Source organism: Arachis ipaensis, chromosome B2 (assembly GCF_059453495.1).
Source record: "Arachis ipaensis isolate K30076 ecotype BB chromosome B2, ASM5945349v1, whole genome shotgun sequence".
In the NCBI taxonomy this organism is placed as follows: domain Eukaryota; kingdom Viridiplantae; phylum Streptophyta; class Magnoliopsida; order Fabales; family Fabaceae; genus Arachis; species Arachis ipaensis.
In genome coordinates this window covers 124087453-124231631 of record NC_142437.1, presented here as the reverse complement: position 1 = coordinate 124231631, position 144179 = coordinate 124087453, and the positions used below count along the sequence as shown (strand labels likewise).

General features: G+C 28.6%; 16 protein-coding genes, 1 long non-coding RNA gene and 1 pseudogene across 19 annotated transcripts in view; 7 read left to right on the top strand and 11 right to left on the bottom strand.

Annotated features, from left to right (window-relative positions):
• Window positions 1-2678, top strand: part of LOC110269121 (uncharacterized) — a 2919-nt gene extending 241 nt beyond the window's left edge. Inside the window, exons 2-3 of the long non-coding RNA XR_002358221.2 lie at window positions 1417-1575; window positions 2390-2678. This is a non-coding gene — a long non-coding RNA (uncharacterized LOC110269121). The remainder of the gene's footprint in view (window positions 1-1416; window positions 1576-2389) is intronic.
• LOC107628055 (subtilisin-like protease SBT4.15) lies at window positions 288-7699 on the bottom strand. The gene is made up of 11 exons (XM_021116711.2): window positions 7601-7699; window positions 6953-7044; window positions 6713-6810; window positions 5970-6113; window positions 5527-5632; window positions 3538-4048; window positions 2713-2813; window positions 2372-2599; window positions 1750-1858; window positions 1425-1644; window positions 288-1022 (listed from the first exon to the last, which is right to left on the bottom strand). The coding sequence occupies exons 1-11, from the start codon at window positions 7697-7699 to the stop codon at window positions 481-483; spliced, it is 2250 nt and encodes a 749-aa protein (XP_020972370.2). The 3' UTR covers window positions 288-480.
• Window positions 7700-9818: 2119 nt separating this feature from the next.
• On the bottom strand, window positions 9819-13112 carry LOC107628619 (cytochrome P450 94C1). Its single transcript, XM_016331247.3, has 2 exons — window positions 11983-13112; window positions 9819-11316 (listed from the first exon to the last, which is right to left on the bottom strand). The coding sequence occupies exons 1-2, from the start codon at window positions 13039-13041 to the stop codon at window positions 10804-10806; spliced, it is 1572 nt and encodes a 523-aa protein (XP_016186733.2). The 5' UTR covers window positions 13042-13112; the 3' UTR covers window positions 9819-10803.
• A 15483-nt stretch (window positions 13113-28595) lies between these two features.
• On the bottom strand, window positions 28596-33581 carry LOC107626402 (GDSL esterase/lipase At5g03610). The gene is made up of 4 exons (XM_016329274.3): window positions 33379-33581; window positions 32563-32760; window positions 30374-30645; window positions 28596-29297 (listed from the first exon to the last, which is right to left on the bottom strand). The coding sequence occupies exons 1-4, from the start codon at window positions 33431-33433 to the stop codon at window positions 28785-28787; spliced, it is 1038 nt and encodes a 345-aa protein (XP_016184760.1). The 5' UTR covers window positions 33434-33581; the 3' UTR covers window positions 28596-28784.
• A 9898-nt stretch (window positions 33582-43479) lies between these two features.
• LOC148575498 (uncharacterized) lies at window positions 43480-44052 on the bottom strand. The gene has a single exon (XM_088505448.1). It carries the CDS (start codon window positions 43914-43916, stop codon window positions 43602-43604), a length of 315 nt encoding a protein of 104 aa, XP_088361574.1. The 5' UTR covers window positions 43917-44052; the 3' UTR covers window positions 43480-43601.
• Window positions 44053-48228: 4176 nt separating this feature from the next.
• LOC107626400 (putative uridine nucleosidase 1) lies at window positions 48229-52672 on the bottom strand. Its single transcript, XM_021116705.2, has 9 exons — window positions 52525-52672; window positions 51976-52091; window positions 51415-51474; window positions 50854-51036; window positions 50659-50763; window positions 49749-49845; window positions 49551-49658; window positions 49317-49452; window positions 48229-48752 (listed from the first exon to the last, which is right to left on the bottom strand). The coding sequence occupies exons 1-9, from the start codon at window positions 52610-52612 to the stop codon at window positions 48644-48646; spliced, it is 1002 nt and encodes a 333-aa protein (XP_020972364.1). The 5' UTR covers window positions 52613-52672; the 3' UTR covers window positions 48229-48643.
• A 3517-nt stretch (window positions 52673-56189) lies between these two features.
• Window positions 56190-59678, bottom strand: LOC107628054 (transcription initiation factor TFIID subunit 12-like). The gene is made up of 7 exons (XM_088506260.1): window positions 59645-59678; window positions 58189-58814; window positions 57451-57606; window positions 56881-56959; window positions 56734-56798; window positions 56545-56580; window positions 56190-56424 (listed from the first exon to the last, which is right to left on the bottom strand). Exons 1-7 carry the CDS (start codon window positions 59676-59678, stop codon window positions 56266-56268), a joined length of 1155 nt encoding a protein of 384 aa, XP_088362386.1. The 3' UTR covers window positions 56190-56265.
• On the top strand, window positions 59668-60441 carry LOC107628053 (uncharacterized). Its single transcript, XM_016330859.2, has one exon. It carries the CDS (start codon window positions 59704-59706, stop codon window positions 60439-60441), a length of 738 nt encoding a protein of 245 aa, XP_016186345.1. The 5' UTR covers window positions 59668-59703.
• Window positions 60442-63977: 3536 nt separating this feature from the next.
• LOC110269337 (nuclear transport factor 2 pseudogene) lies at window positions 63978-64806 on the top strand (annotated as a pseudogene).
• Window positions 64807-67382: 2576 nt separating this feature from the next.
• Window positions 67383-68420, top strand: LOC107626399 (zinc finger A20 and AN1 domain-containing stress-associated protein 4). The gene has a single exon (XM_016329272.3). The coding sequence runs from the start codon at window positions 67520-67522 to the stop codon at window positions 68045-68047; it is 528 nt and encodes a 175-aa protein (XP_016184758.1). The 5' UTR covers window positions 67383-67519; the 3' UTR covers window positions 68048-68420.
• A 12778-nt stretch (window positions 68421-81198) lies between these two features.
• On the bottom strand, window positions 81199-85767 carry LOC107628618 (purple acid phosphatase 22). The gene is made up of 5 exons (XM_088505116.1): window positions 85504-85767; window positions 84341-84635; window positions 82518-83086; window positions 81853-81941; window positions 81199-81655 (listed from the first exon to the last, which is right to left on the bottom strand). The coding sequence occupies exons 1-5, from the start codon at window positions 85765-85767 to the stop codon at window positions 81436-81438; spliced, it is 1437 nt and encodes a 478-aa protein (XP_088361242.1). The 3' UTR covers window positions 81199-81435.
• An 8734-nt stretch (window positions 85768-94501) lies between these two features.
• LOC107628052 (uncharacterized) lies at window positions 94502-96091 on the bottom strand. The gene is made up of 4 exons (XM_016330857.1): window positions 95501-96091; window positions 95144-95321; window positions 94841-95020; window positions 94502-94722 (listed from the first exon to the last, which is right to left on the bottom strand). The coding sequence occupies exons 1-4, from the start codon at window positions 96089-96091 to the stop codon at window positions 94502-94504; spliced, it is 1170 nt and encodes a 389-aa protein (XP_016186343.1).
• A 5681-nt stretch (window positions 96092-101772) lies between these two features.
• Window positions 101773-103740, top strand: LOC107626398 (protein LITTLE ZIPPER 4-like). The gene is made up of 2 exons (XM_016329271.3): window positions 101773-101929; window positions 103087-103740. The coding sequence occupies exon 2, from the start codon at window positions 103115-103117 to the stop codon at window positions 103367-103369; it is 255 nt and encodes an 84-aa protein (XP_016184757.1). The 5' UTR covers window positions 101773-101929; window positions 103087-103114; the 3' UTR covers window positions 103370-103740.
• A 4647-nt stretch (window positions 103741-108387) lies between these two features.
• On the bottom strand, window positions 108388-112708 carry LOC107626397 (protein trichome birefringence-like 39). 2 transcript variants are annotated; one of them, XM_088504306.1, is made up of 6 exons: window positions 112553-112708; window positions 111600-111882; window positions 110709-110886; window positions 109733-109911; window positions 109435-109593; window positions 108388-108878 (listed from the first exon to the last, which is right to left on the bottom strand). In XM_088504306.1, exons 2-6 carry the CDS (start codon window positions 111878-111880, stop codon window positions 108578-108580), a joined length of 1098 nt encoding a protein of 365 aa, XP_088360432.1. In that variant the 5' UTR covers window positions 111881-111882; window positions 112553-112708; the 3' UTR covers window positions 108388-108577. The 2 variants fall into 2 exon arrangements, with proteins under 2 accessions (XP_088360432.1, XP_016184756.1); XM_016329270.3 differs by lacking the exon at window positions 112553-112708 and having other exon boundaries at window positions 111600-112546.
• Window positions 112709-115443: 2735 nt separating this feature from the next.
• On the top strand, window positions 115444-115881 carry LOC107628617 (uncharacterized). Its single transcript, XM_016331245.3, has one exon. It carries the CDS (start codon window positions 115444-115446, stop codon window positions 115879-115881), a length of 438 nt encoding a protein of 145 aa, XP_016186731.1.
• A 3090-nt stretch (window positions 115882-118971) lies between these two features.
• LOC107628616 (CEN-like protein 1) lies at window positions 118972-121836 on the bottom strand. Its single transcript, XM_088504305.1, has 4 exons — window positions 121561-121836; window positions 121154-121215; window positions 120293-120333; window positions 118972-119557 (listed from the first exon to the last, which is right to left on the bottom strand). The coding sequence occupies exons 1-4, from the start codon at window positions 121762-121764 to the stop codon at window positions 119340-119342; spliced, it is 525 nt and encodes a 174-aa protein (XP_088360431.1). The 5' UTR covers window positions 121765-121836; the 3' UTR covers window positions 118972-119339.
• Window positions 121837-134092: 12256 nt separating this feature from the next.
• On the top strand, window positions 134093-137778 carry LOC107626396 (uncharacterized). Of its 2 annotated transcripts, XM_088504288.1 has the most exons (6): window positions 134119-134332; window positions 135408-135670; window positions 135778-135989; window positions 136182-136449; window positions 136595-136844; window positions 137447-137778. In XM_088504288.1, exons 1-6 carry the CDS (start codon window positions 134239-134241, stop codon window positions 137449-137451), a joined length of 1092 nt encoding a protein of 363 aa, XP_088360414.1. In that variant the 5' UTR covers window positions 134119-134238; the 3' UTR covers window positions 137452-137778. The 2 variants fall into 2 exon arrangements, with proteins under 2 accessions (XP_016184755.1, XP_088360414.1); XM_016329269.2 differs by lacking the exon at window positions 137447-137778 and having other exon boundaries at window positions 134093-134332; window positions 136595-137156.
• A 907-nt stretch (window positions 137779-138685) lies between these two features.
• On the bottom strand, window positions 138686-139588 carry LOC107628615 (RmlC-like cupins superfamily protein). The gene has a single exon (XM_016331243.3). The coding sequence runs from the start codon at window positions 139522-139524 to the stop codon at window positions 138838-138840; it is 687 nt and encodes a 228-aa protein (XP_016186729.1). The 5' UTR covers window positions 139525-139588; the 3' UTR covers window positions 138686-138837.
• Between the last annotated feature and the right edge of the window lie 4591 nt (window positions 139589-144179).

The window sequence follows — 144179 nt, the reverse complement described above, 5'->3', positions numbered from 1 at the left end:
AATATGACTAATGTAGCTTGAAAAATTGTAGTCATTTTTACCAACTCAAAATTTGTTTATTTTCAAATTTCAAACTTTGGACTACAAAAAAAGAAATGAATTTCCCCATTACTTTACCAATCTAATTGTGGCTTGCATCATATTTAATATTGAATGGATTGATTGCCTACTCAAAAATGGCTTGAGACAAAAAGCTTGGTCCTACAACTTTATTTATAATATATAGTCATTGGTTGAAAAAAAGGGTTAGGATAAAGATTGCTAAATCAGTATATTGCACTAGTTAATGTCGGGCATCAAAATTGAGTGAAATGGACAATCCATGCAGCCAAATATCTTTTCATTCCAATGTACATAAAATGAGAATGAAAATCAAATACTCCTAAACTTAGAATTAAAAGAAAAAGTAAAAGATAATAAAAGAACTCCTAATCAAAATTAATTCCTAAGCTAACAAAAAATTAGTCCACTACATGGAATTCAGTATACATTTCCTTGTTTATAGATAAGTATAGGGCTTCTAACATTGTGTTTGGAATCATTCCATTCAAGTGATGCTGATAATACCTTTATCCCTTTTGGAAATTGAGGACCCTTTATGACAACCTTAAAGGACAACTCTTGTTTTATCTTACTAAATTGTAATGTACTTGGTTCAACCTTAACTGAAAGATCCTTAGGTGCTGTAATGTTAGCCTTATAAGTTGAGTTTCCAGTTCCAACATTAGTCACAGTCCTATAAAATGTTGCTGAGATGGTAGAATTGGAAGGAATCTGAATATGCATTGAAGGGTAATTGAGTCCATCATTTCCTGGTGGCGGTTTATTAATGGTGGAACAATCAAAGCCTTTGCTTCCAACAAGTATACCAATGCTTGTGCTATTGAAACCTTCCTTGCATAAGAATGCAATGTAAGAGTCCATATTAATGTCGTAGATTAAGCCTGGGTCCAATGCTCTTATAGGGTTGATCCTTCCTGAACCAGTTCCTAACTCAGCTGCAAAGTCTTTCATGGGAATAGCTGAATCATAGAGGTCAAAGTAGATTAGCAAAATCAGCATGAAAATTTAAGGTTTAATTATTCATGTTAGAATATATTACCTTTCTAACAATTCAGATGGTCATTTCAGTTTCATCAAATTTCCAATTAGGTCCTTATAGTTTAAAAGTCTGTAATTGAGTCTTTATATTAGATAAAAACTTTCAATTTGGTTCTTTCTAACAATTTTTTGTTGAAATATTCTTTTTTGTTAAACGGTAAGGACCTAATTAAAAAATACTAGTAAAATTATAAGGACTAATAGAGTAATTAAACCAAAATTTAATTACTCAATTCCTTAGTTCTAAACCCATATTTCATTTTTTGTCCAAATATAATCAGCATTTTGTGGTGATGAATTTTTTCCATTAAAAAGGTTCTCACCAGTGGTCATGAGAGCAGACTTGACTGCAGCCGGAGTCCATTCACGGTGGAACGATTTCACATAGGCGGCAGCGCCGGCGGCATGAGGACAAGCCATAGAAGTTCCTGACAGTATATTAAAGGATTGAAAACGGTTGTCCTCAGGTTCAGGGTAAGTTGTTATGGTTTCCAACTTTGAATAACCAGCTAGAATGTCAACTCCTGGAGCAGCCAAATCAGGCTGCAAAAATAAAAATCAAGTGCTTCATAAGAAGGAAAATTACCAAATGCAATTATAAGCTTAAGATATCTAAGAGATTGTAGATGAATCATGAATGATGATCACCTTGAGGATTTTGGAGGTGATTAATTCAGGTCCTCTAGATGAGAAAGAAGCAATATATGGAACTTGGCCTGTTTTGCTTGTGGTTTTGTATATAACAGCTTGAGGATTCCTGAGTTCATAAATATTTAGATTGGTAGACATATATTTATTTAGATAAGAAGATAGATAGAAAATAGGTTACCCTGTCTCTATCTTGTAGCAAAATTTGTCTAACTTTTTATCTAAGAACTGTGGTATAGGGAAATGATAATGTCACTTCCATTTTACTTTTTTGCATCATATATTTTGTATGAATTTTTTAGAAAAATGAATGGTATTATCAAAATAGGAGTGACAATATCCATTCTCTAATATATAGTGACAGAACATTTTTCTGTCTCGAAACACTTATCAAACATGGAGTGAAAGAGCTAAACAAACTCTAAATACCGAAAAAAACACATATACTTTGACAGTCATTTAATTATATCTGTTCTTTTGAATGACTCTTTACGTGGTTGATATAAAAAATAGTTATTTTTTCTGATATGGTATTATGCAATTAAATACACGAGTAAAACTGTTTTACTGATTCTGCATCAAAATTAAATTCTAATAATAATAATAATAATAATAAACTTACTTGGTGGAATTGATGTAGAGAGAAATGTTTTTTCCCAGAGTGTAGGCATCAACAGTGGAACTAGGAATAATTGTGACTGGGGAATAGTCTGCTTTAACAGCAGAAGCAGAAATAAGACCAGCTCCCTCTAATTGTTTTATGGTTAAGTCCTGATTTCCAGTGTCTCCAAGGCAGTACACAATCTTTCCCTTCACTTTGTCTTTGCTTAGAGTCCCATAATCACAAGCACTGCATCATACATTTTAATTATTTTCTCTTACTTCATTGAATTAGTGTTCTTTAATACAAATTTTATCTAAAGTTGTGCTGAATTTTTTTGGTAATCAATGATATCAACATACCTGGCATTGCCATAGCTATCCCCTGAAGCATTAATGGCAAGGTCTCCACTAATCAATGGATACATTTTTTTCTTAGGGGAGAAGGTGTTTATAGATACTCCCTGGCAACAATCAATCAATTAAACAGCAGAGTAGTGAGTTATTTGTAATATAAGTAAATTCAAAAAAGAAAAAAAAATTCAACTTTGGCATATTTAATTTTTGAGTTTAATTTTAGGTGAAAACTCAAGTGCAGTCGACTTCACGTGAAGTTGATACCTAAGAGCCGTTAGATGATTTGACTGATTTGACTAAATTTTCATCTAACGGCTCTCAAATATCAACTTCACGTGAAGTCGACTTCACCTGAGTTTTCACCTTAATTTTAATGTATTGGCTTAGTAAAATATTTTATACACATTATTTTTTTAGATGACTATTCATTCAATCAAAGTAAAAAGTAGTTATTTTTTATGTGTTATATGTACATGCATAGAATTAAATTTTAATTTTTTTTTAAAAATATTTTCAATTTCTTTTAGAAGGTAAAAGCAAAAAAGGTGAAAACTCATGTGTTCCTACTGGTTTTACGTGAAGTTGAGAATTAAAAATCATTTAACGATTCTCAAGAATCTACTTCACATAGAGACAAACTGCATGTAAGTTTCTACTTTAAAAATACGACAACTACTAACTAAACAGATTGCTATAGATTTTTCTAAACAATAAAATTATGCAAAGAATTCGAACTCTACAATGAAAAACGACAGTTTAATGCACAAATATCTCGTACTAACGCAGAATTCGAAAAAAAAGTAGTATAGTATAGGCAATATAACCACTTACCGTAACTTTTTTGCCATTACCAAGGGATATTGGTGTTATAAACTGTCTACCACTAGAAGAAGCAGCGACAGTTAAAATCCATGGAGCAACATTCTGAACGGTTTCAGCATAAGGACCTTCATTCCCAGCTGAACATGTTGTTAAGATCCCTCTTTTCATTGCATGAAATGATCCAATGGCCACTGGATCCCTGAAGAACTCCCTTGGATTCCCTCCAAGAGACACAGATATGAAGTTCACACCATCAGCAATTGCATCATCAAACCCTGCCAACAAGTCCATGTCACTGCATCCGCTGTTCCAACACACTTTGTACACCGCTATGCGCGCGTTCGGGGACCCGCCGCGGGATGTCCCGCGGCCGATGCCATAAAGACTGGCTTTCCGAACGAGCGCACCCGCGGCTATGGACGCCGTGTGTGTGCCGTGGCCTTCTTCGTCCATAGGGCTAAGATTTGTGTCCATAAAATTGTTTTGTTCTAAGTGGAAGAATTTTGCTCCTATCACCTTGCTGTGTTTTGTAATTAACATAGAAATGGAATGGAACCAAGTTTGCATTAGGTTTCATGCAAAATATGCCATAATAATTTTGAATAATGTTACTTGCATTCTAAGAAACATAAATTAAAATAGAGTAAAGTATTGTTTTTGTCCCAACGTTTGGGGTAAGTCTTATTTGTGTCTCTAACGTTTAAATCGTCCTATTTGTATCCTTAACGTTTATAAAAGTGGTTCAATGTTATCTTACTATCAACTATACTAACAAATCAGATTATATTTTTCAATTATTCTCACTTGGATGTATTCATTCTCAATTAGGTCTCACTTGGATGTGTTCGATTTTAATATTATACCTACTATTTGTGTTTAAATTCAATTATGTCCCTAGAAAAGTGAATTATGTAAATGTTGTAGGAATTAGTTTCAACATTTGATGAGCTATTTTTCGGAGTAGATCATCGATTCTATCCCAGACATTTGTATTCTAACTTCAGGAAGAGGTTTTTAAAACTCAAACTAAAGCGTTCATGATGTGTAATTGACGGCAGAATAACATTGAATCACTTTTATAAACGTTAGGAATACAAATAGGACGATTTAAACGTTAGGGACACAAATAGAATTTACCCCAAATGTTGGGGACAAAAATTATACTTTACTCATTAAAATAAAATAAGAGCATCGTTTTTTTTATATTGATATGTGTTTTTTTAATATTCTTTTTCATGAAAAAGATAAAAATGGTAAAAATAATCAAATTTAATTTTATGCATTTATTCACAAAATCATGAAAACAAAATATGTATACCAAATATATATTAATCATAGTATTATTTATGTGTCTTTGTGAACAGTTATGTGTTTCGAAAAAAATAGTGTGTGCAATACTTTTTATATATAGTATATTTTTTTTTATATATTTATATACTAAAATGTAATAACTATATGATCAAAATATGTCCATAGAATAAAAAGTATAGCACCCTTAATTTAATAAATAGCATTTAAATAAAATGTTAGAATTTGTGTGTTGCATATATAATTTCTAATTATCATAGCATTTGTCATGTAGCATAATAGTAATACATCAAAGAAAATTCTATATAGGCTGTAGGACTATTTCTCCTTTTATATGTTATATATCTATCATAATATATGAACCAAAAACTTAACAATAATTAAAAAAACATATTATTTTTGTGATGATAGGAGATTAAAAAATTGATTATATATTTAAATAGAGACTTAGAGATTTATATCTCTACTCTAACGAATCTAATTAAAGTAGAGACTTCGTTATTCTTACTTAGATAAATAAATTCTCAAAAGTATAATGGAAAAATCTATATATCTTATTTTTATAAAAAATTTTAGACTTCAACGTAATAAAAATTTTTTAAAAACGAAAACATTCGATATAAAATTCTTTAAGGATGTATTTGGAATTTTGGATCTATACTCAAAATCAAAAAACGGAGAGAAGAATACTTGTTGCAGTGTGTGAAATTAGCTGATGTGACACATTTACCCTTCCATGAGCTTGGGACAGGCCCAAACCCTTTATCATTGAAACATGGGCAATCAAGTGCAATTCCTGGTTACAAGTTAAAAAAAATCTATATAAACATTAAATAGATGATGAAGCACTTATATATTGTACATTTGTAATTTTAATTACTCTTAGAAGGCTATGGTTGGTTGAGAAATTAATCAAATTATCATTTTTATAAGAAATTTTTCAGTTTATTTTCACTTCCAATCCAAATGTTACTAAGTATATATATTTGGCTTAGATTAAAAATGGAATGAAATATTTTATGAATAATTCTAATATAAAAAATTTATTCATAAAAATTTTATTTTATTTTATTCTATTTTTATCTCAGAATGGACCAAACATACCCTCAGATAAAAATATTTTTCATCTTTACCTGTGTCTAGCATACCAACAATGATATTTTTCTCTACTTTGCGGTTTCTTTTTACTTTTATAGGCATTCCCAAAAAATCCCATGACCTTGTTGTGTGTAATTTATTCACTTTACTTGGAAACACAGATACTACATTCTCCTCCCCTGCATAAAAAAAAAAAAAATCATTTCAAAAGAATATATATAAGCATAGCTCAATTTAAAAAAATAAATAAAAGAATATTATAAATCAACATTAAATTAGTCAAATGATAGATATTATTTATATATATATATATATATATATATATATATATATATATATATATATATATATATATATATATATATATATAAATTTCATATTTACTCTAGAAAATTATAATTCAAATACGAGTAACAAAAAAAAGGTTTCATTACTCGGCTGGTCCTTATAGTTTCGCAAAATTTTCAATTAGGTCCCTATACTTTTTTTTTTCTTTTAATTGAGTCCTTGCAGCAATATTTTTTTTAATTGGGTCCCTACACTTTTTTTTCCTTTTATTTAGGTTCCTATACCAATTCTTTTTTTTTTTAGTTGGGTCCCTATCAAATTAAGCCAATTACTATTAGGAGGGACTTAATTGAAAAAAAAAATTTGGTGGATGGACCAAATTAAAAAGAAAAAAAGTATAAGGACCTAATTGAAAATTTCACGAAATTATAAGGACCAACATAGTAATTAAACCGAAAAAAATTAGAAACAATTGTAATATTAGTAATACCTTGTAGTTTTGCTGCTTCATGTGGCAAAAGTCTTGCAACAAATCCATTGAAACTCTTTCCATAACTATGTATTTTGGATTCTCTAGCTAATTTCTTGCTACAGAAAAGAAAAAAGAAAAAAGTCACTAATAATCATTAAGGAATGATTGGTTAAAATAAATCAAATTAAACAAGTTCAACTGTATAAAATTATATAAAATAAATGTAATTTTAAAACTTAAAGAAACTGAGATTATTACTCTCCAATGGCAGCCTCCAATATGTTGTGGTGATGATCTTCTGGTAAATATGTTGTAGTCTTTGGTAGCTCTCCCATGTATACTATGTATGGCTGTTTTTTTTTTTCAAAAATTTCATATTAACTAATAATTATTTTCATTAATCACCATTATTATATATAATTACATAAGCACAACCAGAATAAGAAGTAATAAGAACATTAAGAAAATAAAAAGAGTGGATAAATTCTCTCAATTAAAAATTTCACTTGATTATGTTAGTGTGAATTTCCATCATAATATCCAGTGAAAATTTAGGTTACATTTAGTTTGCCTTTTTATTTTTAGTGTTTTTCTATTTTTAAAATTTTGTAAAAGAAAAAAATATGAGATTAAAATAGAGAAATAAGATTTCATTATTTTTAATGTTTTCATTTTTTCTTTTATAAATGTTAAAAATAAAAAAAATACTAAATATGATTTTGAAATGTAATTAGTATATATGATTTAATAAAAAATTGTGATAAATTATAAATTCTTGAACTTTTCTCCCGGATTTAGGGTGGAGTTTGTAAGAACGATTAAAAAAATGATATGTTTTTTTTTTTTTTTTACTAATTAAGACCAAATATATATTCAAGACAAGCACAAATCCTAAACAAGGTGTACCTTTCTTTCATGTGGATTTGATGCTTGTATCAATGAGACAAAACAATAGAGACAAATTAGTAGTGGCAAAATTTGTAGCATCTTCATTGAATTTTTCATTCTCTAATGATCTTGTAGGAGAAGCTAAAGGGCAAAAAAAAAAATTAAGGAGTTAAGTGCCTATTAACTTTGATGTATATATATAGAGAAGAGTAGGTTAAGAAGGGATGTGAAAACTGAAAAGCATGCCATTTTGACTTGAATTTTGGTGGCTGAAAGAGGGTTTAAGATTCAGTTTTTAGTGGCTTGAGTTTTGGATCTTAAAGTCAGACTAATGACTAGAAAGCAATATTCAGTGAACAATTAATTATTATCAATTAGTCAATGCAAAACCATCATAAATTTAAATACTGTAAAAATGGCTAATTCTTGATATATATTTATTATATATAATTATTATTCAATAAAGAGAAAAAATATTCAATAATAGTATATAGTATTTTTTTTTTTGTTTTAATAGCTTTTTGGATGGCTGAGCAAATTGAAAAATATTCAATAATTGAATTTTTAATTTCTCCGTCACTTTGACATATGTTTATTTGTTTGTTATTGTAGACTAAGATAGAGGTCAAAGTGGGAAATTAAAATATGCTACTTCCAAAATCTACCACTTCAATTGGTCCACCATTTAAAAAAAGCATGAAAATTTGATGGGGCTAAGTGGATATGAAATTGTAGGCCAAGGTTAGGACTCTATGTTTTAGAGAAGCTAGAGTGTGGTTTTGGGGTGGTTGTATAATTTGGGATTTTTTGGGGCTTCTTTGTAATTTTGTTTATTTTTGGGGTCCATGTGTAATAGTTAGAAGTATAGGTTTAAGTTCAGGTTAATTTGTTACTTGTTTATAGGGCTGGAAGTCAGTCAAGTCAACGCATAAACTAGCTCGAACTCGACTCGTTAATAACTCAATAAGCTAAATTCATGAGCTAGTGAGTCGAGCTTGAACTTAGATAAGCTTAGCTCAATAGCTTGTGAGTTGACTCGATTATATATATATATATATTAAAATTTTATAGTCATTTTTAATATAATTTTGATGTAGGACATAAATAAAAAATTTATAATTGATAGATAGTCAATATATAAAATTGATCTTTTTAAATATTTTTAATATATATAAATTATAATTTATTGATATAGAATTATAAATTGTCTATGTTATTTGAGTCCGTTCGTGAGTTTAAGCCAACTCGTGAATTTTCGGTGAGCAAAACTTGAGCTTAAGAAATAGACCCGATTGTTAATAAGTCAAGCCGTGACACAAGCGCAATTTTCGTGAGTCGAGCTTGGATTTGATCTAACTCGACTTACTTCCAACCCTACTTATTTGTATCATAAAAAGCTACTTTAAGTGTGTCAGTGTATACTTGATCTTTTCTTTCAATTAATGAAATTGATAAAAAAAAACTAAAATAAAAAAATAAATTTAAAAATTGAGTTGCATTTTAGCGTTGTTTTTTGTTTTGTTTTTGTTTTTTGTTTTTTTTGTCTTTTAACCCCTTAACTTAGTTTCTTTAAAAAAAAAAGAACTATATTATATTATTAAAATAATTCAACAAAAGTAAATTCAATTTAATATTGTAATTATTCCTTATTCAAGGACTTTTTTAACGTCCATCTCAATCTTTTTATAATAATGTCACTCCAATTTGATAAAATCAATCTTATTATATGTATGTCTATATTTTGTATTGAGAATGACATCTCCTAACCTAAGAGTGATATTATTAATTACAAAGGAACACTATCTGCTCCTTTTTTTTTTTACAATTGGTTTTTTTTCCTTTTCCGGAACTACCTTATTTTGATATTTACATTGAGTATTGAAATTGAAATTGGCAAGAAATTAAACTAACAATCCTTTTACAGTTTACTTCTTGGAGTATATATATTTAGTTGGAGGGTAAAAATGGGAATATTTATTTTAGAAATGTAAACAACACTTTTTTTTAACTTTCCATACATTTGATTTAATACTAACCAACTTTTTACTTTTTTTTTTTTTTTTGTGTAAAACTAATTTTGGTCATGCATTTCGATATGCACCATAGTCCATAGTGCCACATTTCTTTACACTTCTAATTCAATAAATTAATTAATTAATTAATTAAGATATATATAGTAGTATACACTACTATTTTAGTAGCATCATTATTATTGAATTATATGTACTTACACTTTATAAAATCTTACACTACCAACTATGAAAGTACATACAATGCCTTGAATATTAAACAATACAAATCCAAACAATAAAGTTGCCACTTTTGCACCCCAAAATGAAGTAAAAAAGAATCCACCGACACCATCAATAATAATAATAATATGTTGTGGTGCAATGGATTCCCGTACTCCATTATAATTATAGTTACATCTCCTCTTCAATTACCACCACCATCATCATCATATATCATAATCAAATCTTCTATAATTTGCTAAAAAAAAAAAATCCTCTATATTCTTCAAACCATACCCTAAATGGAGCAGCTAGGTATATATATGTTCATGTGCTTCATAATTCACTTTTGTATTTGTGTACTTATATAGTATATGATGTGTGAAATATCTAATAGACTCACATATCATTTATTACACATGAAATAAATTTATTTTTTTACTGAAAAATTATTGTATGCTTGTGAAAAATATTGAGTAAATGTCCGATTATTTATTCAAAAGACAAAACACTAGTTCATCTATAACTTAAAATTTTTTAATCGATTTTCAATCATGTAGGTAATTAGTCTAAACGATCTTTGTTATTGGACTAAATAGTCCTTGACACATCAGCAAATCATCATTTACAAAGATAGTTTAAACTAATTACTTGAATAGTTGAAAACCGATTAAAAATTTTTGAATTATAAAAAAACATTTTGTCGTTCAAATTAGACTGTACCAACATTTCAAATAAAGTATAGAAATAATTGAAAGTAATTTTTCATATTACCATTGAATTGTGTGCAATAATCTTTACTCTAAACTATAGGAAAATTTTTAAGTATGCTGTTGTACCGGTGTTTCAGTAATTTTTAATCGTTGATCTTAATTATATATATTATATATATTTTTTATAATTAAGATTAACGGTTAAAAATCACTGATACACCGGTACAACGGTACACTTGAAAATTTTCCTAAACTATATACCATAAAAAATGAGTGACTAAGAAGATTGGTTTTTTCTTTGATTGACAATTACCGGAAGGCCACATCTAAAAGTGGCAGTGAGGCCAGGAGAGAACATTGGGGTAGCATGATGAAGAACAGGTGGAACCAATTGGAAATGAAACCTTCTAATCAAAGGGAGTGTCACACACTTAATCTCCATTAGGGCCATTTCTTTTCCCATACAAACCCTTAATCCAGCTTGGAAAACCGGGTACTTGAATTGATTCTCATGGTGGAAAACACCACCCTTTAACCACCTTTGAGGCCTAAACTCCATGCAATCTTGGCCCCATAACTCTTCCAATCTTCCCATTGCATAGGGATGGTAGGTAACCCTAGTTCCACTCTTGACTTTTGTCCCATCAGGTAACACATCATCTTCTACACAAAATTTGGAATCAAATTGAACTGGTGGATACAATCTCATACTCTCATACACTGCTGCTTGCAAATAGTGCAATTTCCGAAGCTGTTCAAAGCTTCTAAGCTCCTTGTTTGCTCCAATTACCTTATTAATTATTGTATATGTAATTCTTAATTAGTTACCCACACATATAAATTAGGGTTTAATTTTGATACACTCACAGTCACAGTGTAAAGCGTTTTACACAATCTTGCGATCACATCTGTTCTTTTGGATGATCATTTACGCGATCAATGTAAAAAATAGTTGTTTTTACTGATGTGACGTTACGTAATTGAATGCACATGCAAAACTACTGTGATACAGTGAATCAAAATTAAATTTTATAAATTAATTATTATTATTTAATTGGACATATTCATAGTTGAAAGTTGTTTAAAATATTAAAAAATATTTTTCTATGAATTAATGTCCTAAGTATATTTATTAAGAAATTGACAAAAATAAAACCTACAAGCTTAATACATGAACTTAAAAATTTTCCTTTTTAATGAAACCTCCATTTTCTAATTATATTATTCCTTATTCATCCAAATAATTGTCCGTACCTTTTTGGCTAGGGTATATGTTTGGTTTGGAACTGAAAATTAAGTGAAAATTCTATAATTTTTTTAATTCTAAACCAAATATATATGGCCTTAATATAATGATCATATATAAACCCTAACAATAATTAATTTGATGAATATATGTATATCCTTAATTAAATCAAAATAAAATAAAATAAAGAAGTTGTGTTGGAAGGTGTACCTTATCTGCTTCAAGGAGAATCTCTAACTCCACTTGAGGGTGTTTTGCAAGCAACCAAAAGAAGCTTGTGAGGGCAGAAGCCACGGTGTCACGACCAGCCAATAAGAAACTTATTACAATGTCTCTCAAACATGTCTCATCTTCAACATTGCTCATGAATCTTGACAACAAATCCTTGTGTTCGGAAAACCCCATTTTCCTTCTTTGATTTATGACCTCTTTTGCCAACATGTTTATCACTCCAAGAGATTCTCTTAGCTCCCTCTCACTTCCTATGTTGAAGAGTCTCTTCACCTTCCATATGAAAGGCGACACGGCCATCGCCCTCTCGGCCGACAGCCTAGACGCCTTGTCAAAGGACAAGGCGAAATTAGACATAGGTAAAGACTGTTCTAAACATTTAGGGTCTAACCCGAATGAGAATCTACATATGCTGTCGAAAGAGAATCTTCTAAATACATCTTGCAAATCGACTTGGTATTTTCTTGACGATGATAAAAGAGGGACAAGTCTTTGTTGGATTTCGTAGTTGACAATCTCAAAGGCAAAGGATTTTATGGAAACTTTGTTGAGCTCCATGCTTGCCATCTTCTTTTGGAACCTCCATAATTCACCATCAACATTGAAGATTCCTTTACCTAAGAAATCACCCAAGATCATTGAGAAGGCTTTCCCTTTAGGGTAATTCTCAAACCTTGTCTTGAGCATGTACTCAACGTTGTCCGAATTCGCGGTTATGGTGTTCCTAAGAACATGTATGTGGATGGTTCTTGTTGGTGAGTTCTTGAGAAGATGAGAGTGCCAATCACAAAGATTTTCAAAATCTTTGGACCAGCTTGAAGTGAGATAGGCTTGGCAAGTTTCACAATTGCAAAAGATGTTATTCTTGTTTTTTTTCTTGGTAACTATTTTGAAAAGGGATCCAAAGGAAATAATTATTATGATTGTGATGATCATGATCATGATCATGATGACCATGAGTGGAAGAATAAGAGAAGAACCATTATTGAAGAGTAGATGCAACAATGAAGAGGTAGGTATTACATGTTCAAGTTCCATCTATGGAAACTAATTAAATTGATAAACAATAAAAAATATAATTGATAGAGAGAAGAGAGGATAGTGATGAAGTTATGATAAGAAAAGAGGTATGCAATCAAAGAGAGACATGTATATATATATATATATATATTTATAAACCATTGATGATAATTCAATCATGTTTCTTTCTAGATTTTTAAATAATTATAAATAAATTTTATTTACATTTTTTAATATGTACGTAATAATTAAGTCATCCTCTAATATGAACATGTATATTAATATTTGTTTACTAAGTTAAAGAACTAAAACATTTTTTAGATTAGGACATGGTTGGATGTATTTTCAGTTTCAAGCTTTTACTAATTTTCAAAAAAAAAAAAAAGGTTTGAAGTCTTTACATATATATAGGTCTTAATTACTTGCTTTTAGATTTTAAAATTCTTCAGCATTAATTAAAAAGAATTTAATTATTCTGTTGGTCCTTATAGTTTCACTAAATATATAATTAGGTTACGATTTTATACTTTTTTTTCTTTTCAATTAAGTCCTCACATTGTTTTTTATTTTGTAATTAGATCTTTTCATGTAAAAAATATTACAATTAATAAAATATTTAATTTCTCTAAAAAAAATATGTAGTTAAAGATCTAGTTAATTAGGTTTTTAATTATAGATACCTTTAATTTATGAAAAAATATTCAGTAAACTCTAATATTTTCTATACTAAAAAGGATCTAATTACAAAACTGAAAGCAGTATAAAAACTCAATTAAAAAGAAAAACAATACAAAAATCTAATTAAAAATTTGATAAAATTATAAAGAACAACAGAATAATTAAACCTTATTTTTATACATACTATGATGCATTTAAAAACAACTTTTTTAGAAGGAAAAAAAAAAAAAAAAACTAACCTAACATACATTATGTTATAGTTTAGGGTTTTCATCCTAAAAAATAACGGTAAAGCTAAGTGATGAAGGTTCTGGTCTCTAAATCATTATAATGCATTCTATTCACACACTTCATAAAAACTAAATACAAGTTTAGCTTCAAGTGAATAATTTAAAAACTTTATATCAAAAGAATAATAGGAAAAACTCTGATGAATTATTACATGTGTATGGTGTCGTATCAAACCTTATACATAAGGTGTGTGTGTGTAAAGTAATTATGGCCCCAAAGAAGAAAACAAAGTCTGTTGAAGCCTTGTTACATCATCCATGATGTGTAATTTTGCACTATATAATATATATATATATATAAAGCAAGATTATTATTTAGCACACGTGCTATATTTAGAGGTCATAAACTAACAATACTTCTTGGAATTATATTTTACCAAATTTGTGATTGGTTCATATAAAAGATATTTTTTTTTTATTATTCAGTTTTAATTTCTTGACCCTTTTGGAGTTTGATTTGATCCAATACCATACACACACGCATACATTATGAAAAATTATATATATGTTCATGGCATCAGTTAAATGTGTCACAATATAGTGTTAGTATTAATTCAATTATCACGTGCTTTGGATTTGCTTGCTTTTTTCGTTTTTTAACCAACTGAGAGATGAGTGTAAATTAGAAGAGAATCTATCTTGAGAACACCAACCTGTTTTTGAGATAGAATTTTAGGGTTTTTTTTTCTGAGATAATAATGTTGGACTTTTAGGTAGATCACTTATTCATTATATTCTTCACCTTGATATTGTGGTACCAATCAAGTAGGCTACCACTTGAAACTTGAAAGTAGTGTGATCATGGATTTATTTTTTATTTATTGTTAATATTACAACGTATATTTTATTTTTCACTATTTATCAATTTGTATATATATATGAATAAATAAATAAATAAATAATTACTTTAGATATACAAATAATATGCTATTGATTTAAATTAAAAAAAATTAATATAGTATCAGAATTTTTATAACTAAGATTTAAAATTTAATTTTTACTGACTCTAAAAGAAAAAAAAATAGTATAAGACAAATTAAAAAAAAAATATACAAAATTCACACAAGCCTAAAAAGAAACTTATACGTGAGGAGGCATATTACCGATATAACTGTACATATGTTCCTTTCTATTGCTTTAAGTTTTTAAAAGACGTTATTTCGTAATAAAAAAAAGGAAAAGTCTAGGGTTAGTAACTTTATTAAATTCTGGTTAGCATGTATCCAGCAAAAGAAAAGTGAGTAATTCCTAATCATTGGATGAAATCTCACACCATTAAAATCATCATTGATGGCTATAAATAACAGAAGTTGCTGACCCCTAGCACTCCTTTAAAAAAAATGTAAAATTTATTATTGTTGATGTTGCAAGTGTGAGGAGTGTGTGAAATTAGTCCCACATAAAAAAAAATACAAGAAAAAATGAGGAATTTATAATATGAGAAACCCATTAATTTACTACTTTAAGATTTTGAGTTGGATGTAGTGTTTTCTTATCTTATGTTATCTCATTTGATCCTTACTCGGTGGTCGAGAGCTTTTCATAGTGGCCCAACAATTATTACCACATATAATGATATAATTAGTAATACGGAAATGTTTGGTAACAAAAAAAAAAATCAGCCAAAAACAGTCATAATTTATCTTATTTAACATTTATTAATTGTTGCGACAATTAATGAATGCTAAATAAAATAAGTTTTGGCTGTTTTTTTGTCTCCCTAACATTATAACGACCATCACATTTTCAACCACTGTGAATTTTTGTCCCTCTCCTCAAAATAATTCAGAGAATTTCACTCTAATCATAGTAATTCTGAAAATGCATGTCATTAATGTATTCCCAAATACATGCACTACTTTTTTCCTTAAAAAAAAAAAAACTTGCCATATAATCCCAACCCAAACAAATTTGTAGGGAAAAGGTACAAAAAACTTTTTCTTTCTTTTGTGGGGAAATATATAGAAGACAACATTAAATTTGTGTGTTGATATCACATCAAATCAATTGGAGTGCTTATTAGATCGTACCCTACTAAAATGGTGATATTTGGGGTCACCTTTCTAAACCATAATGCGTCCATTGCGCTTCACCTAACATAAAAGCCAAGATATCTATGTGCCTTGTCTTTTATATATATGCCGAGTGAAATCATTAATCATTAATCATGTTTGTGTAATGAGTATTTATTATATATAATTGAATTACTAATTACACATGGAGAACATATAGAGATGATTAATATACAATAATCATGCTTGTGTAACATCAAGCTAGCTAGAATTAATATTATTGATAAGATGAAACGGTGAGATATGACAATATATAGTTAATTAATTATCACTCTTACAAAAAATATTTTTAACCGTCATTTATTTTATTTTTAGCGACAATAAAAATAGTCGTATATATTTATTGACAATTAAATATTAATTATATTATATTTTGTTACTAAAAATTTTTAATGACAATTATACAATAATCAGTAAAAATATTTTTAATATTTCCAAAAATATATATATTGTCATTATAACATATAGTATATATTGACAACAAATATGTAATTACTGTAGAATTAAATAATATAAAGATGATTAATGTTATATTAGACTATTGTGTGAGAAGTCATATTAGATATTTTATAAAGAGTGAAGCAGAGAGGAGGTTGCAAAGAGGATCAATGTTGTGAGAGAAGAGTGGCAGAGAGAAGAAGTTCACAAAGTAAAAGATTTCTTGTTGAAGATAATGGAGAGTCGCAAAACTTGTAATGAAGTTACAGTGTAGTTTATATACAATTAATAATATTTTGCTAAACCACTAAGTCAACTATGGTTAGTCCTATTAGAATTCTAACTCTAGTAACTTAACTAGTCTCTAACTAACTTCTTTATTATAAATATCTAAGCTGAGCTGGCACCTATATCAACTAACATCCCCCCTCAAACTAGGAGTGTTAGGACTGTGAATTTCCAACAATCCTAGTTTAGAAAAGCATGAATTGAAGGGCCTCGGAGCTAGTGTTTTGGTTAATAGATCAGCTGTTTGATTGCTAGAGGTCACAGGAAGCAGTTTGATGATACCCTCATGAGCTTTGTCACGAACTATATGGCAGTCCACTTCTATGTGTTTCGTACGCTCGTGCAGAACAGGGTTGGCTGCCATAGTCAAGGCAGATTGGCTATCACTATAGAGGGTGAGAGGTTCTTCATGATTAACTCCAAACATTTGCAGTAGTCGAAGTAACCAAAGGCCTTCACATGTTGCATTTGCTAAGGCTCGGTATTCGACTTCAGATGAGGACCTTGATACTGTCAGTTGCTTACTAATCTTCCATAAAATCAATGTTGTGCTCAAAAAGAAACAGTATCCAAAAACTGACCGTCGGGTGTCGGGGCATGTTGCCCAATCAGCATCTGCAAAACCTGAGAGTTTAAAATCTGTAGTAATAGGGAAGAATAGACCAGTAGAAGGAGCATTTTTTAAGTATCTAAAAATTCGCAGAGCCGCTTTGTAGTGTTCATTGATGAGAGACTCTAAATATTGACTTAATTTTCCAACCGCAAAGGCTGTGTTGGTAAGGTATTACAACTTACCAATGAGTTTTCTATACAAAGTAGGTTTAGATAGGGATTTCCCTGAAGTCTTAGAAAGGTGAATGGAATAGTCCATCGGCGTCGAAGCTGGTTTTGCCTCTAGTAACCCAAATTCCTCCAAGAGATCTGTAGTGTACTTATTTTGATATAAAGCAAGTCCATGTTTGTTATAAGCAACCTCCATGCATAGGAAATATTTGAGCTTTCCTAAATCCTTGATGCTGAATCTAGCATCCAAAACAGATTTGATGCTCTCAATTTCTTTAGCATCATCCCCTGCCAACACGAGATCGTCTACATATGCTAGAATCGCAGTAAAACCTGAAGTTGTTCGCTTGGTGAACAATGAATAGTCAGACTTTGATTGTGTGTATCCAGATTCTGCAAGGATTGAAACAAGTTTGGTGTTTCACTGCCGACTCTGTTGCTTCAAACCATATAGCGACTTGTTCAGTTTACATACCGAACCAGGAGGTGCTTGTAAACCCTGAGGAACCTTCATGTAGACCTCTTTAGGTAGATCCCCATGGAGAAAAGCAGTATTAACGTCCAATTGTTGTAGAAACCATCTCTTTGGGACAGCAATGGACAATAGAACTCTCAGAGTAGTCATACGTACCACAGGACTAAATGTGTCAAAATAGTCAAAATCGGCTGTTTGGGTGAACCCCTTTGCAACTAATCTTGCTTTGTGTCTTTCTACAGTTCCATCGGCATTAAACTTCACTTTAAAGACCCATTTTGAACCGATAACATTCTTCCCAAGAGGTAGGCTAGTAATAGTCCATGTTCTATTATTCTCAAGAGCTCGAAGCTCGTCATTGATTGCATTTTGCCAACAATTCAGTTTCATAGCTTCATCAAAGGTTTTGGGTTCTGAGATGACTGCTATGGCTAGTGAGAAATTTTTAAATTTCGGGGACAGCCTATTGTAAGAAACATATTTTAAAAAAAGATACTTATTGGCAGATGAAAATGCTAATGTAGCTGGAATGGTGGAGCATTGGTAATCCTGTAAGTATGCAGGGGGTTTCTTAATTTTAGATGATTTTCTCGGAGCCAGATGTTGAGTCATGGAAGATGATGATGCAGTGTTTTGATGATCAAGGGATGCATTGTTATCATTAAATGATGCAGGGGTATTATGCAAATTTGGAGGGTCAGGGATGACTTCCTCGAGATGCCCATGAGATGGTGTGATGTGTAAGGAATCACCATGATGCTTGGATGCATGATACAGTTCACAATTCAAAGAATCATCATATTGATGCATATTAAAATTTTTCTTATTTGTGTCATTGTCATTAGATGAGTTCAATGCATGACAACAATCAGGAGTAGCATTAGTATGAAAAGGAAATACATTCTCATAGAATTGAACATGCCTAGATATAAACAATTCCCGTGTATATAAGTCATGCAAAACAAAACCTTTTGTGTTATGCTTATAGCCTAAGAAGACACATTTTCTTCCTCTTTTGTCAAATTTCTTTCTGTAAGTGGTTGTGTAGTGGCATAGGCTAGACACCCGAAGACCTTCAATTCTATTATACTTGGAGATTTTTCAAATAAAATCTCATAAGGAGATTTGTTCATTAGATTTGAGCTGGGTATTCTATTTATGAGATGGGCAGCGTGCCCAACTGCATATGTCCAGAAGCATTTTGGAATTGAAGAGTGAAATAATAAAGCTCCAGCCATGCCCAAGAGGTGCTGATGCTTTCTCTCAACCACCCCATTTTGTTGGGGTATTTCCACACATGATTTTTGATGTATGATGCCATTATCATTGAAAAATTCGTGCAAGTTGAATTCAGTCCCGTTATCTGTTCTAAAACACTTTACTGTTGTGTTAAATTGGGTTTTCACATAGGCCACAAATTGTTTTATCAAGGTTTAGACTTCAGACTTGAGTTTCATAAAATAGAGCCAAGTGAACTTGCTCTTGTCATCAACGACAGTTTGAAAATATTTATGTCCAACAGTTGAAGGAGTGGCTATTGGCCCCAAACATCAAGGTGCACTAAATCAAAAATTTTATTAGATTTTTTAGTACTGTTTATAAAAGGCAGTTTCTTTTTCTTGGCAAAGTGGCAAAAATCACATGGTTTCATATTTTTTGTATATTCTATGAGAGGGTAATTCTTCTTTATTACAAGCATTCTATCTATAGGAATATGTCCAAGTCTGAAATGCCATAAAGTTGTAATATCTTTTACACTATCAGCTATATGCAATGTGGATGAGCCGCTAGTAGTGTGAGTGATGTGTCCAGCAACTGTGCTTGTGTGCTTGGGATGAGATGATGTTAATGCAGTGCTATTTGATGACTGTGGTGTTAATGCAGAAATAATCAATGTGTATAAGCCTCCATTCTCATTAGCATACCCAATCATCTTCCAAGTACTCCTATCCTGTACCTCACAAGTAGTGTCAGAAATTAAAAAATGACATTTCAATTGTTTGGCAGCTTTAGAAACTGATAACAAATTGAAAGTAAAGCATGGAATGTACAACACTCCTGTGAGATACAACTTATTTGAAAATATTACTGTCCCAGCAATATTAGTAATTGTTTGAGGTCCATTTAGCAGTTTAACAAGAATAGGCTTGATATGTTGGTAACTGTAAAAATTAGCTAAAAAGAATGACACATGATCGGTTGCACCACTGTCAATGACCCAAGTATGTGGTGAAAAAATTTTAGTGAACAAAATATGTGAAATTTAAGAGCTCATTGTTAAAGTGTATGTTGGAATACCTGGTTGTAGTGAGGAATTTGGGTTGGTGATTTGATTAGGCTGTAGAGTATTGTCTTATTGGAGAAGTGCAAGCAGTGTGTCTTTTTGCTCTTGAGATAAAAGAAGATGTGATGTCTTACTATCTCCTTTCTGAGTTGAAGTTTGCAGTGCCTCACTGGATTCTTCACTGTCCTTTCCAGATAAGGTGCCTGCACAATTTATTGTCCTCTGCATTTGCCTCATATGTGAAGGAGGTCCATACTTCTTGTAGCAGCTGTCCACTAAGTGTCCAGTTTTATGACAATACAAGCAGAGTTTAGGAGGTCATCTTCCTCCTCTACCAGATCTACCTCTTCCAAAACGACCTCTACCTCCTCTGAAGCTATTTGCATTTGAGTATTGTTGTTGTCCTTGTTCACTCTCAATCAAATCCGAGGAACTTATTAGGGCTCTTGCATCATTGATCTCAGGCGAGTGCAACTGCCTCTCTTGTTGGGTTAAGAGTGAAAATGCTATGTTGACGTCAGGTAAAGGCTTCATAAGCATCAATTGAGATCTGACATTGCTATATTCATTATTAAGACCTCTCAACAATCTCACCAATTGCCTCACTTTCCTATATTTTCTTACTATTCCCAGACCACAAATACATTCTAGACCACATAGACACTTCGGAATCGGTTGAAAGGTTTCTAATTCCTCCCAAATAGTTCTTAATTTTGTAAAATAGGCAGTCACAGAAAGGTCCCCTTGCCTAGCAGCATACATTTCTTCTTCTAATTCAGCAACCCTAAAAATGTCTCCTTGGTGGTACCTATGCTCTAAGTCATTCCACATATCACATACATTCTCATTTCAAATCACACTTTGAGAGATTTCACTACTTAATGACAAGTTTAGCCAAGCTATCACATATGTATTACATTTTTTCCAAGCAAAAAAGTCCATGTTTGATTCTTCAGGTTTGGGGAGAGATCCGTCAATAAACGACAATTTATTCTTCGACTTGAGTGCAAGTCTCATTGCTCTAGCCCAAGAATGATAATTCGAAGCATTAAGAGTCACATTCACAATTGAGATTCCAGGATTCTCACCTGGATGTAGATAATAAGGGCTGCTTGGATCCAACATCACGTTCGCATTGCTTGAGGATGAACGATCAGATCTGTTATGGAAACTTTGAAAATTGAAAAATTGATTCAGAAGTCTTGCAAGATTCTGAATGTCGCTCAAAGAGAATACGTCTTCCATGTTCGAACTTGGATTCTCCATACTTTCCTCATTCGCCATTGTTGGGCCCGAATCGGGAAGCTTCAACAACAATCTCTTTCTTCTCTCTTTGCTAATTCGGATTCTCGTCACTTTTGCAACTTCCACGCTCACCGCACCATGATAAAGAGTGAAGCAGAGAGGAGGTTGCAAAGAGGATCAATGTTGTGAGAGAAGAGTGGCAGAGAGAAGTTCACAAAGTAAAAGATTTCTTGTTGAAGATAATGGAGAGTCACAAAACTTGTAATGAAGCTACAGTGTAGTTTATATACAATTAGTAATATTTTACTGAACCACTAAGTCAACCACGGTTAGTCCTATTAGAATTCTAACTCTAGTAACTTAACTAGTCTCTAACTAACTTCTTTATTATAAATATCTAAACTGAGCTAGCACCTATATCAGCTAACAATATTAAAGAATGTAAATATTTTTATCAAATAGTTTATTTTTTTATTTTTAAAAAATATAAATTCAACCATTCCTATAATACCCCTCTCTCGTAGGAGGACTATTGTTGATAGCAAGTGATTAGGAAAATCTAGCTAGTTAGATGCATGCAGACATCAAAGAATCACTAAATAATGAATAGTGATGAAGGCAACAATAATCCTCATGCAAGATATATAATTTTTTCTATACTAAATTATTAATATTATGATTATGAAAGATGAACAATTTTGGTGCACATGGTTTTTGTGATTGGAGAGTATGTGGACCTTGCTGCTTGGTTACTTTCTCTATATAAAGAAAAACTTTCATTCAATCATATCAAACATTAATGGTTCAATTGCATTCAAAAAAGCAGTGTGTGAAAGGACCTTATTATAACTGTGTTTAATTTGCATTGGATCCATATATATACAAATCTTCACCCAATTATTGAGGTGATCTTGTCAATATACTCTATGACTATTCCTCATTACAAATATATATTAAGATTTTGATGTTGAATGTCAGGGAAAAAAATTGTAGAATAATATTATTTGTACAGATTAAGTACACTTGTATATGTACATTAACAAGCAAATACAAAGAGAAATGAATAAAAATTCTTTTGACTTTTAATTTTATTTTATTCACAAATTAAAAAGTAACCTACCTATTTATTTGTTTATGATATTAACAAAAATATTTTTAAGAATAAATCACACAAATAAAATTATTCTAACTCAAAATTACATAGATGTCATAAATTAAAATTAATTATATACCATATTCTGTTCACTTCTACATAAATCAAATTAAACACTACCAGAAATACGGTAGTTTACCACAGGAAAATACTCACGAATAAGAAGCAGTGGCAAATTTTCATGATCGTCGTAATCACTTGCAACGTTTTGCTTTTCCGTGATTAAATTGTGCGAAAGTTTCCCACGTTTTTGTTTGTCTGTGGCCAATTTGAATTGGACTCTCTCAATTACCACAGACCCAATACTCACCGTGGCGAAATCAAACGATGTCTACTTTTAAATTACGCGCTTCTAGTGTTTCCTTCCATCACTTTCAAAAATTTTATAGGCAGTTCCTATTTTTTCCAAATTTAAACTTTAATAATAATTTTCAATTTTTAAGGGTGCAGACTTATCTAGTTTGTCGATGATTTTTTCTATCTCCTTCCCAGCCATTTTCAATTGATAAGATATGCATTAGTTGGAATAATATAAAAAGAGTACATACTTATAACTCTAATTAATTGAGAATGAATGATAAAAATATAAAATTCATAATAAAAAGAGTACATTTTTTTTTGTCCCTAATTCACAATATGTATTAATTTTCCTAAATTTTATTTTTTTATTAATTTAATAAAAAAATATCTTACATAAGTTAACGTAGGTTTATTTTTGAAATAGTTATAAAATTTTAATATTTTTTTCTCCGGCAATCTTTTTTTATTTTTTTAAATTCGAGTCAAAATCCATAATCCTAATTAGTATGTACCGTCTTTGAATTATGATATATAATTATAATTTTATATTTTTTATTATAGTTAACTATTAATTTAAATTAAAAATTTTAATTACTTGACTGAAATAAATTCAAATGAACGTTTACAATACACAAGTGAAATTTTGGGCGGAAAAAAATAACTTTCACTTAACACCAAAGTAAAGCCCACTCACTATAAAATCGGAAGAACTCTCTCACATGTTCAAACTATTGTTCAGTTTCTCCGTATCCTTAGTAAATTCAGCATTGAGTAACCGAACATGCAATAGTTTTTTTTGGTGACTAGAAGATGCATTAGTTGAAATAGTATAAAAAGAGTACATACTTATTGCTTTAATTAATTGAGAATGAATATTAAAAGTATATATAAAATTCATGATAAAAAAGAGTACATTTTTTTTGTCTCTAATTTACAATATGCATTAGTTTTCCTAAATTTTATTCTTTTATTTTTTTATTATCTTTTTATCAATTTAGTAAAAAAAATATCCAATATAAATTAACGTAAGTTTATTTTTGAAACAGTAATTAGTATGTACCGTCTTTGAAATATGGTATATATTATAATTTATATATTTTTTATAGTTAACTATTAATTTAAATTAAAAATCTCAATTACTTGACTAAAATAAATTCAAATGAACTTTTACAAGTGAAATTTTGGGCGGAAAACTTAAAAGTAATTTTCACTCAACACAAGCCCACTCACTAGAAAATTGGAAGAACTCCCTCACAGGTTCACACTATTGTTCAGTTTCTCTGTATCCTTAGTAAATTCAGCGTTAAGTCACCAAAGAAGGTCCCAAAATAGCAGAAATCAAGATTTTGCAGGCAATCCTGAATTACAAAGAAGAATGGAAGGAACCCTAAGCAACCTTTTTTATGTTTATCTAATATTCTCTTGGATCTTTACTTTTTTTTTGTATTTAAGACTTTTTTTTTTTTACCATTCACTAATTCTTCCCCAATATTCCTGTGTAGGAACTAGATCTGCATGTATCAATGCTGCAACTTTGTGATGCTGGGATCTCCATGCAAGTTTGTGTTTTCTTTTAAATTGTTCAACTTTTAATTTAGCTTTGTAGCTTTGTAATTATTGAAACTTATATGAATATGGATAAATTTGAACTAAGTAGAAGACAGTGTTAAAGGTCCTGATACCAATGTTGAATAAAGTTGCACTTCTTTAAGTTATTATCTGTGCTCTCACAATTCCCGAGTATATAGTATCTAATTATCTATTTCTTTGTATTATCAATAGCATTTTTGCTTTAGTGTTTGTTTTAATATTTAAGCTGCTAATGGATGAATATGTGAATAATGGTAACTTAGAGTAATGGATGCATGTTGCCATGGAACAAGGGACACTTACCTGGGAGGTCCACATGAAAGTTTTATTCGATAGTTACCTGGTAAGCTCAACTTTCTACTTTAAAATATTGACCTTAGTAATTTCTAACACATTTTTATTTTTACCTTAAGTTCTTTTTCTCTAAATGGTTTTGATTGCAATCCAATATCTCGCTAATAGTATTCGTTTGTCTCGTTAAATAATACTATAGTTAAGTTTTAATATGAGAAAATATCATTAATATCACTCTCTATTTTATCTTTATTCTTGACAGGCTTACTTATTTACTTGCATGAAGCAATTGAATTGAAAGTTGTTCACCAGGATATCAAGTCTAGCAATATATATATTGATTGATGACGAGTTCAATAAGATGTTTTATGTTGTGAAAATAAAAACTCAGCATTATTGGGTATGCATTCCTACTTTTTTTTTAACTACATTAAAATATTATTTTAAATAATGTCTTGGGACTTTTTTTTCATGAATTAAGAGATAACACAATCTTATTTGAATGTTTTTGCAGGTATTCCAATGAAGACGTTAGAGATCTAATAATGATACATTCTGATACTTTATTTTGTAATAGTTTAAACTCATTTAGTTCAGGATATTTGCTTTTCAACACTGTTACTTAAATTTCATATTTTTATTACTAAAAATATTTTATATGGATATGGCTAATCTTTTTAATTTTGTATAATATAATTTTGTTCTAAGTAGAATCTTTATTTTATATATATATATATATATATATATATATATATATATATATATATTTTTTAATTTATCTTTTATGATTAGCCACGAAAAAACCGTGGCTAAATAACCCAACAATGTTTAGCCACAGAAAAAATGTGGCAAAAAAGCCCAGCTTACCAATATTAGCCACGGAAAAATTGTGGCAAAGCTATACTTGTTGGTTACACTGTTGTCATTTAACCACGGTTTAGAGTGTGGCCAATAACATAAAAACCGTGGCTATTCAGATGTCTCCACGGATCATAAAACTGTGGCTAACCGGACGAAAACCGTGGCTAACTGAAAAGGCGTCGCCCTTGTTAGCCACGGAAATGTATTCGTTGCTAAAGCTTAATCGCTACGGAATTTCTTGATTTTAGCCACGGTTTTTTTCGTGGCTAATCACCACATTTCTGGTAGTGAAATTGACCTGATTTATAATATAGAGATGTTCAAATCGATTTATATAGAAGTATTTAGAACATGATATATAACTAATTCTGATTTATAATATTTATGTAATTTTGAGTTAGAATTATTTTATGTAATAAATTACTTTAATTTAGAACCATAATAAAAATATGTCAAGTTCAGCTACATCTTCTTAGATGAGATGATTTTATTATTGTTTACTCAATTTTATTTTAAATATGTAAAAAAAAAAAGTGAGTCTAATCTTAAAATTAATATAAATTTTGTTGGACATAAAATATGAAACAATGCATATGTGCATTCTATTTTACAAACGAATCTGATTTTTGCTTCTTGTTAGCATTATAGATGGCAGTAGTTTTGTTAATTTTACAAAATATAGATGCACTGTTAATTATAAAATAATCTTATAAACATTTAATTATCATATGGCAACATCTGAATAAAGAAAACTATTTTTATTAAAGAAATAATATTTTAAATTAAATTTTAAAAATTATATAATTTTATATTTTAATAAATGTTTTAATTATAAATTAGATTTTATTAAACACTATCATTGTAATTTATACTTATTAAAGAATTTATGTTATTTTACTAGATATAACTACTATCTTTTTTTAAAAAATAAAAAGATAAAGAAATATTAAAGAGCGACAAGAATACTAGGTCATTAACACATGATTAGTAAATTTCTAAAGTTTAAAACATTGATAAATCAACTATATAGCTATGAAAGATGAGTGAACAATTATTTTTACCTATGAAATTTAAAATGCTAAAAAAACATATCCATTAATAAAATTAACCTTTAGATATTAATAAAAAAATATTTTGTAAGTACAAACATAGTTTACTGTTATTAAAATTGAAAACGGTGAAAATACATCTAAACTTTAAAAATTTTCACATGCCTTCAACAACTTAATAATTGTTGGCCCGAAAAGACTATTACTGGGGAAATGGACTGGAACATAAATATTATTTTTTAAAATAAGATAGTAGTTATATCTAGTAAAATAACATAAATTCTTTAATAAAATCTAATTTATAATTAAAACATTTATTAAAATATAAAATTATATAATTTTTTAAATTTAAAAAGTATAAACCAGATATAAAAGTATCTTCATGAGTTTATCGAAAATAAAATATTAACTTGTATTTTAAAAAGTACAAATATCTTTTTAATAAACAATTAAGTATTACCAAATCGACAACAGGGTCTTACATGTTTTTTCTTCTTTTTTGAGAGGGCAATAAGGGGATGGCTAAGATCAACTGAAAAATCGTCCTTGAACCTAATAAGGATATCATAAGTTGGAATGTCACCCTCCAATATGAGTCATAACCACTCTCAGTCAACTTTTGAAGGCACCATGTTTGTATTTTTTCGGTAAGTTGAATGTTTTTTTTTTTTTCACCTAGATTAGACAGTTCTAATTTTAAGCATTGCAACGTCACAAATTCGCCCACACTACATACTTATACACATGACACTTCAAGGGATTTTATTTATTATATATTTGGCTTTGTCAAGTTTCCAAAGTTTTAAGTCTAGGTTCAGTATATTAAGTATTTTAGGTTTTTTTTTGTTTTTGTTTTTCATTGTATCTTCCAGTCGGCCGATAGGTCAATGACCAACTTGGGTTGGTCGAGTGGTCAGCTCACTCGTTCGCTTAAACAAGTGTCGGGAGTTCGAACTCCGCCTTGTGCATGCAGCAACTCATTGGCCAGCGGCAGACCCTTCAATGGAGCTCAGATCCGCGACGGATTGGTTCTTAACTTGTCGGGTTGGGGGATACCGTTTGGGTAAACAAAAAAAAAATCTGTTGTGAATTGAAATTTTATTTAAGGGTTTGTCATTGACCAATAAACCATAATTAGGATTTTTTTATTATTATTTGCCACGGTATCTTTCAATAATGCAGGCCAAAAACTAATTTACTACGAATATCATTTCCATTTAAGAGTTTATTGTTGGATAATATGTTGCTATACGTACAAGATAGAATTTGAACCACAACATTTAGTTAAACGGACGAGTGACAAATTGGTTAGTTCCATTTAGGGTTTTATTACTATTGGAAGGTTATCAGGTGTACCGAAAATACTGGTGTTCCAGTTGTTTTAACCGTTGATCTGAATTATAAAAAATATATATAATATATATTAATTAAGATCAACGGTTAAAACAATTGGAACACCAGTATTCCCAGGTACACCTGATAACTTTCCATTACTATTATGTTCCATTTAGGTTTTTATTATTATTATGGTTGTTATGACTTATGAGCCCAACTCCACTAGCTATATAACAAAATGGACGGATCCAACTGGTAATAAATTTGGCAGCATAACAAAATTAGTAGACCCAATTTATATAATGTGGATCAACTGTTCCAATTTATATGTCCAGACCCAAAAAAAATTCTATATATCATCTTTTGAACAAAAAAAAAAAATTAGACATATGTCATTTTGTATGAATAATTTATTCATAAAGCTTTTAATACATATCTAAAAGAAAAAAAAGTGAATACATTAACAAATCGGTTGAAGTGACAAATACTCTTTTCTCTGAAAGTTACAATTGTAAATTCATTTTTCCAAGACAACAATCAAACCCTTTTTTCAATTAACTAATAAATAACAAAACAACTAAAAAAAATGTTGATATATTTAGATTCAATAATTCAATTCCTTTAGTCTAGTTCCGAAGTTGAGAAAGAGCATTCATGTTTTGTAACTTATTATAAACAGCATGCCAACCAGCTTGTGTAGGGTGAAAAAGGTCCCAAAAGAAAGCTGTTTTAGGGTTTTCACAAACCTTATACTTCTTCACATTGTTGTTATCAACATCTCCACAAGTAAAACCTTGACTTGTTCCTAAGCAACATGGAATTAACTCATTGTGAAGGTTGTAGGTTTTAGGGTGGTTAAGGACTGAGGTAAAAGAGTCAAAGAGGTCAATGATTAAGAAACCATCCTTGTAATTTTGGTTCAATTTGGTTATGGATTGGTTCAAGAGATTGTTGTGGATAGCAACAAGGTTGTTGAAGGTTTCATTGCATTTTTGGAATGATGATGTTGATGTGATTAGAGGGAGGCATCCAAGTGGTTGTAGGCCACCAATTGCAACTTTTTTCACTCCCAAGTTCTTGATTCGGATTAGGTCTTTGGTAGTTTGATTAATCACTGAGGCAATGAATGATGGAAAACCCTAAAAAAAAATTAAAAATAATAAGAAGTCAATAATAAGATCTATTTATCTTCAGTAACCGTCGCAAAAAAAAGATCAATTTGTCTAAAATATATCATAATAAGTAAAAACTTGATAAATAAATATATATTAAAAAATTATTGAAAAATTGTTTAACAGAAAGGATTTCGAACAAAATTTCAAACAAAATATAAATTAACAACAAAAATTTTTAAAATAATTTTTTTTTTCAAATTTTGTTCAAACTAAAATATCTATCTTTAATTTGTTGGAAAGTTATCTTAATTTCATTCCAAAATTCGTCTGATTTCTAGTAGTGTTTAGAACACTAATCAAGTCTTAAAAGAGTTTAAATTTCTAATATCTAATATCTATCAATTAATATATATTATATATAAGTAAAAGTGGTTGAATACTTGAATCTTATATCAATCATCTAAAAACAACTAGTTTATTTTGTGGTAGGCCATAATTGAATATATATCACTATATATAAATTTTTTTTTGTTTGCTTGATTACGAATTATATTCAATGAACAAAAATTTGTTGAAAAAATTTATTAATTAGAACGATGTTACATTCTTCATATTTTTTAGTATTTTATATATGTTTGGATAGTAGCAAGTGTATGTCATCATATCTAGGGATGACTATGGAAATCTATTATATTATACTTTATTATTTTTTAGCCTTAGATATTCAAGTATGGTACTTGTTTGATAGCAGTGGGTAAGCTATAAACTCTAACAAATTTGGGACCATATATAATACTAGTACTTTTTAATAACCAAACTCTGTTTTTTTCTATAACCATATATGGTTTAATTATTTATAAATTTAATCACTTAATTAAGCTAATTGAATTATTATAGATCAGAGTTTTTATTTATTCAATATTTAATTTGATTGTCAAAAATCTAGGTTTATTATAAGAGTCAAGAGATAACAATTTTTTGGTGAGGTATATATAAAGACCAAATTTAAATTACAGATTTACCCCTATTATTATATAAACAACTAAACATATACACTTTCCACACAAATTAAAAAAAATCTAGTTAATTTAATTAATTACCTGGATAGAGCCATTTATGGTAAGGTAATAATTATAGTCATTTCCAGCAACAGAGACATATGCAATGGAGTTGCTGAGATCAGAGGCAGTGTACACATTTTCTTTGATGAGTTTTTCAAAGAAATCAATTTGGATGGTCATATTTGGATTTTTAGATGTTGTGTTGAAGACACCTGTGCCACCATAAGCAAAATTCATTCCATATTTCAAATTATTTGGCATCATTTTTCTCAAGTTGTATGGCACTGGTGATTTCAACCCTAAATACTTGGCTGCATATACATAAAAAAAATGAATTAATTAAAATTATTGATAATCGGTAAAAGGCTAGGATAGGATAAAATAATTATTATTAGAGACATAATTATTTATATATTTTTTATTAGTTTATATTTTTTTGAAAAAATAATTTTAAGATATGCTATCAAAATTTTTATGATAGAAAGGTCTAAATTTCGATTCTCCTTGACTTCAAAAATAAAATTTAGCATAAAAAAAAGTGGTTTCATAATAATATTTTTTTTTGGAAAAACAAGGACCAAATTTTAATAAGAAAAATAAAAAATATTATTTAAGCTCATTAAAAAAATTTAATAGAGCTGACATTATATAATGGCAATGCTTTTCTTTTATAATATTTCAGAAATTAAAGGTAATGTAAGTGATGATAAGAGTTTTAATTTCTTGAAATAAAAGGGGAAAAAAAAAGCGCCACTATATAAATACATGCATGATGCATAGAGTTAGCGTATTTTGAGTGCAATATACGAAATAAACGACTAATAAATAAATATATAATAAATAAATAAATAAATAAATAATAGTAGTAATATAAAGAGAGAAGTATGGTGTCAAAAGCCTGATCAATAGTTGAAACATTATTTAATTTGATTTATGTAGAAGTGGTCAGAATATGGTGTATAATTAATTTTAATTTATGACATCTATGTAATTTTGAGTTAGAATAATTTTATTTGTGTGATTTATTCTTAAAAATATTTTTGTTAATATCATAAACAAATAAATAGGTAGGTTACTTTTTAATTTGTGAATAAAATAAAATTAAAAGTCAAAAGAATTTTTATTCATTTCTCTTCGTATTTGCTTGTTAATGTACATATACAAGTGTACTTAATCTGTACAAATAATATTATTCTACAATTTTTGAAAACATTATTACATGAATATTTAATTCTTTTAATTTTCCTTTTTTTGAAAATGATAATTTAGAATTTTATTAGCAAAAGAGAACTACACAAAAATCATGCTACAGATGCATAAAATCTTATAGACAACATCACAAGAAAGAAAAAGTAACAAGCCAGCACAGAAATATACCAATATTATTATCACCAACCCCACCATTTTAATAATTCATAAACTTTAATTATTAGTAATGAGAACTAATATACAAAGCAGTTAAACCAACGCATCTAAATTCCAAAAAACATCACTTTCCTTGATTAAGTAAGCAAAGTAATTAAGGATATAATATAAAGTTAGTTTATACTTTTTGTATTAGTAAGAGAAATTGTGCTTCAAATAATTTAATAAAATAATTATTTGAGTGATTTATTTTGTATCATAATATATTAAATTAACACATAATTTAAGTGATGCAATGTAAATCTACATATGAGTCAGTTTAATATATAAAACGAGACTAAATTTTTATAGTAGTCCCTCAAATTCATAACTTTTATTAATTTAAGATTAAATTTTAAATTAAATTAATAAAAATTTGAATTTGAAAACTACTTAGATCACGAAATAAATTAAAATCAAATATTTGATAAATTTATCTCTCTTTTCAATTATTATGAGTTCAACTTATTAAAATTGAGTTAAAATAGATCTACTTTAATTTCAAAACATTAATTTATAAGGTAAGCGATTTTTTATATTTATAAATTATTTAAAAAAATTTATTCTTGAACGACAAAAAAACTTGTAATATACCATTTTCATATCTAAAAATAAACATAAATATTTATAAAATAGATAGCACATCAACATTAAATCGAATAGATTCTCCTAAAAAAATATATATTACGAGACAATCGTAGTTCTTCAAACAAAATCAAAGTGAAGAAATAATAATATATATATTTCAAATTTCTAATCACTCTAAACCATTTTTGATAACTTAATTAATTAGTCAAATTTGTAATAGTAAGTATGGTACTTACCAATGTAATCGGAGAAAACTCTGCCGTCGGAAAATCTTCCGGCGGGTTTACCGGGAAAGGTGATGCCATAAGGCTGTTTCCATGAACCCGGTTGATCTTTTCTTGTGTTTCCAGCATCAACATATGAATCTCCGAAAACAAACAACTTTGTTGGACCATAATGTCGCACCCTTGCCTCAGCTTGCAACCCCATATGTCCTATCATAATTAATCAATAATACTTAATAATTAAAACTCTATTATTAATTTTATCTGTTGATCAGTTCTTCATGAACTAGTCAAGCATAATAAATACATGAAATGGTGAAGGTGGAAACTCAGGTGCAGTCGACTTCACGTGAAGTTTATAACTGAGAGCCATTAGATGAAAATTTAGTCAAATCAGTCAAATCATCTAACGGCTCTCACCTATCAACTTCACGTGAAGTCGACTGCACCTGAGTTTTTACTAACGGTGAAACCAAGTCATATATATATATATATATATATATAATCTGCTTATCAATAAAAAATAATGAAGTCTTTTTTTTAAAATTAATTTAGACACAAAAAAAGTAACACTGGTTTCTAGATAATAATAATAATAATAATAATAATAATAATAATAATAATAATAATAATAATAATGTACCAGACACTTTTTTTTACTAACTAATTGTGTATTTAAATTATTTTTTAATTAATAAAACAAAAAATGCATATTTAGTTGTCAAGAAAATATTAATATCAAAACAGTATTTATTATAAAGGATATAAATATAGCAGAATTGATAATAATATATGTAAATAGTTTCCATAAAAAAATAATAATCGTACCTGAGAGAAATATAACTGTGAGGAAGAAGAAAAAGAGTTGCTTGGGTAACTCCATGGTGAGTGAATTGAAAATGAACAAGCTAAGAGTAGGGTTGGTTCCAATGCTACTTTTTAATTAATGAAGTTAGAATTATATTTAGAAGGAATGATGATTATATATATGTTTGTTGAGAGAGAAAGGAGGAATGAGCTTATAGTGGCTTGATGAATTGAAGCATAGAGACATGGGTTTTTATAGTGACGAGAATGAAAATGTTATAACATATATTAATGATGACAACGCCAATTCAATATTTTAAATAAGAATAATGTGTTTAAATTTGTCGTTGAGCTATATGCTTTAAAGTTTAAACACGGAAGGAAAATAAAAGGGAAGAATAGTCTAAAAGCATGGCCTGGTCCATTATGACCACCAATTAGAAAAAAATTAATAAAAAATAAAAAATATTATTTATATATCGAGTAAAATTAGTTACTAAAATTAGCTATCATGTATTTGTATGTATATAAATACATGTATAATTTAATTTATTTTTAATATATATTTTATACAGTTAAATTTAATAATTGATTTTATAAAAAATTGTAAGGTCTCACATCGGATGGGGAGGAGAACGAAGTATGCTTTATAAAGGTGTGGATACCGCTCCCTAACATGATGCGTTTTGACGAGTGAGTGAGTGTGGGGGGCTTCGATTATCATCCTTATCGTCAAAGACAAAATCGTGAAGTCTTGTGTGTCAAAATGGACAATATCATACTAGCAGGTGGTCTAAGTTGTTACACAAATTCATAAAAATTTATAAGCATGTCTTCAGTTCTATTAGTTGTTGATAGGTAAAAATTATTTTAAAAGGAAAAAAATGTATTTTTTAATTAAAGATTATGCATAGAAGATCAGGATGGATAAGTTGATAATCCTTTTGAAAAATAATAAACAAATGCAATCATATATATATTTTTTTAATTATGAAAGTTTTAAATAAAAAAAATATTTTCTTAAGCTTAAAGAAAGTGTGACTTGTGTATTTTCTCTAAAAAAAATTAATATTTAATTAAAACATTTCTACTAAAAAATAATAATATATAAATAATTTTTTTAAATATACTAATATATTAATATTTTAGTAATTTTTAATTATTAATTTTAATTATATATATTGTATATATTTTTTATAATTAAAATTAATGACTAAAAATTATTAAAATATTAATATACCAGTACCCTTAAAATTTAAAAGTTTTTCATATAGATAGAACGAGAAAGGCAAGGATATAAAGTACACTTTGTAAATCGTTGAATTGAAAAGGAATGTAATATTTTATGCTCATTAATTAACTATCTCCAATGCCATGTAAGCAAGGCAACTGAAGATTTAAAATGTTGATAAATAAATGGATAAAGCTAAGCTATACTATGCGGAACATGTGCTTCAAATTAAAATTAGGGCTGCGTTTTGTGGTCATCAATGGCATACCCTATATAGAACAAGTCATCATTTTAATGTTCATGGATTTTAGATTGGTGATTATTATATGATAAACGCGTAACTAATATATAATCATTTATATTTTTTATTAATTTAATTTTTTTAAATAAATAATTTAATAACATAATATCAAAGAATTAATTATTTAAATATTTAAAATTTAATTTTTATTGATTATAAAAAAATTGATATAATACAAATAAATAAAATAACAATAGAAAAAAAATCTATACAAAATTTATGTAATTATAAAAATATAATAAGTTGGGCTATACTACACATCCAAGTATTTTTTAATCCAAGTTTTATCTAAGTAGGTCCAACACCAATAAAAACCACTCTCATTAAAAGAGCATCATTACACGCGCTTTATCTTCTTCTCCTCTCCCGCGCTTCTTCTAAATACACGCATATGTCACATCTTCTTTTTCTTTCAAATTCACGTATACCTCCTCCTCCTGCTTCTTTTTCTTCTTTGCACACGCAGATTCTTCTTCTGCTTCTCTTCTTTCTCTTCTTCTTCTTCTCCTTCTCTTTCGTTATCGTCATCACCAACAACACCAATATTTTGCTAATAGATTATTTTTTCAATCGAATTGAATTAATGGAAGCAGGTGTTCTGAATCTGAATTAAATTGATAATCTCTAAATTGTAGACAGAGGTGTTTCGAATTTGATTTTATATAATGGATTATGTTTCGTTCATTCAATACTATACAATTGTTTCACCATGGGTATGTATTCGGTTCATTATCCAGAAAGCTGTTTGAATTTGATTTTATATAATGGATTATGTTTCGTTTATTCAGTACTATATAATTGTTTCACCAAGAGTACGTGTTCGGTTCATTATGCAGAAAGCTATTTGAATTTGATTGTTCATTTAGTACTATACAATTGTTTCACCATGAGTACGTGTTCGGTTCATTATAAAGAAAGCTATTTGAATTTGACTTTATATAATGGATTATGTTTCGTTCATTCAGTACTATACAATTGTTTCACCATGAGTACGTGTTCGGTTTATTATGCAGAAAGCTGTTTGAATTTGATTTTATATAATGGATTATATTTCGTTCATTCAATACTATACAATTGTTTCACCATGAGTATGTATTCGGTTCATTATGCAAAAAGCTGTTTGAATTTAATTTTATATAATGGATTATGTTTCGTTTATTCAGTACTATATAATTGTTTCACCAAGAGTATGTGTTCAGTTCATTATGCAGAAAGTTGTTTGAATTTGATTTTATATAATGGATTATGTTTTATTCATTCAGTACTATACAATTATTTCACCATGGGTACGTGTTCGGTTCATTATAAAGAAAGCTGTTTGAATTTGATTTTATATAATGGATTATGTTTTGTTCATTCAGTACTATACAATTATTTCACCATGAGTACGTGTTCGGTTCATTATAAAGAAAGCTGTTTGAATTTGATTTTATATAATGGATTATGTTTCGTTCATTCAGTACTATACAATTGTTTCACCATGAGTACGTGTTCGGTTTATTATGCAGAAAGTTGTTTGAATTTGATTTTATATAATGGATTATGTTTTGTTCATTCAATACTATACAATTGTTTCACCATGAGTACGTGTTCGGTTCATTATAAAGAAATCTGTTTGAATTTGATTTTATATAATGGATTATGTTTCGTTCGTTCAGTACTATACAATTGTTTCACCATGAGTATGTGTTTGGTTTATTATGTAGAAAGCTGTTTGAATTTGATTTTATATAATGGATTATGTTTCGTTCATTCAATACTACACAATTGTTTCACCATGAGTATGTGTTCGGTTCATTATGCAGAAAGCTATTCGGATTTGAATTTATATATGGATAATGTTCCATTCATTTATTACTATATAATTATTTCACTATAATAACATGTTCGGTTCATTTCTATTCTACACAATTCAAAACTCTTCCTCCTCACCTTCTACCGCTTCTTCACCAGGGAGAGAAGGAAGAAAAGACAAAAAATACAACAGCAACAACAACAAAAGAATGACGATAAGGAGAAAACACGTGAAGAAGAAGAAACACGAAAAAGAAGGAGGAGAATGAGGAGGAGGAGGAGGAGGAACGCGAAGAAGAATGCGAAGAAGAAGAAAAAGAAGAAGGCGCTCCGTGCGTAAACAAACATGAGAAGAAGAAGAAGAAGCGCGGGAGAAGAAGAAGAAGAAGAAGTGCGAGGGAGAAGAGAAGAAGAAGAAGAGAAAGAAGCGTGAGGAAAGAAGAAAGCCAAAAAAACGCGTGACCTAAAATTGCTTGGATAAACTTGGATGCCAAAATTGCTTGGATGCGGAGAATATCTCTAACAGATTATATAATGTAAGACAACTTATAATATATGAATTGGCCTTTTAAAATAATTTCAGAAACATTTTATTTATTTATTTTGGGTATCCCCAGTTATGCTTGTTAGTTGACTTTTACAGGATTATATTATATATTGAATTTATATTAAATAAGCGCTTTTTATTAAGTTATACAACTAAATAAGGGCTGCGCTATCCAAAGAGGTATTTGTTACAAGTTTGAATTAGGAAATAATATTATAATATATATGAGAAATGAAGTTAATTAGTTATTTTCGTGTTACTCTGGTTAATTCCCAAATACTTCATTGTCGCATCCCATGAGTTGTTATTTGCTATTTTTTAAGGTCAACATATTTGGTTCTGGATTTTATCTTGTTTTTTTGTTCTGGTCGGGTATTTTTTTATATATATACGCCATGATTGTTATCTGTGGCATATCTCTTATTGAGAATCTCTTTTAGAAGGAAATATTGTCATTTCTCTTTTGTGTAGTTTTTAACCAAATTAAATAAAGGTTTAATTACTCTGTTGGTCTATATAGTTTCGCAAAATTTTTAATTAGGTTCTTATACTTTTTTTTCTAATTGGGTTTCTGCACCAATTTTTTTTTTCAATTAGGTCTCTATTAGTAGTAATTGACTTCATTATATAGGGACTCAACTAAAAAAAAATTAGTGCATAGACTCAAATAAAAGAGAAAAAAAATGTAGGGACTCAATTGAAAAAAGAAATTAGTGCAGGGACCCAATTAATAAAAGGAGAAAAAGTATAGGGACCTAATTTAAAATTTCACGAAACTATAGGGACCAATAGAATAATTAAATCTTAAATAAATGAATTGGTCGATTCAAACCCCACACTAATAATAACACAACAAAATAAATAAACAAGTTTTCTGACCTACTTTCATTCTCAAATTCCAACTAACTTATAAAAAAAAGAAAGAAAACTAAAGTACTTGTCCTGAATATTTGTTTTTCTACCAATAGATGGTGTATATATAATTCTTAATCATTTTAAAAGTAAATTTTGCCGGCTTATTCTAATAAACATTAATCACATACTAAACTAATAATAAGCATTGTCAATAACCCAAATTCGGTTAGTTTAAGTTCGCAAATTATACGAGTTGACCCGTTTAATTTGTAAATTTACAAGGAACTTGATTGTGTCATTGCATTGTTAGAAAAAAAAAAAATATTTACCTATCATAACACCACACCAATTCTAGCATATGAGGGCAGTTTATTTGTGACGGTTTTTAATAACTACCTAACTAATTAAATCCCGTTTGGCAGCGGTTGTTGTGACGGAAAATAACAAATGTTGCCAAATTTATTTTATATAGCAGCAGTTTTATATTAACTGTCGCTAAATTTCTCTAAAATCGCCGCAATTTGTTAGACCGATTGTAGTGTAAGCACTAGTATTTAACAAAAGTAAATCACCAAATTGCAATGGAATAATATAACTATTTTATTTGTTGACTAAAGAGATGAAAGAAAAAAAAAAGAAAAATAATTATAACTAATTGTGGCTTCACATGATGATACGATTGGATAAAAATATAAATTTAATGGAGTACATTCAAAAAGAAGACCGTGAAGAAAAATATTTTTTTTTGGTAATTTGAAGAAAAATATTTTATTATATGCTTAATATTAATAATTAGTTATATGTGATATGATTCCAATAATAATAGCATGCACAAGTCCAAGCACTTTCAAACAAGATGAGCAGTACAAAAAAAAATTCATCATTAATGAAAATCCAAAAACTAGGTTCACATTTTGTTCCAGCCCAGTCTTACAAGGCATCTTTCTTTTTCTAATTAATTTAATGTATGTCAAAATTAGTTATATTATATTCCTAGCTACGCCAACGTTATTATGCTTCTCTCCTAATTTAAATATCCTCATTATTAATTTCCAAAAAAAATTAAGATATACTGAAAGAACAACCTTGTTTTCTCCAAAAAAAAAAAACTATATATTAATAAGATATTATATTTAGAGTTTAATTTCAATACACGGATAATATAAAATATTTTATACAATTGTGTAATTATAATTGTTCTCTTAAATGACTATTTACGCGTATGATCAATATAAAAGATAGTTATTTTTGTTAATGTAACATTATATAATTAAATGTACATATAAAACAGTATTATACTGACAATGCATCAAAATTAAATTCATTATATCGATCGATTTACTGAAATGAAATGATTAGTATGTGTAGCCAAGTAATATTTGTAGTCATTTCCAGCAACGGAGAGAAAGCCAAAGAGTTGGTGAGATCTGAGGCATTGTAAACTTTGTCATTGATGAGTTGTTTCAAAGAAATCAATTTCTGTTGTCATGTTTGGTGTGGTTTTTCGGTATCAAAGTTTATTCCATATTCCACATTATTTTGCATCATTTTTTTCAAGCTGTAGGGCACTGCTGATTTTACTCCCAAATACTTAGTTGCATATGCATCCCATGAAAGTTTTATAATTAATTAAATTATTGTTACATATATAACATATGATGAGGAAATTAATTATTTACTAGCAAGTAGATATAAATATCGCGTAAGAAAACGTGTTAGATATTCATAGACTGACCTCTTTGTATCATATGTTAAGTTTTTGTGATAAATAGTTTCACGGTAAATAAAAAATTTGTATATATTAGTTTGTTGTTTAATGAGAAATTATAACCCAATATTCATATATATACTGATCCGTCTCTTTAAATTGGCCTCTATCTAAAATTCCGGAATTAGAATCAGCAAATCAAATCAACTGAGATAACTTTCTCGTAAGTCTCTTCAACTAAAACTATCATAATTCCAGCAGCCGAGATAATAGCAAACGAGACTTTATCAAACCTAATACGAATAACCGCCTAAAAGCTAACACTATATATACGAGTGACCAACTTAGTCACAGGTACGATATGCATTCAGTCTTACTCTGAATTAATTCATATTCTTACTTACTTGAGCGTTAAAATTTCTTTGCAGGTGTCCAACGCCGCTTTCTCAGCAAGCAGACAATGTTTTATCCTCCCACTCCAAAAAAAGCCACTTTAAATTCTGGCAAGATGAGCTATACCTCGAAACATCCAGATTCACACACGAACATATACTAATTGATGTTTATTGTTTATAGGCACAACTATTTTTCCAGTGAAAACTTGGGGGCATCGAAATTTTCTATGTATTAAAAAAATATATACTGCAAGTAACCGTGTGTATATGGGGATAGGAATTAATTTATCAGAAATCATGAAAAATATGCAAAATAATATTGACTAGTAACAAGTGTGCACACTATTTATATAATAAGATGAAATAAAAATTAAAATAAAAATAAATATTCTTTTCGATTCATGATTATTAGTTTAAAGGACAAAATAATATATTTTATAATTTAAAATTTATAATTAATTTTTAATTATTTAAGTAATTGGTCTAAACGATCTTTATTATTAGTTAATGTGATGCCTCACACATTAATAGATTTTCGTTTACAGAAACAAACTGCTTAGACGACTGATAATAAAGACGGCTTACATAAGAGTAGAGTTGATAAGTACTTAATTAATTGATGATTAAGCATTAATACACTCGTCAAACAAATCTTTTTTTTTTCTCCCTCTTTCTTTTCCTTTGTTTCTTTTTATATTTACATTACAATATTACATGTAGATAAAAATTAATTATTAAATTAATTACTAATATAAAATACATAATAAAATATAAAATATATAATAAAAATAAACTAATAATACATCATATATTTATAAATAAATATATAATGACTAATTTAATGAGTATTTTTTTTTTATGTATTATACACCCTTCACACTAACTTAGTTTGTGATATGATCAAGTGAGGGTTAACTATATTTTTTAATACTAAAAATACAAAATTTATAATAATAATAAAAAAAGAAGAGATTGAGAATTCTATATATCATTATTTGTCTCATATTGAATCTTTTTTTTTTTGACGAAATATAACACAAATCGAATTTTAAATCGGTAGGTTATAAAAATTCTGATATCATACATAAAATTATTTATACTAAAAATTTAAACTGAGAAATAAATAGAAGCATATAAATAATTATATTTGTAAGAATATTTGGTACAAGATTGGAAAAAAATAATGTGTAATTTTACTTTCCTTCCGTTGTGTATCAATATATTAAAAATACTAAGCATATTTAATATAAATGTATTTAAAGCTTCACATGATGACATGATACTATATTAAGTATAGTATGTTTATGCTAATGTTAATTAGGGCTTCAATATTAGTAAGATTTAGGCTGTCGAAACTTGAAAGAGAGTTCTAGACTACTAATTAAGTACAATAAATTTTTTTGATAGTGATGTAATCATCAATATAGAATAAAGTAAAGTAGTCACAATCGCTTGCTCATTAAAAATCATGAATGGAATTATATTAAGGCTATTGACAAAGCAAGTTCTACTTAAAAAAAAAAAGGTTGCATTACACAACCAAACTTAAGAGGCTAATTTTTTTTTATATTGATTAAATATATGTGTAATATATTGTTATTGGAAGATTAGGTATTTTTTTTTATATAGTATTTTTTTTTTATATTATTCAAATCGGATGGTCTGATTTATTTGAAGAGAAAAATAAAACACAAATCGGATGGTCCAATTTGTTTGAAGAAAAAAATAAAGTACAAATCGGAGGATCCGATTTGTATTTTTTATTTTTAAAAATAAAAATCGAACGGTCTGATTTCAACATTAAAAAATTTTTTATTTTCGAAAACATAAATCGAACAGTCTAATTAGTTTTGTTTTCTTTTTTTTTTTAAAATCAAAATGGACCCTCCGATTAGCTTTTTATTTTTTATTTTTTTTCTAAATTCAAAATGGACCCTCCGAATTCTATTAAAACACTATTGACACCATATCCAAAAAAAACATTCCTCTTCTCCATAATGTTGCATTACCCACCCTCTCTTCCATATCAAAAATAAAAAGCGAACTTAAGAACATACCGAAAAACACAATAAAAACAAGAATCTCAACCTTATTCTTTTTTTTTTTAATTAATATTGGACTGCCGATGTTTTGATTTTTTGCAAAATAGCTGAATTTCATTACTCAGAATTATGAAATTCATCTTTTATATTTTTTAATATGTTTTGTTGGACCTTAGTTCTCTTTATTATGTTGGATCCTCCATTTTACAGAAATACCTTACCCATCACCAAAAGTTTTTGTTGTGTCTCGGCCCAACATTCTAACAAATAAAAAGGGTCAAGTCCATGAAAAAAAAAGACTGAAGACAAAAAAAAAAAAGAATTCATGAGGTGGTTGGAGACTCGATTTGATAACATATCTTGTGCTTATGAAACTGTTAAATCTATCTTACCTTTCAAGATTTTAATATTTTGAAATTAGTGATAACTTCCTCTGTCATAAAAAAGGTTTTGCTTCGATCCTTATTGTCTTGTTTTTTTTAAATAAAGAAAAAAATGTAAGATATAATTCATACTTCAAACTCAAAAGACGAGCGTTAGTGTATTTAATATATATGAGTTTTTAATTTAAATATCATTGTAGTAATTAAACTAAAAATAAAAATCAATCATACTATGTGTGTACACAAAAAATTGATTACTAATCATTGGTCACCGTGTATAAAAATATATATTTAACATCTTATAAAAAAAGTTTATGCAAATAAGTTTAATTATTCGTTTTTTATAGATTTAATTGTTTCAATGACTAATTATTTAGTTAAAAAAATATATGAATCAATATATATAACGACGTAGTTGCTAATTTTTAGCATGTATGAAGCATTTTCGAATAAAAATATATATAACAATGTCATTTTTTAAAACTAATTACTCAAATGTTACGATGATAACTGATTTGTTATTTTATTTTTAATTATAATTAATTATCGTAATATAAAAAGAGTGATATTAAATAATTAATTTTAAAAGAGTGATATTTTAATACTAAGTTCTGATAAATGTAGAACATTGGTTAAAAAGCATGTATAAGAGTTCTGTATATTGTCAAAAAAAAAAAAAAAAGAACAGGTAAAGAAAATCATGTATGTCTGTATATATGTGCTCATCCTAGGCCTATATACCAAGACAAGTAATTTACATATATATATATATATATATATATATATATATATATATATATAGGTAGAAACTCAGTTGCAGTCGACTTCACATGAAGTTGATACTTAAGAGCCATTAGATGATTTGACTGATTTGACTAAATTTTCATCTAATGGCTGTCAGCTATAAACTTCACGTGAAGTCGACTGCACCTGAGTTTTCACCGTGTATATATATATGGTTTGTGTGGAAATTGAAAGTAGAGTAGTTCTATGATCTAGAATTAGAGAAAGGGTTAATCTTGATAACAAGGCCAGGGAAGACATCATCAGGGTCATGAATGTGTGGATTCTCTTCAACAATGTAAGGGTCACCACACTTTTCACTTATTGTGTGAAGTGTTTCTCCCTCACCAACCACATATATTTCATCACATACCTTGTTCTTCATCTTGAACTTGTTGTTGAAGTTGTTGTTCAATTCATCACCACCACTACTTGACTCATTCATACTCATCAACACAAGCATTAGTGCAACAAACACACCAATGTTCCAACAAATCTTCTCTCCCATTCTACTTCCCATCAATCTCACTAATACTAATTAATAACAACAACAACTTGGTGCAAACCCTAATTTTGCTTCTTCTTCTTGTTAACTCAATTTCTTGAATATTTTTCTATAGGATATGCATGTATGTATGTTTGTGTGTTTTAGTAAAAGATCCCTCAGCTCTCACAATGCCTTATTCTTAATTGGTTTTGGATGAAATTATATATATATATGTTAGATTGTATATAATTAAATTGGGAAAATAGGGTTTTCTTCTATCTAGTTGTTGGGGTGGGTGAAGTAGTTTTATGATGTGGGGGGTGTTGAAAATTGAAATTGTACTTAAGTGAAGTTGGTATTGTTGTCAAAGTGCACAGAAAGTTATATTACCTACTAAAAAATTTAATTAAAAATGGGAAAGAGTTGGTTTAACTAATTTATTAAATTAGTTATTGTTTTTGGTTTGACTTACCTTTTCTTATTTAAGTATATGGGTGTCAATCATCTAGGTTTTTCAACTAATTTGTAAGCATCATATTATTAGTAATTGGTTGAGCCTATAACCGAAATGACTGATAAGGAGGTATATGGATTGTATCACAAATAATATTCATCTACCCACCTATCCTTTAAACTTATTAGTACAAAAAATGATTATATACTAGGCTCTTAATTAAGATATATATAAATAACAGCATCAATTTTTCAACCATAATTATAGACAAATTAACTTGGCTTGAAAACTAAAAAAAGCCCTAAAAGTATCGAATTATACCAACTTAGGAGCATGTTTTTTTTCTTTTTCTTTTTTTTTTTTTGATGTGGAGGAATAACATATTGATGTTATGCATCCTATGATTACTTAGGTAAATTTTATTTGAAATAGTGAAACATCAAATAGATATATAATACCGGTAACATACTTAAATAACATATATAATGACATGTATTTAGTGATCCAATTTTTTTTTTAATTTGTATTTTTTTTTTACAATAAAAAAAATATCCGCTAATTACCGTTTGATTTACTGTGAATTTTTAATATAAATCCAAAGAAAATTATTATTACTATTAGATTGTATCCGACAAAAAAAATTTTGACAAAAATATTTTACCGTAATATTTTGGATCCAATCCTAATTCTTAGTATTTTTTGTTGGGCTTTTCTAATGCGAAAAAAAATAAATGACGAATGAAATTGCTATTATTATGAGAATTTTTACTGTAAATTCAATAATAAGGACAAATTATTTTAATGAAACGGTGTGTTTCAATTAAATGTTTTGTCGTTAGATTTTGAGTAAATTATTATTTTTACTCATAAAAGTTGAAAATACTGACAGATCTAATCATAAAAAAAATATCATTTGTACTCATAAAATTTGGATTCTAAACAACAAAATTATCCAAACACATAAAAATCTCAAATTACCTATATTATAATCGATTTCAAATTTACATTGAACTCAGAATAGAGTGCTACCACCTAATGTCCCTGCAACAAATCAATTGCCAAACTCAAACAGACCATGTGGAGAATTGAACGAATTGAGCAATCCTCACTTGAGCCAAACTCTGAGAGACAGGGGTGAGCTTGTTCTATTTCAGCTCTATTAGACGCTAGTTACGGCAGTTGCTCTGAAGGTTCGGCGACTGAGAAGCTGATGATGATGGTGACGTCGCTAGCAGCTCGTTGGAGTAGAAGAGAGAGTGAGAACAGGGATTGAGTTAGGGTTCGGTGGAGAAGGTGTGAGATTAGTGAGTGGCTCGCTGGCGGTGGTCTGGACCAAGAGAAAGAACGACTGGGACGGTGAGGGTGGCTTGGGTTCGTTGCAGATAGTGGAGACAATGGTGGTTCGCGGTGGTTCTGCAGGCGGCTGGAAGGCGGACGGCGATGATGGCAGGACTGTGATGGTGGTTCGAAAGTCTCTGGAAAGAAGAAGGGAAAGAAGAGGAGAAGGAGAAGTGAATTAGGGTTTGGTGGTTTAAAACAGATGGAGAAAGAAACAAAAAGAGAGAGAGATAGATCTCGCCGCAGTTTTGGCGTGGTGGCCCGTCGGTGGCACTGGTTTGGTGATGAGGAGAAGGCAGCCACGGTAGGTAAGGGTGGTTGGCGGTGAAAAGAGGAGAGGTAGGGCATTGCAGCTCAAGGGTTGCTGGCGGTAGCGAGGCAGGGACTAGTGCGAAGGTCCTCTGGTCGGCGAGGGCGAGACAAGGAAGGAGAGAAGGAGGGGTGGCCACAGCGGAAGGAAGACGGCAGCGCGCAGTGGTCGCTAACACTGGAAGTTGCAGGAACGGAAACAGAGGCAGCGACATTTGTCACGGCGGAGGAGAGGTGGCTCGCGGCCGAAAAGATTGTTGCTAGGATTGTTTGAAAATCAATTGATTATTAGTGAGAGATAAAGAATGGGGTTAGTGGTGGTGGTGGTGGTGGTAGTGGTAAGGTGATAAGCAGATAAGGATGATAGAGTGGCTAGTGGGGAGAAAAAAGATGATGCGAATGATGATAAACATAATTTGAGAATTTTATATGATTTTTTTGTATTTGGATAATTTTGTTATATGAAACTTATATTTTATGAATACAAACAATAATTTTTTTTATGGATAAATCTGTCAACATTTTTAATTTCCGTGAATAAAAATAGTATTTTCCTCTAAAAAAAATCTTAATATTTAAATTTGCAAACAATGACTAAGACATGAAATCTACCAAGGAAAAAGATCAAATAATTAAGAAGCGCCATATATGAATTTGAACGAAATAGTAGTCAAATAATAAATAATTATTACAGAAGTAATTATTGAATAATTTTCTGTAGGGTTCCAACAAAATTTAAAACTACTTGTAGTGGTAGGTCTAATGGAGGTAGCTATTAATGTTGGCATTGACAAATATAAAGATAAAGGTTCCATTGCTTAGGAAACACATCTTAAGACAAGATCTATATGAAAATATCATATAGCAATACTCCTAACTATGATTAGTGAATAATTAAGGGTGCTTATTATGGGATAAGTTCTTTATGTTTTCTTTTAACTTTCTGCATATTATATTAATTGCATTTTTATCCAAAATGGTCAACTATTGTATAATAAAATATACACCAAAATAATATTGATTTAAAAGAAATATAAAAAAAAATTAAACCTTTATTTAGAAATGGTTTGGTCTTCCATAAAGCTAGGATAAGGATACATACAAATTCAAATTTAGAAAGAAAATAAGTTTAAATGTTTGGTTCATCAAAATTGCGATAATAATTTATCCAACAAATTTTAATTATCAAAGAAAATTTTGAAACAACTTTAAAAATATATATTTTATGGAACATTTATCATAAAATAAAACCTATTTTCCCAACTGATAGTGCAGTGGTTGAAGATGTTTTAATTTCAAATTACACATTAAATATTTCTAATTATAACCATATTGATAGGTTAATGGAACTTGGATGAAAATGACATTATCACAATTTAGGGTATCCCAATTAATTTACTCTTCCATAAGCATCGTTGACTCCATTATTATTCTAAATCTTGCATAATATTATACTTGAACTAAGACTATAATTTAATTATATGCTCCAATTGTTTTATTAGTTCATGGCAATTAGAGCTAGATTCTGTTAGAATAATTAGCTGCAAATTTTGGGTTTGAATCTATAGTACTCATTATTAATAGTTATAGTTACTATTTACTAAAGGCAAGAGTTTTTAAAAATTTATGACTAGTCTGAAAATTCTGTTGAAAGTTGTAACAACTTTCTTTTGTAGGTAACCTACTTATTGTTTAAGTAATCTATTATTATTATTATTACAAGAAAATTTTGATATTGAAAGGGTGAGAACTGAGAACCCTCAATGAACCCTTGACATCTTTGAACTAAGGTTAGTTGACTTCAATCAACCATGTTATATATTTACAAAAAAAAATTAGCTACTAAATTAATTAATCATATAAAAAATAAATTAAAATATAAAATACATATTAAAATATAAAAAATAACATATTTATCAATTATTATGTTCACATATATAAAAAAATTAATTACCGAATCAACTATTATATATTTATATATAAATATATATTATTTAATTTAATTTATTTTTAATGTATTTTTTATTTTAATATATATTTTATATAAATGGCTATTTTTTAATATACATTTTGTATAATTATATATTTAAACACAAATACACATGATGATTAATTTAATTAGTATCTAAATTTTTGTGTACGCATAATATTTTTGTTGTTAAATATAAGTGCAACAAAACAAAAATGATGACCTTAAACAACATTTTTGCAATAATTAATTAAGTGGTTACCTTAGCCTTGACATTTTCTTTATTTATATTTTTCTATTAATTTCGCAAACATACACTCAAATAATAATGTAAGGGTCAATTTTTTTTTTTAAATTTGGTTGACCCTAAACAAATATTCATTTTAGAGAAAAATCACTAGAAGTCATTACATTATAAGATTCATTGTCACATTAAAACTCAAAAGTGATTATTAGCTCATCTTTGTGTTAGAATCTAAAATCCTCATGCTTCAATGAGTCAGAAGGGAAGTAGTTCCTAACCAAGTTGGGTTGGTCTAGTGGTTAGCTCACTAGTCCGTTTAAGCAAGTGTCGGGGGTTCGAATCCCGCCTTGTGCATGCAGCAACTCATTGGCCAGCGACAAACCCTTAAATGGAGCTCAGTACCGTGACGGATTATATATATATATATTGATTGATTCTTTGTAGAATCATGATTTCATGAGTCTTTCCTTAATAAAACGAAGAACTTCATCAACATTCACCGTCCAAGCAACTGAAACTGGAGAATAACCTGTCCATGGATTACTTGTATTCCATCTGCATGTAAGAAAAAAATAAAAAATTTAACATAAAATTAAAAAAATAATGATACTTGTAATTATTTTGTATCTTATATTAGGTCGACTTACACTTTTATCTCTAAATAAAGACTTAATTCAAAGTTATCAGAATTTAAGTTGACTTAATCTAGATATAATGAATGAATTATTTAATTTTTTTTTAAATGTGAGTCATTATTTTCCTTACTCGTCCGGTATCTGAATCTTTACCGAGACTAATTCGGACTCAACTCGGGTTGCATATCTAGTTATGGAAAGTGAGTTTTAGACAAGGATAATTGTATATACTAAGCTTTAAATTTGAGACTTATTTAAGTAAATATGAACGATTTATCAATTGAACCATCTTCGTTACTATATGTAAATCTATTTAAATCTTAAATTATAAACCCTAAAATTTAAAAATTTGTGACTCCGTAGGTGCAGGCCCAATTGAAGGCCCACTCTATTCAAGTGTAACTAGTTTTAAATTTGATCATATTTATCGACCAAAAAAAAATTTGATCATATTTTAAGACTAGAAAAAAAAAATTGATCATACTTTTTTAGTCCTAGGTCCATAATTGTATGTCCCTCACAAATGCCTTGTGTCTCTACTCTCATTACCCCCTTCTTATAAGTAAATAAATCTGGGTGCACAAGCGCCACAAAAGAGACAGGGTCATGAAGGAAAATTCCTGAAACCATAGAACAGAATAAAAAAATTATTAATGAATAAATTAAAAATATATTATCCCTTAAAAAAAAAACAAAACAAAAAATTTTGTGAAATTACCATAGAAACCATCAGAATTAACATGCCAATCCCTGTAGAATTTGCACATGTTACTCAATAAATGTGCATACTTTCCTCTGGATTCCTTCAATTCAAGGAGGTCAGCATCTGAAAAGTGAAAACTATATATTGATCCATACAAATTAAATTGGAGTAAATAAATTATATATTGATTATTGTGATTTATGATCCCATCACCTGTGAATTTGATTTGGGTTGTAATGTTTAATCCAACAACAACAATGTTAGCTCCAGAGGTAAACACAATATCTGCTGCTTCTGGGTCTCCATAGATCTTCAAATAATTAAATAGAATAAGGAGGACATGAAATTTGACCAAATTAACTTTTGTGTATTTTATTTTTTATGATGATTTACCTATAAATACCCATTGCATTAATAGACAATATGAAAAAAAAATTATACACTATCAATATAAAAGAGTTATGTTTTGTTGGGCCAATCGTTGAGAGCTCTCATCACCGGGAGACTTCGAGGAGGAATCAAGAGAGAACATAAGATGAGATGACACCATATCCAACTCAAAATTTGAGTCTTTCATCTTATAAACTTCTCACTCTTCCTCACTCTTTTTTGCTTTCTTAAACCATCGGCTCTGATACCATTTGTTGGATCAACCGTGGAGAGCTCTCAACCACCGAAGAGACTTCGGGGAGAAATTAAGAGAGAGAACATAAAATGAGATGACACCACATCCAACTCAAAATCTTAAAATGTCAAGTTAATGAGTCTCTTATCTTATAAACTCCTCACTCTTCCTTACTTTCTTTGATGTGGGACTAACTTCAACACTTCTCACACTTGCAACACTAACATGTTTTATACGAACAACCGACCGAGTATTGACATATAAGCAAAAATAACGAATTTTTAAATTTATTAATTAAAAAATAATCTAAATATATGAATATGATGAAATCATCATATATAATTATTTATGTTTTTAGTGCATCAAAATTAAACTCTATAAACTATAGAGATGAAATTTGGTTATGAAAATGAGATATTTGGAAATGGACTAATAAATGGTGATGAATTTAGATGGCATCCATAAAATATTATATAGATATAATATATGATCACTCACATTTGCTTCTGCAGCAGGATTAACATTCCCTAAGGCCAAAACAGAACCACCAAGTACAACTATTTTCTTCACCTTGCTTGCAAAAGAAGAATCCCTTTTGATGGCCTGAAAATAAAAAGTTAATTTTTAAAAATAAAAATAAAAATTCAAAGGCCATAAAAAAAAATCACTAGTTAATGACTTATCAATAATTACCAAAGCTAAGTTTGTTAAAGGTCCAAGTGCTAGAACAGATACTTGACCAGGATATTCTGAAACTTTCTCCACTAAAAATTCAGAAGCAAACTTATCAATTTTCTTAGTTTTTGGTGGTGCCAAGAACATATTCCCCAATCCATCAGAACCATGAATTGAATCAGCAACCCTAGGAATTCCACCCTTTTATCATAATATAATAAACCATTATTTAAGATCAAAAAAATAATAAAAATAGGACATGATGAAATACAAACTATATCTCACACATATATAATAATGTTACCAAAGAAAAAAAGGTTTCAACCTTAGTATTCAAAATTCAATAAAAGACTTAATATTATCAAATTGGTGTGATATTTCATTTTCACTTAAATTTGGAAAAACAAAAAGGAAAATAAAATAAAATAATTATACAAATTATATTATGCAAAACTAAGTAGATATCTGAAGGCTGAAGCCTATATATCAAGGGTTTATAAAATTTGATCCATAAACTTATTACATATCCCTTTTGAAATTCCAATACAAATATATGAATTATAAAATATAATTAATCACCTTAAGTGGTTCAGGGCTGCCTTCAGCTACTGGAACATTTTGATGTCCTGCAAGCTCACACTGCACAGTTTTGTTTACTATCAAAAATATAATTAATTAATTATATTGGTAAAATCTATAGTGACTATTATTATGGTGGTTATAGTGCTTACATAAATTTATAACACTTTTTTTTGTGACTATAAATTTATAACACTTAAAAAAGTGTTACTAAAATTAAAATATATTTTTTTTATATTTTTATCATAACATTTATTTAAAAACTAAAAAGTAGTTCTAAATATAAAAAATATTACTAAAACATTATGATATAGCCACTGTAACATGCACCTTATAAATTATGGGAAGAGTTTCAAGTATACCGAAAACACCGATATTTCAGTTGTTTTAACCATTAATCTGAGTTATAAGAAATATATATAATATATATTAATTGAAATCAACGGTTTAAACAACTGGAATACCGGTGTTCTCGCTATAATTGAAAATTTTCCTAAATTATGAATACATGTTGTGATCTGTTTCAGAATTATTAGAGACCGAAAATAAATCAAGACATACCAAAAGAAGAGCATTGTGTGTGGCACCTTGTGTAGTAACATTACCAAAAATGGTGGTCATGCCTATGATCTCCACCTCTGGACTCTCAAATGCCATCATAATTGTAATGCTATCATCTTCATATTTAAAAAAAAAAAGGGGGCCAAAATTCATCATGACAATTATTTGGAGAGATTCTTATAATATTATAATTGGTCTACCAACTATCAACTTAAAAAATAATTCTATTATTTATTTTTTTACTTATAAGCCCAACATTGTTATTTTGGTCTAAGAATTTGACATAAGAAATCTCACTAATTTATTGGATCAATCAAATTATTGAAAATCATATATATATAAAGTGGTACTATGGTGAAAGTTTTTGCTCAAATCATGATTAGAAATTTTGCAAATTTTTAATGGAAACCAAATATGCTACTATGTCCATCTAATAATAAGTGTTGTGTTAGTAAAATATCTTTTTCCCCAAAATTATATATCATTTGCTAATATTTATGAAATATTAATTTTAAATAGACATATATAGAAGTTAGGGAATGAACTCACCAATTCCAGGGTCAGTATCAATGATGAGCTTCTGAGGTTCATGGAGTAGAGAATTCGCCATGAGAGTTGGTAAGAGATCTATGATCATTTGTACAGGAAAGTGGGAATGATTTGTATGTGTGTGTCACAAAGCAGAATGAATATATATAAAGAAGAAAATAAGACATTTATATATTAAAAAAAAAAGTTAAAAAAAAAATAAGGATGTATTGCAATGACAAAGTTAGGCACTTAGGGTCACTAGCCCTTTTATTTTATTTTATTTTATTTTCCTTTACAGACTTTAGATCAATCATGAATCATGTGAAGATATGTTAGTTATTTAATATTATGATGTTGCTTTCAAATCTCTATCAAAATATGGATTTAATATTAATATAATTTATGAAAAAACATTAAAATTGCTACCCCAAAAGGAAAAGCTTTTTTTTTTTCCTTTTGGTATTGAAAAGGAAAAGCTTTTAACGTATTAATATCTTGAGTTGGTGACAGTATGGGCTTTGTCAGCACTCAACAAATCCTCTATCTCTCTGATTGTTTTAATGATAAGACAACGAACTTTATCTGAATTTCAGAAGTTTAATGATATTATTTCCACAGAAAAGATACAGCTTTTACGTTAGGAAAATTTTCAAGTGTGTCGTCATATTGGTGTTTCAGTGATTTTTAATCGTTGATAAAAATATATATAATATATATAATTAAGATCAACGGTTAAAAATCACTGATACACTAGTATGACAGTACACTTGAAAATCTTCCTTTACATTAAGCTTCTTTATTTTATTTTTTTGTAAAGAAAAGCTAATTTAACCTTTTCTTTTGATCCTCAAGCTTTACTACATTTGATGATGTGATTAATTTACACATAATAGAAGCATAAAAGCGAAACAACTCATTCATCAAGTTGAAAAGTCGAATATCTTGAAACATATAATTCAAATTTAATTTAGATTAATTTTGACACAAGTGTAGCGAGTTTTATATTTATTTGTAACTTTTTAGACAATTATAGTAATAGTAAAAAGAAATTCTTTATGGGATAGTTATACATAATTAGATGAATGACTATCTCTATGATCATCATGTGGGAAAAAAAAAAAAAAACTTTATACAGATAACTCAAGGATCATATTCAAATTAAATTAATTTTGTTTTTTGTGGCCAAAATACAAACTGTATAGGAGTTTTGTTTAGATTTGTTTTTTTTTTTTTTAAACTGCTTTATTTTTGGCATAAGCTTCTGGCCGTTCCATGCCAAGGATGACTTGGAAGATAAGAATTAAATCTAATTACGGATCCTTGTGGTGTCATAATATTTGGAAAGGAATTAAAAAATGATAGTACAAATTATCAATTTTTGTTTTGATGCCAGCTGAGAGCCTAAATGATCCTACAATCCAATCCCACTTGAAATTATAATAATATATAATGAAGCAATAATTTAGACAGCGAATAATTATCTTGAGTGCACCATAGTTTAACATTGTCCATGTGCGATCTGTTTTAACTTTTAATTAGTTTATTAAACTTAGTGTTGAACAAAAAAAAAAGTTTAAAAATGATTATTCATATACGATCTTTTCCACACAGGTTATGAGGTACGAACATTACTTTATATGAACAGAAAATTAGAAGAAACTATTCAAGATTTCAAGGTGATTTGAATGTTAAAATATTTGTTAAAAGGAGAATGTACAGATGGGGAAATGCTTATTATAAGTTAGAAGAAATCTTTTTTTTTACTCTTGTGATAATTTGATGCCATGAAGTGGGAGAGTGGATGATGAGCATTTTAGGTAACAATGTTGTGAAATGTTTCTACATTCTTTTTGGGGCATATGATGCTTACAAAAAGGAAATAAATCAATAAATAAATACTATAAAATAAACTTTTGTGATGATTTGATTCCATGAGGTGGAAGAGGAACTTTTTAATTTTAATATGGAGGGAGGGTTGGTGTATAGCAGAGTTATGAAGGTATATGGTGTTTTATCAGGGTATGAGGAGGTACTGAAAACCATGGGTCCGATTTGTGTACTGGCAGAAAATTCTGGATCCGATTTGTGTACTGGAGAGGAAAACCCTGGTCCGATTTGTGTAATCCTTAAGTCCGGTTTGTGTATTGGCAGAAAATCCTGGGTCTGATTTTTTCTCACTAAAGCAAAAAATTAAAAGCCGTCACAATCATGTATATCTCCCCAATACTTCATAACTCGACATAACTCACATATCAATCTCATATCAAAAAAATTTAGCCAGTGGAAGAGCTGCGAGCTTCTTGGAGCAAGACACTTGCAACGAAAATTAGATCCAAGACATGAATTCAAAGGGAAAAAATAATTTATACAAAAGAAGGAGAATTCTAAATACTCAAATGCCTCAAAGTTCAGGGTGTTCCTCGTTATCAAAGAAATAAAAAGCAACAGTTTTAGAAAGGAAGCTTTGGTGGAAGAACACTTTATTGCTCAAGTGTTTGTTACAAATGATTCACACACATCTCACACTAACTCTCATTCCTAATTATAACTATCCACCTCCTCAATGGATGGTTAGGATTAAATCTAATCAACGGTCTAGATTAATCATCTAAAATCTTCTTTACAAATATCTATCCTACCACTACTTTCTAAATATTTCTAGATTGTTCCATACTACTCTTCATACTTTTATATTCATCCACACTCTTCTAGAATATTCTATGATCTTCTAGAATCTTCTAGAACCTTCTAGGGTATTCCAGGACCTTCTAGGACATTCTAGAACGTTCCGGAACCATCTAGAGCATTCTCAAATACTTTAGAAAACTCTACAAATACCGTTAAATTTAACCTTCTAAAATTTACCATGACATTCTCCCCCACCTAATGCGCAGACGTCCTCGTCGCGTTTTGTTCATGGTAGCGCTCTAGGTGTTCTTGGAATTGTCACAGATCTTCACGAGCTTCCCAGCTAGCTTCGGTTATGGGGAGTCCTTTCCACTTAATCAAGTATTGGATACTTGGTGGTACTCCTCTTCGTCGCACGACGCGATTAGCTAAGATTTCTTCAATTTCTTTATCAAATGATCTAATCACCACGGGTGGAGCACGACGCGATTAGCTAAAATTTAACCCTTATGAACTTTGCGAAAGGCTTTGAATTGTTGTGGAAGAAGACGAAGACGAAGACGAATTGAGTAGAGGTGACTCGAGTCGTGCTCCGCCCGAAATGATTAGATCCTTTGATAAAGAAATCGAAGAGATCTTAGCTAATCGCGTCGTGCGACGAAGAGGAGTACCACCAAGTATCCAATACTTGATCAAGTGGAAAGGACTTCCCATAACCGAAGCTAGCTGGGAAGCTCGTGAAGATCTGTGGCAATTCCAAGAACACCTAGAACGCTACCATGAACAAAACGCGACGAGGACGTCTGCGCATTAGGTGGGGGAGAATGTCACGGTAAATTTTATAAGATTAAATTTAACAGTGTTTGTAGAGTTTTCTAAAGTATTTGAGAATGCTCTAAATGGTTCCGAAACGTTCTAGAATGTCCTAGAAGGTCCCGGAATACCCTAGAAGGTTCTAGAAGAGTGTAGATGGATATAAAAGTATGAAGAGTAGTAGTGTGAGATGTGTGTGAATCATTTGTAACAAACACTTAAGCAATAAAGTGTTCTTCCACCAAAATTTTATTTCTCTTGTGTTTTTTTGTATTCTTAGCTTTCTTGCTAAGTATTGAGGGTTAGGCTGACTTGGTCTTAGCTCAAAAGATTGAGTAAGTCCGAGTGCCGGCACGGTAGCGTTGGAGTGTGTCCAAAGTCGTGACACTTTGCCTGGCTACCCTTTGCGCCACCGGATGCTTGGCCAGCAAAACCCCTAGCATGTGCTGCCTCCGCTGCTACCATTGATTTCTTTATCTGTTGAACATATAACAAATAAACAAAATAATAATTATAATAATAATAATCACAACTATGCATCTAACAGGTAAAAAATATAATTACTAGATTAAAGTGAAAGAAAGAAAAAACACTTACAGCCGCTAGTCGCTCCTTGTGAATATCACTTGCAACCTGCAAGAGCATGATAAGTACAAGTCTAGAATATGACATTCAAAAGAATATGAATCTTATATATATATATATATATATATATATATATATATATAGAGAGAGAGAGAGAGAGAGAGAGAGAGAGAGAGAGAGAGAGAGAGAGAGAGAGAGTACCGGTCTTTTGTAGCTTTTAATTTCATCACCACCAAATCCAAAAAGTATCATATTCCAAGTTTTCTCTACAAAGACGAAGATGTGGAGTTAAATGTGAAATGTGCTGAAACCAAACTCTGAGCAAGAAGAAATTTTCTAATCACTAACCTAGATGTAAAAGTATGTCTTTTGCTTCCAAAGTTGTTGATTTCCGATGCTTAGATAGGGAGCAACCAGATTTTGTTATCTATTGAAAGGATAGAAAATCATTAGTCCAAACCATATAACTAGTATTAAGGAGAGGTTCTTACAAGTCCATTAATGAGGTTCTTACAAGTCCATGCCCTTGGAAGCTCTAAAGAAAACAAGACAAATTGCAAAATCACTGACCAACATTATTTTTCTGTATGTTTACATACAAAGCTCAGGCATTGCAACAGAAGACAAATGAAGTGAGAAATCCTCTTAAATAAGATGAGTTGAAACAGCTAAAAGAGATATTCTTATTCTTAATATATAGCTATACGCACACTCACAAATCACCGTAGTACAATATCAATCAGTTGCTTATATTTTGAAACATATCACACTCCTCAAAACCCATTGCCACTATCTCTCTGACTAGAAAAAGCAAAAACTACCAAAACAAATAAGTGAAAAGCATACAAGCATGCTCAAAGTCATAAAATTCACTTTTACAAAGCTGCAGAGGAATGTAGCGAAAAAGCAAAGACTAACTTGCGAAATAGTAGTTGGACTATTCTGTGCAGGGGGTGGTGGTCTGAGAGATGATTGAACAGGTCTCTGTTGATGTGCAGGTATCCCACCTGGCCGCATTTGTGATCCAGATCCAAGCGAACCCAACATTCCCATTCCTTGCATTGGTGGTCTCACCTAAACATTTCAAACAACTAGTGAAACAGAATGGGGCACATTTGGATAACTTCCTAAATACGGAAAGGGGAAAAAATCTTTTAATATAAGTAAAATGCAGGAACTCAAGCTCAGGCAACTCTATATGCTCCCAGAAAAACAAGAGCTCATTGTTTCCTATTTCTACTTTTGTGAAATTTATCGAACTAAACTCCCCAATCTATATCCCAGTGACTATTTCCCATTCTAAGTTTGATTGTTTTTCTACAAAGAGGTTGAATCAATCCTTTTGAGTGTTTAACGACCAAATAACCAAATACATTAGCCCTTAAACAGGGTTAATATGATACTATCTCTAATTATTGAGGACTACACTTATTAGTTTTGATCTTGCCAGTGACTAGTGTATTCAAAGTTGTTCTATTCAACTACCACTCAATACTAGGTACTAACTACTCAACCAATCCTTTAACTGTTCGGTTAATAACTAACAAGCTCACTATAACTAGTTATGTGCATATAAAATCAATAAACCAGCATTGATTTCACGAAGATTCTACACCAAAATTTCCAACCAGTTGGGGGAAAAATTGGGGCCTATACCTGAGAAGATGCATTATTGGAGGCAGATTCTCCGACGCTAACTCCGGTTCGGCCCAAACCACCGAAATGCTGACCAAAGGAATAGGAGAATGGCGGAGGGGAAGGGCTCTGGTGGTGCGCGGGCACACCGATCGCCATGCCGCCACGCGGAGCGGCAGAAACGGACGGAGAGGCAGAGGATTGCGAAGGAGGAGGAGCAGCGGCAGAGGAAGATGGAGGGAGTGACGAGAAGTGAGAGTGAGGCTGATGCTGCTGCGGTGGTTGCGGTGGCGGGTTGCGGCTGAAGGAAGGAGGAGTGTGGCGAGGTTGAGGAGGGGCTGGGGATGGTGCGAGCGGTTTGGAGGTTGTTGTTGGCATTTGTACGGAGCTAGGGTTTGGATTTGGGGGAGTTGAAGAAGAAGATGGAGGGAGAGACGAAGAAGAAGGAGAAAGAGAAGGAGAAGGTGGAGGTTGTGATTGTGGTGGTGGTGATGGTGATGGTGATGGTTGAGGAGGTTGTGGCGGTGAGGGTTCGGCAGCGGTTGGGGCGGTAGTTGTTGGGGCTGTGGGGACCGGAGGTTGAGGATCCTTGGTGGTTGATGCAGCTGCAGTTACTCGAAATTGAATTTCAGAAGCATTAAGAAAGACTATTGATACACCGCGAAAAATGAATTATTAATTCTTATTATTATTAATATTAAATATTATTATTAATAAATAATCAAATAAACAAATTTTATTCTATTAATATTTATAATTTAAATTATTTTATTTGTAGATTAAAAAAAAATATAAACCATGTTTGACATTATATATGCACCAAATATGCATCAGATATTATATTGAGTAATTATTCCAAGATATCTTAATTTCTATCTTTATTATTATTTGCCAAAGCCCAAACTTAATTTCTATCTTTATTATTTATTATGATGTGCTTTATGATTCTGTAAAAATTAAAATACACACGTTTTAATTTTTTTAGAAATGTAAGTCTTATCTCTTAACATTTATATTTAAATAATTTAAACACAAAATTTTTTATCATCATATAATTATCTAATATCCTTAGATTTGAATTCAAATTCTTAGTATCTATTTAAAGTGAACTAACCAATAAATTAATTGATTTATTTGACCATTTCTATTTTTTTAGACTTAAACTTTAAATAATTAGATACCAATTTTCAGTTAAGATATAATTAGCCTAGATAATAATCCTGACAAGTGACAAAGTTATGTTTGCAAAAGATACGCCAACTTAATTGCTAAGGCATGACTTATAAATCTAATTTATCTAGTTAATGTATTATTTATTACTATTCCCTGATTTGTATGAATAATAACATATATAACTAAATATAACAAATCTTGTTCTATTCATTTTATCTTTTCAAATTGAAATTTGAAAAGTTGTTACAAACCGTTTTAGAGTTCAAAACTTCAAATTTCAAATCAATTACTTTAAATTAGATACATTCATTCTCTGAAAAGTGAAAACCCAAAACCATCAAAAAAAGTTCCAACTCCAAAACAATGGAGAACAAGAGAAAAGATCAACCTTCATCAGCCTCCACCAACCACTACCGCCGCCGCAACGTGAAACCGAAGCTCACGGCGGTTGCTCCTCCCAATCCAGAGCCTCAAGATCAAGAAATCAGAGAATTGCAGACACTCCCTCTCTTCCCTACCGGACCATTATTCCAATCTTCACCTTCTTCCAATCATTCACAGGATCCAGAGCTTTCATCACCACCACAACCACCACCGGCACGGGCAGTCGTCGACGACCTCGACATAGTCATCACTCCTCCCTTTCCATGGGCCACTGATCGTCCGGCGAAAATCCACACACTCCAATATCTCAGACAAAACAAGATCTTAACAATCAAAGGAGACGTTCAATGTGGAAGCTGTCGCAAAAAATTCGAAATGGAGTTCGATTTAAATAAAAAGGCTGCAGAGCATGGAAAGTTCTTGAAGGATAACAGAGCTTCCATGCATAGTAGATGTCCAAAAGAGTGGATGAACCCGAATCCGATTGCATGCAAATTCTGCGGCCAAGAAAAAAGTGTGAAGCCTGTTATTGGAAGCTGGAAGGAACACTCCATTAATTGGTTGTTTCTTTGGTTGGGTCACTTCATAGGGTTCTGCACTTTAGAAGATTTAAGATATTTTTGCAAGTACAATAAATTGCATAGAACTGCAGCCAAAGATCGGTTTGTTTTCAACGCTTACACTGAAATCTTCAAACAACTTAGTCAAGCCAATTAGAAATCATTGTAGCATAACATGTTAAATTCACGGTGAAAACTCAAGTGCAGTTCACGTGAAGTTGATAGTTGAGAAATGTTGATTTGATCGACCGATTTGATTAAATTTTTATCGAATAATTTTTAGTTATCAACTTTACGTGAAGTCGACTGTATTATTTAAGAATTTTTAATTGTATTTAAATTTTTGCTGTTTTATTTTAAGGTTTTGCTAGATAGCTAACATTTTTAGGGTAACGAAAAAAAAAAAAAAGATTAGCCTTAATTCAAATAAAATGTATTGGTAATCTATAATTTCTCTTTTAGTTATTCTTGCATTTGGATATTCATAGTATAATTATGAAGATTATTTCTAAGTTCACCTTTTAATTTAATTTTAAGATGTATGATCAATAAATGGAGACTATAGTTGATATAATTATGGGTTTATTCTACACTTCTAGTTATACAATTTTGACAAACTAAGGTCATAATTTTTTTTATATATATTTTTGTATTTTTAAATTACAAACTTAAAAATATTAAGAAAATGACATGGTGAACAGAATTCATAAGTTTTTACATTAGAATTGGGCATTTGAAAGGAAGCTAGGGCAAAGAAGTATGTCTTGCGAAATAGGTTAATTATGTAATTGAATCAAAAGTTCTTAATCAAATCGATAATTGAATTAATAAAATTACAAATTTAAAGGTTAAATTAAAATTTAATTTAAATTGAATTGGATATAATAAAATTATATATATATATATATTGTTTTATTATTTTAAACCAGTTAATCGCTTAAAAAATACCGATTTGGTCAATTAATTGGTTCTTTAACTGAGTATTCCAATTTATTACCGATCAAATTTTACTTGAATCAATTAATCCGATTAATAGGATTCGTTTAACATAACCATAGTTGAATGGCTTAATGGAGAACTTTTGTACCACCCTTCATATAGTTTCATGTTCTTAGTTAGTATTGGTTTGGATTAATTTGAGTAAAAAAAAATATATAAAAAATAAAGTATTTTATTAAATTTTAAATATATATGAATATATTTTTTTAAAAAATATTTTTATAAAAAAAGTATTTTTTAAAAATTAATAATATTTTATTTAAAAAAAAACAGAAGCAAAGATCGTGTTAAAAAACAATTCATCTCGTACTGAAGTTAAAAATATATTTTTGCAAGATAAAAATTCAGGTGAAACAGACTTCAGGTGAAGTTGATACTTAAGAGTCACTAGATGATATAACTGGTTTGACTAAATTTTCATCCATCACGTGAAGTCGACTTCACGTGAATTTTCACCTTTTTACGATTAAAAAAAAGACCTTCCGTTGAATTATTTGTAATCAGATTAAAGAAACTTCACATGATCATTTAATAAAAAAGTACTAAACCCATCGTATATATTGGAAATGGATCATCTCTAATTTTTTTAATTTTAGAGAATAAAGTGTGATCTCTCACTTTTAATTCTACTAGTGGAACCAAAATTAAAGAGGAGAAAAAGAACAATAAAAAAAAAGATTAAACACTAAATACCATCCAATTTTTATTCCATCGGAAAAGATGCACTCCCTATATATTGTGTTAAATAATTATATATCATACGTGGAGAATTTTTTTTAAATAGTGACAACACAGTTGTCAAATTGCTATTGGATGGCAAATACATGAACATGCTATTTCTTTTTTTATGTGGAGGAAAAGGAAGAAAAATAAAAGCATATGAAATGACATGGTGGTATGGAAGACAGGGTGCGGCAAAGTTTAGGAGACGGTGGCCGACCCCAGCCCACAGAAAGAACACAACACGAGTCACAAGGTGCGGTTCCCTTTCAATTCCAAAGCCCATGATCCATCTTCATCCCTCACACATGACACATGGATCATGATGATATGCATCATAGTTGATCATATTAATATAAGAGAAAAGGACACCCGCGGACATTTTCGTCCTGACAATTGAAAAATACTTTTAAATTTCTGACCTTCACAAAATTTAGATGGATCAGTCCCTGACAGAGACATTTAGACGGATCGGTCCGTGACGGAGATATTTGGACAGAGGAACTGATCCGTCTAAGTTTTGTGAAGGTGAGGGACTTAAAAGTATTTTTCAATGGTCAGGAACAAAAATGTCCGCAGGACAAAAGGTCAAGGACCTATTTATCCTTTTCTCTTAATATAATTTTTTATTCCTTTTATAAAACACTTGGGATTAAATTATATTATAAGAAAATTTTTTAGTCTACTGATATATTAATGTTTTAGTAATTTTTAATTATTGATTTTAATTATAAAATTATATATAATATACATAATTAAGATCAATAATTAAAATTTATTAAAATAGCAATGTACTAATATATTTGAAAGCTTTTTTATATTATATATCTTTTTTCTATAGATATTCAAAAGGTCTAATTATTCTGATTTTTATATTTTTATTAAATTCTTAGTTTAATTTTTATATTTTAAAAATTTGTAATTAATTTTTTATATTAAATTAAAAATTTCAATTAAAATTTTTTAAATTATTTTTTGTTAAAAATACAAATTTTTGAAATATTTATTTTTGTGTTTGATATAAAATAAACTATAAAATATTATAAAATATTATGAAATAAATATCTAGAATTATTATTTATTTTATAAATTTTATCTAATATAAAAAATTATTTTTAAAATTTTAAACTGTAGAGATATAAAAAAATCAATAAAATTATAGAAATTAATAAATAAATTAAATCTATCTCAAAAGCTTATATTTAGTAGCCTAAAAAACATATTTTATTTTTTAGATAAACGTGATGTTTTTACATAAATCTATATTAAAAAGGTGTAATATGAAAATATAAATAATCAGAATTCATTAGAACTAATTAACTAAAAGTAATTTTGCTGTCAAATTACACAATAAAGACTTCAGTATAAAAAATAAAAAGAATATATTAGTATTAATTTAAATATAAGATAAAAATAAAAAATATTAATTATTTAAAATTTTTCTATACGTTAACTTTTTAATAAATTTAAAAAATAATAGAGATATTTATTTTAAAAAATAGGAGAAATAGACACTATGTTAGAAACAGGTGTGGGTCACTACCTCAAGTGGATGTATTTGATGTGGTTCTTCCAGCTAAGCACAACTAAACCCAAAGCCGTGGTTCGTTCCCTTTAACAACAGCAGTATTCATCGAACTTCAACCTCCTTACACTTCCATTTGTTCTTGACAATTCATTCTCACCCACCAAACCAAACTAAGTTAAAGCTTTGGTTAAGTAAAACTTTTTTAAAAGATTTTATATTGTTTAAAAGAATAAATTTTTTATTTTGTATTTAATAAATAAAAAAATTATGTTTTTGTATTTGTTAGAAAATCATTAGCATCAATTTAGACCAATTAGTAACGTTTATATTTATATAGTATATCTGTATATTAATTATAGAATTCTATACCTTTATTACTCTGATTCATTTAGTACCTATAAATACCTCTTGTATATTGTACCTTTCATCACACTCAATAACATAAACGTGGAGTTGTAGAGATCTCACTCTATTCAACCGCCTCCTGTCGCACTCACTTCTGCTTCCCTCTCTTTCTCTCTCTGTCTCTCTCCTTCTCTCGCTCCTAGGTTTTGATTTCCCCTACGAAGAGATGGCAGTGTTTGATGGATTTCCGACCCCGCATATGGTTTGCAATGCTTTTGTGGAGCAGTATTACTCTATTCTGCTTTAAGATCCAGGCCAAGTTCATAAATTTTACCACGATATCAGTGTCCTAAGTCGGCCTGAAGATGACGGTACCATGACAATAGTGACCACTATAGAAGACATCAATAAAAAGATATTGTCACTAGACTACACAAGCTTTAGAGTAGAGATTTTGAGTGCTGATGCTCAACCGTCTTATAAAGAAGGGGTGATTGTTGTCGTGACTGGCTGCTTAATTGGAAGTGACAATTTGAAGAAGAAGTTTACTCAGTCATTTTCCTAACTCCACAGGATAAATGATATTATGTTTTGAATGATGTATTTAGATATGTTGATGAATACAACTCAATTGAAATTGAGTCTGTGCCAGTAAATAATGTTGCTGAAAGTACCCAAGCTGATGTTTTTATCCCTAAACTAGAGCCAATTCATATTCCTCTGTTCCTGAAAGCATTCCACCTAGTCAAACAGCTAATGTGGATGCTGAAACTAGCATCAGCAAAGAAGCAAGTCAACTATGGGAGATTGTTATCCTAGTAGGAGATTAATTTATCTTTAAAATTAATTTTTTTATTTCTGAATGAGAAAGCCAGAAGAGTATTTTTTATAGGGAATGCTTTCATAAAGACGCTTAAAATGTTTTTTTGTAGTGATGCTTACATTTTATATTATTATTGAACGTATTAATGAACTGATTATTTTAAATTTCTTAATAAAATCAGAGTAATAAAGGCATAGAATCCTATAATTAATGTACAGATATACTATATAAATATAAACGATACTAATTTGTCTAAATTGATGCTAATGATTCTCTAACAGTATTTTTAATTTTTAAAAGATTAGGATATTTTTAAAAATATTTAAGATAAAACTTTTTAAAATTGGCTTGTACTTTTTAAAATTTAAAAGTCTAATCTTATATATTAACTAATTTTTTAATTTAACGCTTAAATTTATGTTTTTTACAGTATTTTTAAATTTAAAAAAATTATTTTACCAAATGTAATTGTTGTTAGTTTGTGGTTTGTGTTTATTAAAAATTATTTTTAATTTAATTTATCAAATATAGATGTTACACTTCTTAAAAAATCATCTTTTAAAAATTAATTTTTATAAGTTATTTTTGAAAAATAAAAATTTTACTAAACTAAGTCTAAATATACTCATAGGCATTATATAATAGTAAAATTTAATTTTAAAGTATTAACAGTATAAAATATTTTATACAGACAATTAATATAAAAGATAATTATTTTTACTGATACAATATATATCAAAATTAAATTTATAATAGTAACTATGATCTGAAAATTTTCATGATAATTACATATTTGAAATTAATTAATTTTGTATGAATAAAATGAGTATGTCTAGAAAGATAATATTTTAAACAAAAATAAAGAAGTAAGAACTATCAGAGTAATAGTAACTGGTATTCCTTTAATCCTTTCGTTATCGCAGCCTCTCTACGCGGCAGACACGGACACGCTGCAACCACTCCCATTTGTTTCTGTGTTCCAAATTACTTTGAACAATGAGAATATATTTGTTATAATAATGAATTAATTATTCAAATACTTAATTAATTATATACTTTTTCTTTTTTAACTCTGTACCAAAAAAATTCATATCTGTATAAAGAACACTACTTTTCAATTTTAATTTTGAACTATGAATTGTGTTTTTCAGCTATATTAGAATTTGATATATTTTATCATGATGTGTAGTTGAATATCAACAAATTATAAAATCAGATTTTCTTATAGTACACAAATTTAACTTTTAAATTTATGGTTTTGAATTTTTAATTTTTATAAATATATAAATTTGATTTTTAAATTTATGTTTCACTAAATTTTAACAAAAATCTTATTCTTCAATTTATATATTTACAAAATCTATAACTCAATTGTTATAAAATCTGAGAATCATATTTTTTATTAATTTTATAACTTTTTAAATCTAATATTCAGATTTCATAATTAAAATTAAAAAAGTTTAACATCTGTAATAGAAAAAAATGCACCACCTTATCATTACAGTATATTACATGTACTGTTACCCCATCTTTAAAAAAAGAAATGCTAAGGAGATAATGACTTTGTTGAACAATATAAATAACTACCAATCAAATAAAAACATACTATACCTCCTAATAAACTTTTTAAATTTTAATATTAAAATAATCATTCGTACACTAATAAAATAAACATTCGATATATCTATTATTTACATTGTTTAATATTTTCATTGTTTACCTATCCTTTTTCTTAAAGAAATTAGCATATAAAGAAAAGCAGAATTTATTCTAGAAACCAAAATAAGAAGAAAAAGGAAATTGTGAATCAGAAAAAAGTTGCTGAAGTGGCGACCAAATCCATATTGAGCACCACCACAACCAGCCTGTCCCTTTCTCTCAAATAAAATTAATTTTTTTTACACTGTATAATTAAAAAAATTGCTAATAATGCATATTTTCCTCACCTCAGCATCATCAACCATTTATTTTATTTTATCATTTCTTTTATTTTGATAAGATCAAGCATTCTCTCTAGTCTCTACATCATATAAACAGAATTAAATAATACTAACACTAATAAATTAAAAATAATTATTACAATTTTGTCTAGTTTCGCCGTCTCTTCCTCCTTCTCTCATAATCCTTTTCCCACTCGGTTAATAATAATCCTTCTCCATTAAGATTCTTTCTCACACCATTCTTATTATCTTCTCCTTCTCCCTTCTCTTTCTCCACATTCTCAACCTCAATTCTCAACGTCTTCACAAACAAAACCACAACCAGGTATCACAATTTCCCCTTTTTTTTTTAATTAATATCGTTTTTTGTTCTCCTTATTTTCTGTATTTGGTTACGGGCCACAAAATTTTCAAAAATAACCCAAAAAGAAAAAACCGTATATGGTTTTTGCAACTTGTATTTGTTTTCCAGTTTTTTTATACCGTATTTTTTCGTTATAACTCTTAACTATCTTTCCAATTTTTTCCATTCGATTTTCTCGGAATCCAAACTAACTCAGCGTTTTCAATTGTTTTTCCTCTTCAATTCTCTCTATAAATTTCCTTCATCTTCAAGATATTTCCAACACTCCATAACCAAAATCATATTCATATTTCTAGTCTCTGAATCTCAATAAGCTTTTTAAATTTTGTCTGAATCTAAATTTTAGATAGCTAAAGTTTCTTATGTAAATTCCGATCAGGTTCAAAACATTCACAGCGGTTCTGATTGCGAATTTTCTCATCAAAGAAAGGAGACGATAGAAAAATAAAAACAGCAAAAAAAAAAAAGAAAAAGCAGAAATTCGAAAAGTTCAAGCTCAGATCTAGAAACATAACCATGGCGGAAGAACATCCATGCCAAGCTCCTGAAGGTCACAGGCTCTGTGTCAACAACTGCGGGTTTTTCGGTAGCTCAGCCACCATGAATCTCTGCTCCAAATGCTTCAGAGAACAAGAATCCGCAAAATCTACGATCGAGAACGCTCTCTCCACCGCCACAGCCACCGCAACCTCCTCCGTCGCCGCCTTTCCATCTCCGTCACCGTCCACGTCGTCTTCTCCGGCGCCAACGCCCGCCGTCGAATCCTTTGTTCCTCAACCGGTTGAACTAGAAGCTTCGAGCTCCGTAACGGTTTCTGTAACGGCCAGCTCGAATCCCGGAGCTCCGGTTCAGCCGAACCGTTGCGCTACATGCCGTAAACGAGTCGGGTTGACCGGGTTCAAGTGCAGGTGTGGTGTCACGTTCTGCGGGACCCATAGGTACCCGGAGAAACACGCGTGCGCTTTCGATTTTAAGACGGTGGGAAGAGAAGAGATAGCACGTGCCAACCCCGTGATCAAGGCGGAGAAACTCGATAGGATCTGATGGGAAATTTGGAAATTGTTCCTCAGCCGTTGGATCAGACGTATGGGCCTACACAAAGCAGATGGTTATTGTTGAGTGAGTCCTTCTTAGATGAGTTAATCGTGGCCGTCCACCTAGACATCCGGTGCAAGAGAGAGATTTGTCGTGATGTACTATAAAAATAATCACAAAATATGATTATGATGTAATGATCTTATCTTTGTTGTTATTATTAAATTTTAATATTATAATAATAGCAGTTTGGTTGCTTTGCTTGCTTAGCTGTCTCGACTAGAAAGGTTGAATAAGTCTTGGGTTTTTTATGTGGTATTAGCTTTTGTAAAGTGTGAGAAGGAAGAAAAAAATGAATGAAAAATTGTAGTATCATTCACCACTATCATCATCATTTTTAGAGATTAAATGAGTGGTTGAAAATGAGAATTTGATAGTTTTATTGTTGGATCTACAAGTGGGTAAGTAGGCAAAAGTGCAGTGTAGCGTTTCTGGGTTGCTTTTGATAATGAATGCGAAAATAAATTTATCATATTTGTACGCAAGGGGTTTATTTTTTAATTATTTCACTCACTTTTATATTGTTAATTATGACCTTATGGTTATGAATTTATGATACAATACAATTGATATCACTTTTATATTATTAATTATGAACTTATGGTTATGAATTTATGATACAATACAATTAATAACTAACATAACTATGTTAGCTGTTAATGTTGGATTGAACAAAGTTTAGAGAACAAGAAAAAAAGAAAAAGAATGAAAGAAAGATTGTAGTTTCATCCATCGCTACCACCAGAATTAAAAGGATAGTTGAAAATGAGAATTTGGTGGGTTTGTTGTTGGATCTACAAGTGGGTAAGTAGGCAAATCAATTTCAAGTTAAAGAAATAATTGAATATTCATATTAACTGATCAATTTATTCACTCCATCCTAATCTGATAGATCTTCTGAAGAACTGATTAATCGGACGAGAATAAAGATAGAGTCACATTCTACATGTCAATCTCGACAACAATGAAATTTATAGGAAGAGGAAAATCCGTCGACTTAAGAAATCGTGAGGGTTCAAGTCCCTCTATCCCCAAAAGACCTGTTTAACTCTCTAATTCTTTTTCCCATATGTTAGTTTTTTTTTTCCAGAATTAAAAGGATAGTTGAAAATGAGAATTTGGTGGGTTTGTTGTTGGATCTACAAGTGGGTAAGTAGGCAAAAGTACAGTGTAGCGTTTCTGGGTTGTTTTCGATAATGAATGCAAAAATGAATTCATCATATTTGCACACAAGTTGCATATCTTTTCATTATTTCACTCATTTTTATATTCTTGTTAATTATGAATTTATGATACAATACGATTGACACCTTTGTTAGCTGTCAATGTTGAATTAAACAAAAAAGTTTAGAGAGCAAGAAAAAAGGGAAAAAAATGAATGAAAGTGTAGTTCCATCCACCACTACTACCACCTTCTTCAGGGATTAAAGGAGTGGTTGAAAATGAGAATCTAGTTGTTTTATTATTGGATCTACAAGTGCGCAAAAGCCCAGTGCAGTAGCTTTTTGTGTTGCTTTCGATAATGAATGCGAAAATGAAGTTATCATATTTGCACGTAGCTTTTTGTGTTGCTTTCGATAATAAATGCGAAAATGAAGTTATCATATTTGCACGCAAGTGGCCTACTTTTTCATTATTTCACATAGGGCCATCAAAATGGGCTAAACCCATCGGGCCAGCCTGTTTACCCATTTAAATGGGCGGGCTTTGCCTCTAAAATTAAGTCCGTTTAAATTTCGGGTTAAACGAGCTGAGCCCGATTAACCCGAAAAAATGACGGGTTAAACGGGCTAGCCCGCAGGCTAAATGGGTGACTCGTTTATTTTTTTTACATTTTTTTTAAAAAAAGTAGCACTTTTAGCCAATATTTCTCCCGATCCGACTAAAAAATTCGACCCATCAGCTAAAAAAATATTATTTTTTAAAAGTTTTGGACCTAAAAGTGGTATTTTTTGTCAAAATATTTTTCAAAAAATAAAATAAAATAATAAGCGGACTGATCCGTTTAACACATCGGGATGACCATAAACGTTCCGAGCTAAAAAAATATGGCTCGCGAATAAAGCGGATTTAAACGAGCCAGCCCATTTAATCTACGGGCCGGACTAGCCTGTTTGACAGTCCTAATTTCACTCACTTTTATATCCTTGTTAATTATGAATTTATGATACAATACGATCGACAACTATGTTAGCTGTCAATGTTGGATTGAACAAAGAAGTTTAGAGAGTAAAAAAAAAAAAGGAAGAAAAAAATGAATGAAATATTGTAGTTCCATCCACCACTACCACCACCTTCTTTAGGGATTAAAAGAGTGGTTGAAAATGAGAATTTAGTAGTTTTGTTGTTGGATCTACAAGTGGACAAAAGGCCAGTGCAGTGGAGCATTTTTTGTTGCTTTCGATAATGAATGAAAAAGTGAAGTTATCATATTTGCACGCAATTGGCCTATTTTTTCATTATTTCACTCACTTTTATATCCTTGTTAATTATGAATTTAGGATTATGAATTTATGATACAATACGATTGACAACTATGTTAGCTGTCAATGTTGGATTGAACAAAGAAGTTTAGAGAGTAAGAAAAAAGGAAGAAATAAATGAATGAATGATTGTAGTTGCATCCATCACTACCACCGGGATTAAAAGGGTGGTTGAAAACGAGAATTTGGTGGTTTTTCTGTTGGATCTATAAGCGGGCAATAGTCCAGTGCAGTGGAGCGTTTTGTGTTGCTTTCGATAATGAATACAAAAGTGAAGTCATCGTATTTACATGCAAGTGGCCTACTTTTTCATTGTTTCACTCACTTTTATATCCTTGTTAATTATAAATTTATGATTATGAATTTATGATACAATACGATTGACAACTATGTTAGCTGTCAATGTTGGATTGAGCAAAGAAGTTTAGAGAGCAAGAAAAAAGGAAGAAAAAAATGAATGAAAGTTCCATCCACCACTACTACCACCTTATTTAGGGATTAAAATAGAGGTTGAAAATGAGAATTTGGTGGTTTTGTTGTTGGATATACAAGTAGACAAAAGCCTAGTGCAGTAGAGTGTTTTGTGTTGCTTTCAATAATGAATGGAAAAGTAAAGTTATCATATTTACTCGCAAGTGGCCTACTTTTTCATTATTTCACTCACTTTTATATCCTTTTTAATTATGAATTTTTAAATATGGATTTATGATACAATACGTTTAACAACTATGTTAGCTGTCAATGTTGGATTGAACAAAGAAATTTAGAGAACAAAAAAAAAACGAGAAAAGAATGAATAAAAAATTATAGTCCCATCTACCACTACCACCAGGATTAAAAGGGTGGTTGAAAATGAGAATTTGGTGATTTTGTTGTTGGATCTACAAGTGGGCAAAAATTCAGTGCAGTGGAGCGTTTTGTATTGCTTTCGATAATGAATGCAAAAGTGAAGTCATCATATTTACACGAAAGTGGCATACTTTTTTATTGTTTTGCTCACTTCTATATCCTTGTTAATTATAAATTCATGATTATGAATTTATAATACAATATGATTGATAACTATGTTAGCTGTCAATGTTGGATTGAACAAATAAATTTAGAGAACAAGAAAAAAAGGAGGAAAAAAATGAATGAAAGATTGTAGTTCCATCCCCTACAACCACCACACTACTAGAATTTAGACATTTACTAATATTTTTTAACTAACACTTTTCAAAATGTTAGTTATACTAATAAAAATATATTGTTACTTTGTTAGCAACACTTGTAAAATAAATGTTAGCAAAGACACTTTTTAAAAAAAAAAGAAAATAAAAATCAGATACAAACGTTACAAATATACAAAGTGGTGAGTATTTTCATTTTCTCCCTGTTTCACGCATCGTTCTCACTCTCGAAGCTGCACCTCTGGTTCCTCCTCAATCATCTCTTGTTCCGTCTCTTCAAGCTCTCGCTCCGCCTCATCGATCTCACGGTTCGCGAATCGAAACCACAATCGCGTGTTCTCACTCTCACTCCAGCTCGTGTTGTCTCCCTCTGGTTCATATTCTCACACCGTCGTTTTGCCTCTGGTTCATCCTCTCGCGCCGTCGTCTTCTCACCGGTTCCATCGGCTGCTCGTCCCACAGCCTGGTGAGTTCTAGTTCTCTTATTCCGTTAGTATTTTTCTCCTTCAATCCTCTTTAATCTTTACGTAATAATTAATTTGATGTATAACTATTAGTTGATTTAGGTTTTTAATTGGTTATTTAGTAGTTAGGTTTTGAATTTAGGTTTTGATTAAGTTGTTTATTTGCTTATCAAGTTGTTAAAAATCATATATTATTAGGTTTTCATATCCTCTGTTTTCTAGTTGCTTTTTCTTACTAAACTTGGATTCTAATTTCTAATTTTTGTTTTGTTTGATATTGTCAATTGGAAAAATTCAATTATTGATTCCATCATTTTTAGGCACGAGGACATTGTTGTATAGAATAGTAATTAATTTGACACAAAATAAGATTTAGTTTGTTAAAAAGATTCAATATCCAAAATTTTAAATTATTTGACTTATAATACTTCTAACTCAAGCATATTAATACATTTACATTATCATATTATACATAGGCCCTTGAAAAGTGTCAACTTGGTGATGAAGTTAGAAGAAAAGAAAGAAAGTTGGACTCTCCAGGTTTGCATTCTATTTTTTTTGAATCAATAGTTATATATCCTCCTAATTTATAACGAAAAAAATTTTGATTACTCTACATGAATATAGTGATACAGTAACCTTTGAAGTTATTGCTAAGGCAAAATTGATGCTGCAGTTAGCGAAAATGACGAGAATTGGAGCATGGGACAGAGGCTATTGGTGTGCCTTGGTAGGGTGCTTTTGAAGAAAATTTAGCCACTCCATGAATTGAAATTCTTATTAAGCAGTTTACTACAAATTTATAATCATCCTCTTGGGCTTTCTACTTTACTGAACAATGAAACATTGTTACTTAAAGCCTTTGATAGAATATTAGAATGACTTCTTTTTTGTTAAGCTTTTGGTTGTGTTCTAATTTGTTTTCTTATGAGATGAAGTGTTTCAATGGTGATGCAGGAGGAAAAAAGTTTGCAGAGTGCTTTGTTTGTAAACAGCAAGGACACTTGAGTAAAAACTGCCCTCAAAATGCTCATGGTATCTACCCTAAGGTATTATTGTTTCTCTTTCTTATTTGCCTTGTCAAATATATCATGATGTATTAGCCAAACACTTGAATCAACTGTCTAATCCATATTAAGTAATTGTTTATACTAGAGTGGTTGTTGTAAAATATGTGGTGGCGTGACACATTTGGCAAGGGATTGTCCCGAAAAAAGGAAGAAAGCTCCTTTTGCTGCTAATGGGCCTGCTGATGGATGTAAGTCTATTCCTATATTCCTGATTTTGATATCTAAAGTTTCATCTTTTGTTTAGTTTGTATGGGACCCATATCTCCTTTGTTTGTATTTCCAAACATACATCTGATATTATTTATGTTTTGCTGCTATTTAGCTACATTTAGATCCAGTCTGCAAGTAGAATAATGATTGACCTTAACCTTAAGTACATGCAAGTGGTGGAGGTGCACTGCTTTTGCTTGTTCATCACCTTATGATAACTAAAAGAATTGCTGCTAAAAAAAATTAGTGCTATTGTTTGCTCTAAATCTAATTTATTCTCTTGTTGGGTGTTCTAAATTGATACTATGGAGCCATAGGATATCATGGAGTGGCTAATCAAATACTTGCCTCTGACAGTTGTATAAGAAAATGACGTTCTTCATCACTGAGCTCTAAATCTGATTTCCTCTTGTTGGCATTGTTGAGGCATTTGGATTTTGGTATTTGAGTATTCAAATTTTCAGTAGGAAAATTGGTAAGTTCACCCAACACAACGCCCTTCCTCTTGAGGGGTTGATTCTCAGTGAGGTTTGCAGTCATGGCCCTCCTCTTTGTGGCGACACGAGTTTCCATCTTTGAAGGTGCCTCTCTTTGAAGAAAGGGGACAGAGAAAGAGACAGGGCAATAAGAATGAGCAGAGAAGAGAGGAAGAGGGTGCCAAATTTGAAGGGAGGAATATTGAAAGAGACAATTAGGATTTTCACTGTTGGCATAGTACCAGGTTTGAAACTTGTTATCATGCCTTCTATTAATGTGTTACTATATTTTCTCTCAAATTCCAAACTTCATTGAAGTCTTAATCAACTTGTTGTATAATGTGTTTTTATTTTTGTTTTTTCAGATTCTTCTGATAATGTTTGTATATAAGATTGTACGCTTAGCATGGGGTTTGATGCAATTACACTCAAAAGTGGCTGGGATGAGTATGGCATTGCCTATGGCAGGCCTATAAAAAAATGTGCACATCAGAAGGGTGCATCTCCAATCTTCTTCCGGCTCTACTCTTGCGTTTGGCAATGACATGTCCGGTGGCATTTCGAATGTCCTAGTGGAGCATGTTCATCTCTACAACTCAAAAACTAGCATTATGTTCAGAACCACCAGGGGAAGAGGTGGTTACATGAAGGAGATAGTTATATCAGACATAGTTATATTGAAGAACATGACTGGGACAAGATTCTCAAGTAATCTAAAAGAGTGGCATGGATAAAATTTACATGGTTTTGTTTTGTTAGTATGTGTGCCACCATGTAAATTCTGTGGTCTATTTGATGGAGTTAATCTTTCCTTCGCCTGCAGGCTTTCGGACTTGGCTGGCTATGGAGTAGCTGTAGCCGTTTCCAAAGAATTTGAGGGTTCATTTCGTGGTCTCACATATAAATCTCCACTGCTTGATCTTATGATCAAAAGTGGGAGAAATGGTAATACTTATTTTTCAGTTAAATTAAGCTTTCTTTGTGCCGAGGACATGCTTCAATTTTCATTTGTTTACATAACACATTCTTTCCTTGATCACTTGTGTCCTTTCAGGCAAAAATAATGGGAAAGGATACTACATTTATGAAAAAGGTAGCAAGCCAAAACCCGATCTTTCAATATTACCAATTGTTGAAGAGTCGAGAAGATTTGCCAATATTATGCCTGGTGGAAAGGTACTTTTCTTTTGAAAATGCTGTATTGCAAGTGATTGTTTGATCATAAGCTTCCTCTCTCACTAGATTGAATCTATATCTTCTTGAATTTGCTCGTCGACATTAGCTTGTGTAGTGAAGCTGATAGCATTTATTCCTTTTGCAGCCTATATCTATTACTGACCAAGAGATTGTAGAGATGATACTCTTTCCAATAGTGAACAAGGCATGCCGTGTTTTAGATGAAAGAATGTTATTCAAGCATTAGACCTCGAATTGTGTTCTTGGGATGAGCTTCCCTAGTTACAGGTGGGTTTACCCTTTCCTTTTTCTTTCCTCGTCTAAAATATTGAAGGGCTAAAGCTAAGAAAAGGAATTTATAAAAGCATTGCAAAATCATTTGCTTCCATGTAATAATTTGTAAACTATTTGAACTCTTAAACCATCATTTATGTTATTGCCCCTTTTGTACTTATCTAGTCCAGCATGTTTTATGATCAGCTTTCTAGTTGGGGCAAAGGATGTATATAACAGCCTAAAGAAATGGTCAGAATTATATGGTAACTTCTATAAGCCATCAAGGTATCTGGAGGAAAGGGCAATTCAGGGCATTCCTTTGGTAAGACTCTATATCTGTTATTTTCTATTTGAATTTCATGGAACTTAGTATTTTCAATTTCCTTTGTATATGAGAAAAAAATGTTAAATTGACATAGTTACCTTAGGATATTTAGATAAGGATAACTATGTCAATTTAACATTTTTTTCTCATATACAAAAGAAATTAAAAATACTAAGTTCCATGAAATTCAAATAGAAAATAACAGATATAGAGTCTTACCAAAGAAATGCCCTGAATTGCCCTTTCCTCCAGATACCTTGATGGCTTATAGAAGTTACCATATAATTCTGACCATTTTTTTAGGCTGTTATATACATCCTTTGCCCCAACTAGAAAGCTGATCATAAAACATGCTGGACTAGATAAGTACAAAAGGGGCAGTAACATAAATGATGGTTTAAGAGTTCAAATAGTTTACAAATTATTACATGGAAGCAAATGATTTTGGAATGCTTTTATAAATTCCTTTTCTTAGCTTTAGCCCTTCAATATTTTAGACGAGGAAAGAAAAAGGAAAGGGTAAACCCACCTGTAACTAGGGAAGCTCATCCCAAGAACACAAGCAATATCGAGGTCTGATGCTTGAATAACCATTCTTTCATCTAAAACACGGCATGCCTCGTTCACTATTAGAAAGAGTATCATCTCTACAATCTCATGGTCAGTAATAGATATAGGCTGCAAAAGGAATAAATGCTATCAGCTTCACTACACAAGCTAATGCCGACGAGCAAATTCAAGAAGATATAGATACAATCTAGTGAGAGAGGAAGCTTATGATCAAACAATCACTTGCAATACAGCATTTTCAAAAGAAAAGTACCTTTCCACCAGGCATAATATTGGCAAATCTTCTCGACTCTTCAACAATTGGTAATATTGAAAGATCGAGTTTTGGCTTGCTACCTTTTTCATAAATGTAGTATCCTTTCCCATTATTTTTGCCTGAAAGGACACAAGTGATCAAGGAAAGAATGTGTTATGTAAACAAATGAAAATTGAAGCATGTCCTCGGCACAAAGAAAGCTTAATTTAACTGAAAAATAAGTATTACCATTTCTCCCACTTTTGATCATAAGATCAAGCAGTGGAGATTTATACGTGAGACCACGAAATGAACCCTCAAATTCTTTGGAAATGGCTACAGCTACTCCATAGCCAGCCAAGTCCGAAAACCTGCAGGCGAAGGAAAGATTAACTCCATCAAATAGACCACAGAATTTACATGGTGGCACACATACTAACAAAACAAAACCATGTAAATTTTATCCATGCCACTCTTTTAGATTACTTGAGAATCTTGTCCCAGTCATGTTCTTCAATATAACTATGTCTGATATAACTATCTCCTTCATGTAACCACCTCTTCCCCTGGTGGTTCTGAACACAATGCTGGTTTTTTAGTTGTAGAGATGAACATGCTCCACTAGGACATTCGAAATGCCGCCGGACATGTCACTGCCAAACGCAAGAGTAGAGCCGGAAGAAGATTGGAGATGCACTCTTCTGATGTGCACATTTTTTTATAGGCCTGCCATAGGCAATGCCATACTCATCCCAGCCACTTTTGAGTGTAATTGCATCAAACCCCATGCTAAGCGTACAATTTATATACAAACATTATCAGAAGAATCTGAAAAAACAAAAATAAAAACACATTATACAACAAGTTGATTAAGACTTCAATGAAGTTTGGAATTTGAGAGAAAATATAGTAACACATTATCAGAAGGCATGATAACAAGTTTCAAACCTGGTACTATGCCAACAGTGAAAATCCCAATTGTCTCTTTCAATATTCCTCCCTTCAAATTTGGCACCCTCTTCCTCTCTTCTCTGCTCATTCTTATTGCCCTCTCTCTTTCTCTATCCCCTTTCTTCAAAGAGAGGCACCTTCAGAGATAGAAACTCGTGCCGCCACAAAGAGGAGGGCCATGACCGCAAACCTCACTGAGAATCAACCCCTCAAGAGGAAGGGCGTTGTGTTGGGTGAACTTACCAATTTTCCTACTGAAAATTTGAATACTCAAATACCAAAATCCAAATGCCTCAACAATGCCAACAAGAGGAAATCAGATTTAGAGCTCAGTGATGAAGAACGTCATTTTCTTATACAACTGTCAGAGGCAAGTATTTGATTAGCCACTCCATGATATCCTATGGCTCCATAGTATCAATTTAGAACACCCAACAAGAGAATAAATTAGATTTAGAGCAAACAATAGCACTAATTTTTTTTAGCAGCAATTCTTTTAGTTATCATAAGGTGATGAACAAGCAAAAGCAGTGCACCTCCACCACTTGCATGTACTTGAGGTTAAGGTCAATCATTATTCTACTTGCAGACTGGATCTAAATGCAGCTAAATAGCAGCAAAACATAAATAATATCAGATGTATGTTTGGAAATACAAACAAAGGAGATATGGGCCCCATACAAACTAAACAAAAGATGAAACTTTAGATATCAAAACCATGAATATAGGAATAGACTTACATCCATCAGCAGGCCCATTAGCAGCAAAAGGTGCTTTCTTCCCTTTTTCGGGACAATCCCTTGCCAAATGTGTCATGCCACTACATATTTTATAACAACCACTCTAGTATAAACAATTACTTAATATAGATTAGACAGTTGATTCAAGTGTTTGGCTAATACATCATGATATATTTGACATGGCAAACAAGAAAGAGAAACAATAATACCTTAGGATAGATACCATGAGCATTTTGAGGGCACTTTTTACTCAAGTGTCCTTGCTGTTTATAGACAAAGCACTCCGCAAACTTTTTCTCTCCTGCATCACCATTAAAACACTTCATCTCATAAGAAAACAAATTAGAACACAACCAAAAGCTTAACAAAAAAGAAGTCATTCTAATATTCTATCAAAGGCTTTAAGTAACAATGTTTCATTGTTCAGTAAAGTAAAAAGCCCAAGAGGATGATTATAAATTTGTAGTAAACTGCTTAATAAGAATTCCAATTCATGGAGTGGCTAAATTTTCTTCAAAAGCACCCTACCAAGGCACACCAATAGCCTCTGTCCCATGCTCCAATTCTCGTCATTTTCGCTAACTGCAGCATCAATTTTGCCTTAGCAATAACTTCAAAGGTTACTGTATCACTATATTCATGTAGAGTAATCAAAATTTTTCTCGTTATAAATTAGGAGGATATATAATTATTGATTCAAAAAAAATAGAACGCAAACCTGGAGAGTCCAAATTTTCTTCTTTTCTTCTAACTTCATCACCAAGTTGACACTTTTCAAGGGCCTATGTATAATATGATAATGTAAATGTGTTAATATGCTTGAGTTAGAAGTATTATAAGTAAAATAATTTGGAATTTTGGATACTGAATCTTTTTAACAAACTAAATCTTATTTTGTGTCAAATTAATTACTATTCTATACAACAATGTCTTCGTGCATAGAAATGATGGAATCAATAATTGAATTTTTTCAATTAGCAATATCAAACAAAACAGAAATTAGAAATTAGAATCCAAGTTTAGTAAGAAAAAGCAACTAGAAAACAGAGGATATGAAAACCTAATAATATATGATTTTTAACAACTTGATCAGCAAATAAACAACTTAATCAAAACTTAAATTCAAAACTTAACTACTAAATAACCAATTAAAAACCTAAATCAACTAATAGTTATACATCAAATTAATTATTATGTAAAGATTAAAGAGGATTGAAGGAGAAAAATACTAACGGAATAAGAGAACTAGAACTCACCAGGCTGTGGGACGAGCAGCCGATGGAACCGGTGAGAAGACGACGGCGCGAGAGGATGAACCAGAGGCAAAACGACGGTGTGAGAAGATGAACCAGAGGCGAGACAACACAAGTTGGAGTGAGAGTGAGAACACGCGATTGTGGTTTTGATTCGCGAACCGTGAGATCAATTAGGCGGAGCGAGAGCTTGAAGAGACGGAACAAGAGATGATTGAGGAGGAACCAGAGGTGCAGCTTCGAGAGTGAGAATGATGCGTGAAACGGGAAGAAAATGAAAATACTCACCACTTTGTATATTTGTAACGTTTGTATCTGATTTTTTTTTCTTTTTTTTTTTAAGTGTCTTTGCTAACATTTATTTTACAAGTGTTGCTAACAAAGTAACAATATATTTTTGTTAGTATAACTAACATTTTAAAAAGTGTTAGTTAAAAAATGTTAGTAAATGTCTAAATTCTAGTAGTGTGTGTGTTGCTTTCGATAATGAATGCGAAAGTGATGTTATCATATTTGCATGCAAGTGGCCTACTTTTTCATTATTTCACTCACTTTAATTTATATCTTTATTAATTATGAATTTATGATACAATACGATTGACAACTATGTTAGCTGGCAATGCTAGATTGAACAAAGAAATTTAGAGAATAAGAAAAAAAGAAGAAAAAATGAATGAAAATTTGTAGTTCCATCCTCCATAACCACCACCATCTTTAGGGATTAAAAGGGTGGTTGAAAATGAGAATTTGGTAGTTTTGTTGTTAGATTTACAAGTGGTTGAAAATGAGAATTTGGTGGTTTTGTTGTTAGATTTACAAGTGGACAAAAGCCCAGTGTAGTGAAGCGTTTTGTGTTGCTTTCGATAATGAATGCAAAAGTGAAGTTATCATATTTGTATGCGCGAAGTGGCCTACTTTTTTATTATTTCACTCACTTTTATGTTCTTGTTAATTATGAATTTATGATACAATACAATTGACAACTATGTTAACTGTCAATGCTAAGATTAAACAAAGAAGTTTAGAGAAAAATGTTGTTGGGCTTGGACTTGGTCGGTTAGTGCTCCTGTTTTCCAATATAGCAAAAATTTGACTGGTGTGGTGGTCATAATTGGCAATATTATTTGAATATAATCAAAATAAATATAAATTTTTTTAAAAATTAATTTGTAATTAGTTAAGAATAGTCAAAATTTTTGAATCAATTTGATCAAGTGAAGAGGAATAATAAAAATATGAGATATTTATGTTTTTTTTTTTTGTCAAAGATAAGGAGACTCAAACTTGCGACCTCTTAAATGAGTACATGGAGATTATGCCATTTGAACTATAACTTATTGGCGTAAGATATTTAGTTAGAGTTTAAGAACATGAAGAAATGTCATCAAATATGATATCTCTAACGACTTTTTTTAATGTAGAAATTTCATATTATTTGATTTGAGCCTTTCATGATTTTTTTATGTATGTCAGTATGTGTAGATTTTTTTTTTATTTGTTTTTATGATTGACCTATTTTTATATTTCCTTTTTTTTTTTAATCTAATATGTTTTCTTTTACATATTAGCACAAAAAAAGTGTCTTTTTGTTTTTTGAATTATTGAAAATAAATTGTAAAAATATTTGATGAAATACATTAATTTTTCAAATGATTGAGAAAGGAGAACTCTTCTACTTATCCCAAAAAAAAAAGGAAGAAATTGTGTTAGTTGGGGCACATATAAGGATGGTAGGATTATTCTTCAATTCTAAAATATGTATTGCTAGAATAGAAAAAGAAAAAAAGAAATATGGAAGGTTATACAAGCTAAGTGTGATTATTGAAGGAAAATGGATGTGTAATGTACAAAATACACATAATAAATTAAATCCTAGTTAGCTGCGTATAACACAATTAAGAGAATTAAAGTTAATTACTCTATGTGTATATATATCTTTTCATAGCTCTTGGTGAGCAACAAGGTGATGTTGTTGTGTGTTCCAACATTCTTTGAAGCTAATTAAGCTCTGAATCCAAACATCATCAGCTACAAAAGCATCAGAATCATTGTTGCGGTGCCATGACCAGTGTGCATGTGTTTCGTTCACTATTCTCAACCTTCCATGACCAAAGCTTGCTTCCCTATACAATGAGAGTGGACTTACCGGCTTCTTATACCTATATTATTATATTCCATCAAAAATCACAATTGATTAACAACCCTATAATAATAATAATAATAATAATAATAATAATAATAATAATAATAATAATAATAATAATAATAATCATTTGCTATTACTATAAGTGTGTTTTGAGCATTGAAATTACGGAAAATTAACTTAATTAATCAATAGTAATAGTTAGTATCTCACGATAATGCAAGTCCTTCACGATTTCCTCCATCTCCAATTGTCACGTACATTGGACCACATGGATCCACATTATTGTCATAAACCCTAGTCTGTAAACAAATAATAATAATCCAAACATAATTTAAAGGTATTTCAACAAAATTTTTTATGGTATTAATATATATAGAATCAAGCTCCTTTGAAAAAATAAAAAAAATAAGACTCTAATTATCATATCATCCTTGAATCAAGATTGTACGAATCTCGCATAATAAACTCACAAATTTAATAGTGTCTAACTTCTTATTTTATCATTTTATAAATTTTTTATTTTAAAATATTATTTTTTAATAAATAAATATTATATGAGTTTAACTAAAGAGCTTACTTTTTTGTTAATATTAGTAAATTGTATTTAAAAAATAATTTTATAATAATAAATTTTTTTATTATTGTTAACTAATTAAAAATTAATTTTTAAAAAATTTTATATTTATTTTGATTATATTGAAATAACATTAGTCTATATGAAATATGGTGTAAACTCATGTGCAGTCGACTTCACGTGAAGTTGATAGCAGTCGACTTTACGTGAAGTTGTTAACTGAAATATATATCAACTTCACGTGAAGTCGACTGCACCTAAGTTTACACCATGAAATATATGTATGATTATTATGACTTACAAAGCGTTCATATGCATGAACATGGCCAGCAAAGACCAAGTCAACACAAGCCTCATAAAGCAAAACCTCCATGGATTTTCTCATGCTTTCACCTTCACCTTGATGTGCCTCATTCGTGTTATACCAAGGTGCATGCAACAACACAACCACCCATGGAGTCCTCTTCCTATCAACCTTCCCCAAGTCATTTACAAGCCACGTGTACTGCTCTGATTGGTCATCAAAATCAGTGTATGACCCCAACATAATAATGTGGGTCCCAGAAACCTCAAAGGAATAGTAGAGGTTTGAGTTGGACCCACTTTCTTTGTGGGGATTGGGCCAGCGGGAGTTGTAGGCCTTGAAACCGGTTGGTTCGGTAATCGGTAAGATCTCAACTTCGTGGTTGCCTTGAGTGACCATCCATGGTCTCTGGCTGGCGTATGGTTCCACCAGGCGACCGAAGGAATCCCATAGTGGTTGCTGTGTGTCAGCATAGGATAGGTCACCCGGTAATAAAAACACATCATAGTCTTTGCTGTTAACATGTTTTAAGGTTGATGCTGTCCATTCTGTTTGTCCCAAGTCACCTACATCATGCAGAAAATATTTTGTTCTCAATGTTACTCAATCGAAGTTCTTTTCTTTTAAAAAAATCTTAAACATTTGAAATAATTTGTAATATATTAATTGAGTTTAATTTTTATGCATTTTACACCATCGTGCAATATGTCTTTTTGAATGATCATTTACGTAGTCAATATAAAATATAATTATTTTTACTGATATGACATTACGTAATTGAATACACATATAAAGTTACTTTACGCAGATAGTGTATCAAAATTAAATTTATATTAATTTATCTAAATGAATCATTATCTTAGACAAAAATAATAGCATATAGATATTTTCTTCACCAGCATATCTCAACTTAGTAAATTAATGACTAATTTTTTGTAGAGTTAAATTTTATTTAAAAATTGAATTAATAAATTATTACATATATAAAATAATATTTAAATTTATGATATTTATTTAAATGAATGAGTAAGCTTATATTTGGTTATGGTAGTTGATTATTGTATGGGAAAATTTTTAAGTGTACCGTCATACCGATGTTTTAGTTATTTTTAATCATTGATCTTAATTATAAAAAATATATATAATATATATAATTAAGATCAACGGTTAAAAATCATTGATATACCAGTAGAATGGCATACTTGAAAATTTTTCTATTGTATGTAATATATAGTACTTGCCGCATCTAATTTTATGAACTGACAAGTACCTTAAAGCCCTGAAAGTGTTATTATTCTTTGATGACCATATCCTATGTCCTAGCTAGTGACCTTTCTGAAATGCCAAGGCCACCTTAATTTGCTTTGGATTTAAGCAGACATTGATCACCTCCCTTCTAAGGAATCTAAATGATTAAGAATTATCCTAAAACCTTTTTTTCAAAAAAAAAAAAAAAAACAAAAAAAAAACAAAAGAAGTTTTTTAGCTACTTAGGAGCTTAACTATTTTTTAGAGGGATGAAATTTAGGAGCTTTACTTGATAATGGAATATTTAAGTGCTTGATCTCCGAATAAAGAAAAAAAAAGGCTTAATTGTTATATTAACAATTATCCATGTTAAAAATAAAGAAGATGTTAAAAAATTCCATACAAAACAAAATTATTATTTCCTATGAAATCAAATTGATAAATAAAAGAATAAAAAAATTATTTTCTTAAAATTATTTATATATCTCTCTCTAAAAATTTAAATTTTTAAAAATAATTTTATGATATATAATAAAAAACAAATTAATGTGTGGATGAAGCAATTAAATTACCTACAACCGCAAATTCAATGGGGAAATTGAGTGGAGGAGTCTTGAAGGAAAACTCAGGGCCCAAACCACCACACCTATAGAAGTAATTGGTATTGGGCTTCAAAGGCCCAATAACCACATGGTGGATCTTCCCTGATTGGTACATGAAATAATTGTATGAAGTGTGTTCCCCCTTTGATTTTGCTTCATATTCTCCTCCTTGTTTTGTTCCATACTCCACCACTGATCTTGCATGCTTGTCTTCTGTTACCCATGACACTCTCATGTGATCTTTCCCCACCAATGATATGTGAACCTACAACATATATCAATATCACAATATGATGAATAATTAGGGTTCTTATTCAAGTTTGGTTTGTTGATAAATTGTTAAAGTGTATAAAAAGTGTATTACTCTTGTTTTGTTCAAGGTGGAAACTCAGATACAGTCAACTTTACGTAAAGTTGATAACTGAGAACCGTTAGATGAAAATTTAGTCAAATTATTCAAATCATTTAACGATTTTCAGCTGTCAACTTCACATAAAGTTGACTGCACCTGAGTTTTCACTTTTGTTCAATTAGGGTTTTTATTTGCCTAGATTCAAGCCTATACTAGGAATACTATTGTAATCTTTTAGTATCCTTGCTCTTTCATATGGTTTTCCAATACTTTTGACTATTTATATATTCTATTTAACTGTCGCTTCCACTTTTGAATTTCATTAAAAAACCAATGTTTTATTATTTAGATATATTCATTTTTTAATAAACCTAAAAAATAAAAGAGACCGTTATTTTAAAACAAAAAAAAAAGTAGTATTTTCAGCCTTTTAAATTTAAATTTAAAAAATACCTAATTTGATTAATTTTATTTAGATATTATTTATTAGAATACTATCTTTATCTTCTCACTTTTACAAAATACTATAATAAAAAATAAAATAAAAATATTTATATCAAGTTATAATGATTAAACTTTTATTTTTGACCTCTTAAGAACTAAAATAAACATATAAACTTTAACAAACTTACACAATTAATATAGTAACACATGTCAAAAATTGATATAAGTACTAAAAACTAATTCTCACCCAAGAGAGCAAAAAAAATGCATGAAATTGGAGAGACACATGAAGTGATTAATTATCGTTTATGATTTTTAACAATAAATTAAAACCAACCTGTTGAGGTTCAGAATCTGAGCGTTCATGGGGAGTGAAAATAAATTGACCAGAAGGTTGGCGAGAAAAAGATTTCTCCTGTGATTGTATGATCTGTGGGAATAATAATAAAAGGAAGGAAAATAATTGAAGGAGAAGAGAATTATTATTCCTAATCATTTTGTTGTTTTGGCCTTCCATTTTGTTTAACCAATTCTTTCTCTTCAATTTGTATGTATATATATAAGGTTGTAGTAGTCTTGTATTAGTGATACAAGGTATCATCAAATTAATAAAATAATGTAACTGAAAATTGAGTTTAATTTGTGTGGAGGGTGTGTGATTGCAATGGCGTCAAGCAATTTCCAATTTGAAAAAAAAAATGGTGAAATGAGTTGGATAATCTTACAGCAAAGATCAATAATCCTCATTGGCTTACTATTCCTTGCTTCTCTTCCACGCACACATAACATTATCATTTTTAATGCAAGGAGATTAATAAAATATAAAGTGGAAACTCAGCTGCAGTTGACTTCACATGAAGTTGATATCTGAGAACTGTTAAATGATTTGACTGATTTGACTAAATTTTCATCTAACAGCTCTCAGATATCAACTTTACGTGAAGTCGACTTCACCTGAGTTTTTATCAAAATATAAATATACCAAAATGAAACAGTAATATGATTTACTCCAAAAATATTAGGTTATGTAATAATTTCATCATTTTTAAATAAGTTATAATGAATATAACTAGAAAATTAATTATTTTTCAGTTAATATCAGTTATTTTTTATTTAAAAAATTTAAGTTTTAAATAATAAATTATAAAAAACTAAGAATTAAAAAATTAATTTTATGATAAAACGGTTTTAACCGTCGCTAAAATATGATTCTCTTGTATAGTGATAGTTTGTGTTAGTTATTTTTCTTTAATTAGTTACTTGATTAGCTTATTAAGTATGTAGCAATAGTATATGTACGAAAGACTGTAAACTATTGTATTTAAGATCATGTTACGTATCATGTAAACAAAGACTTTGGAAATTCTATGTTAATTAACATACTCTCAACAAGATCGTTATTTATTTTGTTGGAATATCCATATATCTTTCCGAATATACTTCAAGAAATAAATAACCGAAAAAACACATGGTTATTCAGAAAGAGACTAAGAGCTAGAGTAGAAAATTGTCCATTTTAATAAATTTAGAATATTGATATATTAAAATCTTGAGTTCACATTTTGAAAAGGAGAATATTGTTGCACAAATTATCTTTTTTTTTTGGTATTCTCTCACCTGATACGTCAAAAACTAATTCGTTGCAAATTTGAACTCCATTTAAGAATTTGTTAGTGGTCAATAAATTACTGCAAGCGCAAAAGGATATTCGAATTTTCGACACTTATTTAAATGGACTAATAAACTAACTATTAGACCAATCCAATTTAAACAAAACTATATCTGATAACAAATAAATTTTTTTCTTGGGTATTACCAATAATGAATAGGTATACTGGTATAGACATGGTTGTGTACAAAACAAAAACCTAATAATTTGGCATGACATTTAATTTTTGGTAAAAGCCCAAATACAACTTATAGCACAAAGGTGAGGTCTAACCATCTTGAACAAAAGAGGCCAGAACAAAAAGAAAATCTTGAACAAAAAAAAAAAACCCTCTCAACATAAATGAGATATCCAAGACTGCAATAGTGTATTTTTTAACCAATTTAGGTTGATCGAGTAGTCAATTCATTTGTCTGTTTAAAACTTTAAACAGGTGTTAGGAGTTTAAATTCTGTTTGTGCATGTAGCAACCTTTTGGTCAGCGACAGACCTTCAAATAGAGTTCAGATACGCGACGGATTAGTCCTTAGTCTGTTGGATAACAACAAAGTGTATTTTTTTGAAAGTCTAACTTATATTCTCATTAATCTATTATTCATAAAAAATAATATATAACAAATATTACTGTGCACGAAGTTATATTTAATTTATTGTTCACGGGGTAAATTTAAAGGTGAATGTATGATTTGACATAAAATAAATGATAAAGTGTGACATATAAATTAAGTAAATGTTCTCTCATCCTCTCCAATAATATTATATTAAAATGAGTTGACTTCAACAAAAAGATGATACACTATTTCTCTGTTCTTTTTGGATAGAGAGCAATTAACATATCTCAAAGCATTAATTAGCAAATGGCATATCAATCCCATTAAACAATGAAGAATGAAGCATTATATTATTGAACCCTAAAATATAAAACTTGAAGCATAACTACTCATCTCATTAATTATTCTCATCAATATAGTTACTGTTTCTAGTTGATAAAGCATAATTCCCCTGCTTCCCTATTAGTAATACTATGCCATTCATTCATTCATTCATAGCTATCTAGGGTTGCAATAATAATTTCCCATGTGGTAATTAATTAAAGGCATTTTTGTTCCTTTCTTTATGCATCCTAAAACACTAGCAAATTTCCTTTTAGTACTATAACGATGTTGTTTTACAAATAAGTCAAATATATTATTATTATTATTGTTGATGTTCTTCAATTTGTTTTTGTTATTGAGCATTATTTAACTGTTGATGTGACATTAAATCTTTTTGAGTTGACAACTAGTTTACTCTACCAAATATAATTGGATAAAATTGTAACATTAATAATCTGCATTGGACCCCTTTCATTGATGATGATGGACGAAAGCATAACAATATTAATATGAGTAAATGTTTTTTTCGGTCTTTAACTATTTGTTCGATGGACTTCGTACCTCCTAATATAAATATAAAAACCTAAATTAGTTCCTATCTACTTTACTATATATACGTTCCAATCCCTCAACCAATTTCAAATAGGTCATTTGCTGATGTGTCAATAATTTATCTCTACAATAATGAAAAAGATGGCTAAGAAAGTGATTGACACGTCAGCAAATGACCTGCTCGAAACCGGTTACAAAAACTGGAACATACATATATCAAAGTAGATAGGAATCGATTTGAATTTTTATATTTGTTAGGAGGTGCGAAGTCCATTGAACAAATGATTAGGGACCGAAAAGAGTATTTACTCTATTAATATTAATGAATTTCTAAAAGGGTGAATCATTTTTATTAAAGAGATGTGATTTTCTTTTCCTCCACCTCCTCATATGCATGGCTTTAATATATTAAAAAAAAATATAATGGAGGATATTATTTAATTATTACAACAACCTATGGCATCAATATACTTCAATAGAAAAGCATTGGTAATATTTATTTTGGATGCAATAATTTATAAAAATAGATTTTTTTTTTTTTTTTTCATTTGGAAACTCCTACCATGCTCGTTTCTAGGATACTTTAATTCCAAAGAGTTTTTGTATATACCCTTATTAATTGGAGGTGAACTAGCATAGGGACAATGCAACATTTTCAAAGAAGCAAGAATATTCTCTTGAAATAAATAAACATGGTAAAAAGTCCCACATCAAGTATAGTTATTAAGGGCATGGATAAGCTAAGTCTATCCATATACAGATCATTTATGTTAGAAAAGATAAGAGAGAACAATAAAAAAAATTGTGTGTAATCAAGTTGTATTGTTAATGATACAATATAAAAAAATATCTATAAATATTAAGAGAATCGATATAATAAAAATATAATATTTTATAATAAATATTCAGATATACTAAATAATTATAATAAAAGTTAATTGATCCTAATATATTCTGACAATTTATATATACAATAATAAAAAAGTTTAATTTTAATATATTAATAACAATATAAATTTATTTATGTAGTATTTATGAGAAATATTTTATTTACATTTTTACTGTATTGAAATTAAGTTCTAATAAAATTCAAATCTATAATCTTACATATACTAATATATACCTATTTTTTGCCATGTTATATACACTATGAAATAAATCAACTTAGATTAATTTAATAGTTGGCTCACTATTTATTTAAACAAGTGTTAAGGGTTCAAACTGCTTTATGCATATAATAATCTATTGGTCTGTAATAAATCATTAATTAAATGAAGTTTCGATACACAACGAATTAATATTTGACCTATCGAACGGCAGAATACTATGCGAAAACAAAAAATATATATATACTATAAGATAATTCGGTTTTACCATTCAAAATTTAATTATGCTACTATTCAAAATTTTTACCATTAGACTGCTCATAATGATTTAATAATTAGGCTTTTTTTCATTCCCCCCTTTTCATATTCTTACAAATTTAAACAACAATATATATATATATAGGCCTTTATTTCTTCTAACAAATTTCAACTTATAAATTGCTTAGTCTTATAGTTATAGAAAGTATTCAAGATTGTGATGCATAGATTAATCCTTTGTTGTACTATAAATGCGGCTCATGTCTTAAAGAAGGAAAGAAAGCGTGCCTTATATCTGAAAAGGCTAAATCTAGGTGAGAACAAGACAAAATTTTGTTTTTGCCTAAAATATGCAAAATAATAAAAAAAAAATACAAAAACATATAGAAAATTGTCTTTCATTTTATTTTTAAAAGAACTTATAGATAGTTCATCTACAAATGTAACAAACTCTCTTTTCTACACATGCAACCTAGTTGGTAGTTAAGATGAAAGTTTTGAGTAAAGAGAATTTGTTGTGATCCTCTCATTATTCATACTTATTTACTTGAGCAAAATAATTTAATCCAATAAATATTCTCTTATATATTAAATTTGATTTGGTAATGACATTTTAAAAACCAAAAGCACATAAAAAAGTAATAATTAAGAATCTTAATTTATCATTTTAATTATATTTTTAATATTTGAATAAATAAAATTTTAAATTTTTAGAAAAATATTTAAAATTTTTTTATTTAAAATTAAAAAATAAATTATAACTCTCCATCATTTTCCATTTATAAATATTCAAATGATAAATTTACTTAAGGATCTTAGTAACATTTGGAAGAATTCAACTAGAGAATTATTTTTTTAATTAATATCAATTAATTTTTTTAACTTATTTTTTATTCTAATTTTTAAACCTTAAATAATCATAATTCTAAATTCTAAATTATTCAAAAACATAATAATTAAAAATATAATAGAAAATTAATATTAACTAATTAAAATATACTTATTCAATTTGCATGTGTGAACACAATACATTGAAGTATGTTTTTCCTACATATGTGGTCCCCCAAAGAGAGAGTCTTGTATGCCAACCCTAATTTTTCTTCTTTTTTTTTTTTGAAAAAAAAAAAGAGAAAAAAAAAGAGAAAAATCAAAGGCCTATATATAAGCTCACGTGTAGGGTTCAATGCACTTACGGACCGTAATAATGTAAAAATTCATCATTAGTAGTGCAGGGATTGGTATTATGTGAAATCATTGTAAATGACCTCAGAAAAAGAAGTAATGAAGGGATAGACTTAAAAGCTCTACTTTGCAACAATATAAATATTTATATATTCATTGATGAAGTCATGCATGCCATTTGCCCCTTCCCCTTGTTAAATGCCCTATTATTATTATTGTGTTTTTTAGTTTGACAAGATAAGGATTATTTCGTCGTGATTAGAATTTTATTTAAAGATTTATCGCTAACTAATAAATTATTGTATGTATAAGACAGAATTCAAACTCTCGACACTTGAGAAAATTAAATATCCTAGTATAGCCCATCTTCTTTTTCTCTTTATTACTTAATTTTCCTCTCTTTTTTCACTTTTTTTTTGAAAAAACTACAAATAGGATACTATTTTTTTTTTGTACATGTTCAATTTAGATTTAAAATTTTTAAAATATATAATAAATTTATATTTTAAAAATTTTTAAAAGTTATAAAATAGCTTTAAAAAGACATTTTGCTAATTTCGTTAAAATTTACATAAATTATTCTTTAATTAAATGGTACTTCTAACAGAGAAATTGACAAAAAAATAAAATTTTACTTTATTTGATAACTTTAGAATATTAAATTACACACTTTAAAAAAATTAAAATATAAATAAATTATAAATGAACTAAAGTTCAGCAGGATCATTTGCAATTTTCTCCCTTTTTATATTTTTTTTTTAATTTAATTTTGTTGCACATTAACTCATTACCCTGTGGGTCACATTAAGATCTTTGAATTGCCAATAGTATCACACGCTGAAGAATGATGAGAAAGATATAAGTAAGGGTGATGAAATTTCAAAGGCATTCACGTGTGTTGGTCCTTAGCTTGATGATGCTCCACAAAATAATAATAATAATAATAATAATAATAATAATAATAATAATAATAGTTTCCTTTGGTTTCTCATCACTACTGGGCTGATGCAATCATCTCCTATTCTCTTTTAATGTTTTTTCTTTTTTTCTTCTTTCCTTTTGGTGAAAAATAAAGATGGGTCATTACCACTCTGCATAATTGTAATTATAAGCAAGGTGTATGATGATGGGTATTCATGAGTGCCAGTTATATTTATGTGATCATATATATATAAATATAACTTTTTCTTAATAATACTAATTGAAATAATTATTTTTTAAAATCAATATTTTTAGAACACTAATTAATAAAAATCATGTAAAAAGATATTCACTAGTGGAAAAAAAAATAATGAGGACCCAATATATATTTTCATAAATATTGATATTCAATATACTTCATATATTTATATATTTATCATCATCATTGAAACTTTTGTTTTGGGTTTTTATTATTCCCTAAAAACCTTTTACTTTTGATTATTAAATTAGGTACTTATTATTAGCAAAAAAAAAAAAAAAGTTGAATTATTGATAATAAATTAAAAAAATAAATAAGGAAAGGGGTGATAGTGAATAGTGAATACTCAATATTTTGCAGGGGTAAAAGGAAAATGGGTTATTTAAGAGGGGGGTTTGAATGGATTATTACTACTAAGGGAGAAGAGAACCATTATTGTTGGGCCTTTGCCATCATTGTTTGTTTCTGACGAGATTTTATAACACCTTTTTTATTAGATTCACTCACGCATTTACACCAATTTACTGCCACAATTTTTTTTAGCCTTAGCCTTAGATAATAAGAGATACCCTTTTGCCTCCCTATGATTTCTTTCTTTGACTATATAATTATTATTATTTATGAAATTAATTTGATGAGATATGTGATATATGGAGTTGTTGACCAGAAGCACATGTTGGGATAGTGAATATGTTTTTATTGAACATGTCATCATAGGAATTAGGATAGCAACTCATGAAGGCTATAACTTTGAGTTGATTTTGCTTATTTTCACCATACACTTGGTGGTAGCTATATATGTCATTTTGAGGTCAAAAGAAGGGCCCATATCATTGCAATATGGACCTACAATTACAATATATATTTTTCTTTTACATATTTAAAGTCATATTCAAACCAACTTGAGTTGGTCGAGTGATCAGCTCACTTGTCCGCTGGAAATGGATTCTTTCCATTTTTTTAACAATTGAGAGAGTAAAGTGTGATCTTTCACCATTAATTTTATAAGTGGGACCAAGAATAAATATGAGAGAGGAAGCAATTAAAGGTTAGAGATCACACTTTACATTGTCAATTTTTTTTAACAATTGAGAGGATCCATTTCCCTTGTCCGCTTAAACAAGTGTTGGGAGTTCGAATCCCGCCTTACAGACCTATTGGGTTGCGGGATATTGTGAAAAACCCAAAATTAAAAAAAAAAAAGTCATATTCAAGAAATTATAGATAATGCATTTTGTTTTTTTGTTTTTTCATAAATTTTTATTGTTTAAAAGTCCTAGATGATTATTTATATCGGATAAATTGATATTTCTATCATTTTAAATGTCAAATTGATTTGGAATAAATTTTGTTAGTTGTTTATTTAATTTGTCAAATACGCATATTAAATTTGATGAAAAATAATAGAGGAATTAATCTGTCGGATAGAAGTAAAAATTTATTAAAAATTAAAATATTTAATTTAAAATTAATTAGAGATTAATTTAAATATTTATTTATTTTTTATTTGTTCAAATTAAAGCTTAGATAGCTTAGGCATCACTCATCTTATTAATCTTAAAGACATATATTTCGAGGTTGTTTAATAACTTAGTAATTATCCATGACAAAAAATAATTCTCATTTAACAATGAGAATCGAACTCAAACTTTTATATAATTTAATATTAATTGTATTAATTATTTTTTTTATAATAAAACTCGTTTTGTATTTGATAATATATAACTTAGTCTTACTAAACTTTTTCAAAATATGGGGACTATATATAGTATTTGCGAATCTCACAACAATTTTATTATAAAATAATATACAAATTGGTTAGATATTGGTAAAGGTGTTTAAATCTAAATCGATCCAAATTAAACTGCTTATTCAATTCAATCTAAACAAAAAAGTAATTAAAATCATACTAAGTTGGATTTGATTGAATTTTATTTTTGGCAAACCACATAGATTGGTAGATCAAATTTCGAATCTACTTCTCAAAACAAATTTAAATTGCACAATGTGTTAGAATATTATTATTTTATTATTATATTTAAAATTTACTTATAATATATTTAATTTGTTATAAAATATTTAGGGCAATTTACCATATTAATAAACAAGCATCCAAATTTACCATAATACACATTTTGCAAAATAGATACCGAAATACATTTTTTTCATAAACTATGTAAACTGCGATAGGAGTCTCGCGGTTTACGAATGCACGAAATCTATTATAGGGGTCTAGCGGTTTATGCTTTAGTGTAGACGTAGTTCATTTTACATGGAGGATGAGTTTTTTGAAGAAACTTTGGTTTGCATTTTTTATGTATGGTGCAACATAGGTTGGTGTTTTGATTTAATTAAAATTAGTCTCTTGAACTCATAGAATTACCAACAAAATTAGAAATAGGAACAGTACGCACAATTAAAACAGGAAGTACAATTTTACTTAACAGTAAGTACAACTAAAACAGGACAAAAATACAAATAAGAAAAGAAAAATGAAAGCTAATTATGACGGCCTAATGACACCTATGCCTCGACACTGGGGCGGATCCTCGCTGAGGGCAAGTCATGCGAGTGTGTCCTGTCTGTCTACATAGCCCACATCGCTTCGGCCGACTAGTATCGGCCTCATTCATGGTGTTACGGATTCTTGTTGACCTGGGTCGCCCTTCTCTGGCATGTCTCATATTAGGATCAGGAACGATAGTAGGACCGGCGTACGGTGGCCACAGACCCTCTGGAATAGGGGGTAAAAATCCCATCCGGTATACGCTGAATACTTTACTCATGGTATAAACCTCATGGACGTACGTAGCCTAGTCTAACCGGAGAAGTCTTCAACAAAGCTATGAAACCGTCCATCGTTGTTTGCATCCCAAGGATCCACCGGGACAACTCAGCATACGACTCTTCCCAATCCCCGTAAATCTGTGCGACTACATTCTGCTTTGCCTTCCACACCTTCCTATAATTAGGCCGAAATTCGTAGGTTGACTCAGTAGCTTCCTGCAACACCTTTACCGTAACTGCTGCATCTGCCCTAACCAACGGATAGATCCTCGCACAAATCACGTTGTAATCAAGCTGTCGGTGGTCGCTCGAAATCGAAGTGGCCAGGCAAGTGTGGGCTCCGTTGTACCTTCTAACCTCTCAGTTACCCTTGCGCTGGCGAAATGCCGCGCGGACCATCCATGTGCAGCTGTTTCCAAACTCCTTGCATCTCCCAACATACTTCAGATGATCTGATTCCATAACCCGATACTGAACTCCACGACGAATGCTATTATCCTTAACACTCATCACAGCTTCCTCCTTAGTATGGAAAGACTGGCCAATCTGAAATTACCCAGAAGTAATACCCTCGTGTAATCCTTGACCTCCGAAGGTGTGTGCCTCATCCGGTTCTTGACTCACTGCTTGCAGGTTCAGCGTTGAGAAATGGGGCGGTTGTTGGTGGGACCCAGAATTGGATGGCCCCTGAGGTGCAGGTGGGGCCATCGGAGTCTCCTCCTCACTATCCCCGATATGTGATCGGGCTCATCGTCCGAATCATCTTCCCGCATCGCGTCCTCAACGTGATCCAATTCACCACTACCAACAAGACCAGTAATTAAACTAGGTGTTCTAGTTGCCGGTGGTAGAACAAGTAAAGATGCAGCTAAGAGACAACCGGCTGCAACAACAGGCATCGAAGTAGAAGCACCCCCTACCGTCGTCGACTGGGGATTTGGCGCTGAAGCCCCTGAACTATCAACACGGTCTTCCAACTTAGCAAACAACTCGTGTATTCTCACCTCCAGAAAATTACGTCGACAATGAAACAAGACCTCCATGTCTTCATCCGATCCTATCACAAATGTTTCAAATTGCACACCACTTGACACGACCGCCATCGAAATCTTGTAGAACACCTTCTTCACCAACTTAACCCCACACAACCCTGCCTTCTGCAATATGTTCTTCTTTAGATCCGACAAAGTATCAGTCGAACGGATAAACACGCTCAGCGGTTCTTTAACAGTGAACTTAACACCATGCCTATTACTTTTTTTTATTATTTTACCAGAGCGGTGGACTAGAATCAACAAGATCTCCTCACTATCCATTCGTGAAAGTGTGAAAATGACTCACCGCAAATGCCCCACTCTCTATCTAGAGTGGTATATATAGGCGAATTTGACAAAACATAAACCGCTAGACCCCTGTAGCAGTTTTATGCACGTTTGCAAAATACACATAAATCGTGACACCCCTACCGCAGATTATGTAATGCGTTGCTTCGAGCGTAAACCGCGATACCTCTGTAGCGGATTACGTTGCATTCGTAAACCGCGGAACCCCTCTCGCGGTTTACATAGTTTATGAAAAAAATGCATTTCAGTATCTATTTTACAAAATGTGTATTGTGGTAAATTTGGATGCTTCTTTATTTAATATGATAAATTGCCCAAATTTTTATGCTATTCATGTATTATTATTATTATTATTATTATTATTATTATTTAGTGAATATTTTATAAATTTAAAATGAGTTTTATTTATTTATTTTAACTAACTTATAATTTATTTCTATTATTATATTATTGTTGTTGTTTTTTAAGATATTATTGAGACTTGTTATGGCATTGTTAGTTATTTAAAATTTAATGTTAAAATGTGTTATATGTATTTAATTTTTTTAATTTATAAACTTACAAATTTAATCCAATTCTAACCGTTTGAAATTAAATTCGATTTTTTAAAAAATTATTAAATACAAATCACACCGCAAATAAAATTATTATTCGAATCGAATAAATTATTAATTTAAGATTGATCCAAATCGCACCGCAAACACCCTCGATATTGGTATATGCAAGCAAAAAATTCTTGAAAAAATGTCATGAATTTTCGGGCAAACTTGTTATGCAGAGCACGAGGATATGGCTAGGTGCTAGGTAGGCACTAATGTGTTATGTTCCATTTGTGGGTAAAGGGAACATCACAAGAAAAAGTTTAGAACTCAAAACAGATAATCATTATAAGAGATAATTTTAGGTGCATGGTAGTTGTAGTCATAAATTTTCGGGTTCCAACATACTATTTCTGTATATGATTAAATATTTTAAATATCAACAAGTCTAACTTTAACACAAGTTTTTGGTTTAAGTGAATCTCAACCATATCCTTTGGATATAAATTATATTTCCTCTTCTTCTATAGTAGAAAATAAAAATATTAAATGTAAAAATAAATTAAACTTAAGGCAAATTCACATATGTATTAATTTTATATTAGCTCTCATGTATTAAGAAAAAAAAAGGATGAAATAGGAATTAAAATAATTCATTTTATTCCCGTCTAATTTTTTATATGGTTTTGTTTTATTTATTTTATTTACTTTAAAAAAAATAAAAGGTAAGTGCAATATAAACCAAACACACTAATATGAGTTAGTTGACCTAATAGTAGCTTGCATATATATATATATATATATATATGAGTTGTCATTTGAGTTTAAATATAAGATTTCATATGAATGGACCATATACCTAATAGTAGCCTGAATTTGTCTTACTCTATCATCTAAAGAAGGAGATGCCAAATCACTTTATCAACTGAACTAATTTCTTGAATTTTTTTTTTTTTTTGCTGAAAAGTATTTTAGTTTATATTATCACTCTTAATGTTATATAAATTAGCATTTTGATTGATTCTGTGGTGAATCATGAATTTTAATATGTATTTTTACTTTTTCTTTAAGAAATACATTTTGATCTCACTATGTAATCTTTTAAAAAAATATTATATGTAACCACTAAAGTAGCTACTATATATTTATGTATATTTATATATATTACTTTTTATATTTTTTTCAACTAAATAATCAGTCATCAGAATAATAATATATTATAATAATAAAATATGTAATAGACGGATAATTAAATTTTTTTACAGTAATATAATAAAAAAATTACGAGATATTAAATATATATATTTCTATACTAAATCATTGATTAGCAACTGATTTTTTATGTATATATAATTTTATTAGTTGTCCATGATATCTCCTATCTCAATAAGTAAATGACTAATTCGTTGTAGATTTGAGCTCCATTTAAGGATATATCGCTAGCTAATGAATTGCTATATACACAAGGCGAGATTCGAACTCTCGACACTTATTTAAGTTGACGAGTAAATTGACTACTCGACCAACCCAAATTAGTTCTATGTAATCATAATATAATTGTATTCTTTTATATATGAAGATAAAGGAACATAATCCTTAAGGACCAAAGGGTAATCTAGGAAAGAGCTAGCCCTAAACAGGGGACAACATAGTTTGATGCAAGAAAAGTCCTAAAACAGGGGAAGGCACTCATGAAGAGAAGAGGTAAGAGGTTAACACAAAAATTCACTCTAACCTGGGAAAATATTAGTAGACACAATCCAACATATTACCAACTGTCAACCATGATGTTCCACGTTATGCCACTCATAACCCATGAGGGTTTTTGGGTGCTGCTTGTCCCCTTCTCTTATTCCAACCTTTTCTTTCCTATTCCTCAAATTTACAACATAGAGTGCTTTAATTAACATAATACTACTAGGGTTTCCCTTATAATTACCATGATTATGTATTAAGGTAAAGTAAAACGACCATCAATTGTATCAACACTAGGGTTAGTCAAATGATAACTAAGTTATTATATTTTCAATAATTCTTATTTTAAGATATCGAAATAGAAAAAAATAATTTTGTTCGAAATGAATTAGATTATTAAGACGATAAAATAATTAACTTGGATTGGCTGAATAGTCAATTTACTCGTCTGGTTAAGTAAGTATCGAAAGTTCGAATCCTTTCTTATACTAAAATTTTAAGACAACTACTATACACCTAGGTTAATTGGTCAAAACATTATTGTTTAATTAATTTAATTAGCTCATAAGTCACATGTTATTATTGAGAAAGATAGGTCATTTTGGTTTCCAAGTGATGTTAATGCAAAACTCTCCATTAGGAGTAAGAATAGATTCTTATAAGGAGCATGTACTCTGTAACAAACTTTGCTTTAGTGGTATAATGACAATGCACAACACCCTCCCTTTTTTTTTTTATTCCTTTTTTGTGGCGGAACCCTTTTAATGATTTCACATTGAGTTTGTTTTTTAAAAGGAAAGTACTCCTCTAAATTTCTAATCCTAACACACCACATAGAAACAAAGAATAAATAGAGGGTTCTTGGCAAAAGCTACACCTCAGCTCTACTACACACATATAAAAGATTTTATATTTTCTTTCAAAAATAAAATATATAATGTAATCATTAAATATATTAGAAAAATTAAAAAAGTTTATACATATATAATTTAGTTTTTATCAACTATTAGTATAAAATAATTTTATACGTGCATTCAATTACGTAACGATATATCAACAAAAATAATTACATTATATATTAACAGCACAAATAATTTTCAAAAACAAATATAATTAAACGATTATACAAAATATTTTATTAAACCGTCAGTATATCAAAATTAAACTCGATCAGTCATAAACAAGCGGCAGTGTCTTCCTTTTCTGTTCAGGTCTCAATGCACACAAAAATCACCCATTTCAACAAAAGAAAAAGGAATAACATTACGGCAACTAAAATGATTACTACCAACACTTCCCAACACAAGAAAAATAAAAATTACAAAAGAAAATGATTGAAAGTGAAGAAAAAAATATATAATAGTAATTATGAAGGGCTAAAAAATAGAAGAAAATAATAATAAAAACAAGAGAGTAATTGATGATAGAGAGAGGGGGTGGTGAGTGAGTGAGTGATGGTGTGTTTTGGACCCAATCCAAACCATCATTGCATATCTTGGGACGGCCTAGCCCATCATCATTTTAGAAACCCCTAACTGAAAGCCCCCATTATTGTTCCTCTCATGTCCATTATGCCTTCATTTTATTCCCATATTGCCCTTACCACCTCTTCTCATACAAACAAACAAAATTAAAATATATTTTTTTTAGTAGAATCCCATGCTAATTAAGTATCCTCTTAGAAGCAATTTTATTCAAGTATTGGATATTTCATAAAAAGTTATGGTTCTTTCAGGCACCATTTTCTTTTCTTTATGAAAGATTTTAGAGGTCTTAATTAGTTAATTCATTCTTTTAATTATTTTCTTAATTTTTAAATATTATGTTTTAGGAGAATAATTAAAAATAAATTAAAATTCCTAATCATTACTCCTTTTTATATCTAAAGAAATTTTATAATACTTATCTTTTTATGTGAAAATTATAGCTAATATCACCCTATTTTGGTAGCAAATTTTTTCAAGAGATTTTAGTTGTCTAATATTTTTTCATTTTCAAAATCTTAGAAATGTCTTAAAATATTTATGGCAAATCTTTTTTCTTAGGATAAAGTATTATTTTGTTCTTCTAACATTTCAAATGTTCTATTGTCTTATTATTAAATATGACACGAACAATTAATATATTAAAAATATAATAACGTTCGATTTCAGTATGTAAATAAAATTGATCTTCCGATGATTACCAATATAAATTATTTTTCTTATACTTTGGAGCATTGATAATTGGTTACTAGAGACGCAAAAATAAAAAGATTTAACTTAACTAAAAATATTGTTAACGTTCACGTCACTCACTTAATTAATTATTTATATCAAATTTAAAAGTGAAATAATATTAAATATATTTAATTTTTTTAAATTAAAATAAAATATTAAAAATATTAAAAATTAAATTAAAATTTAATCCAAATATTAAGAATTAAAATAGTACTTTATCCATTTCTTTATAACTTAAGATTTTTGTAGATCAAAGTATATGTATAAGCTTAATAAACACAAATAGATACAAAAGATTCATATAATTAACCCACAAGAAACTCAAAAGCTTAATTGGGTGAGTGAAACATCTTATACACACTAGACACACACATTAAAGTTAGGTAACTATATATATATCTTAAATGAAATGATCAAGTTCTTCTTCACAAACATACTACGTGATAGAAAATTGTGACTTTATTTTAACACTTTAACAGCCTATCATGTATCTCTCTACAAGTTAAGTAATGAACAAAAAAAAAAAAAAAGAAACCATCATCATTCACATGACGCCATAAGCATGATGATGATCATAAGAACCAAAACATAAAATCTTTTAGGCTTACTAACCGGCCGCCTTCCATGCTTACACATGCATGATTGTTGTGTCAGACACAGAAGGGGCACGTCCCCCCTCCTTCTTCTCTAAATATCCTTAAATTTTATTTAATACCTATTTTTTCAAAATAATTTTAATTAATAATAATATTATAATATAGGTTTTTTAATAAATAAATAAATTATTCATATTTAATATTATACAAAGTTTAAAAAATTTTATATTTTCAATCAATTTATTCTATTTTGATAATCAACAAAATTAAACAGAGTAATTACAAATTTTAATTATGAAAAATTTAAATAGAATATGTTTGAACTATAAACTAAAAAAAAGGAATAATATTATTAAAATATGATTAAGAATATCCATTTTTTTTAGAAAAAATATTATTTTACTCTAATTAAATGTTGAAACAAATTTTCTCTTAAACTCCCATTGTTCTTTCGCTTTCTCTTTCTCTCTCATCCTTTGTGTCTGTGCTCTTTTTTCTTCTTCTCTGCTTCTTAGCTTCTATCTATTATTACCTCTCTCTCTTACACACTTTTTGGCTCTATAAATTAACACCCCATTTGTTCTCTTTGTCCCTCACTTCACAACTAACTAACTCTCTTATTTTTTTTTTTAGCTTAAACTCTCTCCCTCCTTTCTATCCTATAACACTTCCAATTCTTCTCATTCTTCTAACTATTCATTCCTCTTCCACAATCCAGAGATAGAGCTTCTTGCTTCCAACAACATACACCACTTCAAAAAGGTGATCTTTTTTTGAAAAGTTCAAGAGAGAAATAAACATAAGAGGACCCCACTTTCCTCTCTTTGTTTTTTTCTACATTTTTGTTCTTTTTGTTTCTCCTTCTTACTTTCACAAAGAATGAAGAATCAACATGATATGTATATATTGACACACATTAAGGTTTTGTCACATTGTTTTGTGGGAGGAATGTTTGCTTTTCAAAACCTTTTTTTTTCCTTCTTATTTAGTGGGATTCCTCTGTTTCCTCTGTTTCCTCTGTTTCTTCTTATTTTTTTTATTATAATACTAGGTTTATAAATAAATAAATAAATAAATAAATAAATAATAGCCTCCTCAAAATAGTTTCTTTGTCTTTCTCTAGCCACAACCACCAATTCTTTACTATATAAATTGATGTCATGTTTATTTATTATTTCCTTCTTTCCATTTTACTTTTGGAAACTTTTGGCTCACTTATATATATGCTTGAAAAATTTAAGAACTATTTTATTTATTTTATTCTTTTATTTTATTTTATTTTTATGAGACATACAAACACACACAAGATCTTGGTATGAAGCTTTGTCTCCTTTCACATATTAGCCTTTATCCTTTTCTTCCATCTTGGGATAGCCAAAAAAAGAAACCATTTTATTTTATTTTGTTTTATCTTATTTTATTTTATTTTATCCTTAATTATTCTTTAGATTTATTTTATTTTATTTTTTGAGACAAACCCATATGCTCTATTTATTTGACATTGTGGTCCAAATAAAATAAAAAAACAAAAACAAAAAAGAAACTCAATTGTTATGTTCTGGCCTCCACCTGTTCTATATATGCTTTTTTTTTCCCACTCCTCCTCTGTTTTAATTGGCTTCTTTGTTTAAGTGTCATAATTATATCTACCAAAGCAAAATTCATAAAAGCAACACATTCATAAGGAAGCCTTTTTTTTAATTTATTTATTATTTTTTTTCTTTTTTGGCTTACCTAATAAGGTGGTTGTGTGTCTTTCTTATTCATCTTACTTTATCTTAATGATCACACTCCTCTTTTCATTATTTTTCTCAATCATATTCATATATTAATTATATATCATTGATCATGCTAATTCTTAATTATTTAATTTATTTAGTTAATTAATTAATTAATTAATTAATTTTTATTGATTTCAGGATTCATTTGGGGAGATTTATTATTGTGATGGAGAGGCTGAACTCAAAGCTGTATTTGCAAAACTGTTACATAATGAAGGAGAATGAGAGGCTTAGGAAAAAAGCACAACTTCTCAATCAAGAAAATCAAGCACTTTTAACTGAGCTGAAGCAAAAGCTTTCAAAGGGTAATAATCAAAAGGGAAATAATAATAATAATAATAATATTAATGGTCCAAATTCCCTTCTTGATCTTAGCCTCAGTTCAAGTTCAACTCAAAATGCTTCCAATTCCACCAATTAGAAAATAATAATAATAAAAAAAATAGTGGCTTAATTAATCTAATATTAGTGTATGGTATATGAATGAGAATTGAAGAAGCATGTTGACCCCACTAGTGACTATTATTATTTTTATTTTTATTTTTATTAATTTTATTTTTATTTTTCTTTTTTTGTGTAAAACCAATGTGGGAAGTAGTAGTATTAGTAGTAGTAGTAGTAGAAATAGTGTCTGTTCCATAGGACAAAATTAGCATAATGTTCTAGCAGGGTACTATTACTTCCATTTCCATGTTTAATCATGTCTTCTTTTTTTGGGAGGGTTTTAGATATATGAATTTCTGAACTACCAAGGTATATGTATGATGTATCAGACCCTATATAATTAAAAAAAAAAAAAGGAATATAAAGTTAGTACCATATGTTTACCCCCTCATTCCTTATGTCTCTCTGTTTTTCTAAATTATTATAATAATTAGTCCATATTTAATATACAAGATATATTTAAACTAATACAATAATTTAGAAATATATTTAAAAAATTGAAAATTAAAACAATTCATCAATTTGATGATAAATAAGTAATTAACCCTTAATCACATCCAAAACAAGAAAAAAAATAAGGTTACAAAATATTAAGGTGGGATAAAAGGTCAAATTAAATATTAAAAATAAATCATTTTATGGATATTTTTAAAGATTGGATATGAAGGACTGCATAGAAGGCTTATCATTCAGATTCTGTTTTGAAGAGAGAATCTAATCACACAAATAACATCATCTACAAGATTCAGGAATACTGAAAGTCAATGAGGATTCATTAGAGTGTGTGAGGAACAGAAAGAAGAGGGATAATATATAATCCACAAATATTATTATTATTATTATTATTATTATTATTATTATTATTATTATTATTATTATTATTATTATTATTATTATATAGGACATGACAATGGCAATGGCATAATTTGATTTCAGTATGGTTGACTGTGTCTTATGTTCAAAAATACATTACTGCATGTCAGAGTTTTCGATCACTTCTCTATCTATTAAAAAAAATATATAAATATTATAGCACCACTAATTATTTTTATAACTTGCTTGATCAAACTTCAAGCTACAAAGAAAAAAAAGTATTAACAATACTATAAGCTATAAAGCCAGGATGATGTATCCAAAAGTTAAGACAAAAATACAATAAAATAGTGGTTAAATGATTAAATATAGTCACATGATCTATTTTTTTTAATTTATTGCATCACATTATTCTAATTACCTTTTTTATTTTTTTTTTTCTAAATTACAAGTCTTTTAAAGGAAGCAATTACATTTGAGCCAAACAGATTTAAACTCAAAATATTACTTAAAAGAATCAAATATATAATACTTGAACTAACCAATAACAAATTAATTGTTTATTATTAAAAAAAATATTTAAATTTCGGTCTAGCCATATGAAATGAACGTAATTTTTTAAAAATATTTGGCATCTTATAAAAGAATTTTATTATTAATATATTATAGATATTTATTATTTTAATAATTAATTTTGTGACTAATTTTTAATATATAAAAATATTTTTTTTGAAAGTAATGCAATAAATATAAAGGATAATGTCTAATCAAAATGAGTGAAATTCACAGAATTTTTTCTTGCTGTTACTTCTGCAGCATCATCTAACTGAAACTGACCCTCCTAAGGTCACCAAAGCATGTCACCAGCTCAGAATGTCAATTTTGATATTAGAATTAAGGACCATAGGCATCATGACTCAGATTCCCTTTCCAAGACCCACATAAGTCAGCAACATATCTAATACATTTAAATAAATAATATATGCAAATAGATAATATTAATGTGTGTCTCTCTCTATGTCTATATAGACGCATTTGTGTAAGAGTTAATATATTTGATTTTTTTTATTAATTTAATTGTTAAATTATAATTACATATCACATAAATTATTTTTACTAAATTTTATAAATATATATAACTAAACAGAAATGTGCATTGTGTTGATTTAAGTATATATAAAATGTGTATCAAATAATATCAGATTGATATAAAATTTTAAAACTATTTATATGGTGAATTTTTAGGTTAACTTTTTTTTTATATTGACTAAATATGTGTTTAATACATTGTTGTTGGAAGTATGGATATTTTTGTTTGATATGAAGTTTTTTTTAATTGATATTAACTTAATCGGACAGTTTAATTTATTTGAAGAAAAAAAAAAAACTATAAATTCAAGGGTCTAGTTTATACTTTTAAATTTTGTTATTTTTAAAAATAAAAATTGAAGAGACTAATTTTAATGTTATTTTTTTTAAACGTATATCAAACAATTCAATTTGTGATTCCTTTTAAAAAGGTTAAACAGCATAAATTGATAAGTCCAATTTTCGAAAATTACTTTGCAACTAAACAAGAAATTTGGAGATATCGATTTTTTTCTACGGTACAATTGAAAAACATATCTACTAACTTATTTTTTTAGAAATAAAATAAAAAAATAATTATTTTTTCATACCTAATTTTTTAACTTTAATTTTTTAAATACGATTTTTTTATTTAGGGCGAGTTCGCTGCACTTCCCAACGAATTCTGTATTTTTAATTTCATTTCAATTTTTTTTCAAAAAAAAAAAACACAAAACTCAAATTTTTAAACCATTATCAATTTATTATCGTATCCAAGAATATATAAGAATACACAAAAATACGTAGACAATAAGTATGACTTTTTTAACATTACTGATGATGGCCCCCAAACTTTTATTAAAAAAAATTAGTAATATTTTTTTTCAAAAAATAAAAAATAATTCAGTTGGCTCAAATATTTTATTATGACTTAAAATACCAAAGTTCAATCTTCATCTCTTGCTTTTATTGCACAATAGTTTTTAGTTTTAAACATTCAAAACATATTGGATTTGGACTGAATTGAGTGTATTCGTATTTCCCAACTCTCTATTCAATAAGCAATACTCCCTCTATCTTTAAGTTCAAATATAAAAAATTAGGTATTTTTATTTATGTAATTTAATATTATTTTATATTTTACTGTTTATTTAATTTAATTTTTTATATGATAAAAAATATTAGAATATTCAATAAGTATTGATATTATTGTATTTGTATAAATTGATAAAAAAATTCAATAAATATTATAAATTTTAATATTTGTCCTTCTAATTTATTTTTTACATATTTTACCGGATATATATTCAAATTTTTATATAAAATAATCATAAAAAATCAAAGAGTTGATGATGCATTTTTTAAGAGGAAGGCTAATATTTAAGAAGGAAAACATATAACTTTTACAATATCAACACCTGTAGATAGTTCTTCTACTTTAATGAATCATGAAGAAAGTAAGATACAACCTTCAAAAGTTTAAAGAGTTGCGTCTGATGAGTTTGACCTTAATTCTTTGGAACATATCCTTAAAAACGGCTTTAAATTTGGCAATATCACCCAAATCAAAGAGATGAGGTTAGACGAGCTTATCTTAAATGGGGTCCATATCAAAAGTATCTTGATAATTATCTTTTATCTGCCCCAAATTTTCGTTTCAAGCTCCGCCACTGCTGATGACAATGATGACCATTATCATCGTCTCCAAAAACACAAAGGTACACGTGAATAAGTCATATTTAACAAGAATTTTTTTCTCATTGTAAATAAAAAAAATATTATTTTCCCAATAAAAATATGATTTATTCTTATGTACTCTTGTGTATTCTTATATATTTTGGAAATGATAATAATGGTTGCCATAGTTTGCTGTGAGTTTAAAAATTTGAGTTAGTCATTTTTTTTTAAATTTGAGGTGAAGTTTGCCGGGTTAGGCAAACTCTATAAAAATTATAGAGTTTATCAGGTGCGACAAACTTGCTTTGAATAAAAAAAATGTATTTAAGAAATTAAAGTTAAAAAATAAAATTTAAAAAAATAATAATTTTTTTATTTCAAAAAATATATTTTTTTTGTGTTACATATTACCACGCAGTATAAAAAAATAATAAATTTAGCAATGTTAATAATAGATTTAAGTTTTAACATATACTAGCAAGAATGGATTCTGCCTCATATATATAAAGAGAAGATAAATAATAAATTAATAATTGAAAATTATTTGAAAAGAAGCAGAGGGAGAGAGGGAGGGCCAGCATGTCCCTACATTTTACCACTGAAAGTATTGAATTTTAACTTACTTGTATTAAATGTTTTGTTGAAATTATATTCTCTTTGCTACAGAGTATCTGCTGTATGTAGATTCTGCCATCATAACCATATCTAATACTACATTATGGAATTAGGACGTGTTTCATTTCATATATGATATGATATCATGAACATAGGGGAATAGCAATGAGAAGAGGGGAAAAAAATTACATTATATATTTTTTTTTAATGAAAAAGGTTAGATCAAGTAGGAGAGTTAATTTAATTGAAGGAATTTTGAAACCACCCGAAATTGTTGAATTTTGAGCATTATCTTTGTGATTGGTTTAGCATGAATGCATGGTCAATGATAAGTAAAATTGTACTCTTGTTTTCTCCTATAATATTTTATATGGGTAAAAAAATACTCTTGTTGTTTGGATAATTTATTTATATACTTAAATACCTTTGAAATTTGTTTACATATTAAGGATTGTTGTATAAATTACTAGAGATCTATATATCAATCTTACCCTAAATTCACCAATAACCTTGATAATATAAAATAATGTCTATGGTTAACGGAACAATTCTTAGAAAATCAACTTTGTAGCATCTTGGTAATACTACATCAAAATCCATTGAGTACCATTTAACAAATTAAAAAACTACTTTTTTTTTTTTTTATTGTTTGGTTTTTAAAATAGAAGTCTTTTAGACACAGTAACTTGACCATAAGTCCATAAGTGAATACTTCTTAAATAACAACACATCACAAATATAAACGGGCCGGACAAGCCCATTTGAAAACTTTACTATAATACACCAATTATCATAACAGGACCATCAAAATTAAAATATAACAAAAATTTTCTTTGAAAAGAAATAATAATAACTAGAAAACTTGTTCTTACAGAATTTTCTCTGTTCTCTTCTAAGCCTTAGCACTCTCCCCTCTCTCTAAAAACTTACATGGCTGAATTTCCAGTCTAGCCATGGTACTTATAAAACATGTTTTGTTTGTCTTTCCAATCGATGTGGGACTTTACCATCTTCAATGATCATCAGTACTGAGTGTTGCATACATGAGTAAATTCCATGTATCTGGCAAGCCTGCCACACACCAATGGAGACAATCCATGGTTTTATGGCCATTGTAAATACTAGGATGTGCATCTTTTCTGAGCTGTGAGAGTGTTGTAATGTTAAGTAGATGAAATGGTTTCGTTATTTTATTTAATATATCTTCCATTATAAACACTTGAGGTGGCAATCCACTTGGATAGCTTGATCCACTTAATGGTTCTGTCTCCAATGAACAATTTTTCACTTGTGGTTCGTTCCATTCACCACCCCTATTAGTATACAAAATATAAAATGAATCAGAATATATATAAAAGTGATGATATAACAAGCTAATTATTTTAATTTTTAACTAATGACTAAATATTTAATTTGGCTTCTAAGATCTTATTTTAGTTTTTAAAATTTTAAAAACACTAATTTAGTGAAATTGAGTTTTGAACACCATAATAATTTTTATATTCTTTTTTATGCTAACTTAGTAAAACAGTGATAATGTCACATTCTCTGGTGAGTTAGTGTCGAAAAAGGATGTAAAATCTATTATAGTGTTCGAAACTCAATCTCAAAGATCCGTATAAATGCAATTCGAATATGAAAAATCAAATTGAATCGTGAATTTAAGAGACTACTATTAAAATTTAATTATAATATTTTATGAGAATAATCTATACATACAAATGTAAAATTGATTCAGAAGACATGCAAAGTGTATTTTCGAAAATTAAAAATAAATATAATTTTAAGAATTAAACTAATAACATTTTTTGAAATTTTGATCACTTTTAGTAAATTTGCTAAAAAAGGAAATTATTTCTTAAATCTTACTTCCAATGTGAAGGAGTAATCCCTTGATAAAAAACTTTGTTCTTGTTTGGATTAATCTCTGCATTTACCCAATTAACCCATGTTGTCAAACCCAACTTAAAAGCTTCAATACGATCCATGTCTTTGACAATCTTGTCCCCATTCTGAATATAATCCCATCTGCATCAACAACAAATTAAAATGGTGACACACTTAATTTTATTACTAATCATAATGCGCATAATTATTAATTAATCATAATTTTGGTAGAGCAAAAATAATAATCAACAAATATATATGAGTTTGTAAAATTCCCTACGGTTTTCCAGAATCGTTGCGGTTCCACCAGAACCATGTGTTGAAAACCAAAATGTCCATTTTCTTCCATAACTCCCCATTTTTAATGGAATCAAGTTTTAGGACTCGACCAATTTTATCTTCATAATCAATATCAACCAAATATTGTTGTCTCATAAAAATCACTGAAATTCCATAGCCCTGGAAAAAAACAATGGAAATGCTTATTATATAATTCTATGTGAAATAGATATGACACACATCTTGAAGGGAACAAAATACAATAATTTTATAACATGAGACACGTATTTTTAGAATTGAATTTTGATATACTAACAGTATAAACTATTTTATATAGTTATCCAATTATATATGATATTTTGGATGATTTTTTATATCATTAATGTAAAAAATAATTTTTTTTATATGGTGTTACGTAATTGGATGAACGACATTGTATTAAAATTAAATTTATATTTTTATCTATTACCAAAAGCATTTTTTTAAAAGTCACAATTCACTTAAAATTATTATTATTAGAATAAAGTATACTTTTTATTTCTAACGTTTAATTTTGTTCAATTTTATTTTTAACATTTTCAATTCATTCAATTTTGTTTAACATTTTTAATTTATGTCAAAAAAAACTATCCTTAAAAGTTTTCAATTTTGTTCCTAAAGTCTTACATAGAATTAACGTTCAGGAATAATTTTGTAACAAATCGAAAACATTAAAAAAAATTGAATAAAATTAAACATTAAGAATATTTAAAAAAATCGCAAAGATTAGAAACAAAAACATACTCTGCCCTTATTATTATTGAGAATAAACTACGAATTTAGTCCCTTATAAAAAGCCCGCAACTTTTAAATTGTCTCTGACAAAATTTTTGGAACTAAATTATCTCAGATTTTCAATTTTTACAAAACTAAATTGATAATTTACTCTAACCAATATATCAATTATAGAGAGCTTAAGACAAAGTTAAATTACAAACTGGGATTGTGAAGTTGTGGAAGGAGGCATGTTCTGAATCAGATTGTATTACTGCAGATTCAGGTGCAGATGCATGAAGTAAGCATACAAGTGATTGCCATTGGTCATGGCAAATAGAATCTCCAGCAAACATTATTTGCTTCCCTCTCAATTTCTCCAAGAAAATTTTCCCATCCCATCTGCAAAATTACATTCCAAATAATATATATAACAATAAAAAAATATTTTATTTTAGATATATTAATATGCTTATATATTAATAATATAAAAAATTTTATACGGTCATTCGATTATATTTATACATTTACATAACTTTTTTAAATATATTACTTTAAATATTAACTATTTTTACTAACGTAATAATACGTAATTGATTGTATATATGATGCTTTTTCATTCTAGATGAAAATTTAAATTTTTATCTAGTAACACTATTATATACATATAAATTGATAGATATTATTACACAAGTTTTTTTTGTGTGAGAAAGAGACGTGTATCATAGGATGGTGTGAGAAGAGAAGTGTTTTACATTACTATGAATTAATTTCTTTGTATTGTTTTATTTTTTTAAACAAACAATCACAAATTGGATGGTCCAATTTGTGGTTTAAAAAATAAAAAAAATTTAATGTTAAAATCGAACCCTTCAATTTTTATTTTCAAAAATAAAAAAAAATTTAAAATACAAATCAAATCTTCCGATTTAATCATCACTTTTTCCATACAAAAAACTCGCATGGTCCGAATTCTTCCCACTGAAAGTGAGTAAAAACTGTCTCACACATTAGTGTAGCACTCCGAAAACCCATAATCATGCACAACACAAACCAGATTTCCATAACCAAAACATTAAGCCATATTATTATGAACTGAATAAAAAATTACAAACCTTGGTAAATCACAATTGTTAGGTTGCCATCGGTATTTGAGGTAATTTTGATCTTGACGACCATATTTCAAACAATCAAATTGATCATCAATGTTGGGACATGTTAAAGAATCATAAAGTGGATAAGATTCATCCTTCACCCAGCTCCCTTCATAGAAATTGCAATTTTCTTCTTCTTCTAATCTTCTCGAAATCACATTATTGTTATTGGTTGCACGTACCCTATCATAGTGACCATAGGCTACAAAAATGGCCACTACAATAATCCAAGCATATACCATCTCTAACAATATCCATATATATGGCCAAAAATATATATTAAATTATTGACAAATAGATTATAAAATTATAAAATTACGTCGATTAAGAATATTGTCCATTTCTCAGGTGCAGTCAACTTCACGTGAAGTTGATAGCTAAAAACTGTTAGATGAAAATTTAGCTATCAACTTCACGTGAAGTTGACTGTACCTAAGTTTTCACCATATTATATAGAAATTACTTAGGTGGAAACTCAGGTGCAGTCGATTTCACGTGAAGTTAATAATTGAGAGTCGTTAGATGATTTGACTGATTTGACTAAACTTTTATCTAACGGCTCTCATCTATCAATTTTACGTGAAGTCGACTGCACCTGAGTTTTCACCGATTACTTAACCTATTAAAACGTGTCTAAAAAAAGTATTCAGATTCTTATAAAACATATTTTATTTCTCTTTTTTATTCTCATAATGTGGTATATACATCCTAGCTGTAATTAAGGATAGACATATAATAATGGATAGATATGGGTTTGTATATATGAATCAAATAAATTTATTCATTAACATTTAACAATATGAAAGAAATTGAAGAGGAAGATGTGAGTATCATCATCACATAGCTAACAAGATTAAGAAAAAGGAAATTGGTAAATGCCAAAGAAGATGGAGAAAAGAGTAGGATTATCTTACCCTAATTTCTTTCTTCTTTTGTGCACTTTCCTCTTTGCCTTTGGGTATGTTTAATTTCTCTGTGTGAGAATGAAGAGGGTATATCCACCACCATGCACTTATAAGCTAAGGAGAACCAAATAAAACAAAACATTATTATTCAATATGTTGATAAATTTCTAATTTTTTGCGCTTGGTTGTGTCACATGATAAAATAATGGTACAAGTATATATGAATATATATTGGCTTCTCTACATAATGACATGATGGTGTTTTGCTCGTTGGTTTGTTCACTAGTAGGGTATGGACTGTGAGTCTCGTGACTCAAAAAGGTTTAATGGGGACCCCTTTGTTCTCTTGTCTAAATGGAACATCAATAAATCAATTTGAGTTTGTTGAGTAATTAACTCATTAATATATTTAAATAAATATTAAAAATTCGAATCTTATCATATGTATAAAGTAATCAATGGTTAGTAATAAACTCTTAAACAAAAAATTATCCACTAATTAATCTAAGTTCTGAACTGGCCATCATAAAATCTGTTGTATGCACACCAACTCTAAAAATTGAATGATTTCTACAAAGTAGTTAATGCTGAAATATATTTTGGGTTTATCAGAGCATATGTTAAATTTACAAATTAAGAAGGTTTCTATTAAAAGTATACAAAATTTACATTTTTAATATATTTATTTTTTATTCATTAAATAAAAAATATTTAAAATTTTTTACTAATAATAAACTTATTTTGTGTTTTTAGAATACATATTAGCTAAACCCATATAATTAGTATTTCATTGTTTTTTTTTGGGCTTGCATTATTTTATGGTTAAATTAACAAGAGTAATTAATAAGGTCGGCCCAAATATAATGTGGGCTTAGATATTTTTGGGGGTTGGGCTTGTTGATCTAACCTTTTTAAATGGAAGTTATTGACAATGAAGGAAGACCTCGGCCCAAAATAGATACAAGAAAAAACAAATGTTCATATTTAGATATTGCTTTGCTTCCCTGACCCAAAAAAAAAAAAAAAAAAGGATATTGCTTTGCTTCTAACCATAGATATAGTTAGTTATTGTAATAGATAATCATCATTCCTTTTAACCAATGATATAAATTTAGTTTTTGATTGACAATGATAAAAAGACATATCTCTTATTAATTTGTTAATGCTCAATTTTTTTTATCTCTCTTTTTTATGGAAACCTATTATTTTTTTTTGTTTCCCACGGTATCCCTCAACTCGACAGGTTAAGGATTAATTCGTCGCGGATCTGAACTCCATTTAAGGGTCTGCTGCTGGCCAATGGGTTGTTGTATGTACAAGGCAAGATTCGAATCCCCGACACTTGCTTAAGTGGACGAGTGAGCTGACCACTCGACCAACCCAAGTTGGTTTTTATGAAACCTATTAATTCAAGAAAATTTGGAAGTGAACTAATTTACCTCTTAGAGGTCATTTAGGCTTTTCTTTTTTCAGTTTCCAAACTCTTAATTAAAAAGGGCCCAAAAAAACATGTATATACCAATGATGGGTTTGATCCCACAATGCTCAATACATTTCTTGTGCTTCAATATATAAAACATATAAATGTTTTGATCTTCCAGCCAAAAAAATAAAAAGAAAAAAAAATTGCTCTTATTCTAACCATATACCAACTTCTTGTTGGATTTTTTTTTTAATTCTTTATTAATTAATCTTAGGATTTCTAAGTCATGTACGCTTTCAGAAGGAAAGTAGTTCGCCACTCTAAATATTATGTTACTTAACTAGTTAGCTTTATAAGTATATATGGCAACAATTTAGTGTTCTGTTGAGGTAGGTAGCTCTAAGTTTGACTTCATGTTATGATTTTGGTGAAACTGAATCAACTGCATGCTTCTCATTATATTTTATACGGAGATTTTATCACTTTTATTTTCTATAATGTCACAAAATGCATGATATTTTTTGTTATATTTTTTTATGAATATGTTAAAAATAAAAATGATATTATGAAAATAAAAATGACAATATTATGCCTCACGACTTTGTTTTTTATAGTAAGGATGGTAGTAAATTCTATATTTTGACCCATCAAAATATATTCATAAGAGAGAAGTAGTGACTATAATAAAAATTATTTTTAGTGACAATAACATAATAGTCACTAATAGTCACTATATGTCTTATCTAACTTATATTTCTGCGAAAATTATATATGTGTCGTTAATACTATATGTTATAATGACAGTTATATGCTTTTTGCAGTCACTAAAAATATTTTTACCAGCAATTATATAATTGTTCCTAAAATATTTTAATAATAAAATATAATACAATTAATGTCTAATTATCAGTAAATATATTAACACTTATTTTTATGTTGATAAAAAATATAAATTATCACTAACAATGATTTTTGTAATAATGACATCTTTATAAGATATATTTAGTTATCCTTTTCAACAGACTTTATATTATTACAATGGTTAAAATATATAGTTCCTAAAATTTCATGTGCTCATCAAATATGCTATTAGTTCTCCTTAAACAAAGTCATGGATTCCAATCTCACTCAATACAAAAGATACTTATGGTTTTGATTTTTTTTCCCCTTAAAATGGATAACTAAGCAGAAAAAATCATCTATGTGTATTCTCACACGTTTATGGATTTGCCATTAGGGAACAAATATTTGTCACATATGTCAGCAACACGAGCGTTGAATTTTATGTTGGAGCAGCTCTAAATTCCAATTATTAATTAATTAAGAGGAGTTGCTGGTCCGAAATTAATCAATTTCAACCCTTTTCAGATTTGTTGGAGAGCGTTCTACTTGCCACATCCACCACCATAAATTCTCACTATAAATATAATTCCAATTCTTGTTTGTGACATACAATAATAACATAATATAACGTACCATGGTGATGACTACTATTAAGAGAAGAGAAGTGATGGTTCCCCAAGATCATAGTCATGATGATTTCTTGATTATGGAAGATGATGATGATGATGAAGACCTATTTGAGATTGATCTTGAATTAGTGAATTGCATTTCATCATCACCATCAAAACCACATTATTACAATACTGCCACTACAAGTAATACTACTAATTCTAATTATTCCACAGGGAAAAAGAATGCACTCTTGGCGAATTGCTTGATGCCAATTTCAGATATTTCTAGTGCAATTCCAGCTTGTAACAAGAGTAAAAATATTAGTAGTAATAATTATAATGTTGTTATTTCTGAGTCTTTTTCATTGGAGGAATATCTTAGGTTACCATTTTTGGGGGATATTGGAGCATTGTTGCATGGCAAAACAAAACCACAATTTCAATTCAAGTTTCACCATTAATTAGTGACTAATTAATTATGTATTATCATCACATATATGCAAGTTGCTTGTTATCTATGAAATCTTCTAAGCTCTATAAATGTTGATAAACTCGTTATTAGATTGATTATCTTGCAACTTGAATTTTTGTTTTTTGTTGGGTAAGGGTTTTTATAATAGCTTATTGTAGGTGATATATAAATTCTAATTATGCTAGCTAACTAATAAAAAACCAGTCAATATCAGTTAATAATTCAAAAAATCCGATATCTATTCATATTTTTTTTTAAATTATTTTTTTTTCTCTCTCAACATACACTTCAATTTTATATACTTACTATCACAAGCTTCACCACTAGCCACGGTTGCTGCTACCAGTGACCACCGCTGGTCATCCCTATGGTCGGCAACGACCACATACGATGGCCTACCACCACCGCCACCATTAGCTAGCCACCACTGGTCACCCTAAATTCTACACCTTAAATTTTATATCATAAATACAAAATTTAAAACTTTAAATCTTAAATAAAAAATACTAAACTCTAAATTCTAAAATTCTAAATTTTAAATCTTAATTTTTAAATTCTAAATACTAAATTCTAATTTTTTTATAAATTTTAAATATTTAAATTATTTTTAATTTTAGATGTTTCTTTTTTATCGTGAAATATTAACTATTTTGTTGGCTATCCATACCTTTTTATAATTATATGAAAATATTTAAGGATTATCCGAATTTATTATTTTAGCCATCATTTTTAGTCATTAACTTTATTTTCTTTAGTTTAATAATTCAATAACATACTTTTAGTCCACACTTTTAAACATTAATAATTAACCAATAATAAAAAATAATAAATTCTGATGATCTTCTAACATTTCTCCCATTATATATACTTTCCCATAATTATATATGTACATACGCGCCTAAAACGAGCTTTTTATTTTTTGTATTGTAGCACAAATAGTGTTTTTCAATAATGTAAAAACTTAGTATATTTTTTTAATTTAATTTGTATAAATATTACAAATCTAAAAAGGTTAGATTTGTGTTTTTTATTTTTTATTTTTTAAAAGTTTACAAATATGAGAGTTAGATTTGTCTTCTAACACCAAAAATTTGTTTAAACATGCAAATCGAACCCTCTAATTTAAGTTTTTTTGAATTTTTTTAATTTGTTTTACTCAAAATCGACCCAAGTTTTCTATCTTTGTCCAAAACTGACCTTCAATTTTTTACTTCCACCCAAAATCTAATCCACGATTTTTTACTCCTACTCAAATCCGAGCCTCTAATTTATAATTTTTAATTAAAAAAATATTTTCATATTCATAAAAAATACACAAACTCTTCATAATTATGTACAACACACTCTTCCAATCCATTACCAAAAAAAAAAATTAGCCGCATAAAACTGTTGATATTATTTGCATATGTTAACATCAATGAAAAGCAGAAAACAACAAATGTTATTGATTATGTGATGAACTAAGGATCCACTCATTTTGGGATGCATTGCTTCTATACTCTTAATCTCCATTCCAAAAAGTCCTACTCTACTTATATAGATCTATAGGCGACATTTTGGGGCTCCTTGGGTTTCTCGTTTCAAAGAGTTGAATAAGTTGTACGACAAAACAACAATAATAAAACCTTTTGAAAAGATCGTACCCGAATCCCTTTTAGTATTGTGTATGTAGTGCCACTCACTTATATGGATTCAAGAATTGTGTTTTATTATATATCATATTATAGTAGGATTCATTCATTATACATTATTTTTTTACCATTTTTATATGGTGTTTTTAGGTTTTTTATTATTTTGTTTGTTTATCTTCCACACCCTTTTAATTGAACATTGTTTATTTTTTTTTATATGTTCAAATTACTTAAAATGAGATATAATTAACTTTTAAATAATAAATTATTTTAGTTTTTTTTTTCTTATAGTCTCGTATTTTAAAATAAATTAATGCATTATTCACTAATTGACATCACAAGAAAAAAAATGTAATGAATAATTACTCAAATTTGTTCTTAAAGTTTTTAATATTAGATATTTTAGTCTTTTAAAATTTAAAATAAATAAAATAACCATTAATATTTATTTTTGTTAAATAAAACTGAATTTTTTTAATTATTTACCTTGTTTAATTAAGACATGCTGGATATTTTTAATTCCAAATAATTACATTGTTTTAGGTAAAAACAAAAAGGATCAAATTGTCTCAAAAAGTGAATAATTAAGAGCCTTTGTGATTTATTTTTGTTAGAAATCATATCATCTTTCGGAAAAATAAACAGAAATTGATTTTTTTGATTAAAATTTATTTGATCTTCTATAAAATACCCTTATATATATGAGTGTTGCTGAATTTTCTTTAGCAATAGATTGAACTTTATGATTTATCAATTGTTATTATTATTAGAACTCAAATTATGAGTTTTCACTTACACTAATAACCTAACTAATGCATATTACATTTTGGCTTAATTTGAATGCTGAAAGTTAAATGATACACTAACATCTGTGATTTTATATATATATATATATATATATATATATATATATATATATATATATATATATATATATATATATATATATATTAAGCTTGAAAATTGGAAATTTAGTTATAATATAATTGCAAACATACCTATGTCATTTATTCCATTCCTGACAATAAACGAAACTAAAAGCATCAACTAGGATGCATGAAATGAGTTCAACTAAGGAGCTATTTTTTATAGCTAAGATCAGTTAATTTTTTTTAATTTTAAATCTTTAATTTTATATGTTAAATTATAATTCTAAATTCTATATTCTATTATTTTTTTCAAAAATAAAGGTTAAAGAAAAAATTTTACAATAAAAAACCATTAACTAATATGAATTATCTGAAACTTTGTTTCCTGTATTTTTTTTCGTGAATAGATGATCGATCAAATCTTAAATATTTGCTAATAATAAGTTCATTATTATTGTTATTAATTTCTATCATTTCTTGTCTTGTAAAAATGACTATTTTTTATTGTTATATATATATATATATATATTATGGCAAAGAAAAAAAAAACACTATAAAGCGGGAAACTAGGTTACTATATAGTAATAATAAAAAGATATTTATTTATTCTTAATAATTCTCAAGTTCATAACATTATATTACATAACTCACAAACAACACATACAACTAATTAACACAATACATTAATTAGCCACATACATATCATATAATAATAAGTGACACCTAAACTATATATCATATGATTAACACCACCTATGAGAAGACGCCACGTGCATAGAGGTGTGGTGGTAGGAACCCTTTTCATTCTTCATCATGATGATGATGATATATAGCCATAGAAAGAAACATAACCTAATAACCTTGCTTGCATGCTTCTTGCTTTATTTATTTATTTACTAATAATATAGGTGTGCATGCAGCTACATATATATGAATTTGATTAGTGATTAGCGTCTTCTAGCGGCGGTTTCTCTCTGAGCATTGAAATAGACAGCAGCAACAGGAAGAGAAAGGTCAGAGTGAGCAGAGAAGTTGATAGTGTTGAAGTGATCCCTTGAACTTGGTGGGGTTACACTCTGCCTTCTCTTTTGCTTCAACAACACAAACACATACCTGTGTATCCCTATCTGTGGCTTAGGGCTTTCATAGCTCACTATCTCTTTCCCTTCCATTTTACATCAAATAAAATTGTCACTATTATTCATTAATCTATTTTATTACTTATATATAATTTTTCGTATCAGATTGTTATTAGCTATTAAAATCGGTTACTATATATTTGTATATAAATATATGTATTTTATACGATAAAAACTCACATACATAAAATTATCATTATATAAAATTGATAAATTTAATTAAATTATTATTTAATAATTTTCAACTATTAACTTTAATTCACATAAAAACAACTGCATATAAGTTTTTACCATTTTATATTAGTCAATAATTTTAGTAATTAATTTTAATATATATATCTAACATGTGATTGTATATATATGACCTAAATTCTAGACTTCAGTTCATGAAAGTATTGGAAAGTTTTTAAATGTACCGTCGTATCAGTATTACAGTGATTTTTAACCGTTGATCTTAATTATATATATTATATATATTTTTTATAATTAAGATCAACGGTTAAAAATAAGTGAAATACCGGTACGACGGTACACTTAAAATTTTTTTGAAAGTATTTGGTATAACTATTTTATTTTTGAAAGATACAGAAAAAAGAAAATTAGTATAGTCATTTTGATAGTTGGGTAGTCTATATAATGTATAAAAAATTTTCATTTAATAATAATAAGGTAGGTCAATTTCAATTATATATAGAAATGAATACACAGAATAACACATATATGGTGTATTCTAATTAGATCTATGAATCAGTGAAACCTACCAAATGTGGCATCTGTTGTGCCAGGAATGTCTGTAACCATCCTGCAAAAGCAACCAATTAAGAGTAGACTGTTAGATCAGAAGCCTCTCTATCTACACTTAATTATTTTTTGTGTATTAAAATGTGCAAAAATGTTATATAAATAATTAATTGTGTATACTTTTTTTTGTATAATTGCTATATATATATATATATATATATATATATATATATATATATATATATATATATATATATATGTTAGAGGTAAATTTAAAAATATATTAAAATAAATTATACCAAGTATATGTATTTATAATAATTGTACAAGAATTATATTAGTATTATTTGTTTAAAATGTGAATATTAGGAGGAAAAAAAAGACTGTGTGTGTGTAAGAGAGGGGAAAAAGGCTTCTTCTTAATTATAAGATAGTTCATGTGATATCACTATTTTTAGTGGATAAATTAAACATATTGGGGATTTATCTATAGCTAATGCTTTAATTAAATTAAGAAAATTTATATTCAAAAGTGAAAAGGCTAATAAGTTCTAAAAAAAGGTTTAGTATACCTTTACCAAAGTTCATGTATTAATCATAAGATTATTGTCACTATTTCTCTTCTCATAATTTGTTTTTGAAGGTCAACTTTTATTAGAAAATGAAATAAAGGAGTTCATATCTTGCACCTTCTATATTTATATCATTTATGAAGTTTTTTTTGAAAAAAAAATTATGTAGTATGTTTTTACATTAGTATATATGAAGAAACAGACATTTTTCTTTTGTATTACATGAAAGTTATATATTTTAAACCTAATTTTACTAGAAAAAAAAAATAAAAAACCTAGGTTCAAATTCAATCATATATATCAAGTTACCAGTGCAAATGTTCTCTCAGATAAGGATCACTTGGGCCAGGAACATCAGGATCTGTCATGATCTACAAAAGAAACAAGGTGATACATTAATTTTTCTCAAATAGCTCCAAATTTTCTAAGAACTAACCCCTAGCTAGGGTTTTGTTTTTCCCCCTTTTTTGGGAGAGAAACGGATTAACAAATAGTAGTGAAATCTTGTAATAAGTAAAATTGATCTAGTGTAAAATTAAATAGGGAAAAAAAAAGCAAACTTACAATCATCAACAATAATGATCACTTTACTTTAATTTTTTAATATCTACCATAATAGTATTTATTAATTATTTTTCATTTTTTTGCCTCTCTTCTATTATAAGAAATAATAATAATATAGCTATATATATAAGTATGATTAATGAAATTATTACCAGTGTGTAGAAAGTCCTCATGTCACCACCATCAATTGCAACCTTAGGCCTAGTGGTAAGAGCAGAAGGGAAGAACTCATGGCCATTGAAGACTTGTTTGGTGTTGTAAGTGACAGACATTTGGACACTTGGATTGAAAGAGTGGATGACATCTCCAACCACTCTTCCAAGAACTAAAGGATCTGAAGATGACATCTTTGCCATTGTTAAAAAGAAGGAAAAGGGAATGAAGCTAGGAAAAAGAGAATGAAAAAGAAGAAGAATATGAAGTCAATTTTGTTTGTTGTTGGGTATAATGGGAGTGTGATCTCTACATCCATATTTATAATACTCTTAAAGGTGACTTGTGACTTTTATTATTTATTTTTCTTTTCTTATCTTTAAAAAGTTTGTGGTGGTGATGTTCTTTAATCTTTATGTTCAAAAATAAATAAATAAATAGAGGAAAGAAGTCTTGGAGGGAATAACACAAGTATAAATTAAATAATAATAATAATAATAATAATAATAATAATAATAATAATAATTTTAAGTTGTTTATCTCCTTTTTTTGAATATTTATTTTTTTAATCTGTTTCCAATATTTATATTTTCTCTATCTAGTGATGGTAGCAAAAAAAAAAAAAAAAAAAAAAAAAAAAAACTATCTATAGGAAAAACAAACTAATTAAACAAATGAAGCTACAAGAAAAGAAACTTTTTCTAAAAAGGATACTAGTAGATTAGTAGTGCATGAATAAATAGATAAATTATCGTTTCTAAGTTCTAACCATAAAAAATTTGATTACTGACAAAATTAATTATAATAAATTAAACTAATGTAATATTCATATAAAAATAAAATATATTTGGCAAAACTAATAAGACGTTGATTAATAATTAATTTTATAAATAAAATGCCACTAAAACCCTTCTGAACTTTCTGTTTTTTTTTTATTATTTTTCTCTTATCTCTTCATTTTTTGAAATTTTTTTTTAAGTTACTATTTGCTACTTTTATTAATTTATTATCGCTATCATCGTCACCACTACAATCATCTTTTTTCATCTTTTCACTCTCTACAACCTAAATTATATCATCACCGTTTTCTTGTTCAAAGATTTTCTTTTTTCGCACTTCAATTTCATAGTATAGGATTTATTATTATTTTCATAATGACCCTTTTTACTTATTAAAAATATTGATTTTTTGTTGAGTTTATTATTTTATAATGAATTTAAATTTTAAATTTAATTTTTAGAATAGAAGTTATTTTATTTTAATTTATTTAAAATTTTTCAATAAAAGATACATTCTTTCTTTAAAATAACTCAAACAAAGTGATCTTTCAAGTTTAAAATAATTTTAAAAGACTTTCGATTTTTTAGTTAAGTAAAAATTTACATATAATTATTTTTATATAAAATTAATAATTAAAAATTATTAAATAATTTGATATATTTGATAAAATTATTATTTAAAATTTTTAATTATTAATTTTATATAAAAATAAATACATATAAATTTATATCATTTAATTAATGGTAAATATAAAAAATTAATACATTATTACGTAAATTAAACAAGTTGAGATTTCGTGTATAAACTTTAATATCAAAATAGTAGATTAGTTTCGCATCATTATTGATCAATTTTTTCATTATATATATATATATATATATATATATATATATATATATATATTATTGGGAAAAGAACGGTTAAATATATACTAAAGATATATTAATATATATAAGTTGAAGATGTTATTTATGACGCAAATAAATCATATCCCTCTAATTCTCACAAGGTACAATATTGTCTCCATCTGAATTGGTTCTTATTAATTGGCTAATTTTTCTTTTGTACTCAGAAATCAGAATTGAAGGCATCATTATTTAATTTATTTAATTTGCGTGCGGGTCCTCTCTCTTTTCTTTGAAAAAGTTTGTCATTCACCACTGTTTACATGTTGGCTCACATATATATATATATTCTTTGCATACGACGAAGTCCTCTTTTATATACACTAATCAAAACTCCTTATTTTTCTCAAAATGTACGTATGTATATCATGTCAAAAAAGAAAAAAGAATGAAGTGCGCAAAATTATATGGAAAGTATATATATATAAATGAAAAAGAAAATAATTTAATAATGCTTAGCAAATATATATATATATATATATAAATGAAAAAAATAATTTAATAATGCTTAGCAAGTATATATATATATATATATATATATATATATATGTGTGCGCGCGCGCCCGCATGCAAACTATGGTAACGTAGGTAAAAATAATAAAAATATTTAGTAACAAAAAAATTAGTCAAATACCATTAGAATTTATATTATTTAGTATTTATTAATTGTTGTAATAATTAATAAATATTAAATAAAGTATATTCTAATTGTTTTTTTTTGTTTTTCTAATATTATCACAAAAATAATTTATTATAGATAAATTGAAATTTTATTTAAGAGTTTGTCATTAAGCCAATAAATTATTATATATAAAATAGAATTCGAATCTTAATATTTACATAAATGAATAAATAAACTAATTATTCGATCAATTTAAATTGTTTTAAATTTTAAATGCTTAGTTGACATGGTGAAATTTAATTAAGACTAATTAATTAGGCAACAGAGCTTTTCAAGAAGGTGGTTTTTATTATATATAATTATGCATCTCTTTGCTATACTACTTTACTTGATGAAAAGGTTTAAACTAAAAGAAAAAGAAAAAAGAGTAAAGAATATGTTTTCTGTTTTATTATTGAAAAGTATATGATACAAGTTTAGTGTCAAGAAAAAGTAAGGCATCAATAATATATCGGCGGGAGATCAGTGGTGAAAAAGGAGAAGTTTGAAAGTGTACATTTTTTTATTTTTTATTATTGAATACCTTAATAACTTGCGTAAAGAATTACATTTCTCAAATTACATGCATGCACCCAGAATAATGCATTTTATTGCTATTGGATGTGAATCTTCCTTCTTCCCCAGAGCCGTAGCCTCATTTGAAATATATATAAACTTTATATGATATTTAGTTAAAAATAAAAATATGATAAAAAAAAATATTTATTAAAATAGTTATATTTAGAGTTTATCTATTCGAGTAATATTAGAAAGATGATAATTTAAAATTATTTTATTTAAATTAACATGTATAATTTAATGTATATAATAGGTTTAATTATTCTGTTAGTTCTTATAGTTTTATGAAATTTTTAATTAGGTCTCTATATTTTTTCTTTTAATTGGGTCCCTGCACTAAATTTTTTTTTCAATTAGGTCCCTCTTGACAGTAATTGGCTTAACTTTATAGGGACCCAACTAAAAAAAATTTGGTGTAGAGACCCAAATAAAAAAAAAATGTATAAAGACCCAATTAAAAAACAAAATTTAGTGCAAAGACTCAATTAAAAAAAAAATACAAAAATCTAATGAAAAATTTTACAAAACTACAAAGACCAATAAAATAATTAAACCTATATAATATTTATAATTATATAATTATTAGGATAATTTATGTTGATAAAATAAATATAGTATTTTAAAATTACACAAATATTATAAATCAAAATTGGTTATTCTCTGTCTTAAATATATAAATAAATAACTTTTAAAAAATTAAAATTTATTTAAAAAAATAAATTAAACAAAATTTAAATAATAATTTATAAACACCATAAAATTAGCCATTAATTAAAATAAATTCTTCTATAATCTATACATACATACATGGCTACATATGGGTGGTCTATGACCTATAATTTGTCAGTGCCTAATGTCATTTCAGAATAATACTGTCTCAAATTATATTCAACCCCAAGTTCCAAGATTAGAAAAAGAGGTTCATGGTGGAGCTTCTTTAACTAGAACCCATTTTGCTCTTCTTATTATTGTTTTGTCTTTTGTGCTTTGTTGAATGTTAAGAGAATATAATTAAGGGAGTTGCCACGTGTAACCTCATGCATCTTCATTATTGCTTAGGGTTTGGATAAATATATTTATTTATTTCAGCTTCAACAATTTGTTTTATTAGGATTTCGGAGAACATATACTTATTACTTATTATTTTTGTATTAAAAAAATCCACGAACCATTTAATTATTTCAACATGTCTTAATTAAACTAAAAGTTATCTTAATGTGCCACGTTGCGTGATTCTTGAAACTTGATGGCTTGAAGAATTTGCTTCAATTTTGGTGAGTGTGAGCATTTTCTTTTCCAAATTTAGAAGCAGAAGCTAAGAAGCATTTTCTTTCTTTTAAAGTCTTGATTATTTTAATGAAAAAAAAATGCTAATTAAGCTAGCTACCCATGGTTGTGTTTTTACTTAGGCAAAAGTGATTGATGCTAATTCAATAAGGAACATTTAGTCGTTTTAATTTGGTGCATGAACTAATTTTTTTCTTTTCTTTTATTTTATTTTTTGTTTTTAATTGTACCTACATTATTCTTTCCTATTATTTTTATATCTTCTATTTATTCTTAAAGTTCATGGCAATATAAATTTTAAACTATATATAACCACATCTTGTCAGTGTAATAGAGATTATCCCTTCTTCCTTAATATTTATTTCAGGTTTGATTTGCTAATATTATAAAATATTATCATCAATATTTTAGGTTTATATATTATTTAGAGTGATAATAGATAATTTGCTAATAATATAGTTTATCTAAAAGTTTTTTTTCTAATTTCTAAATTAAGTAAAATTTAAACATAATTAACAATCATCAAATGCTTACCTTATTTAAAATTTATAATGAAAGTTGAGAGAAATTTAGTGTACAAATTTTTATTCTTAAAATATCATTTATTATATGTATAACAACCAATGAAAGCCAATGGCAATTTTTAAGGGGTTTTGCAGCAGTTTCAAACTGCCGCTAATTGATTCCGTAGTGCTTAGTAAAGAGCTATTCTTTAAGATGTTGAAAAATTTTTCTTATGATGGTTTTAAAATCGCTGCATTTCATTTGCTGATTTTAAAAACAATTGCAACAATATTGAAACCGCTACATTTTACTCTACATAAAATTTCAAAAAATGTGAAAATTAAAGTACTTTGAAATTAATCCAATATTGATTAAAAAAAATATAATTACTAAAGCAATACTGATTTGTTTCAATATTTGCATATTAACCTTCACTCCTTTATTACGTATATAATCTATGGATATATTTTGGCCATAAAACTCAATCGATACATATGTCTTTAATTTTATATTCAAGTCTTAATAAAATAAAAAGAAAATATTTTTTGACACGTTTAGACACGCTTAAATTCATTATGTGCTAGTATGTTCATCTTTATTCTTAACATATATTTTTAAAATAAATTTAGAAATAATATATATATTATTATTTATTAAAAAAATTTAAATACTTTATATAATTAAAAAATATTAAAAAATTTAAAAAACTAATAATTTATATTTTAATATTAATAAAATATCAAAATATCATTATAATTTATCTAAAAAAATTAATTTCATATATATGTCATGTCTTCATATTTTATAAAAATTTAAAATTTGTATGTCTATATATTTTATATTATATTTTATGTTTGTATAGTGTCAGTATTCTGTGTATCATAGTATATATAATAATTAATAAAAAAATGGATAAATAGATATGTTAGTACTTAATAGTGACGACGATGATCATGGTTAAAATGGAAATGTTTTAAATTGCTTGTACAGGCCGAAAAGAGAAAATGGGGGAAAAAAAAACTAGAGAATTTATCCGTACTTAAACAGATAAAATGTGTTGTTGGTTGAATTAAGAGTGGTCAAAAATTGAGTGTAGGGGGCGGCTGAGTGGTGCAAAGAATCTATTGACACATGAGATGTGTGCCCCCCTCTCACCGTTAATTCCCTAATTAGCTCTTTTATTTTCATCCCCGTATATATACATTCATGACATATGTTTTGTTTGGAGGGCCATAGTTAATTATTAAGGTTAAGTACGATTTTGATCTATAAATTAAAAATTTTTTTATTTTTAACTTTTTTTTCATATAAAATTATCTTCAAAATTTAAAATTAAGTTTTAAAATCGTCTTTTTCACTTAAATATTAAAATTTTGAATTAAATTATCCATAACAAAAAAATTATAAAATAAAAAAAAAAAGAGAAAGAGAGTGTTTATGCTCCTCTCCGTTTTTATCGCCACCTCCGTAAAATTTTGGTCTATAAGGTAAGGATGATTTTAAAACCAAATTAAACCTTAGAGACACTTTTGAATGCAAAAAAAAGTTTGAGACTAAAAAAATTTCGGCTTATACCGTAGGAATCAAAATCATTCTTAACCCTAATTATTATTTCAAGAATATATATTCAAATAGGTCCTGGAAAATTTTATATCGAACATTTTCGTCCCCAAATTTTTTTTATTACATTGAGGTCCTTAAACTTTACAAAATAAGACATATAAGTTCCTACCTTAATTAGATCTATTATTTTTATTTGGACAAATAGATCCTTAAAAGTGTGACACAAGGACCTATATATTTTATTTTAGAAAAGTTCAGGAACCTCAACATAATACAATTTTTATAGAGCAAAAATGTCCGATGCAAAATTTTTCAGGATCTATTTGAATATATACTCTTATATTCAATAGCAATTTTAAAGAATATTATAATTGAAAAATTGCATAAAAACATAAATTATACATAAAAAATTTTACATTTTTAATGTATTTGTATTGAAATTTATTTTTATTTTTCTAGTTAATATTTTAAAACACTTTTTAACTAAACTTTGTTTTATATATCATGTGCTTATAATAAATTTAAAATAGTAGTATACAAATAAATAAGTGAATCAGAGTAGAACTACTCTAGTAATTATTCTTTCAAAGAAAAACAGCACATCATGTTTCAATTTTATATTAATTTCTTATCATTAAAAATATAAAACCATCTAAGTTATTATTAGTTATTTAGTTATTGCTTGATGAGCATTTCTTTTTATTAAAGATAATATCTAGAGACCCCAAGTTCAAATAAAATGTATGTGAAGAAGACAAATATTAAATTATGGACTTAATCACTATTTTATTTGTATTTTTGTTAGAGAATAATTTAATAAATTATGGATAAATTGTTAGGGATCAATCTATATATCCGAAACATCTTAGAAAGATTTTAAAGAGTATAATATTCATGAAACATAAAAAAAAAATAAATAAATAAAATAAAAAACTAATGAAGATTGAGTAGGGTTAGCAATGCAACTTCTTTTATATCTTTCTTTTCTGCATGAAAAAATTTAGATGAAAAAAAAATTAAAAGTGAATAAAAAAATCTTAATTTTATGTGTCCTGTTAGTTAGGATTAAAAGTAAGAGGAAAATTTTCATGAATAAATTAAAATCCTTGTACAATCTTATGTATTAAATCCATCCATAAAAAACTTTTATTTTATTTAATCAGAAACTGAAGGTAAAATTAATATTATTTCTCGTTGTAATTGTAGAACATAAATTTATAGGATTCCAACACGAAATGGGGTGTACTTGCAAACTAAGCAGGAACAGATCCAAAAAAATTATTTAGGGGACTAAAATTATACATAATATAAATTAAGTTAAGATCTATACAAATAAGTTATATAATCTAAAATGTATTACAAAAATATAGTAATAGAAAATATATTTTAAATTATAAAAAATATGTGAATATTTTACTATCAAATTTTTGCATGATGAAGTGGTATATAATAATTTTTTATAATGTAAAATTGATCAATAATAGAATACGTGTTAAATATTTTAATAATTTTTTAATGTAAATAAAAAATTAATTAATAAAAAATTTATCTTTTATTTTATTCATAAGTCTATTTTTTATAATATTTATAACTGGAAAAAATCTTTTGATTGTAATATTTAAAATAAAAAAAAAGTTAATATCAAACGAATCAAACAGTTAATCAAACGATATATTAAAGATTTTTCTGTCTTTATTAATCTTTAGTACAATTCAAACATTTTGCTCAAATTACTCAATTTGATATTAAGAATATCAAATTCATAATATCTGAAGTTCACATATTTTAAATATTGTTTGAGAATTTTACCCAATTAAAAAGTGATTACAGTACATCTTTTTCTAATTTTGTTTTGAATATATGTCACTTAATCTTTTGTTTATTAAAGATAGATAATATTTAAACTGGATTTTACTTATACTAGACTCTGTGTTTAACAGTTTAATTATTAGTACATAAGATAAGATAATTGTTTGCCGTGTTTTTCAAATACAAAATAAAATTATATAACATATAATAACCGTTATATATATATATATATATATATATATATATACTGTTTTTTACTAATAATTTTTGTTTCAAAAAGTTAGAGGGAAGGGCTAAGATCTATGCTTGTTTTTTCTTAAATTTTTGTTTGTTTGTAAAATACTCTGACATTTAAGTGAATAATAATTTAAAAGATATAAAAATCATGGATATATAATATATCTTGAATATATGTTAAGTTATTTATTTATAACATTTAAAAAATAAGTTTAAGAAGAATTTATATAAATCCGTATAAAATATATGCAAAATTTTATATGAATATAATTTAAATTAATTTAAAAATGAATTTAAGAAGGATTTATAAAGTCATATTTTTATAAAAAATATTTTTGATTCAATTACAATTTTAAGTCCAATTTAAAAATTAAACCATGATACTATTAATTTAAATTTCTGGAGTACATAATTTCATCACATTCGACCAAATCAATAAATCACTTTTCTTCCCTCCGAAAAGAGAAGTTACAAATAAAACAAAGAAGCATATATATAGGACATTTGATATAATAATGGTACCTCACCATAGAGTATAATAATCATCTGTGCGCTGGAATAATAAGACAAAGTATTCTTCTCCATAATAAAAATATTATTTATTTGTGTTATTGAAATTTATTATATCCGTGCTTGCATATTAGAGTAGCCAATCACCATGTCCCCCACCAGAGATATTATGTGTATAAATGTTTGAAGGAATATCAGTGAAACTTACATATCAAATGTCTGAAATGGCTTTTGGTAAAAAAAAATCCTGATTTAGAATCATATGAATCCATTGTTTTTGTTACATATAGATAGATGGATAGATATAGACCAGAGCAGATTTTTGTGTTCTTATTAATATTGCAGGCAAGGCATGCATGATCATGATGAAGGCAAATCTAGAATCTATTATCTATATCTATTTTTTTTAAGAATATATAGCATAGGGTTTAATTAATTGTTATGCATGTTTAAAATATTTTCCTATAATTATTTGGGTGATTATTATAGCTAGTTATCATTTTAAACTCTAACAATGATTAAACAATTTTTTTATTTCCGTTTCAAATATTATATTTTCATATATATGATGTAACTATCATAATTTAAATATTTTATTTTCTATTTAAATGATGATAGTTATAAACTCAATAATAATTGTCATTTAATTAGATGATTTTACTTGTATATGTTTTCAATTTAATAGTTCTTAATTCCAGATATTCAGCAGCATTATATATATATATTCACATTGATTTATTTTTTCATACTTCAAAGTCACAATAATTTTTTTAATTTAAAAAAATCACAAATCCAATCTAATTAAAACTATTTGAAATTGAATTAAATTATCTAAAAAAAATATTCAATTTAAACCACACTGCAAATAAAATTAGTATTTAGATCGAACAAAATTTTATCTTAAAATTAATTCAAACCACACGATGAACTCCTTTAATTATATATAACTATTTATTTTAAGAGTCAATGGTTAAGACAACAATAATAATAACTAAAATTATAATGTAACAGTTTTTATAATATTATGAAAAAAATTTTGTCAACACTATAATTATATATTCAAAAATTAAATTTTAGCATGTTCATTCATACATATTTTTAGGCATTTAATTTGTACTCCTTGAATATAATACAGAAAGCTGATGAATCATTCTACAAGTTGTGGACAAATCAAAGCAATTTCTACATGTTCTTTTAAATAATAAACTAAATAAATTATTCAGAATTATGATATGTAATTTCAGCACATACATAAATTTTTTGAGTTATTGCAATTTTACATACACATTATTTCTAAAGACAAAGTGTACTCTAATCGTAATGTTTTGATTGATTTAAATGTACTATTACATACTTTTTTTTCCGTATCATTGTCTTCTTCCATCAGATCATATATAGCTACAATTTTCATTGCTTTTATTTTAATTTATGTATTTGAAGTAGTAAAAGCAAATCTGAAAAAAATAGAGCTAGACTTATGACTTATGTGGCCTATTGGGTGGGGGGGGAGGTGGGGAGGGGATTGAGCCTAAGTTATGTAATAATTTTTCATCTTAGTTTTGCTATATATGATTGTAATATTTAAATAATGTGTAATTGCATGATATTATGGTAGTTGTGTTCGCATAAAGATCACAAAGTGAGGTATTTTATTAATTTGAGACTAAAAACACGACCATGTAAATTAAGGGGAGAAGATTTTGGCTTAAAAATCTACAAGAATATCATGCAAAACATAAGATATAAACTAATAATAAAATATAAGCAATAATTTCTCGCAAATAAAGTAATATTAGGAAACAAAAAAAATAGTTAGATTTTGTTTTGCTTTATTTAATATTTATTAATTGTTATAATCGGTAATATTAAAAAAAAAAAGGTAGAACTTGTCTTATTTAACATTTATTAATTGTCGCAACAATTAATGAATGCTAAGGAAAACTAATAACACCTACCTATAACGATGACTTTCCTTTAAAAGAGTTCTTCACTTTTCTAGTAAATAAAATCATTAATTCGGTTAACCATTTTTTTCCCTCTTGATATAATTAAAAGGGAATTGAATAATAAATGAGTCAATCACTCGACCAACTCAAGTTAGTTAAAAAATTGAATAGTAAACTACTAAAAATGATAATAAAAGATTATAACACTGGCAAATTTAACTATAAAATAATTAAAACTAAACTTGTAACCATCAAAAATAAATTCCAATAAAAAAAACTATCCAAATTCTAACCTAATCACTTTCAAACTCTAATTATATATTCTGTAATATTCTTCAATAAGCTAAATTATTGTAAATTCTTATAAGCACATACATTTTGAGTTATCTTATTTTTACATATGCATTATTCTTAAAGATTATAAAAGGTGTTGTCCTCTTCTATCATATCGATCAGAGCTACAATTTTCACTCCTTTTACTTGTGTATTTAAAATGGTAAAAGCAAATCTAAGAAAAATAGATCTATAGCCTTATGTAGCCTAATTTTTTTTTTTTGGGGGGGGGGGTATTTGAACCTACAATAAGTTTTTATCTTAGTTTTTCTATATATGGTTATAATATTTAAATAATGTGTAATATTAATTGCATGTTATGGTATATACATATGTGTGTTCCATAAAGATTACAAAGTAGAGAGGTAATTAAAGGAAACATAGAAGAGGAGTATATGTGTGAGTTAAGATAATAATTTAGGTTAAAGAATGAGATATTAATCCTTCAAAGTTGCTGCTGATACAAAATGTTTTGATAGAACTTGCTTCTAGATTGCACAATATAGTATATCATTTTTCAAATTCATTAGGTTTGCAAATTAAATAAAAGAAAACGATTATTAGTTGTAGATTAGTCTACTAACTTGTGAGTTTTATGTAAGGAAATTAAATAATTATATAGAATCTATGAGAGAGAGAGAGAGAGAGTTAAAAAAAAACTACTAATAAGTGTCCATTCATCTATGGACCAAGATAAAAATTAAACTTTTGAGAATTACTAAAGTCTAAAACATAATTAATTATTAACTTCTTTTCTTTTTTTTTTATAGTATTTTTCAATTCAATAAATCAACAATTAATTTTGTATAAATTAAAATTTTATTTAAAAATTTTTTGTTGGCTAATAAATTATTGTGCAATTCAAATCCTTAACACTTATTTAACCAAAGGACATTTGTAATAAGTAGACATATTAATAACTTTTTTTTTGGCTCTTCACGATATTCTTCAGCCCAACAGGTCAAGAACTAATCTATGGCTCCATTTAAAGATGTTAATAGATTGTTGCATGCACAAAATAAAATTTAAATTTTTAACATTTATTTAAACGGATGAATAAGCTAGTCACAAAAAAAAAAAACGGATGAATAAGCTGACCATTTGACCAACCCAAGTTGATTAGACAATTTGTCAGTAAAAACTGTATTGCTTAATATATTAGCCCAAAAAAGTTATTTGGGCCCAAAATAAGGGAATCACCTCAGCGGCTCAGCCCACCAATCCAATTTTTGAATATATTTTATTTTAAGAAACAAAAAAAATAAACAAAATCAATTAGCCGTGGAGAATATATATAAATTTCATGTATATTCATTAAAATTTCAAAAATTAATCATTCTTCGATGCTGATTGCTGATTAATTAATTAAAATTTTTTATAATTATTATTAATTATTAGCTAAGTGTAGAAGATGGTAAATACGACGACGTTTTAGATCATGCTAATTTCCACTTTCGATTTTCCAGATCTCTGTCTCTACCTTCGATATTGCATAAAATTTTTCAACTTTACGCCACTTCTTCAATTTTTCTGATTTTTTTGTTGGGTTTCGGAGTCTCAACAATGGCGACACCAGTGAACAGAAAAATCTCAGCTGCATCAGCTAGGGCTCATACCAGAAAGTCAAAGAAATCCTCTTCTCTTCAGCTCAATTCAGGTCCAAATCCTTCACACTTTCTTCTCTTCATACAAAATTCTCATTTTTCTTAGGCCAAGTTTTCTTTTTTGGAGAATCGGTTCTATGATTCTACCTCATGCCAAGTTGTATTAGTCGATGATTAAGGCTATGATTCTTCAACGTTTTGGGTTAACCTTTTTGATGATCACTAATGTAGTAAGAAAATACCTTAAAGTGGTTTCACTATTGAGAATTTAGAAAATTAGCAATGGAATAGTTAACTCTAGTAGTAGGATTACCGAACATAAGGTTAACTAGCCGTAGTAGATTAAACTTTTTTTTTTTTTTTTTTGGTGACTAAGCTTTTGGATGCATATAATTAAGTTTGTTGTATGTTTCAATTCATTTGTATGGTTGGGATTGATCTTCCCTACTTGCTTTGATGCAATTTATGTGTGTCTATTTGCAACAGTGCAAATTAATATAACTAATTCAAACATCAATTTGGACATTCATTATTTGAAATATACATTCATTTAACTCTCCAATATATATTTAGACATTGATTTGTGTCTTAATGGTGCTTAGAGATGTTGCTTAATGGTGGAGAGATAAGGATTAGACTAGAAAAGGTTAGGATTTGTTCCATCCGAGAGGGTTTAGGGTAGCACGGATTATAGAGATTAGTTGAATCGTTCCATCTGAGAGACTTTAGGGTAGCAAAGATTATAGAGATTGGTTGAATCATTCCATCTTAAGTGGTATGGATATGTTCAGAAAAGGCTTGTTGAGGCTCGATTAAGAGAGTGGATTAAGGGTGGATTAAGGGGAGTCCTATAGCTAGAGGTAGAGGGAGACTTAAGAAATTACTATAACTAATTTGAATATAAATGATTTAAACCCATATATGATTCATGATACACTATGATGTTGTTTGATTCATCTAGCCAATTTTGCCTAGTGTGCAAGACTTAGTTGTTGTTGAATTTGTTTCATGAATTGTTGTATTTTTAAAGGACTAATTTGTTATGCTTGATTATGGACTGCAAGATGTTATTTGTTTCTATTTCAAATGCTATTTTCTTTTCCCTAAATCGGCATTAAAATCTTGTAGGGATCCTTAGAACAACACTGGTAGTATTGTTGATTGGGTTTCTAGCTTGGGCTTATCAAGTTACTCGACCTCCTCCCCCGAAGATTTGTGGCACTGCTGATGGCCCACCTGTAACAGCATCAAGAATCAAACTAAGAGATGGAAGACATTTGGCATACGAAGAGCACGGTGTTCCAAAAGATGCAGCCAAGTATAAGTTCATATATATACATGGTTTTGATAGTTGCAGGCATGATGCCGTGATTGCCAAAAAGCTTTCACCTGTAATTACTTTTCATTGCTCTTTTGTGTGCTTGGCTTTGTAAGCATTCTATGGTATCTTTATAGTTTGCGGTATTTCCATCTAAGTTGGGTTCTTTTTTCTTTGCAGGCTGTTATTGAGGATTTGGGGATCTACATTGTAGCTTTTGACAGACCTGGTTACGGTGAAAGCGATCCTGATCCCAACCGTACAATAAAGAGCATTGCCTTAGATGTAGAAGAGCTTGCCGATCAGCTCGGATTAGGATCAAAATTCTATGTGGTTGGTTTCTCCATGGGAGGACAGGTTGTTTGGAAGTGCCTTAAGTACATACCTCACAGGTATGATTTATACTACTCTGCCTTTTTGATGTTCTAGATCCAAACCTTGTCTCAGAAACTGGGGTCAACTTATTGTTTTCTGTTTTAGTATGTCTGGATCTGCTGCTTGTCTTTAGATGTTGGTGGTATGAGACAGAGTTGTCAGCCTTTCAGTTTATGTCAAGCTAACAAAAATTATTTCGGTGTTGATAGGCTGGCAGGTGCAGTTCTTTTAGCCCCAGTTGTCAACTACTGGTGGCCTGATCTTCCGGCAAACCTAACTAACGAAGCCTATTACCGACAATTACTACAAGATCAATGGACACTTCGTGTTGCTCACTACACACCATGGCTAACTTACTGGTGGAACACTCAAAAATGGTTCCCTGGATTAAGTTTAATTTATAATAATACAGATATCCTTTCAAGTCAAGATAAAGAGCTTACTTCAACAATTTGGTCTAATAAAAAGGGTCATGTGGTAAGTATCACTACCAAGCCTTAGGTAGCTACAATTTAGTGACCTAAAATAATTTATATTGGTTATAGTCATAAAAGTTTATGGTGATTGTTTTGCCAGAGATTAACCAAAGTTCTTGATTTCACTTTTTACTTTGTTTCTACAGGCTCAGGCAAGACAGCAAGGAGAATACGAGACTCTCCACCGTGACTTAAATATTGGATTCGGTAAATGGGATTTTAGTCCTTTGGATCTTGAAAACCCGTTTCCAAATAATGAAGGTTCTGTCCATCTTTGGCATGGAGAGGAAGATTTGATGGTACCTGTTATAGTGCAACGATACATCGCCGAAAACCTTCCCTGGATTCAGTATCATGAACTCAAAGGATCTGGTCACTTGTTCCCTTATATTGATGGTATGAGTGATACTATCATTAAGTCACTTTTAGGTGCAAAGTAGGCTTCTATGTTATGGTTAGTGGCTGTTCTGTTCCGGCTTCGAGATTTGGCTTCTCCCTATCGGAGAGTTGATTAGAGTGAAATGTATTATGTACATTGAAACATCATTGAGTACACATAGCTGTAGGGAGAATCAGGTTACTTTCAAACATGAATTCTATCTCTTGTTTGAAAACATATTGAAAGAGAAGCTGAAATGTTTCTCTACAGCCTCATTGAGTCTATGAACCTGAATTGATTTGAAATATGAATTTCTTTTTGATGAGTGTGATGATCATTGTCCATAATTATTAGTAACTAGCAACTATCAAGGCTATCAAACTCTCAAGAGCTTACTGTTTCTGGCATTTAAATTGAGTTTATGAGTTGAGTTTTAGGGTATAATCTTTGAAAATTCCTAGAGCACAAGGAATTTTGCTTTTTTTTTTCCCCCAGAATTTGATGGATAAAAAAGTGAAAATAGGGAATAAAAATTAAAAAATTTCATTATTTTTGTTGTTTGCTTCATAACTTTTTTAAAATATTTTCTCAAACCAAACACATCCTTTTCAATGTGCAGCATGAGGATGCAATCTTTTGGAGAGGATTTGAATATGCAAAGTTTTCTGCTTGCATGCTTGGTAGGTGGCAATTGCCGGTTGGTTTGATATAGTTTTAATTGTTTAGATAAATAGATATTGGTTTCACATAACATTATAGATTTTTTTTTTTCAATTTTAATCATGTCTCTGTGTTTTGAATTATGATGTCCTTCACTAGGCAGAAACACTTATGAATTATGATGACTTGTAGTTTATAAAGTATTGTGGCAAATAAAAAGTTTGCGGCACATTGTTGCCACGCCTATGTCATCAATCATGATCATCATCTTCTAAACATTGAACACAACAAGTACACAACCTTCAAACCATCATCACCCGAATCTTTTATTTTATTGTATTAAATTGCTTCCAAGTTCCAATCTGGCCTCTAGCAATAAAATAAAATAAAGTTGCTACACATTATATATATATAACTAATCAATTCTAATAAAAATATTTTTATATGTAGGGCAGAATGAATATGTTCATTAGTTTACTTATTTATTTATTTTCTCTGTTGAAAAGTTAGAGTTGGTGGTATGTGTGAGTGACAAATTTGTCATTTTAAAATCTCAAGATACTGTGATTTTAGTTAGGATGACATTGACATTTTTTAATTATTTTATTAATTTTTATAGCTTCATCAAATTTTTAATTAGCTTCTTACTATAGTAGTCATCTTTCATTTAAAAAAAAAAAATCTAATAATCCTATAATATTTTAGAATATTTTATAAGTTATACCAAATACAAAATCGTATATTACAATTATATTTCATACTTTTTAATAAGAAACGGTTAGAAAGGACTTAATTAAACATTTTTGTTATCTAATTTAGAGTCATAATTATAAATTTTTAAATTGTAAATATCTAATTGCAAATTTGTTAAAATTATAAGAATTAATTGAATAATTAAACATTTCTTTTTATATTATGGCGAGAAGTAAAAGTGAGTATTTTTTATGTTTTATAATAGAGAAAAAAAATATACTTATACTACTTTTTGTATACACTTCTGTATTTTTTTATAGTATATAAAACATTTTTTTATCTCCTCTCACTTTCTATTGATCATTTTTAATATAAAAATTAAAAAATATATGCAAAAAAAAATATACATATTACTTTAATATTATTATACCATTACTATAATAAGAACTTATAGAAGAAAAAGAAGTAGACATACACAAACTCTTGAAGAAAAGAAAAAAAAAAGTAACAAAACTTAGAGACTCCAAGATTTATGACTCATAAGTCATATGAACTCTCAAAATGTAATAAAAAAAAACATAGATCACTACTATATATTAACTAATAATAACATCATTGATCTCAACATTTTCTAATACCTTATTATTATGATGCATATTACTTTGAATTTGGATCAAATTTTCTTCTCATGCTTCCAATCTGCTTAGAATCCAATCCAAAAGCCTTTTGCAATAACTCCTCATCAATCCCAGATCCAAACACAGCAGAAGGAATCTTTTGCATGCCAGGGTTTTGACTATTAAAGCTTCCAAAAATTGTTGCAATTTTGTCACCAACATTCATCATGAAATGAACCAATCCCCTTGGAAGCACCATAACTTCACCTTGTTCCAAAACCCTAGCAAAAACCCTATTGCTTGAATCAACAAAACCTATATACACTTTCCCTTCCACAACATGCACCAATTCCGTTGCCCTAGGGTGAAAATGCGGCGGGTTTATCCCGCCGACTTCAATATCCGCCCTCGCGAATGACATCCCGAGTGTGTTAAGACCCGGGAAGTTCGCGAGGCTAGCGGATATCACGGCTATGCCGTCTTCAGAGAAGTTTCCGGCCGCTTTCGTGCCGGAAAAGACAAAGTCAGTAGCCGTAGCCTCAGACGAATTCTTGCATGGGAGAATGGAAGGAGTTCCATGGTGATGAGATGCATTCATGGAACCTAATAACTTTTGGTGTGGTATGCAAAAATCTTGAACTGGATCAGGATCAGAGGCAAATGTGATGGTGGAAACATGGAGAAAGAAAATAGCAAAGAAAATCAAAAGGGTGTTTTGTGAAAACATTCTTAAACTTTTTTCCTTTAATTTGGTGAGATATAATTTGTGTGTTGAACAATGAGAGTGAGATGAGTTTATATATATATAGAAATGTAACACGTATATATATAACTTTATTATATGATTTAAGAAGCTCATATATATCATTGTGTTTAAAATGAATACACTACGCTCCAGGAAATGATTACATTGTATGAGAGATAACTTTTATTACATGTTCTTAGGCACATTAATTTAATTACCATATATACTATTTTAGAAGCTCAGTGTATGTTTAAAATGGAACACATACGCTTTAACACTGTATACAATATAAGAAAATTTTGAAGTGTACCGTCGTACCGGTGTATCAGTAATTTTTAACCGTTGATCTTAATTATACGGTGTATCAATAATTTTTAATCGTTGATCTTAATTATATATATTATATATATTTTTTATAATTAAAATCAACGGTTACAAATAACTGAAACACCGACGGCGGTACACTTAAAAATTTTCCTATAATATATGATAATATGATGGACAACTTTTATCACATATTCCAAGCACATATCAAATTTGAAATTTAATCTTCTAATTAAATATTTTATTAGCAAATAAATTCGATCTCGTCCTACAAGCTATAGTGGACAACTTTATTTACAAGTACACTCCTTACCATTTTACAATATAATAATTAAGTTGCGGCATGCATATATACTTATATAGTATATATAATTTATGTACTATATTCAAATAATAAATGATATATAATATAATATAGTAGTACCAACAAAAAAAAGAACAACTTTGTGTAAATTTATTAATGGCAACCAAATCATAAGCTATTACACGCCTTGTAGAGAGCGGTTCTGACAAAAAACTATTAACTAATTAATTAATAATAGCGATTAATTTAAGAATCTGTGTCTAATTACTACGTAGTAATTTGTTATGTTATTAGAAAACAAGACCATGCGTGCACCATTATAGCACTAAGGTTTCTTGATGTTGGTTCATTATTATAGGGTGAAAACTCACGTGTGAAGTCGACTTCCCGTAAAGTTGATATCTGAGAGCCGTTAGATAAAAATTTAGTCAAATCAGTTAAATCATCTAACGGCTGTCAAGTATCAACTCACTTGAATTTTTACCTTATTATATATATTATTCATTTCCTTTGATGTGTTTTCTTTTTTTTTTTTTTCTTTATTTCATAACTCATACTATGTATTCATGAAATGAATTGGATAATGTTGTTCTAATTGCTTTGCTTGTCTCTGAAGGGTGGCATGCGTTTGAGTTGGCAAATTAGAAATCATGAATTTTAATCTACGCATTTGTGACGTTTTGATTTGTCAGCAATGTATAACGCCAATAACGGTGGCTTTTAAAATCGAAATTTAAAAAGGATATGGAGCTATAAGCCTATAAGCTAATGGAATATTGATATTATTTTACAATATGCTTACAGAAAAATTCTATGCATAATTAAGATATCATTTTCCCTTAACTTTCACTGCTAAAATTTTGGGAAAATGTACAACATCATATTCTTTAATTGCATTAAAATTAAAATTAAAATATTAAAATTAAAATTTAAATATACTTATATTATATATCATATATTACTATCTAATTTAATAATCAGATGTGCCGTATGACACTCTTTTATTAAAATTGAGAAAAAATATATTTTTCAAAATTAATAAACTCCATTTCTAAATTCTCTCATCTACCTCTTTCCATTTTTCTATTTCTCTCTACTATTTTTACTCTATATATAATTTATATTTAATATTAGTAATTTAACAAATCAAAATATGTCATTCGATTTTTTTTACAATTAAAATATAATTTTTTCTTCCAAAATTAACAAACTTCCACTCTCACTCTCATTCTTCATCTTTATCTTTCTCTCTCTTTTCTTTCATTCTCTATTTTTTTCTATCTTTCTCTTCTACTAGAAACAAAATTAACAAAATAATATAATTTAAATAAAAAATATTATTATTATTATTGTTATTATATACATAGTTTTTTAATTTTTTATTTAGTTTTAAATTTTCACCGCTTATCTTTCTAATCTATATTTTTATTTGTCTTCTTTCAAATATTTATTACATATAATTTTGAGAGAATACTAATGTTATAATTAAAAGTTAGAATCAAGATTCAATTATTTAAAAAAAATTAATTTTGAGATAATTTTATAACTATCAGTATAATTTTTTTATGCTAATATATAATTATATTTTTATATACATAAAGAAAAAATATTATTTTTAAATAGCAAGTATGAAAATTAATTATTTTTATTTGTGCAATAGACTTAATAGTTAACACCTAATTAAATTTAAAAGTATACACGTTAAATTATTTTAAATTTTAGATAACGAATGTTAAAATTAATTATTAAAAAAATTAGATTTTTCATATAAAAATAATAACTAAAAATCTTATTATTTGATTTTTTAATCTACAGATACCTTGGTCTTCTTAGTCAGAGACTTTTGTCAATCAACGACTTTTATTTATAAAAGTAGTTTGATTTTATAAATTTTTTGTGTCGTGCATAATCTATTGAACAAAGTGGACTGTACTTTTAAAAAATTTATATTCCCGTAATGTTATTACGGATAAAAATTCTAGTTAGAGTCTAAAAAAATGTCATGCATATATTTAAAATTTTTTATATGTATTTAAAAAATTAATTATCTTTTAATATTTATTTCAATAAAAAATTGTTCACACAAGTGGTTTAAATTTCTTAACTTGTAACATGATATTTTTTCACTTTTTGTTACATCTGTAATTTTTTATTATTAATTTTTTATAATTTCATTTTTTTATATTGCCCTTCAAGATCTTTTTATAATTAACCATTTCTCTCAAGTAAATCCAAATTTTGGTTATAAATAACACATATGTGAGTACTCACACTAATTTTTTTTCTTTAGATTCATGAATAATAGATTTGTGCTATCATTGTATAGCATACTTAAAAATAACAAATAGTAATTAATTTTTTGGTATTTTTTATTATGATGGTACATTATTAAAGTTTACTGTATTAAATGAAAATTTATACACTGAAGTGAAGAAAATAAAAGGGAGAGTTTGCAATGTATATAGCTTAAGTCCACTTAGGACTTGCTCAATAACTTATGTTAAAAGTAAAAGAAATTTAAAATAAATTTTTTATATATAAATTGATAATAATTTATAATTTATAAATATAAATTATAACAATCCAAGTAAATAATAATCTATAATTTATAAATATAAATCTAAAAATTCATAATGATGACACCTAAGCAAATAAACTCCCAAACTCAACGTATGAGCGCCACATCAGCATATGAGCTCCCCATTTGTATTACTATAAAGATAAAGAATAAAGAATAAAGATAAAGATAAAGATAAAGATAAGAGCTCCCCATTTATATTACTATAAAGATATAATTAGTCATTCTTCTCTATTTTCAATTGAATAAGAAATACACAAATTAACTTTACGTATTCTCTCAATTTTATTATAGTGTTGATGATCATATATGATTAAAACAACCAATCCAAAAAATTCACCTTCACCATTAGTTTCTTTTGGTGGTTCACCTTCACCCACCATGGATGATGCCAATCCCTCTCAAAATCCAACTAGTCTTTTTTACATACATCCAGTGAGAACGCTAGCTCTGTTCTTGTTTCTCCTGTGCTCACGGAAAATAATTACCCTCTCTAAGTTAGCCAGTACAAATCTTCGGACAATAATAAAATCCTGATCCAACAAATACTACAGTCACCTTTAATATCAAAAGAAGTCAACAAACAAGATGGACATCCTCACAATCTAGAGATGGATAACTCCAAGCATTGAATATACCAAATTCAACATCCTTCCTCAAGAGTAAAGGAAGGCAAGAAGATTAATGAAAGAAGCTCAGCACTTCACCTTAGTTTGTAATATTCTCTATAAAAGAGGGATCTCAACACCCCTGTCAAAGTGCGTCCCGACTTAGAATACAAGAGGTTTTAGATGAAATCCACCGTGAAATCTGTAGAATTCATCTGGGGCAGGTCATCGGCAAGAAGATGTTACGAGCTGATTTCTACTGACTGACTTTTAGAACTCACACAAATGCTATAAGCATATGGAACGACTCAAACTACCACTGAAGAATTTTCCTTTCAAACATGCATAAGGCATAGAATCCATGATTTCCATCGACATAAATAAAGAAAAACCAAGGGCAACATTTAACAATGAAGTTGGAGCAGAAAAGAAAAACTCGACTTCCTTCTAGGAATTCAAGAGCAAACTTGGATAAGAAAAGAGGTTTTGAGATAAAAGATGACTACGAGGTATGACAAGACTCACGACACCACAAAAGACCTCATCCTGATAAGAAATAATATCGGGCTACTGAGGTCGGGCAAAGGAAAGCTGACAGTAAAATGGATAGGACCCTACAAGATTACTGAAGTCCTAGGAAAAGGGCTACTACAAAGTGTCCGACCTCAAGGGTGAATAAACTGTCCAGATCGCGGCATGCCTCCAACATAAGGAAATACTAGAATTTTTTATGGAAATTGATTTTTTACAATTAAAACACACCAATTGAAGTTCGACAAACCGCAAAAATCACGAGTCGATCCTATAGAGGTCGTCCGGATGA

Excerpts from the sequence above, each read along its gene's own strand:
- LOC107628055 (XM_021116711.2), bottom strand. The coding sequence starts at position 7,699 with ATGAAAAATTCAATGAAGATGCTACAAATTTTGCCACTACTAATTTGT. Across the intron at positions 6,811-6,952 it reads TTGGAGGCTGCCATTGGAGA|CAAGAAATTAGCTAGAGAAT; the intron begins GTAATAATCTCA and ends TCTTTTCTGTAG. Across the intron at positions 6,114-6,712 it reads TGAAGCAGCAAAACTACAAG|GGGAGGAGAATGTAGTATCT; the intron begins GTATTACTAATA and ends TTTTTTATGCAG.
- LOC107628619 (XM_016331247.3), bottom strand. The coding sequence starts at position 13,041 with ATGGAACTTGAACATGTAATACCTACCTCTTCATTGTTGCATCTACTC. Across the intron at positions 11,317-11,982 it reads TTCTCCTTGAAGCAGATAAG|GTAATTGGAGCAAACAAGGA; the intron begins GTACACCTTCCA and ends ATAATTAATAAG.
- LOC107626402 (XM_016329274.3), bottom strand. The coding sequence starts at position 33,433 with ATGGAGTTACCCAAGCAACTCTTTTTCTTCTTCCTCACAGTTATATTT. Across the intron at positions 32,761-33,378 it reads CACAGTTATATTTCTCTCAG|GACATATGGGGTTGCAAGCT; the intron begins GTACGATTATTA and ends TAATTATGATAG. Across the intron at positions 30,646-32,562 it reads AGTTTTCTCCGATTACATTG|CCAAGTATTTAGGGTTGAAA; the intron begins GTAAGTACCATA and ends ATGTATATGCAG.
- LOC148575498 (XM_088505448.1), bottom strand. The coding sequence starts at position 43,916 with ATGGGAAGTAGAATGGGAGAGAAGATTTGTTGGAACATTGGTGTGTTT.
- LOC107626400 (XM_021116705.2), bottom strand. The coding sequence starts at position 52,612 with ATGATCATAGATCTCTTACCAACTCTCATGGCGAATTCTCTACTCCAT. Across the intron at positions 52,092-52,524 it reads TGATACTGACCCTGGAATTG|ATGATAGCATTACAATTATG; the intron begins GTGAGTTCATTC and ends TTAAATATGAAG. Across the intron at positions 48,753-49,316 it reads ATGGACCTAGGACTAAAAAA|ATGGAATACAAGTAATCCAT; the intron begins GTATGATCAATT and ends TCTTACATGCAG.
- LOC107628054 (XM_088506260.1), bottom strand. The coding sequence starts at position 59,678 with ATGGTTTTGGGTTTTCACTTTTCAGAGAATGAAT. Across the intron at positions 58,815-59,644 it reads TCACTTTTCAGAGAATGAAT|TCTTTCTTAATGCTTCTGAA; the intron begins GTATCTAATTTA and ends GTGTATCAATAG. Across the intron at positions 57,607-58,188 it reads CCAATAATGCATCTTCTCAG|GTGAGACCACCAATGCAAGG; the intron begins GTATAGGCCCCA and ends TGAAATGTTTAG.
- LOC107628053 (XM_016330859.2), top strand. The coding sequence starts at position 59,704 with ATGGAGAACAAGAGAAAAGATCAACCTTCATCAGCCTCCACCAACCAC.
- LOC107626399 (XM_016329272.3), top strand. The coding sequence starts at position 67,520 with ATGGCGGAAGAACATCCATGCCAAGCTCCTGAAGGTCACAGGCTCTGT.
- LOC107628618 (XM_088505116.1), bottom strand. The coding sequence starts at position 85,767 with ATGATACCTTGTATCACTAATACAAGACTACTACAACCTTATATATAT. Across the intron at positions 83,087-84,340 it reads CATTGAATTTGCGGTTGTAG|GTGACTTGGGACAAACAGAA; the intron begins GTAATTTAATTG and ends TGCATGATGTAG. Across the intron at positions 81,942-82,517 it reads TTCATGCATATGAACGCTTT|ACTAGGGTTTATGACAATAA; the intron begins GTAAGTCATAAT and ends ATTTGTTTACAG.
- LOC107628052 (XM_016330857.1), bottom strand. The coding sequence starts at position 96,091 with ATGGATAGTGAGGAGATCTTGTTGATTCTAGTCCACCGCTCTGGTAAA. Across the intron at positions 95,322-95,500 it reads CCGATCACATATCGGGGATA|ATTGGCCAGTCTTTCCATAC; the intron begins GTGAGGAGGAGA and ends GGGTAATTTCAG. Across the intron at positions 95,021-95,143 it reads GGCATTTCGCCAGCGCAAGG|ATGCAGCAGTTACGGTAAAG; the intron begins GTAACTGAGAGG and ends TGGTTAGGGCAG.
- LOC107626398 (XM_016329271.3), top strand. The coding sequence starts at position 103,115 with ATGGAGAGGCTGAACTCAAAGCTGTATTTGCAAAACTGTTACATAATG.
- LOC107626397 (XM_088504306.1), bottom strand. The coding sequence starts at position 111,880 with ATGGTATATGCTTGGATTATTGTAGTGGCCATTTTTGTAGCCTATGGT. Across the intron at positions 109,594-109,732 it reads CGCAACGATTCTGGAAAACC|ATGGGATTATATTCAGAATG; the intron begins GTAGGGAATTTT and ends TTGTTGATGCAG. Across the intron at positions 108,879-109,434 it reads ATTACTCCTTCACATTGGAA|GGGTGGTGAATGGAACGAAC; the intron begins GTAAGATTTAAG and ends GTATACTAATAG.
- LOC107628617 (XM_016331245.3), top strand. The coding sequence starts at position 115,444 with ATGGTGATGACTACTATTAAGAGAAGAGAAGTGATGGTTCCCCAAGAT.
- LOC107628616 (XM_088504305.1), bottom strand. The coding sequence starts at position 121,764 with ATGGCAAAGATGTCATCTTCAGATCCTTTAGTTCTTGGAAGAGTGGTT. Across the intron at positions 120,334-121,153 it reads CTGAGAGAACATTTGCACTG|GATGGTTACAGACATTCCTG; the intron begins GTAACTTGATAT and ends TTGCTTTTGCAG. Across the intron at positions 119,558-120,292 it reads CACAACAGATGCCACATTTG|GGAAAGAGATAGTGAGCTAT; the intron begins GTAGGTTTCACT and ends GTAAAATGGAAG.
- LOC107626396 (XM_016329269.2), top strand. The coding sequence starts at position 134,239 with ATGGCGACACCAGTGAACAGAAAAATCTCAGCTGCATCAGCTAGGGCT. Across the intron at positions 135,671-135,777 it reads TTGCCAAAAAGCTTTCACCT|GCTGTTATTGAGGATTTGGG; the intron begins GTAATTACTTTT and ends TTTTCTTTGCAG. Across the intron at positions 135,990-136,181 it reads CTTAAGTACATACCTCACAG|GCTGGCAGGTGCAGTTCTTT; the intron begins GTATGATTTATA and ends CGGTGTTGATAG.
- LOC107628615 (XM_016331243.3), bottom strand. The coding sequence starts at position 139,524 with ATGTTTTCACAAAACACCCTTTTGATTTTCTTTGCTATTTTCTTTCTC.